Source organism: Miniopterus schreibersii (genome assembly GCF_964146895.1).
Source record: "Miniopterus schreibersii genome assembly, chromosome: 6".
In the NCBI taxonomy this organism is placed as follows: Eukaryota; Metazoa; Chordata; class Mammalia; order Chiroptera; family Miniopteridae; genus Miniopterus; species Miniopterus schreibersii.
In genome coordinates this window covers 55,967,102-56,111,280 of record NC_138107.1, presented here as the reverse complement: position 1 = coordinate 56,111,280, position 144,179 = coordinate 55,967,102, and the positions used below count along the sequence as shown (strand labels likewise).

Sequence of the window (144,179 nt, the reverse complement as noted above, 5' to 3'; positions counted from 1 at the left end):
TGGTTTCTATTGAAACAATTTTCCTCTCTAAAATCACTCTCATTTTATCAAAGATAGCCAAGTTAAGATTAATTTATTGTATAAATCCAGGTCAATAAATTCAGCCTGTTATCTGCATAAGTATGATAAGAATAGTAATTGGTCATATAAGATACAGGCTCTTTTAAATGCTTTGCTGGAGTTTCATAAAGTATTTCTAGATTGAACTATAATTAGTCTCTCAGGGCTAAGAAGCCAAGTCATATACTTCCCAACAGTATTTGCCTGCAATACCTATCACTTTGGGTGAATTCCTCAGGTTCTTGAGGTTCCCCCAAATACCTTGAGGTTCTTCCTTTGCAATCTCCCAGGAAAGCAACCTTTGTTTCTCACCTAGAAAGACTGCTGTGAACCATGTAAGGAAACAGGCCATTTCTCCAAGGGACTTTCACCGACTTCCAAAGTCAATCATAATCCCTTAAAGCTTTCTGGTGACCTCCAGAGTCTATGCATGACTCTCTCAAACATGACATTCCAGTAGAGTCATGGTAATAAACCAATTTCCATTGTGTCCTGTTATAAAAAAATAACATATTCCTATTGAATTTTTGCAAACAACCATATTGCCATAAAAATAATAATATTCATTCAGAGTCTAGAAACTTCTAGAAGGATCAGGCGGGGAGAAAAATAGAAATGTTTCAATATTATTTACAAAGGTATAATTTACCAAATTGCTCTAAGTCATAGGCAGTTTAAGAGAAAACAAGTTTCCTTATACCTGGAAAACAAAAAGGTTAAAAATTAGCAATATTTTTAACAAGATATAAAAATTATCATCCTCAGTTCATTCAGTTCCATATAAGTAATTCTTGTCTATCTTGATCCTGTGCCAGCAGTTCTTAAATCCAGTTATTCCTTAGAGCTTTATAAATCTTCAGTTTAAAGGTATAATCTTAAAGTTCATTTTTAGAAAACTCTGTTTTAGAATAAGTCAGAGTCCTTTTATGGATCTTTCTGAAGACAAAGCATACTTGCAAAAGCATCAGAGAAAAACAATGACTGTAAATGACAAAACAAAAACACACACCTTAAAATGACATAGTTATAGATCTGATTATAATGCAGTTGACAAAGAACTTTGCTTTTCTCTAACATAACATTTTAAGATAAAAAGAATTACAAATGATTATTGTATCCGGACTTGTAGACTCCCGGAGATTTTAACATAATAGCCACTACATAATACCCATTTAATAATAAGAATATATACATAGAAATACAACACAATTATTTCCTTAGTTGATAAAGCTTTCCGTACAATTCAAACCTATCAAATGGACCTAATTACTTCAAAACCTCTTGCAAGGAGGAAAAAAAATTCTTGAGGTCATCAAGGGGCCCATTGGAACAACCCAAAGCCATTTCTGGGTTAAGAAGAAGGTCTCCTGCTAAAATTTGAACCCCAGAAGTTCATCAAACACACTTGACGAAAAAGATCATATATCATTATAAAACAATATTAAATTGCCCCAGCCAATTTGCACAGTGGTTAGAGCGTTGGCCCTGGGACTGAAGGGTCACAGGGTCTATTCTGGCCAAGGGCATGTACCTCGGTTGCAGGCTCGATCCCTGGCTTGGTTGGGAGCATAAGGGAGGCAATCAGTTGGTGAGTCTCTCTCACATGGATGTCTCTCTCTCTCTCTCTTTCTCTCCCTCTTCCACTCTCTCTGAAAAGCAATGAAAAAAATATCCTCGGGTGAGGATTTAAAAAAAAACAAAAAAAACCCCAATTTTAGATTAATTATGTACCCAAAGTGACAATAAAAAGGTATCAAATAAAAATGCAGGTTAGCAAAACTTTAGTTCTTAGGATTAAGAAAAATGTTTTCTTAAGGAATCAAGGACCCAATCAAGACAATAGAAAACTATTTTAATAAAACTGAATCTTTGCTTTCTGGCAGAAAACTTTCAATAATATCTTATCTGGAGTAGAATAAATACAAAAACAAATTTTTTTAACAGAGTGAAAGAAAACCCTCTTATTCTGCGTTAGCTTACATTTGATATTTAAATTTATTTACTTAAGTAAATTCCGATTTTATGCAGCTTCATCATGTATAAAATCACCTCGAGATTTTTCTTTATAGACCGTCTACAACTTTCATAGTCCCTCCTAGTCTGTCCCTCCTATTCATTCTGAAACAACCATCATTATTTTAGGACAAACCTTGTTCTTCTAATTCCTTCAAAAAATGTATTTCCATATTATATATATATATTTATTACTAAAACCGCACAGTTTCCATTTTAATTAGAAATCTTAACTCTTAGAAACCTCAGTTTCTGGTGACAACAAAAAAGTAAGCAATTAGTATTCTTTGGAGTAATACACTTATGAACACATTTAATAATTTCTAAAACTATATTTCCTCATAGCACAATTTTTTTTAATGTGGCATAAGATATGTTTACTAATGGCTCCAAATATCGGTAGTTTATAATAAGCAGGCAGTAATAGATAAACCTAGGTTCAGTAATGGTCTACATATTTAATGACTGTCCATTATTTAAAATTTTTAAAGTTTCAAGTTACCAAAGAGATTTACTTATGAAGCCATTTAAGTACAATATAACTATTGCTAAAGAGTTGACGTAAAATAAGTTTTTTATCCCATTTACATTTGTTTAATTTATTTACTCCTAACATTTATGTTTAGATTACTTATAAAGGTTTTATTATACTGTTATTTTTCTTGCTGACAATTTTGCTACAGGGATAACATAAACTTACTTAACTAATAAGCTAAGGCAGAATAAAAGTATTATTTAATGCTGATGATTTTAAGCGTATGCATATTTAACCAAACCAAACCAAACCAAACCAAACCAAACCAAACCAAACCAAACCAGACTCAAAGCAGCTTTAATATCATCAGATACTTTCTCAGGTCATATGATTCTGAAAGGCACTTGGGTTAGTTTCTGTTATATTTTTGAGCATTCTCATATAAGCCCTTGTTTGTTTAATCCAATTTAATAGAGCTCTTTTTTAAAAAAATTAACAATGCTATCTGGAGGTAGAAAATACCACAACGCACATGAACATACAGACACCTAGACATAGAGATCTTTTAGCCATGAGACAGGGACCATAAAGCAAAACTCACTTATTTAGAAAGGAAATAATTTAAATTGATCTGTTCAGATGGCTATGGTTTGTTTGTTTTTCACTAGTATTTGTGGAGAAAGCGCTTGGGAGCTGTATTTGTCCTTTGTAAGGATGTCTTGGAGCCATAGAGGCAGTTTGTGCTTTCAAAAAACACCCAGTCTCCTTTTTGTTTTCCTTCAGCCTTAGAAATTGAGAATGATAAAGATAGGTGGGCTTGAGTTGCTTCTAGAGCTGTATTTCTGGTTTTGTAAAGATTTGTAAGATATGGAAAACTGTTCTCAAAATTTGGGTTGAAACTTAAGTGACATCATAGGTTGATCTGCCTAATCTCTAATTTGTTTCTTTCCCTTTAGGGTTATAGCTTTTATTTTAGCTCAAAATAGAAATTCCTATCAGGCTCTGACATTAGTTTTCAATTTGGCCAAATTATTAGAAGAGAGCAGTTATACTAACATATAAAAACTTGGTGAAACTTATACAAAACTCAACAAATTATGGATAGTAAATTGAAAACATTCTAAGGAAAAAGCAATGAATCTTAATATAACAAACTATGACAAATAGATTTAATACCATTTTGGGGATAAAGAAAATTACTATATCACAATTTAAATGCTATAATAAATCCAATTAATGAAAGAGTAACATAATATGAGGTATTAAATCAGGTGAAAAGAGCTAGAAGGAATAGTTAAGACAATCTTTTCAAAATAGTCTGGAATAGGTGTAGCATTCAGCAAAATGGCTGGGAAGCAATACCCTCAGCACTAAAGAAGAAAATACGCTCATCTATATCAAACAACTTCAATTCCCCAATTCAACCCTCCCACACACTGGAAATACAAGATACTAAAAATATAAAAAATATGAAACTGATGATTAAATAAGTAAAAATAAAATTAATTTATAATGCAAGGAAATGTACAAGATGAATGCAGCAGTGGCTTTAACAAAAACAAATTATGGTGGGCTTCTTTGAAGGTGTCATTCAACTTCAGAAGCTCCCTCAATAAGACACTTCACAATTATATTTGTTGAGGTAGAATGCCCAGTGGCACACACAGGAGATGAAAAACATGGACTGAACACTAGTTTAATCAAAGCCTCAAGGATAGGAGGATGTGAACTTGGACACTGTTGCCTTTAGAATAAATTTCTATACTATTTATTGTGGCTCAAAGGGGATGATCATTAGTATGTGTGTACATGTGATCAACATTATCACAGTGTTCTAGAGAGATGCTTTTTTGACACTCAAAACTGGAAAGAAAATTGAAAGCACTCATCTGTCAGGCTCTTGTGATACTTTCTATCTTGGTATCCTTGGACATGCTGATCGCTCTACTGAGCAGCTTCAAGAACTGCTTCTCTATTTAGCAGTAATATGCAACATATTAGTGAAAGTATTCTCCATCAGAATTTTCTGTCACTACTCACTGCATAGGAGAGTCCACCAGAAGTTATCCATTACCTGAAGGTGCATTATACCAGCAAAAAAATACAATGAAATATCAGACCTTCGGAATGTGTTTTTCACGGGGTAGATTCAGAGGCATTATCACACGAACTTAAGAGAATGTGAAATCTGGAAGTCTATTTTCTCAGACTAGGAAGCATGGTGCAGAGAAAGAAAATATAAGGTACGGAGTCAGATATTGTAAGATCTTTAGATGGGACCATGTGCTCTACCACAGACACCAAGCTAAAAGTATGAAAGACTGATGTGTTCCCCACTTAGGACTGGGGATCTAAGAGAGGATCTCTCTGTCCACTGTCTTTGAGATCTCCTAAGTAACAGTTACAAAAGGTAGTAACCACCCCCCTTTCTCAAACACTTATGAAGAGTGTAGAAGAATCAGAAGAAATTGTTGAGGTACCTGAACAGGCAGACAGGACTGGAAATAGCTCCTTGCAGTTGCTGGCGGGCCAGATGGAATGGAAGAAGTATATTCCCATCATCTGATAAGGTCTTCCAACTACAAGAAAGGGTAATGGAACTGGGATAGGTCCAGGGGCAGGACTACAAAGGCCTCAGCTCTGATCTGTATAAACTAAGAACGGAGCATCCGATGGAATCAAGTCCCCAAGGAGACACCCCCAAATAGGGGAGAGACCGCTTTGAAACAGCATGCCCCTCACTCTTCACAGACTTCACAAGGGCAGATAACAGAGTGCTGTGATCACAACAAACAGTCTGCCTTTTTGCCTCTGTTGGAACATCAGCATGACAGGAGAGCGAAAGGACAAATTTTACACACTGAAGGACAGAGCAAGTTGGGGAGAAGAAAAAATTCCTTTGAGGATTCATAAGAAGTAAACTTCTGTTTACCCATAGAACTCTCTCACTTAGGGAGAGTTTTGCAAACACTATTAATGCTGTGGCTTCCTCTCTCCTTTCTGAGCTCTTCCACGTGTTTACACCTTTTATATGTTCCCATCTATTTGTTTTCTTTTGCTATTTCAACTCACTCTCCAGAGTCCAGAGCAATATTCCTTGCTCCAAAATGGAGATAATATTCAGATCAGAAACAGAAATTCCTGCATACAAGAAGAATGGAGCATGAAGACCTATGGTTTTTTCAGAATTTCCAATCTCTGCTTTACTGAGGTTATGAGGATCTTATAGAAGGGCTGAAAGAAACATTTCACAAATCCATCCACTGCTTGCCACCTTCTGTGCATAGGGACCAGTGTCTTATGCAGATACCAAGCTCTCTTCCAAGATCTACTGAATCAATAGTACAGGGAGAGAAAACAAAAAATTAGATATTTTAAGTTTGCCATAGGGCTTTATTAACAATTACTCTCTGGAACACACCCTGATAAACCATGAAGTAGGCAGAGCATCTGAATAAAGGGCACGTTTGAAATCCTGATGCTACATTATGAAGCCTTTTCTTGTCTGAGTAAACAGAGCTTCAATCTCAGTCACCCAAGGCAGGGAATCCCAAGCAGCACACAAAGGAAAAGACACCCAAGAGCAGAATTTGACTTCTGGAGGAAGTTACCCTCACCCAGGGAGAACAGGTTCCTGAAGTTCTCCAACATCACTTGCCTGTACAAGGGCCTCTGAACTGGGCTCAGGTATTCTCACTCCTCCTGAGAGTTCAGTGGTCACATCCTCGAATGTTAACCATCCTCCCTGCATCAAACATAAAGACTTCTCTGTGTCAGAGGACACAATACACAGGGTGAAAGTGCAACCTCCAAGAAATGAATGAGAAAAAAGTGATCTGGCCCTGACCTGGTCGCTCAGTTGGTTGAAGTGTTGTCCAGTACACCAAAATAAATAAATAAACAATAAATAAATAAATAAATAAATAAATAAATAAATAAATAAATAAATAAATAAGGTTGAAGGTCTGATTCCCCATCAGGGCACATACCTAGGTTGTGGGTTCGATCCCCGGTCAGTGTGGGTATGGGAGCAACCAACCGATGTCTCTCTCTCTCACGTCCATATTTCTCTCTCTCTCTCTCTCTCCCTCTCCCTCTCTCTCTCTCCCGGTCTCTAAAAACATATCCTTGGGTGAGAATTAAAAAAAAAAAAAAATGACCTAAAGAATCTCCAGCTGTCAGACATTCGGTTGGTTTCCTGAGAAAGAGCCCTTGTGGAACCCTCTTCCTTTCCTCTTCCTTCTTTTCCAGGCTTTTTCCTCAGGAAACAAGAGTCTTTAGCATTGAATGCTCTGCAGTGTGGCCTTTGCTCTGTCTCCAATTAATTTTTTTCTTTTCTTAAGAAAGCAATTATGCGAACAAATTATTGCAGTAATTCCAGCTTAGCTTTGTTCCCTTTGGCTGGTATTGCTGCATATGCTTCATTCACCCCGACTTATAATTATACTCAAGGAGTATCTACTTTACTTACTCAGATTTATACTTACACCCAAGAAGTTGTATAGCAGTGATTCCTTTCTCCTTCGTACTCATTTACTTTCTTTTTCATGTACCTTGCTGACCTACATAAAAGTCAGTTGTAACTCATTTAAATTCAGGTTTCCAGTGTGAAGTAGTGTATTGCTTAATTCCACAGGGCCGTAACCCCAAGTATGAGGAGTGTCAGCGTTTCCCAAGAGCAATGCCTTTAGCAATTAAGGTGTGGTAGCACCAGTGCTAAAAACCCTATTCCAGTCAAACATGTTTCTGTTCTGCATCTTTCATTGTGCAGTAAGCTCTCTAATAGATACGTTTTAATCCTTAAGTTTAAAAACCCTTAAAGAAAAAAAGCTATAAAGAAAAACCGTCATTCAAAACCAAAAGTCATCTATAGCCTCTGAAAATTCCTGGACATAAAGTATCAGTCACTGGATTTTCCTTCACCCCTGCCAAGTTCTACAGCCTCAGCAGTTTCCAAACAGGAGGTGAGAGAGGAGACAGGGAAATGTTGCTAAGTAACACATGAGTACAGTTATGTGGTGGGCCTATCAGATGACACAGCCTTGAGCCTTACTCTGGTTCACAATCATTCCACAATGTAATAAAAGAGCTGCAATATTATGTAGACACAAAAAGGCAAAATAGAGAATTCCTAACCTCAGTTCTTAGTTTCAAAAGGTCAGGTAGTTTAACAATGATATGGTTACTTAGACCTATGAATTTGCCTTGTTAGTCTTATCTTTTTCACAGAACACTTTTAGTTTAGGTATCATCTTTATGTATTAATGAATGAATGATTTCAATCACTTATTCATGCAATAGCTATTCATCAGTACCTATTTTAGAATTGTGTTAGGTCTTAAGTATTAAAATTGAGACTCATATTGGTATTGTGAGGTTTTTATAAGAAGTTTGTTATAAAAATGAAAAAGTATAGAGATCAAAATCAGCAATTCCTTGAATTATTTATTATTGTTGCATTTTATTTTTTAAGATGAGGCTAGAATGTAAGCCTTTATTTGCTATGACTATGGGTTATAAAACAGATATTTCCCAATTATGAAGGAAGATGGAAGTCTAAACATGAACAGCTAAACAATATATATTAAAAGCTACATTATGTTAAAGAAGAATTTAGCATAATTCCCTTTTAAACAAGCTCTGGCTTTGTCTTTAGTCCAATTTATACACATTTAAAAAATTGTCTAAAGTAAGCTGCACATGTTATTTACTTTTTAAAAAATATGTTTTTATTGATTTGAGAGAGAGAGGAAGGGAGAGGGAGAGAGAGAGAGACACATCAATTGGCTGCCTCCTGCACACCTCCTACTGGGGATCGAGCCTGAAACCCTGGCATGTGCCCTGACTGGGAATCAAACTAGTGACCCCTGAGTGCATGGGACGATGCTCAACCAACTGAGCCATGCCAGCCAGGGCTGTATTTACTTTTTAAAAGACATAATGCCATTGCACACTTAATAAGGGTGGGGCAAAAGTAGGTTTACAGTTGTTCGTATGGAAAATAATACAATCATTAATAAATAATAATACAAGAATAAACTCTGTGTTTTGCATACTCACAACTGTAAACCTACTTTTCCCCTATCCTATATAACTTTTGTATGCACCAGAAACCAAAAAAATTTGTGTGACTAGCTTTATTGTGATATTTGCTTAATTTTCATGGTCTAGAACCAAACCAGCAATATCTCCAAGATATGCCTGTATAAATTTATTTTCTAGAAGTCTTATTTGGTTCCTTTGCAAACTTGACTTGTCTTATTTATTTATTTATTTATTTATTTATTTATTTATTTATTTATTTAAATTTATCTTTATTGTTGAAAGTATTACAGGTGTCCCATTTTTTCCCCTATTGGCCCCCTCCATCACACTCCCACACCCTCCCCAGGCCTTCACTCCATTATTGTCTGTGTCCATGGGTTATGCATATATGCATATAACTCCTTTGGTTAATCTCTTCCCACCCCCCCCACCTGCCTTTCCTCTTCTGTCTGAGATAAGACAGTCTGTTGCACGTGTCAGTGTCTCTGGGTCTATTTTGTTAATTTCTTTTGTTCATTAGCTTCTTCTTAAAGAAGACCCTTCAACATTTCATGTAATACTGGTTTGGTGCTGATGAACTCCTTAAGCCTTTTCTTATCTGTGAAGCTCTTTATCTGACTTTCAATTCTAAATGATAGCTTTGCTGGGTAATCTTGGTTGTAGGTTCTTTCTTTTCATCACTTTGAATATTTCTTGCCATTCCCTTCTGGCCTGTAAAGTTTCTGTTGAGAAAGCAGATGACAGTCATATGGGTGCTCCCTTGTAGGTAACTAATTGCTTTTCTCTTGCTGCTTTTAAGATTCTCTCTGTTTTTAACCTTTCACATTTTCATTATGATGTGTCTTGGTGTGGGCCTCTTCGGGTTCCTCTTGTTTGGGACACTCTCTGTTTTCTGGACTTGTAAGTCGATTTCTTTCCCCAGGTAGGGGAAGTTTTCTGTAATTATTTTTTCAAATAGGTTTTCAATTTCTTGCTTCCTTTCTTTTCCTTCTGGTACCCCCATAATGCAAATATTGGGACTCTTGAAGTTGTTTTAGATACTCCTTAGATTTTCTTCATATTTCTGGATTCTTTTTTCTTTTTGCTCTTCTGATTGGGTGTTTTTTGCTTCCTCATGTTCCAAATTGCTGATTTGATTATCAGCATCCTCTACTCTACTGTTGGTTCCCTGTAAATTATTCTGCCTCTCAGTTAGTGTAGCTTTCATTTCTGACCAGTTCTTTATTATGTCATTGGTGATTTCACTAGTTTCCTTAATAGTCTTACTAAGATCCTTGAGCATCCTTATAACCATAATTCTGAACTCTATATCTAGTAGCTTGCTTGGCTCCATTTCATTTAGTTCTTTTTCTGGAGATTTCTTTTGTTCTTTCCTTTGTGACATGTTTCTTTGCCTGGATGCTTTTTGCTGTTTGTTTCTATGTATTAGGTAGAGCTGCTATGTCCCCTGGAATTGGTAGAGTGGCTTTGTGTAGTAGGTGTCCTGTAGGGTCCAGTGGCTCAGCCTCCCCAGTCCCCTGAGCTGGGCCTTCTAGGTGTTCCCCTGTTATGTGCTATGTGTACTGTCCTATTGTAGTTGAGCCTTGGTTGCTATTGGCGTCACTGGGAGGAATTGGCCCCCAGGCCAATCAGCTGTGAGGACCAGCTGTGCAATTATAGCAGAAGAGCTGATGTGCTGGAGACACCCCTGTGGATCAGGATTTACTTCAGTGGAGCTTTGGTGTTCACCAAGTCTGCCCCTTGAGTGTGTCACTTGTGGATATGGTAGGGTTGTAATTCAGTGTGGTCGAAGCTGACCACTGGGTGCACTGTCTCTGGGGCCTCCCAGGAGGTGCAAAGTCAGCCTCTGTCTCTGTCCTCCCCAGGGCCACCCAGCACAAACTACACAGCAATCTGTAGATGGCTGCTAATTGTGCTGGGCTTAGAGGTGTACAGGAGAGGCCAAGTTATGAACCAATGCAGGGTGCCACTAGTACCAGTCCTGGGGCCACTTATTGAGAGATATGGGGCACACTGAGGCCAGCTGCTGCTTATTTGAGAGATTTTAGGAAAGTCCTAAGCATGAGGCTAGAGAGGCCACTTGCATATTTAAGCACTGGAAATGGCTTGGATGAGCATGCAAGTAAGGAGGGGTAAAGTCTCCGGGAATCACCAGGGAAGGGGGAAAGGTGTGAATTAAGTTGATGGAGATTCAGAGAAGGTGCCTGCCTGCCAGCTCTGTGGGGGGGGAGGGCTTGTCAAAGGAGCAATGGCCTCTGCCAGCTCCTCTGTCTGTGAGAAAGCTGCCCCTCTAGCTTGCGCCCTGATTCCAGGCAAAAAGTTAGTTCCTTCCTGAATGTCCCAGGTTCCTTTCAAGCTGCTGCCCTGCGCTGGAGCTCAAGGGAGCACATCTGAGTAAGTCCATATGCGGGCCCTTTAAGAGGAGCTGCCTGGGACTCCAGAAGCCTTTGCTCACTCAGCCACAATCCCTGCTGGTTTTCACAGCCCGAAGTTGTGGGGACTTCTCTTCCCAGAATTGGAACCCTGGGCCAGGGAGGCCTGATGTGGGGCTGGGACCCCTCACTCCTGTGGGAAACCTCCACCGCCAAGATATCCCTCCCTGGTTTACCCCACGGCACCAGGTGTGGGCCCGCATCCACGTCTCCAGTATCCAGCCCCGATCCACCCACGTCTCCGCCCCTCCTACCGGTCTCAGTGCTTCTTCAGTTCCCTGGTTGTAGGGCTTCTGTTCAGCCAGATTTCAGGAGGTTCTGGATGATGGCTGTCCTGTATTTTAGTTATAATTTTGATGTGGTTGTGAGAAGCGGTGGGTACTGTGGGTACCTATGCTGCCATCTTGTTGTCTCTCTTGACTTGTCATTTTTTAACAGTCTCTTGGTTTTTACTCAAATTTTTAAATCTTATCTTTTATCTCTTTAAAGATATTAAACATACTTATTTTATATTCTGTACCTAATAATCCTAATATCTGAAACTTTTGTGAGACTGCTGCTAACCCATGGTTCTTTATTTTCTTGCATGTTGTATGACTTGACAAAAAGATCATGGTTCCTTGGTACATTATCTGTGGAAATTGTTTGAGGTCTGAACTGAAGGGTGTTCTTCCAGAGAGGATTTTCTTTTGCTTATACTAACTGTCTAGGAGTATTACCAACCTAGGACCAATTTAATAAATTTTCAGCATAAGGTGTTTGGACCATCTAGATATTAAAAATTGTGAAGGGTTTTAGCTTTTACCCTGCCAGTTAGCCTGCCATAAATGCATGGATTTTGGCAGAAGACATGTTACTCTTGGGTCAGAGACCAAGGACAGGCTATTACTCAAAACAATTGTAGTAACCAGAGTATCAGCATTTGTGTTGGTTCCCCAAGCCCCAATTCCCACAGGGAAACACAAAGTGGTTCCGGTGACATCTATACATGCAGTGGGTTGTATTACAGGAAAGGAAGCCTGAACTTACAGAACATAGATCTTCTATAATGGGCAGCATGTCTGCCTTTTTCTCCAGAGGTAGACATTACGACTATCTTCCAAGGCTATAAGCAAATCTACCCTTGTTTTCTTTAAAGACTGCTCAGTATAAAAACCGTTGAAAGAGTCTGGGACAAAGTTCTGCCTCTGCTTACAAGATGTAGAAACTTGAGAGACTCATGAAGAATTGTATCCTAAAAATAGGCAGTTTGAATTAGGTCATGAACCCATGCTTGTGCTTGTAAATTATTACAGTAGCTTTTTCCCTCTTCTATCTACAGCCAAGGTCAAGATGGGTTAAGTTTTTCTGCTGTCCTCTGCTATCGAGCAGGTGTGTGTTTTGTTGTTGTTTGATGAGGGTGTAGACCTTTGTATGTGTATGTCCTTGAGGATCTCCTATTAGACTCTTTACCTTGGCTGAGGTCACGGGTTTGTCTCTGGTCCCCTCACCCTTCATGGCCATTAGAACTCTAATTCAAAGTCACGCCCCCCCCCCATAAAATTTTCCTTTTGTTCTTGTTTACCTCTCCACATTCCTGCTTTCACTTTTCTATGGTCTCTGAGTAGTCCCTTTTTGCTAGCTCAGAAATGTATTTGAACAGATGTTTTTCATGTTCTAGACAGAATTAATGTGTGTGTGTGAGAGAGAGAGAAAGAGAGAGAGAAAGAGAGAGGGTTATTCTGTGTCTCTAATCTCCCATACTGCCAGAGTGCCTGAAATGCAGGGGAGGTTTTCATAATTGTAGCTTAGGGTATCATGAGTCACCTATAAGAATGAATTCACCCTGGCTGGTGTGGCTCATTTGGTTGGGCATCTTCCTGTGCACCAACAGGTTGCCTATTTGATTCCCAGTCAGGGCACATGCCTGGGTTTCAGGCTCCATCCCCAGTAGGGGATGTACAGGAGGCAGCTGAATTAATGTTTCTGTCTCTTATCCATATTTCTCTCTCCCTCTTCCTCTCCTTGCCTTTCTCTAAGATCAACAAAAACATATATATTTTTAATTTTTTTATTTTTTAAATATATCTTTATTTCAGAGAGAGGAAAGGAGAGGGAGAGACAGAGATAGAAGCATCAATGATGAGAGTCAGTGATCGTCTAGCTGGCAACCCGGGCATGTGCCCTGACCGGGAATCGAACCTCGATTGCCTGGATCCTAGGTCAACGCTCAACCACTGAGCCAAGCCCGGCCGGGCAACAAAAACATATTTTTAAAAAATGCAGAATTCATCCAGAAGACTGGCATGTTTGAAAAAGGGTATACTTAACCAACATGATTAGGAAATGAGGTTTTTTTAGTTAACTAGATTTTTCTCCCAGTTAACTGAAAAGTCGTCTGCTTTGGGAGTAATACCTCTCCACATAAAGCTTCTATACATAGAAAGCAAGGCCTCAGGATTCTCTGAGTCCTATACAGTCACTGTACACAGTTGCATTAGTTGATGATTTTATTGGCAATTTCCAAAATGCTGTACATATTCAATTTCATAGCTTTTATTCAATTTCATAATTTTGATATAGCAACTACCTGGATCACTGCAGTGTTAATACCTTCTGAAAACTTGCTACTCAGTGTGGCCCATGATCAGCAGCATCAGCACCACCTAGGTGGAGTTGGAAATGCAGACTCTTAGGCTCCTCCCCAGCCCTACTAAAACAAAATCTGCATTTTTTTACAAGATCCCCAGGGGGTTCATTTGCTTGTTAATGTTTGAGAAGTGCTGCCCTTTAAAAAATGCTTTGAAAAAGTTGCAGTTGCTGTTGATGACTCTAGCAGTCTCCAGCACTGCTGTGTCTTGCCATTGATTGGGTACAGGTTTTGAGAAACCACCTAGTGAAATTCCCAGTTTTATCTGGGAGAGGCTGTATCAATATCATTCTGTGTCCTTACTTTGGGTCTCTGAGTTTGTAAGGCTCACCATGCAGGTCTCTCCTGAGCTTGTCAGGTTTAGTATGTGGCCCCCCCTTTTTTTTAATCCTCACTGGAGGACATTTTCTCCATTGATTTCTAGAGAGAGTAAAAGGGGGGAGAGAGAGAAAGAGAAACATCAATGTGAGAGAGACACATCAATTGGTTGCCTCCCACAAACACCCAGACGAGGGCAGGGAATCTGCAACTGAGGTACCTGCCCTTGACAGGGAATTGAACCCAAGACCCTTTGGTCCGAGGGCCAATACGCTAACTACTGACCCAAACCGGCCAGGGTGTGGCCCCTTTTTTTCCACATATGTGGTAGGCACTGTCATTGGCATTTTTTTATATTATCTCTTTTTATTCCTATAACAACCTTGTGAAATATGATCCTGCATTTAGAAATGTTAAGTGATTTGTTGAAGATCATGCTGTTATTTAGGAATGGACCTCAGAATCTGATTCTTAAAACCATGCTTTCTCTATTGTATTATACTCCTCCGAATATTTTTTCAAATTAAATTGACTTAATATTGGTTAATAACATTATAAATTTTAAGTGCACAACATTACAATTCAGTATCTGTATACTCTATTGTATGCCAACCACCCAAAGTCTAGTTTCCTTCTGTTAATATATATTTGACCCCCTTTACCCAATTTGCTTTTCTCCACCCCTCTTCCCTCTGGAAACCACCATTCTGTTGTCTATTAGCTTATTTTTGTTCATCAGTTTATTATTTTGTGTTTTGTATTTTACATATGAGTAAAATTATATATATTTTTGTCCTTTCCCATCTGACTTATTTCACTTAGCATAATACTCTCAAGATCTATCCATGTTGTTACAAATGGCCTCCAACTTTAATTACATCCTTGGTTAAATTTATTCCTAGGTATTTTATTCTTTTTAAAGCAATTGTGAACGGGATTGTTTTCTTAGGTTCCCTATCTGAGAGTTCATTATTGGTGTAAAAAAATGCAACTGATTGGTGAGGGACTGGGAAGGGAGGTGGTTGCAGGGTGGAAGGGGCCAATGGGGAAAAAGGGGACATCTGTAGTATTTTGAACAAAAAAAAGCATAAAAAAATGCAACTGATTTCTGGGTATTTATTTTGTATCCTGCTACTTTACTGAATCATTTATCAGTTCTAGTAGCTTTGTGATGGAATCTTTTGAGTTCTATATACAGTATCATGTCAGCACAAATAACTACAGTTTTACTTCTACTTTTCCAATTTGGATACAGTTTATTTATTTTTCTTGTCTGATTATTGTGGCTAGGACTTCCAGTACTATGTTGAATAAGAGAGGTGAAAGCGGACATCTTTGTCTTGTTCCCGATCTTAAGGGGAATGCTTTTAGTTTTTGTCTGTTAAGATGTTGGCTGTGGGTTTGTCATATATGGACTTTATTACATTGAGGTATGTTCCCTCTATTCCTATTTTGCTGAGAGTTTTTATTAAAAAGTGGGTGCTGTAAAAAAAATTAAAAAATAAAAATAAAAGTGGGTGCTGTATTTTGTCAAATTAATATGATCATGTGGTTTTTTATTCTTTATTTTGTTTATGTGGTGTATCATGTTTATTGATTTGTGGATATTGTACCAACCTTGCATCCCCAGAATAAATCCCACTTGATCTAGTGTATAATCTTTTTAATGTATTGCTGGATTCTGTTTGCTAATATTTTGTTGAAGATTTTAGCATCTATATTCATCAAGGATATATTACCTATAATTTTCTTTGTAGAAATTTAGTAAAACATCTTTGGAGTGGCTTATGTATGATGTTAGAAATGCATAACTCGACAGTGAGAACAATCAAGTTACAAATGTGTGAGAAAAAGATGCATTCAAAGTTCAAGATAGGGCAATGGATTTTTAGGTAACAGAGCATGAACTTCATTGCTGTTGGTTTCAGATTCTACACTGTCACTATCCTTTAATAGACTAACACTTGTTGAGTTCTGATGTATTATCAGAGAATAATATCCATATAGTTGTCTGAAAGGGCCATTAAAATATTTCTCCCTTGCTCTAGCCGGTTTGGCCCAGTGGTTAGGGCACTGGTCCAAGGACTGAAGGATCCCGGGTTCGATTCTCAGTCAAGGACACATACTTCGGTTGCAGGCTTGACCCCCAGCCCCAGTTGGGGTACGTGCAGAAGGTAACCAGTTAATGTGTCTCTCTTACATCAGTGTTTCTCTCTTTCCTTCTCTCTCTCTCTGTCTCTCTCTCCCCTCCTTCCACACTCTCTGAAAAGCAATGGAAAAAATATCCTCGGGTGAGGATTAAAAAAAATTTTAAATTAAATATTGCTCCCTTTTTTACTATACATATAGGCATATGATGCTAAATTTTCTTCATAAAAACACATAATTAACCAAACAAAACATAACTAAAACAACATATTGTAACAGAATGAATGCAGAAGCAGATGTGGAAACCTACCTGTATTCTAATGGTTCAGATATAAAGATTTACAAACATTTAAAACAATGACATTCTTTTCACTAATTTTATTTTGTTTTGGAAAATATTTTTTTGTTTTTTTAAATGTCTTTATTGATTTCAGAGAGAGGATGGGAGAGGGAGAGAGATAGAAACATCAATGATGAGAGAGTCATTGATCGGCTGCCTCCTACATGCCCCCCACTGGGGATCAAGCCTGCAACCTGGGCATGTGCCATGACAGGGAATTGAACTGCATTCTCCTGGATCATAGGTCAACGCTCAACTGCCGAGCCATGCCGGCTGGGCTAGAAAACAGTTATTTTTAATATAGATATGCTAACATATTTATTGTTGTTACTTTTGAATAATTAGTGAAAAACTACTTAAAATTATTAGTTGCTATTTCTAATACACTATTTTGTAAGAAAGATATATAAACATGATATGCATAAGATGAAGACAGTGTAAGGAAATCTTACAGAGTGCTACCAGCATGGATGAGGAGCACCCTATGTAGTTTGGGGAGGCAAGAGAAGACTTCCTAAAGGAGATGATCCTGAGCTGAGCCTTAAACCCTGAGGAAACAACTTGTTAAATCTCTTCAATAAACTTTCCTGACCTAGATTAGACTGTGGTAAGAGAAATGTTATTTCCATATTCAAATTTGACTTCCACATAGCTTATAAACTGGTTATGACTAATGGCATAAGCATTAAAAAATAGTCACAATTTTGCTAACTACTTCTATCACATATACATCGAACCTGATTTACAAGATTTGCAGCTTAGTTCTCTTTGTGACTAATCCATTGGAAGCTGGGCACACCCACCTTTCCTTTTGACATGAGCAAACTATTGAAGCCATCAAGTTCTTCTTTCATTGCTATTCTCTATCTGTGTCAAATGAACTCAGTTTTTTAATGTTTAGGTAAAACTTTCAAACACCTTTCTAGCATGTGATTAGGCCTTATTAATTTCTGTGTGATATCATTTATTTGATTTTTTGTTTAAAACCTAGGGCAGGTTGCATTCTGGTGTCAGGAAATAATTAGTGCTAATTGGGGATAAGAAGTTTATAGAAGGAAAGAATGACTGGCAGGGTTCTATTTGTGGAGTTTAATTTCTCTATGTTGTCCTGAAAACATAGTAAGCCGAAGAGGCAAATAAGGTTACTATGTAGTCTTGCTCCTTTTTGGAAGGAATTTGACTTTTTTTCCCTCTAAATAAAAAAAAATAATAATGTCCCTCAGCTCTCTTTGAAATAAGCACCTGCATTATAGTGGGACTGATCAACCTACTTTGTTGTGTTTTATAATGCATTGTATTACTGTATTTTTTTTTAAATATATTTTTTTTATTGATTTCAAAGAGAGGAAAGGAGAGGGAGAGAGAGATAGAAGCATCAATGATGAGAGAGTCATTGATCGGCTGCCTCCTGCATGCCCCCGACTGGGGATCGAGCCCGCAACCCGGGCATGTGCCCTGACTGGGAATTGAACCCCGATCGCCTGGATCCTAGGTTGATGCTCAACCGCTGAGCCACGCCCAGCTGGGCTGTATTACTGTATTTTGAGGAAATCCTATATTTTCCCAAACATGATCTGATAAAAAAATAACAATGGAAAGAAAAAGTATTCTGCAATTTGTCTACAGGGAATACTAAGTTAATTTTTAAGAATCAGATTTATTCAGCATGATATATTTTTATCATTAGAGTAGCTAAAAAATGAAGAGGCAGTGTTTTACTAACATTCTTATAGTTAGACTCTCTTTTATTAAAAGAAAAATATAAATAAAAATGCCTAATCTGGGATTTCAAGGTGTCTGGCATTATCTGAGACATATTGTTTTTTTATTTTTAATATAAAAGCATCTGTAGATCCAAGATGGCACTGGAGTAGGTGGAAACTAAACTCACCTTCTCCCAGGACCAAACTGGAATTACAGCTAAATTATAGAACAATCAATCTGAATAACCAACTGAAGACTAGCTGAACAGAAATCTTATAACCAAGGATTTATAGAAGAAGCTATATCGAGACTGGTAAAAAGTGTGCAGATGCAAAAATGGCTGGCCCCACACACATGTGCGGTGGTTGGGAATATGGAAGGATATCTAAACTGAAAAGGTTCCCCCTGAGTACTGAGGGGTCTTAGCCCCACAATGGGCTCCCTCACCCAAAGCACCAACCAGGAAAAGGAACTCATATAACATCTGGCTGTAAAAGTCAGCAGGGATTCCCTGTCCACCACGGAGAAATGGGAGTGTGCTAGAAACATAGGTGCCCTCTTAAAGGTCCAGCGCACAAAATCTCATTCATGGCTACTCACCTTGGGCTCCAGCAGAGGGAAGGTGACTCCAAGCCAACTGGAGTCATAAAGGGAGAGACTAGGTTGTGTGGCTTCAGGGAGAGGCCTGAATGAACAGCAGAGGAGACCCTATGCTAATTCCATTTCCCACACCACCCACAAACACTGTCTTTCCTGGGTCAAGCACTCCCCTCTATAGGGCATCAGCCTGCGGAAATGCACTAGCCTTGCCCTGCTCAGCTCATGCCTCGTGGAGGATCAGCTGGCTGTGACCAGCCTGGACTGAAGTGCAGACTTTCTTAGAAGGCTCTCGAGGACATCTGGGCAAACTAAGGGGGTGGCAGAGAGTGAGTTCTGTGGCTCTAGGGAGAGGGCTACTTTGCCCCTGCATGCCTGACTAGTACCACTGTTCCTGTGAGGCCCCTGTCGACACTCTTGGCCTGTTTTAGCCTGATTAACTCTGCTGGCCTCACTTTGATGACTCCCTGAGATCCTGCACCATCACCAAGGTTGGTCTGGAGGCCCCAGGGGGGCCCAGCAGCTGGCCTTCATGTAAACTGAGACTTACGCAGAGTGTCCTCAGACCTAGCACTGGCATCTAGTTTGAAAAACTAGAGGCATCCAATGAGCAGGGGCAGGTCTCAGGGTGCCTTGGGCCTTTTGCTGACCTGTCCCTGGACTCAGTGTGGTAGAAGCCAGCCTTGGAATGCAGCTTAGCCCCTCCCATGTGCACCCAGCCCAGTAGAGACAGCCACAAACTGTGAATCACTCTCTGTAGCTCCAAACAGGTAGCCAGGGCCAGTCACAGGCAGCATCTGACATTAACCTGCACCAAAGTCCCTCCCAAGAGGCCCTAGAACCAAAACACCCAATGGCAGATTTCAGACCACATCAGAGCACAATTTAATTGGCACCACAAGTGACACATCCAAAGGGAGATCTCCGCAGGCACTAGACCCTGCTGGGGTAAATTCCACTTCATGGGGTTAGCCCTTGCACAGTAGCTCATACACTGTGGTAGGAGTCAATCCTCACAGTCAGCCAGTCTGAGTGTCAACCCAACCCACTGATGGGCCAACAGAAATCAAGACTCAATTACAACACAAGAACTCACATAACCCACACAGGGACATTCCTGGAGCACCTAAGTGATCTGGGAGACTGCACCACTGAGCCCCACAGAACACATACTGCTTAAGGCCATTATATCAAGACTGGGAAACATAGCAGATCCTCCTAATACACAGAAACAAATATAGAGAGGCAATCAAAATGGGGAGACAAAGAAATATACCCCAGCCCAGCCGGGCGTGGCTCAGCAGTTGAGCGTCGACCTAGGATCCAGGTGATCAGGTTTTGATTCCCAGTCAGGGCACATGCCCGGGTTGTGGGCTCCATCAGTGACTCTCTCATCATTGATGTTCCTATCTCTCGCTCTCCCTCTCCTTTCCTCTCTCTGAAATCAATAAAGATATATTAAAAAAAGAAAAAAAGAAATATACCCCAAATGAAAGAACAATAAAAATCCCCAGAAAAAGAACTAAATGAAATGGTGGCAAGAAATCTACCACATAAAAGTTCAAACAGAATACACTAGAAAAAATCAACAGCAGATTAAATGAAACAGAGGATCAAATCAGTGATTTGGAAGACAAGGTAGCAGAAAATATCCAATCAGAGCAGGAAAAAAAAAAAAAAAAAAGAATGAGGATAGTGCTCACTTCGGCAGCACTTATACTAAAACTGGAAAGATACAGAGAAGATTAGCATATTCCCCTGCACAAGGGCGATATGGAAATTTGTGAATCGTTCCACATTTTATAAAAAAAATAAGGATAATTTAAGGGACCTTTGGGACAACATCAAACATAACATCTGCATCATTGGGGCAGAAGGAGAAGAGAAAGAGCAAGAAATTGAGAACCTAGTTGAAGAAATAATGACTGAAAACTTCCCTATATTTATCAAGGAAAAATACACACAAGTCCAGAAAGCAGAGAAAATCTCAACCAAGATAAACCCAAAGAAGCCCACAGCAAGACACATTATCATTAAAATGTCAAAGATTAAAGACAGAGAGAATCTTAAAAGCAGCAAGAGAAAAACAGTTAGTTACCTATACCGGTGCTCCCTTAAGATTGTCAGCTGATTTCTCAACAAAAACATTTCAAGCCAGAAGGGACTGGCACAAAATATTTAAAATGATGAAAAGCAAGGACTTACCACCAAGACTAGACTACCCAGCAAGGCTATCATTTAAAAGGGAAGGAGAAATAAAGAGCTTCCCAGACAAAGAAAAGCTAAAGGAGTTCATCAACATCAAACCAGTATTACAAGAAATCCTATAGGGACTTCTTTATGAAGAAGAAAGAAAAAAAGAGAGAAATATAATTATAAAAAATAAAATATGTACAATATGGCAACAAATACATACCTATCAATAATCACTTTAAAGTAAATAGATTAAACATGCTCCAATTAAAAGACATAGGGTAGCTAAATAGAAAATAAGATCCATATATATGTTGTTTACAAGACTAAAGACACATACAGACTGATAGTAAAGGGTTGTAAAAAGATATTTTATGCAAATAAAAATGAAAAGAAAAAAAAAAAGCTGGGGTAGCAATACTATCAGGAAAAATACTTTAAAACAAACGCTATAATAAGGGACAAAGAAGGAAATTACATAACGATAAAGGGATCAATCCAACAATATGATATAACCCTTTTAAACACCCAACATAGGAGGACCTATAAAAGCAAATATTGATGAACTTAAAGGGAGAAAACAACAGTAATACGGTCATAGTAGGGGATTTTAACACCCTGTTGACATCACTGATGTTACAGACAGAAATCAACAAGAAAACAGCAGTCTTAAATGATACAATAGAACAGTTGGATTTAATTCATGTTTTCAGAGTACATCACCCTGAAGCAGCAGAATACACATTCTTTTCAAGAGCACAGGGAAAATTTTCCAGGATAGACCACATGTTAAGACACAAAACAAGTCCCGATAAATTTAAGAAGACTGAAATAAAATCAAGCATCTTCTCTGCCCATAATGGTATGAAAATAGAAATCAATTACAAAAACCCCCTGTAAAAACACAGACTAAATAACATGTTACTAAACAATGAATGGGTTAACAATGAGATGAAAGAAGAAATCAAAAGATATCTTGAGACAAATGAAAATCAGAACACAACAATCCGAAATCTATGGGACACAGCAAAAGCATTCCTAAGGGAGAAATTCATAGCAATATAGGCCTACCTAAAGAACCAAGAAAAATATGAAATAAACAATCAAGCCTTGCACCTAAAGAACTAGAAAAATAACAACAAACAAAGCCCAAAGTAAGCAGAAAGAAGGAATATCAAAGCAGAAATCAATGAAATAGAGTCTAAAAAATGTATATATACAAAAGATCAACGATACCAAGAGCAGATAAATCTTTGAAAAGATAAACAAGATTGATAAACCTTTAACCAGACTTATCAAGAAAAAGAGAGAGAGGACCCAAATAAATAAAATCAGAAATGAAAGAGGAGAAGTAACAACTGACACCACAGAAATATAAAGGCTTATAAGAAAATATTACAAACAACTATATGGCAACAAATTTGACAACCTGGAAGAAATGGATAAATTCCTAAAAACAAGCCAAAGTTACCTATCAGAGGAATCCTACGCTTGGCAGGAATGGACCTGCCTTAATATCCTGCAATGCTCAATCTTAGGATGGGAACAGCTCATAGGGAGTATGGCCTCATTGCAAATGCAGTGGTAGATTCAGAGCTTAGCAGTTGGGGCCTCTCTGCAGGAAGGAGATCCAAGGGGAATATTTTATAGACTTCACATTATTTTCAGGGCTGCATAATGACTCATTCATGGATGTGCCATAATTTATTTATCCAGTCCCTCTCTAGTGAACATCTCTGTTGTTTCCAGTCCTTTTCTATTTGAAACAATGCTCAGTGAATAACCTTGAATTGTATAATCTTGCCCATGTGGGGAATACTACAAATTGGGCTCCTGGGGAAGCAGACCCTGAGATAGATATTAACATGAAATCAGTTTATTACAGAGTGTTAATAAACTGAGATCAATACCTCTAGAGGGGAAAGGAAGAAAGCAGGATGGGGGAGATTGAAAAGTTGGTCTGCAATGCATTCTCAGTGATGGCCTCAGTCAACCCCACAAGGAATTCTAAAGATAGGATGACCCATCAGAGTAGTCCTGAAGTGGGGTGAGAGGTCTGGGCCTCTATATCCCTGCATTGATCAGTCATTGGACATAGGCTGCTCTAGAACAGCGATTTTCAACTGGTGTGCAGCACCATACTGGTGAGCCACAAGAGGCACACTGGTGTGCTGCAGGAATTTTTAAAACATGCAATACCTGACTATTTAGTCAGGGGCACTAACCTCTTTTCCTTTAGATTGTCAAATAATAACAACACAAAGACGTCCAGTGTGAATGAACCAAAATTATACCTATTTTTTTGTTGTTTTTTAAAATCTTTTGATTGATTTCAGAGAGAGGAAGGGAGAGGGTGAGAGAGAGAAACATCAATGATGAGAGTCATCATTGATAGGCTGCCTCCTGCACGCCCCAACCGGGGGTAGAGCCCACAACCCAGGCATGTACCCTGACCGGGAATCAAACTGCCATCTCCTGGATCCTAGGCTGATGCTCAACCGCTCAGCCACGCCCAGCAGGGCTATATATTTTTTGGTCAGATTGGCAAAAATTATATTTTTTGGTGTGCTGCAGAATTTTAGTGATTAGTTTAGGTGTGAAAGCTAAACTAATGAAAAATGACATGAAAAAGGTTGAAAATCGCTATTTAGGAAAATGGCATGATCTAGTGAGGTGGCTCTTTAGCCAAGGCAATTCCTGAAGGGGGCTGACAGCTGAACGCTGTCTGTAGCAGCACTCCTAGCAGCTTGGAGGTATACATCCTTTAGTCCTCAATGGGGATCTGGGAGGCACATCATAGATTCCACCACAGGAGTATAATTGTAGGATACTACTATGTAATTTTTCTTTTTTAATCCTCACCTGAGGATATTTTTTCCATTGCTTCGATTGGTTGCCTCTGGCATGCATCTTGACAGGGCCAGGGGTTGAGCCTGCAACCGAGGTACATTCCCTTGGCCAGAATCAAACCTGGGATCCTTCAGTGCGGGGGCCTAAGCTCTAACTGGCTAGGGCACTACTATGTAATTTTGATAGACGATGCTAAGATCAAAATCTAATGAATACATTATATACCTCTATAGGCAATGTAGGAGAGTGTCTGTTTCTCCATATCCTTGATAACACAGGGTGTGGTCCAATTTTTTGATTTTTTAGTTAAGCTTTTCATAATCTATATTTTATTTTTTACTAATGCATTTGTTCCCTTCCCTCTCCTCCTGTAGTAGTTCTCCTATTCTACCATTGCTCATTGTACTCACAGTTATTTTTGTTTGCTTGTTTATTTCTTCAACAGGTTTTAGTTCCCTGAGGGAGAAAGATCTATTTTCATCTGGTATCTCCAGTGTTTATCATAGTGCCTGGAAATAAGAGAAACTCAAGTACTTCTTGATTTACTTCAAGATCTGAGGAAGTTTCCTAGGGAACTTACTGTTGTAGTAAATAAACCATCCTCCTTCCTCCTCCCTCTAGTTGTCTAGGTTTCTTACATAACCTAGCAGACAGGTCACTATTCACTTTCCTTACCACTTCAGGCAGACTTGACCATTCTCTCCTTTGTGTTTCCACTGAATGTATTATATAAGTCCCATCCTAGCATCAATCATATTTAAAGTTGACTTCTAAGCATGTTGTGCACGCAGTAATGAAATGAATCAGTGTATAAACCCTGATTAAAGATACTTTCTTAAACATTCTAGGAGAACGTCACCATTATGCATACACCGTAAAAGAAACCTTTACAATCCAATTTAAATGATTGTTTTTAAAACGCTGCATCCTCCAAGCACTTTGTCCTCCGACAGATGACCCAAACTTGGCTATGGAAACTCAAAAGCTAGTAGGAGACCACGACACCATGAGTAGAAGGCCAGTAAAAGGATGACTGGCTGCTAGGGCTCAGAAGTTACAAGTTCTTCTAAGACCGATGCTAGAACTGGGAAACAGCTTAATGTTCAGCTTTTGAAATACGGTTTTTGCATCGTCAAGAAAAAAGATTAACCTATCAGGAAGAACTCAGCACATTCAATTACCAATCAAGAGCGGGAAAGAATCCAAAGCCTGGGCATACCCACGCACCAAGGAGGACGCCATTCTCTAGTCTCCGCCAATGAGCGGTTGGACCGGGGGCGGGGCAACAGGCGAATCAATTGCCACAAAAAGCAATCTGCGGTACAACCGTCTTAACCACTGTCCTCGCCTCTCAAGCCACTAGAACAAACTTCTGGACGAGGCGTTTGTTAAATACTTTCTACTCTCCTCGCCTGGGGACAGTTACAGTGAAGTCCCTTCCTCATACCAGAGCTAGGGCCTTCTTTCCACCAGCTCCCACAGACTCGCAGGAAGAAGAACTGCAACTTTGCACTTTCTACCTTCACAGGAACTGGCACCCCAGCGTTACCTGAGGGGGCGGGACAGTCCCAGGGCGCAGGCGTGCATGCCTCGCGGGGGGATGAGGCTGTAGCGACTCAAGGCAACCTGGGAGCTGTATTTTTTTACTTGCGAAACTCCAGTGCTTCTGGGGCCTTCTGAACTACATTTCCCAAGAGCCTCCGCGACCTCGGGGTGGGAGCGCTGGTTCGTTAATGAGCTCGAGGTAGCCCCGGCGCGGCCCACCAGGTTCCAAAACAAGGAAATGAAGGGAGGAGGCGGGACTGGGGGTGTCTGCGGGAGCCACCGCCACCGCCAGGGAGGAGGAGGTGGAGGAGGTGGAGGAGGTGGTGAAGGAGGTGGCTGCCGGGACCGCTGAGGAATCCCTTGCTGAAGGCGGACCGCGGGGCGGCGGGTGACGCGCGCGTGCGCGCGCGCCCGACCGGCGGCTGTTGGAGAAGTGGAGCGGCGGTCGCGGGGGGAGGAGGAGGAGGGACTGAGCGGCGGCCCCCGCGTCCCGGTGCCTCTATGGGGGAAGCAGACAATGGATTATGATTTCAAGGCGAAGCTGGCGGCGGAGCGGGAGCGGGTGGAGGATTTGTTTGAGTACGAAGGGTGCAAAGTGGGACGCGGCACCTACGGGCACGTCTACAAGGCGAGGCGGAAAGATGGGTAAGAGCAGGGGCGGGGGAGTAGGCTTGTTCGGGTCCTCGCCCTGCCCGCCACCGCGGGGGATGGGTGGGTCGGAGCCCGGCGTGGCCGTGCCCGAGGGGGCCAGGCGGAGGTAGTCGCGGCGACGCGTCCCGGGGCGGACTCTGAGGGGCGCGGGTTCTGCCCGCCCCCTGCGCGGCCCCGTCGCGCCCCTCGAACTCTGGCGGCGCAGCTTAGTCGGGGGGCATCGGGGCCGTCCCGGAGGGAGATCTCCGCGTGCGTGGGGCTGGCGGCGGGACGCGAGTTGGAACCTCGGTTGGAGGTGGAGTTTGTGGGGTCTGGTCTCCTGGGGAGACGCGTAGGGCTGAGAGAGCTCCGCTGAGGAGTTGCCGCTCTGGCCCTGGGTTGGTGACGGTCGTTGTGGAACTTCCAATCGGCTGAGCGCCTTCCGGGGGCGGCGGTTTGAAACCTCGCCGAGGAGCCCGTCGGCGGCCGAACGTTGGCGTCCCAGCCAGCCTCGCGGGTCTGACCCACTGGGCACCTCCGCCCTTGGGGCCAGCCAGCCCATTGGCCCCTCAGCGCTGTCGCTCCCTTCCCGGTTGTATATCCGGCGTTTTCTCGACCTCTCCCGATTTCGCTTTCTCACGTTGTGGGTTCCACACCTTCCTTTGAATGTAGGACCTTCTGAGAGATTAACCGTGTTTTGCCTGCAGAATGTAAGAGTTCGTCTAGTTCTCTGGTAACTCATTTCCCCCCACCGTGGGTATTATGTCTTCCACTTTACCCTCTGCCAAGTGACTGCGTGCTGGAGTTTATCGAGCACCTAGATGTTCCAGAACGGAGTGCGGAGTGAATACAGATCTGGGCCCGAACCTTCGTTTTCCTGGGAGTTGAGGGAGAACCGAAGGAACCCCTTAGGAAGCTCTTACTGACTGTTCTCCTAGGAGAAGGCGAGCTGGGTAGTGTATTGAGAACGCCTGTCTTTCGTCCTGGAGGGCTTATGGGCTTGCACTGCAGGACAAGTGGCACCAGCTCTCCGCCTGCGAAGGGCAGGTTTAAGCTAATCATCACCTCTTTGCCCATCCTGGCAGGAATTCCCCTTCCCCAGAGTGAGGGCACCTGGGAACATCTGCCTGCCCCTCTTAGACTTTAAAGATGGTCACACTATATAGAAGAGAGTTTTTAGCATCGTAGCCTAACATTTCCGAATAAACTGAATGCCCGTCACAGTGACATCAGTAAGTTTGAAGTGCCTGCTTATCGTTGTGCGCACCTTGTTGTAATTGAAATGGTTGATATATAACTCGGGGACCAAAGTAGGGTGTGTGTGGGTGGGTGTGCGCGCGCGCTCATTTCATACAGGGAACGAAAAAGCACACTTTATAAATTGCTTTATCATAAAAGGTGAAAATTACGAGGTACCATACAATTGTAAATTTTTTCTCTTGTAACTGAACGGGCCCCATAGTATTAAGTTGTTTGTAAACTTTTTTCCATATTTTTTTTAGTTAATTGCCAGGTGTCCTTGAATGAAAATCTTGGAATGTGAGGTACTATAATTAACTTGTATTTTGTTTTTGGATTATCCACTCGTTATACTGGTGTTCCTGTGGGAACCTTAAACAGATAAGTTTGGGGAAAACATATAGTTGTCCTAATTGGACATTGACGTTGCGAAACAAATCACATGTGCTGTTTTTCATAGTCGTGCTAACTTTGTAATATACTTGATCTGGAATTTTAAAAATGTATTTTGAATTTCTTTTTTGTTAAAATAGCAGGCAACTTTTGAGAAAAGTTAAAAATTCTGCTTCTGAATTGTATTTGAATAGTGTGGGCTACAACAAAAAACAGAATTTAATTCTTGCTTCTATTTGTTCTTTTAAAATATTTCCCCCTCTAATAAAGTTCTTGATTCGAATATACTTCCCTCTTGAGTGAAATTTGTTTGGTTAGGATTAATAAAGATTCTTCAGTAAAGATCAGTTTGTGTATCTTCAAAATACTGTGCTTTAAAGAAAACTTTTAGGATCTGAAAGCATTAGGTTTTGATCACTATATTACGTGTAAGAAAAGTCAAAGTAAAGGATTTTTTCTTGGATCAAGGGTCTAGTTGAGATTTTAGGTAAATCCCACATCTCTTGTGGCTTGTAGCAGGATTAGTTTGATGTTCATTGATACCAGCAGTTTGAAAAAAAAAATGTTTAGTGATGGTTCTAAACTGTAATACAGATTTGCATAGTAAAGGATTTTACACTCTGATCATGGTAAATTGCAGTTTAGCTCTTTCCAGGATTTATTTTGGTTAATTCTAAAAAATGTATAATTATATTTTAGGGAGCAAGAAAAAATCACATGGGTACCTTGAAAAGAAATTATTCTAGTGTATATATAGTGTAGTATACTGTATAACCAAGAAATTGTTCAGGTCTTCAGAAGAAACACTGGGAGAACTAATGTAACACAAAACATCATTAGAAAAGCCTCTACTTATAGTTTAATATTACAACTTATAAAACTTTAGAGTGTTATTTCCTTTGAAATACATAACTTTAATTATGTTACATAAATTTAGAACAGACTGGAAAATGTAAGATTTACATCTGGATTTTTCACCTTTAAATGTTATTTGTTCCATCTTTTTGTTTTGAAGGAAAGGAATCTTTTTACCCAACTATCTTTTTTTAAAAAAATCAGGCTTAACTCTTATTCTTGAAGAGAAACAAGTTCAGAATATTTCTAGACTTTTTAGTATGACGAGTTTGTAATACAGTTTTTCTTTCAACAGTAGTAAAAAGTCACACACAACAGTTTATGGTTACAAATCTGGAGACCGTATTTCTCAAGTTTGAAACACTTTTTTGTTTTGATTGATAAAGGAATATTGTTAAAAAGTTCTTTGTCAGTAAGAGGTTCAGACAAACATGATTCCATAGGGTAGTGTTATGTCTGAAAACTTGTACCAACAATACTACTATTCAGCTTTGCAGACATTCAGTCTTTTGAGCTACTTCAATAAAAGAATGCTCCTTTTTGGAGATGTTTTTGAAAGATACTTAGTAATTGAAAGTGAAATGACTAACAGGCATCTTACAGTTTCAGTTTTGCCTTAGGGTTTCATATGAGTGGTTGGTGACTATGTCTTAATGTATGCCATGAAATTTTTCACAAATAAGTGTAGTAGGTAGTGTAGTAGTGTTTGCCTGTTTTTGATGGACTTTTCACATTTGGTTGGTAGTTAAAAAGATGATTGATTGTACTTGTATTTTTTTTGGAAATCTGAAGATTAAAGATGTATCAGTATGATCACAGCATTTTAGAACTTTAATGAGTTTTAGATCATCTAGTCTTATTTCCTCTTTTTACAAATGAGAAAAACCAAAGCTTTTAGAAGTTAATTGTCATGCCCACAGTCTCACAGCAAAGACAAGCCTGAAATCCAGATCTCTTGACTCTGAGTTATTGCATTTCTAATGTGTTTTCCATCCTAATACCATGGGAGGAAAAACAAAACAGGCCTTCAGTTTTGACAACCTTACTGTATAGGCTTTTTCCATGGAAAGGATACATCTATACCAAAAAATATGGAAAAGGAAAATAATCACACGAGGGACATTTTAAAAAGTAGGCATGCTGGCCTGTGGATTCGACCATGTCACTCTTCATCTGGTTTCTTTTCATCCTCACTGTCATTACTTTTGGCCATCTTCTGATTTACACAGTAGCTGATTGGTCTCTGCCATTAGTCTTTCCTCACTGTTGTCCAAGATCAAAGTTGCTTCCAGCGTCATTTTCCTACAAAATAAAATCAATCATGTCTTATCTCATTGGAAAAACTGTACATTTTCTATGGCTCATACAATCACATCCAATCTTAATTCCTTAATTTGGCATGTAAAAGTATTTGCATTCAGATCCTAAAGTCTAGTCTTTATGGTCTTTATACCTGCCACCATCTCGCTCCTTTTTTTCAGTGTGTTCAAGCCATATGCTTCTGTAGTATTGAACTACTCATATTTTTTAGGACTTGCTAAGTCCTTTTCACGTCTTATTTTTTTTCTACATTCAAATTAGAATGGTGTTGCTCTGCCATTCCTCCCTCTTATTCCCATAGACCTGGCTAACTCCTGCTTATACTTCAATACCCAATTCAAATAGCTGTTCTTTTAGAAGCCTTCCTTTCTTTATTCACCCAGTATACTCATTAGCTTCTGCTCCTCTTTGTTCTTATGTGTGTAATAATACTATGTGATATTAATCTGCCCCTTAAACTATTAACTGCAAATGTGTGATCATCATCATTCTATTTTCAGTGCCTTGTACACAGTTGGGCGTATAATGCGCACTCAAAATTTTTATTTAAAAAGTTCCTAAATTGGTAAACATGCCTCACTGATATTTTTAGTAATAGTTTTGAAAGCCTGAAATATAGTGATGTTGCATGAAATAAGTGGTTAAATGTAAATATTTCTGTAGCACTTAGTCTAGACTGTGTAATTTTTTCTCTAAGAAATTATATAGTGCTTTTCAAGACAGTTGAAACATTTCTTTTAATAGATTGATAGGGGACATGGGTAAGTTTTTTTGAATTAGGTATTTTTTTGTCTTTTAAGCTAGCTCTTTTAAAATATCTAGACTGTAGTTACCTATCTTCTGTGCTTTTACTATGTATTTTATAGAGATGCTTAGAAAAATATCGGCATTTAAACATTTTAGGACTTTTTTGATATGGATGTATGTTAAAAAATTAAGTATCTTTAGCTCTTCGTAAATCAAGTAGACATTGGTTTATGTTTAATTGGTTCATTTATGCAATGCAAGCCTTCAAAACTTTGAGGCCCAAAGGAAATAAATGTTCTTTTCAATGAACTCTAGCAGTGGTTGACAAACTTCCGTAAAGAGGCAGATACTACATATTTTAGGCTTTGTGGGCCATACCTTCTATGTTGCAGTTACTTGAATCTGCTATACTGCCAAAATCAACAGACAATATGTAAACAAATACAAATTAGAATGGCTGTGTTTTGTAAGTAGAACTTTATTTACAAAAACAGGTGGTGAGCTGGATTTGGCCCCACAGGCTGTAGTTTGCTAACCCTTAGATGACAGCAATGATGTCCAGTATAACTTTCTGCAGTGATGAAAACACACCTGTGCTTTCCAGTATGGTAGCCACTAGCCCCATGTGGCTCAAGAGACGTAATTAGTGTGCCTGAGAAAATGGCTAGTAGCTGTAATATTGGACTGTACAGGTTTAGTTTTTGGAATGAGTGGTTTAGCAACTCATTTATAATTCTCAAATCCATGAAGTGACCTAATTGAAATGTATAAATGACAGTATGGACAAACGAAATAGGAAAGGTGCTTGTCTTTTAAAGTTTTAGGTGAAATTTTGAGGCTGAAATAGTTTGATAAAACAAATCATTATTGGAACTGAAAAACGGAATTTGTGAATGGAATCAAGGATATTGATTACTTTTTCAAAAAAGAATTTTGTAAAGACCCCCCCAAAAGAATATGTGTTTAGTAAATAATAAGTGCATGTGCACAAAAAGATACATAATGTAGTGCCATCCTTCCCTTTGCCAGCCACCCTTTTCCCTTTCTATAAGCAACTATTCTTGGTTTTCCTTTTTAGAAAGATTTTCTTGGGGGCTGTTTAATAATAAATGGTAGTACACTTTTTCTCTGTTTTTTTAAACTTGAATATAACTTGAAGAGTATTAGGTATCTTATGTATTGAAATACATAGTTTTTCTTAATAGTTTCATTGTATTCCATTGAATTTATCCCTCTTGATGGACATTTAGGCTGTCTCCAACTGACACTGCAGTGAATATCCTACTAGGCACAGTATTTTGTGTGTATTAGTATAGCTGCAAACTAAATTCCTAGAACCTGCTTGGCTTTGGAAGTAATAGCTTGAAATGATTTGTTAATATGGGGCTGTGGAGCTGGGAATAAGGAAGAGAAATGTTAGGCTTTTAAAATAATACATAAAAATGAGTTCTAAATCATAAGTTTGCTCTAGGAAGTGCAAGTTATTGGTTTAGCAGTATGGGAAAGGCATGTTTCTGAGTTTTAGACAGGAAAAAGGTAGACAGATCTATGGGAAGGTTTTTGAGGAATTAAGAATTTTTACTTTTATGCACTATAATTTTGAACCAGGTATGCTGGATAAAAAAGTTAATATGTGATGTTAAATTGTGTATTAGTTTTGCAAAATGCTCAAGTAGTGCAGTGAAGGTTAAGCATCAATGTAGAAGACTTAGGCAGTACATTAGGTTTTGAAATTTTCTTGATGGTAAACTAATATAGTCAGAGTATTTGGCTAATGTGTTTTTAAAGATCAACTTGTTCCTTATCTTGCCATGTTGTGACTGTGTAATATTAGTGCTTTTGGATAACAAAACAAAGGAACAAGATGCTTGTTTTGCAGAGAGCATTTAAATATTTTGAAGTACTAGCATGACTATGTCTTTAAAAAACAGGTAGTTTTTTCTGTCTAGAACCATAAAGAGGTAGCCAACAAAGCTATTTAAAGATTTTCAACCATTTATAAGTAGCTGATAGTCCAACAGTTCCTGTAATAGCTGTTTTGAGCATGCATTGTGCAGGGTAAAAGAGAGTCTCAAGAGAGACGACAGGATGTAATTCAGGATACTAGTGTACAGCAGTAGTTTTTATTGAGGGTTTGGGTTCTTATCCAGAAGTCAGTGATGGATCAAAGAGAAATAAAAACCTATGAAGTCCTCAAATAATTGTTCTTTTAAAATGTTTTGAAATTCTAATATATGAAGTCTTTCTAAAGGAGAAACACACCTTCCTTGTAGAGGCTTTAAACCTGTTGTGTATTTTCTATTTAAAAATATTACTTTAGTGAGACTTTGTGGTTGATGAGCTCAGTTACCATGATGAATATGATTAGGAGATGGCTTTAATTACCGAGTAGGCCAGCCACCCTTGCTTTGTTCTGTGACCACAGACCAAAACTGTCATGGCAGACTGTTTTGCAGGTATTTTTAGATATTTACATTTGGACAGAAAGGGAAGCCCATGGCTGTTAGAAAAATAAGGAAAAATTTTGGCCTTATAGGTGGGTTAATTGCCTCTTTCTGTAGGAAAGTTATCATTTTTATTACGATTGTTAAATAAGCTCACCCCTTAAAGTACCAAGCAGTTTGAGGCACAAAGTATGCTACTTTTTACAAAAGTTAGTTTCCTCTTCCCCTTTTCCCTTTTGCAATGTAATTATTATAGTTTCATTTTAAGAGTTACTTAAACACTGAGTGAATCCTGTTGTTTTGGATTTAGGTGCAAATTTAAAATACTGACCTTCCTTCTGTAAAGTTATATAGTGTGGGACAAAAGTAGGCTTACAGTTGTGAATACATGAAACAATTTATTCTTGTGTTATTATTTATTATTGTATTATTTTTCACCTGAAGAACAGTAAACCTACTTTTTATTTTTTTTTATCCTCAAAAAATATCCCAAGGAATTTCCATTCTTTTCAGAGAGAGTGGAAGTGGGGGGCAGAGTAGGATAGAGATGTGAGAGAGACACACAGATTGGTTGCCTGCGGACCAGGGCCGGGGATTTAGCCTGCAACTGAGGTACACGGCCTTGGCCAGAGTTGAATCCCCCGACCCTTCAGTCCTTGGGCTGATGCTCTAATCACTGAGCCAAACTGACCAGGGCAGCAGTAAACCTACTTTTGCCCCACCCTGCATGTAATACGAGATTGTGTAACTTAGAAAACCAGAGTTCTATTAACAAGTTTATCAGCATTTAAAAAATTTTTATAGTATATGTGCATCAAAGTGGAAATATTTTTATGCTATTAAATTTTGTCAAAGAATAGTTGCACATGATTTTAAAAAAACAACAGTACAATTGTATGTAAAAGAAAAAGGAAAGTCCTTCTTACTATTCACTCCCAAGCCCCCTTCACTTCTCAGAGGAAACTAGTGTTAACAATTTCTGTTTAAAGTTTTGCTGGTGCTTACCATTATAACTTTAAATGATATATATATAATTCTGTTTCTTAATTTATCCACTTGAGGCAGTTTCTGTTGACTTTCCATTAGAATAGCTGAGCAATTTTGTGAAATCTCACTACCTCCCGTTTTCCCTTTTCCCATCTCAACCTTGAAATTTATTACCTTTTTTTTTTTTTTAACATTTCATGGTGAATACTTTTATGACTTTAAATTATAAACATAAATTTCTTTTTCTTGATTTATCAAGATATTACATATGATCTTTCTGATATGAATGTTAAGGAAAGTAACACATTTCTCTTACTCTTCTTTGTCTTGAGATTTTTAAAGTATAATTTTTATAGCATCCTGGTTTATTCATTGCTTATTATCTATGGGTGGATTCTAAAAGGTGAACATAGGAAACCATTCCATTCAAATATTATGATTATGAAATTTTTTTATTGCTGAATGAATTAGTGTATTGAGACCGGTAGAGAAGGGAGTGTAATCTTGTGTATTAAATAAGTGCTTCTTGAAATAATCTAAATTTTAAGGCCTAAAGGATCTTCTTAATTTATTTTGCCCTTTCTTCAAGTCTTCTGGGTCATACTCAGTGTGGTTTTTGTTGGATTCCTTTTTTGTTTAGTTGAGGACATTTTTTAAAAATTAAATATATCTTTATTTGATTTCAAAGAGAGGGAGAGAGAGAGAGAGAAACATCAGTGATGACAGAGTCATTATTGATTGGCTGCGGCCTGCATGTCCCCCACTGGAGATCAAGCCCTAAACCCAGGCATGTGCTCTGACAAGAATCAAACCATGATCTCCTGGTTCATAGGTCAATGCTCAACTGCTGAGCCACACCAGTAGGGTGAGGACATTTTTTTTGAGTAGCTTTTTCATATAGGATGTGTAGATTTTCTTAGTTCTTGCATGTCTGATAATATATTTTGTTCCCATACTTGATTGATAGTTTGGCTGAATATAGAATTCTATATTAAGAATATTTTTTTCTCAGAACCCCAAACTGTTGCTTTATGTCTTCTGGTATTCTTTTGTTGGTCATGGGAAGTTTTTTTATTGGAAGCTTGCTTGCTTCTTCTCTGCAGTCGCTTAGGATTTTTCACTTCATCCGTGCATTCTAAAATTTCACCAGTCTGTCTAACAAATACATGTTTAAAAAAAAAAAATCTGGCTTTTTTGTTTGTTTTTTAAGATTTTGTATTGATTTTTGAAGAGAGAGAAAGGGAGAGGGAGAGAAGGAAACATTGATGTGAGAGCATAACATTGATTCTGCTGCCCCTTGCATGCCCCCTACAAGGAATTGAGCTGAAACCCCGGGCATGTGCCCTGACCAGGAATCGAACCGGCAACCTTTTGGTGCAAGGGATAATGTCCAACCAACTGAGCCACACTGGCCAGGGCCTACCATTAATTTTTTTAATATGAAATTTTGATGATCATTGATTTTTCCATATCTTTTTATTTCTAGGGTGTCACAAATTGCTCTGATTTTTTAAAAAAATATATCTGTATTGATTCCAGAGAGAGGAAAGGAGAGGGAGATAGAAATATCAATGATGAGAGAGTCATTGATCCGCTTCCTCCTGCACGCCCCTGACTGGGGATCGAGCCCACAACCCGGGCATGTGCCCTGACCGGGAATCGAACCCCAATCGCCTGGATCCTAGGTCGCTGCTCAACTGCTGAGCCACGCCCAGCCAGGCTGAATTCTTTAATTAAATACACCATGTGTTATAAGTAAGAAAATGTTTATGCATGTTATAAATAAGGAAATGGTGATTATTGAGTTGTAAAAAACAAATATTTGAAATAGACTGGTTTCTAAAATAAAAGTTATATAATCTGAAAAAATAATTAGATAATAAGGAAAGATATAAGGGAGAAAGTAAGAAACACTCAAAATCCCACCATCCAGAGAAAATTACTTAATATTTTGGTACATTTTTTCCCTGATCGTTTTTCATTTATTTGTGGTGTCTACAAAAATACACATACCACTAAAAAAAATTACAAAAGTTAGCACCATCCTACATGTGTAGTTTTAATTTGTTCTCTCAAAGATCTAAATGGTAATTTTATCAACCACTGTCACCCCAATAAATTCAATAAAAAAATAAAATCTAAATGCTGTATGCATTTTTCTTTCTGTTTTAGTAAATATAGTTTGAACTGTTTAATGGTATGCTGTTGTTTGGCTGTGTTTACTATGATTAATCTGTTAATGAACATTTAGGTTGTTTGTAGCTTTTTTTACTGTTTTAAATAATGCATAGTATGTTTGATTATCTGATATTTGATTATTGACCTCTTTATTTTTTATTTTATTTTACTATTTTTTTGTGTGGTTTTAAAACTTTTACTGCAATAAAACAAGGAAGTAAACAGTAATTAGACACCTACCAATTTCCCCCCAAACAAACCAAAAAAATGTAAACAGGAAAATAACTCTGCCTATACTTGTACAGCTTCTCAAATCATATCACATTGAATGATGAAGAGATTTTAAAATAGCAGTAATTATTTTCACTTTAAGAAAAAGTTCCCGTTCCTCCCACCCCCACCCTAAGTATTTAACATGAAAGAATGGGCTTTCTTGACATTAATTTTATACTTATTTGAAACAACAGCAATAACCAATTATTTGGCATTTATAGTTGTTCCAAATTTTTTCAGTTTCATAAAGCCATTATCCAGTGTTGTCATGAAATAGATACTGTAGATTCTAGGTAGCAAAGATTCTTTCTGAAACCAATGTTAAGTCAAAGAAATATAAAGCAGGACATTACACTAAATTTCTGGATCTAGTACACTAAAAAGTGAAACCTAGGAAGTTACCTACTGTTTTATACAAGAGCTAGAGACCTGCAAAAGCTGATTTTTGGTTGTCTTATTTTACACACTGTGTGGATCTGCAGCATCTGCTAATTGAAGCAGACATGCACTGTATTTATCCTAGATCCCTCCCACCCCCCAACAATCTACTGCCTTATATAGGTATTGTGGATATGAGCCCAAGTCATCCCAGACAATCCAGTGAACAAATGCACTGGTATGAAGTGTGAGATTGAAAAAAAAGTCCCTTTTAATCATCAAAGTTCTGCTGTAGAAGAAAATTGGCAGCCAAGTTCTCATTCTCACAAGCGAAATATGCTTGTATCACAAGTCCTTCAGGAAATCCTAATGCCTTTAACCTTTCTAGCTTCTTTTTCCTGAGGCGTTACTTGAATGTTTTGTATGAGCACTTCCAGCTTCTGCAACTGCTCCACTGCCACCTCCGCCCCCTCCTCCTTGACCACTAGCTTCTTGAACTGGTTCATTTAACATCTGAATAAAATGCTCCTGGTGTTGGCTAATTTGCTGCAGTAACTGAGGATTTTCTTGACCTATCTATTGTAGCAATGCTGGAAGCAGGGAAGGATTCTGTTGAATAATTTGTCTCATCTGTTGAAACTGAGGCTGATTCTGCAAAAATTCAAGGATATGTCCTCCAGAACTTGTAGTCGTTACTGTCATCGTTGCTGCAACTGCAGCCACCGAAGACTGATGAGGCCCAGTATTAGCTGCTGGAGGGTGATAACCACAGCCTGACTTTCTCTGTCTCTAGGGATTCCCATTAAAAGATACTGCACTGCTGTCAGAGTTGTTGAAACTGGCTGTCAGGGCTGCAATTACTTGCTCTGGTTCATAGCCCATTGACATGATCTCAGTTACCATATTGTCCCATAAGACCTGTCAAGCGCTCTTGTTGCATCTTTGAAAAGGTTTTACCAAGAAGAATCTGATGTACTGTCAGTTGATGTCGAGCTAGTAGCCACCGGTGTTTCTGCTGGCTCTTCTGCAGGGTTCTTCTGTTTTGTTGTACTAGCAGGTACAGGTTCAGAGGATGTTGTCGTTGATGCTGGAGTGATAGATGCAGGTGTGGGAGTGGCAGCCAAAGCAGGGGTGGGGGTTGGGACCTGAGCCATAGCTGGTGCTGTGGAGGAACTTACTGTGGTAGTGGTTGCAGAATTTGATTGCTGAGTAGTTGTTGGAGTTGGTGGTGTCACTGCTTTAGGTTTTGTCACCATAACCACTACAAAGTTTTTCTCATCAATTTTATATTCTTTTAGAGCAGTATCATCATTGAGGATTTTGCCTGCATAAATTAATCTGACCTGCTACTGGAAAGGCATCTTTCCCCTTTTCAAATTCAATCTTCTCTTTCAGTGCTTTCACTGTCTCCTTGGGGTCAATGTCGATCCTTAAAGGTCTGCTGCTGGAGGATCTTCAGGGTGACCTGCATGGTGCTGCCGTGCAGCTCAGCTGCTGGGCCTGCTGTGGGTGCTGGCCACTGGGCGGGTTCTCGACCTCTTTATTTTTTAATTTTAATTTTATTTTTAAATTTATTTATTGCTTTGAGAGAGAGAGAGAGACAGACATCGGTTTGTTGTTCCATTTATTTATGCATTCATTGGCTGATTGTTGTATGTGTCCTGACTGGGGATCAAACTCACAACCTTGGTGTATCCACATGATGCTCTAACCAACTGAGCTACTTGTCCAGGATTTATTCTCTTTAGAATAAATTCTTAGAAGTAGAATTGGATCACAGGGTATGCCCATTTTAAATTTGGGAACATAATGCCACATTCTTTTCTCCAAGTAGACTGAGCCAGCTTCTACCAGAAGGGCACAGTGCTGCTGCTTTCTCCTTACCCTTGCCCACATTGGCGTTTGTCTGCTTATCTAAACTGATAGTATTTTGCCTTTATTTATATTATTATTTTATTACCAGGGAGGTTTAATGTCTTCATTGATGTATTGGCTGTTTGTATTCATCTTCTAGATATTTTGCATTCATTTCCTTTGTCTTTTGAATGGCAATTAAGATTGGGCTTTTGAGCCACAGACTTATATTTAAATTTTCTTTAGGAATTTCCTAGTAACAAAGATCTAAAGTAGCCACCGAAAGGGGACTTAGTGAGTGGTTATTTTATTTTTCTTCTCGTGCTTTATCCCCAAGTTTTTCAGACTAATTTAAGTAGAAGCTAGAAGTAAGTAAGGAATTAGAGCCAAGTGAGGTAGGTGTCAGAGCCATAAGTTGCAAGATGTCATTTTTATTCAGGAGTTAGGGGAGATTCAAGTCACACAAATTCCTACTCTAAAATCTTCACACCTGACCTTCCAGGATGCACATTTTCCTGTCAGTCTCCTCTCAGTTTTGTGAGTTAAGTCAAAACTATGTATTTCTCTTTCCTCATATATTTTTGCTTATTAGTGTATTTCTTGAGCTGTTTTCATATTATTTCTTTCCTTTCTGTGAAATGGTTTTTTAAAAACACTTCGGACCACCAAGTTGTAAAGATGTATGTTTTTACCTGACAATTATACCACAGGTAGGCTGTTCAGTTAAGCTGAGAAGAGTGAATTGATAGCTTGTATTTATTTTTTAAATTAATCCTGGATAAGAGTTGCTTTTTTATTTTTAGGAGTTAGTACTTTACCACTAGTTTGATACCATCTCTGTTTTAGGTAACCTGTTTCACCAGCAGGCCTGCTATTTTCCTTGACTACCTGTGTAAGTGCTTATACTGTAATGGAATAAATTGCTTTTCTACATTAAAAAAAAAAAAGATTGGGCTTTGAAGTTGTATTATCTGGATTCATAATCCCAGCTATACCACTTATTAACTGTGTGACTAGGTAAAATTAACTCTGTGTCTTGGTTTCCTCATCTGTGAAATGGGGATAATAGCAGTACTTACCTGATAGGGTTGTTGTGAAGATTACATAACATGTGAAGTGCTTGCAACCAGTGTCTGGCAGATAAGCACTGCTATTACTATTAATCTTTTTACACTTTTGCATTTCTATAGGATAAATTCCTATTAGGGTAAAAGTGTTTAAGATACCAAATTTCTGTCTTAAAAAGTTGTTTGTTTTGCACTAAAAATGGCATAATAACTTTTTAGTATTATCATTATGATTGTGCAAAGCTCTCTTCCAATGATCTGTTTCTGTATTTATCTGTATTCTTGAGAAGTCAAAAGATTCATGTAAAAAATTGTATATATTTCCAATTTTTGATTATTAAGAATTTCAAACATACAGAAAAGTTTATAGATTTAGTCCTATGATCCCTGTATATCCACTGTCTAGGTCAGTAGGTAGCAAAAATTTTTTTCTGTGAAGGACCAGATATTTTCTGTATTTCTGTAAAGGACCAATTAATATTTTAGGTTTTGAAGGCCATGTGGTCTCTGTCACAACTACTCATTATTCTGTAGTTGTAGTGAGAAAACAGCCATAGACAATAGGTTAATGAATGGGCATGGAAGTGTTCCAATAAAAATTTATTTACAAAAACAAGTGCAGCTGGATTTAGCCTGGGCTGTAGTTTTCCATCCTGACTCAGATTAAGCAGTTAACAGATTGCTACATTGGATTTTTCTGTAAATGTATTTGTATATACATATATATTTTTCTGAACCACTTGAAAGTAAGTTGCAGTTATCATGGCACTGTACCCTTTAATATTTCAGCATGCATCTCCTAAAAATAAACACATTCTCTTGCATAACCATAATACCATTATTACAGCTAAGAGCATTATAATTTTGTTCTTTTTAATAGAACTGAAATTATATAATGTAGCACAAAAAAGTATGAAAATCCTTAGTTGCTTCTCAGTCATTGTAACCTATTGAACTGTCTTTATCTCCATTCCTCTTTTCCTTTATTTTTCTTGATTTATTTCTGTATTGGGTAATGCTGTTTGCTGATTTCATTTGTCCCAATTACACAATCAACAAAGGGGAAGTTTTGATTTTTTTTTCATGTGTTTGGTTTGTATTTTTAAAAATCTGGGTTATGTTTCTGTGTTTTATATGGTATGAAAGAGAGAATTATGTGTAATTTATAATCAAAAGAAGAGCTCTCATTAAGTTGCATATAGTCTCTATAATTCACATTGAATTGCTCTTATTATGTAGTAGAAAAAAACTAAAGGAAGGTAAAGCCAATTATGTGCTTTAAAACAGTGGCCAACTTTTGGATTTTTATGCTAAAAGGAGGGAAAGTAATATAATAATGTTAATATACTATTTTCAAAGTTAACTTCTTTATGCTTTTACTTGATACAAGAATTCATAACACTTCAGATAAAGCTATTCCACTCCGTGAAAAGTTGTGTTGCAAATTTATCCAGGGTCCTTGCCCTTTTTTCCCCTCTACTCTCCCATTCCCTACCCAAATTTAGCACTTTACATTATGCCTCCTGCCATATCATCTCTTAGGTTATGGATGCAAAGCATCATCTTATTTTATCTTTTTAAAAACATCAGTTTCCTTGGTTAGAAGGAAAAAGTTTGGTTGGTATAACTGTGCAACTGTAGGCTACTGCTAGGATTAGCACTCTGTAAGATGAGGTATGTTGGCACTCTTCCTCTCAGGAGCATGCCCTGGCCTTTCCCTTTCTCCTGTCCCCCCCTGGCATGTTACCTTTGTCTTTCTCTCCTAAGCTCCAAAGGCCCTTCTTTTGCTTTTGTAACTTGTTTCCTGCGCCTGTGCAGCCCAGCTGGCTCACTTCTACTACCTCTGTAACTTTCTAAATAAACTTTCTCTTATAATTAAAAAGAAAAGATGGGTTATATTCTTTATTCTTCTTAGATTGACTTACTGTAACTATTAGTGGGAGGCAGGTTGATTATTAGGAACAGACTCAAGATTATTGTTATATCTCTATTTTACACAGGGGAAGCAAAATGTATACAATTATGATATAAAGAAATGCACAGCAAGTAATTCAGGATGGCTAGAGTAAGTACTTAGGATGGAGGTTGGAAATACATTTGAGAAAGGCAGAGTATGATCATTGCGTGCCTGGATAAAAAATTTGGCCTTTAACCCGTTGGAGAAGTGGAGTACAGTGATAGATTCCAAATAGAATGGAGTCTAATAGTTCGCAAAATAGAAATAGTAAAACTTTTTTTCTGACTGTGATAGGAACACATGCTTGTAAAATGCAAACAAATATGTAGGCGTTCACTAGAAATAACCACTGCTAACAGTTTGGTGTGTAGCCTCATAGAGGGGAATGTCATGATTAGTTTTGCAGCAGTGTGGATGGTGGAGAATACAAGAGGGGGATGAAAATGGAAGCAGGAAGGCTATTAGAGAGGTCCAGGTGAGAAATGAGGAGGACCTGCTTCTTAGTGGCAGCTGTGGGCATAGAAAAGGAGGAAGGCTGGGGGGAAAAGTTCAAGGAATATTTAGGAGAAAGATAGGATTCAGTGACTACTTGGTTGAATGGGGTGAAGGACACCCAGAGAAGAGGCCAGGATGGTAGTTGAGTTGATTTCCCAGAAGGTGGGACCAAATTGTGGGCTCATTTGACATGACATAAAAAGGAAAAATAGTTTACCAACTGCATAGTGCCAGAGCGGAAAGTGTATCCTTTATTCTTGTTTTCTTCTTGTTTTTCCAGGCTTATTTAAAAGGGAAGGGTAAAAGAAATTTAATATCTGTTTTGATTGATAAGAGCTATTATATCATGCCCTTTTCTTTACTAATTGTTTCTCCCTTTAATTAGTTAAGGATAGCATCTTCCTTTCAGAAGTTGCTTCTGTTTTGGTGTGTAACTGTAGCATTAGCTTTTGTATTGCACAAAGTTTCTGTTGGAATCTTACAGTTTTATTCTGCAGAATTGGGATCGGGTGCGGTGAAGGAGGCATTCAGGCAAGTTATTGGCAAAGGTTCTTTGACTGAATTACGGGCTGATTTGGTCTCTGAGAAGGATCTTGCTTTCACCAGGTTCTGCTGCGTTTCTCAGCACTGGGAGTAGGGCTATAGAATTCACATAGTGAAACCCCTGTTCTGTGTTACCTTCACAATAATACTGTCAGTGTTGGCATAAACTGAGCTCTGGGACACAGTGAAGGAGCCTCAATATCCAGGTAACTAAAAGATGGTTGGTTAGTGGCTGGGGAGTTGTAGGACTAAGACATTAATTCCTGGGTGAGAAAGACTTAGGTCACAAATATTAACCTCTCTTGGCTTTCAAATAAGATTAAACATGAACTTCCATATAGATAAAAATTTCTGTATTTTAAAATATTCCCATAGAAGGAAATTTTACACTCTTTTGATTGTCCTTTGCATTGAATGTATCAACCAAACCCTCACTGTTAGGGCATTTTTTATTCTAACTTAAATGCCTTGTGCCTCCATTTCATGGCACTTGTTTGGTTTTATGTTATATACTTTCATGAACCTCTTATAAAGAGTTGCCTGCCCAGCCAGATGTGGCTCAGCGGTTGAGCATCGACCTATGATCCAGGAGATCTTGGTTCGATTCCCGGTCAGGGCACATGCCTGAGGTTGCTGGCTCGATCTTCAGTAGGGCTGTGTGCAGGAGGCAGACGATCAATGACTCTCTCATCATTGATGTTTCTCTCCCTCTCTCCCCCTCTCCCTCTCTCAAATCAATAAAGATATATTAAAAAAAAGAAAAAAAAAAGAGTTGCCTGAACATACCTGTGCTGTCATGGTAATACCTTTCTTTTGAGGTTTGAGAAGATCTGGATAAGGACAGTAGTCATAGCATTAAATTAATCTTTCCCCCTAGAGTTACTTTCTTGTTTAGACTATGTTATTATTACTATTTTTATTAACCTTCAAATGGATGTAGTTACTTATCTGAGGTATTCTAAATATTATGTGGTAAGAAAAACATATTTTGAACAACAATCATTTGAATTTGAATTTTCCCAGATGATATTCCAAATGTTAAAGAAAAAAGATAGTGTGATTGAATACTTAAGATTATAATTGTTTGGTTTCTTACATATAGATAAGTGCCTGGTTTGTGTGATTTTAATTGCATAGACTAGCTGATGTAGTGACTAAAAATGTGGCTCTAAAAGTAAACAGTCTGGGTTTGAATGGCAGATCTGCCATCTCTGGCTATGTGCATTTAGGCAAGTTTCTTTTTTAATTAAAAAAAAAAAAATTACTGATTTTTTAGAGAAAGAGGGAAAGAGAGAAACATTGGTTTGTTGTTCCACTTATTTATGCATTCATTGGTTGATTTGCTTTGACCAAGGGGATTGCAAATTTCTTAAGCTTCCTGTGCCTCAGTTTCTTCAGAGTTGTGAAGACCAAATGAGTTAATACCTGTAGAACTGTTAAAACTGCCTGGCACATCATACATCCTATATAAGCCTTTGCTGCCATTATTGATTTATTGGGTGGGATCTTACATCTTTGGTTTTTAGAAATATATGCAATATATAAATAGTTGCTGTGTCTCAGATCTTAGCTTAGAATGTCACAGCACTGCCTTAGAGGAGGGTGCAATCTATGATGTGGTTTTGGGAATTAAGATACATTTGAGGTAGATAGTGCTGGGCAAATTGCTAAATTAGTAATATGATAAAACTGTTTCTGGGGGACTGTGACCTTCTGGTTGTCATTTAGCCCTGATGACTACTCTAGGCTCTTTTGTTAAGCTCTGCCTTTTTTGCTTTGCTTCTTTGCGTTTCCTTCCCTGTACAGCTACTCCAATTCCTTGGCTTGGCACTCTGTATTTCCTCTATTTCTTAGTTAACTTTCAAGTTGTTAATTTAAGTCAAATGCACTGATTTAAATTTTTGCGAACTATAACATTCGGTGATTTTTAATACTTTATTTTATTTGATAGTCAATATAAATCTGAGAGATGGTGAGGTCCTCATTGAACAACTCTGGTTGTACCGAGAGGTTAAGAGATGTGCCTGGTGTTGCAAAACTATGAAGTGATTTAGCTGGAACTTGAACTCAAGTCACCTGACTTTGGGGCCAATGTTTAATAATACTATAATACTATGTTTCTGTCTTGACATAACATCATGTTTTAAGACAATGCTTTGTTTCTTCTTTACTAATTATTTGATGATATTTTCAAGGATTTTTAAATATTACATAAAGATAACCTGCCCTCCTCTTTTAAATTTATGAGCTAGTAAAATTTATCTGATTTCTTTTCTTACTTACCAGCTACATTTTGTAATATTTTATTCCTGTCATCAGAAAAGAATGAAATGAAATCTGAGATCTAAGTTATTTCACCTGGTTAAATCCTTAATTTTTTTACATGAATGTGTTCTGAAAAGCTTTTTTTTTCTTCATGCTTATATTTATTTTATAATATTGGATCAAGATAGATTTCCACCAGACTGCTCAGTGTATCTAGTACCTTGTTCATTTGAATACTAGTGTCAGACTTAATTTAAATCTTGGCATTAGACTATCTTTACAGTTCTACTTTCCCCTTTTCCCCTCTGCCTTTGTCTGCTTCCAGGCCTGTTCCTAATTGTTTTTCTTATATTTCCAACATTCTCTGGTCCTAAGAAAGAATGTACCTTGAGCTGTTGGCACCTTTCATTTTGTGAAGTATATTTTTCCACTTAATTTCTTATTTAGCTTTTATATATGTATTGCCTGCCTCATATAATTTAAAAAATTGTTACTTTCAGCATATGTGAATTCATACTTAGTTGGTCTGTTAGCATTTCTCATAGTGTAAATCACTTCTGTTGGTGAGAATATAAATTAGTTAAGGCTCAACTTTTTTTCATATAATCAGCTGCATAATATATAATGAACTCTGAAAGTTATCAATATATTGTTGATTTACTCATTGTCAAAGCTAAAATCTGATTTCCTTGGCAGATATGTAGACTTGTGATAGTCATTTGGCATTTTATGTTTTGGGCAGTGTAACTTTAAATCTACATAAACTTCTCTGCCTTTTGCCTCTGCTGTGTTCATAGATTCCAGGAGGGCTTCGTGTATGGACCTCAAGCGTTGGAGGTTGCAGACTTTTCAGCAGAAGGTAAAGCAGAGTGTTTGCCTTCTGGTGTCATTGTGTGTGTGTGCTGGGGTGGGTATGTGACAGGTGAGAACTTTTCACAAATGTCATCATAAAATAATTTAGAATGATGCATTAAGTAATTCACTTTCACAAAAATTAAAACCAAGTTAATATTTGTATAATTTTATTCTGTATTACTAAATTTTATTAAAAAAAGGAAAACTTCCTCTCTGCTGTTTACTAAAAAGTGAGTGATTAAGAAAAGAGAGTATTAGTGTAATTTGTAGTAAATGCTATCTAACTTTCTCAGACCTAACTTCACTATGATTTCTGCCTGGGAAGTTGTCCAAGTTATTATTCATACGTTGTATTCTTTCCTGCTGCTCCTTTTGCTGAAAGATTGCTTCACAATAAATAGAGAGGCAGCCTAGTGTATGACTCACGACTGGAGGATAGACATTCTTGCTGTAGGTCCCATGTGCCAAAAATATTAGTTTCCAATATGCTAATTACCTCTCTTCAGAACTTGTTAATATGCTCTTCTCTCAAGTTAGTTCTTGTTTCAGTAGAGAAACAAACACATCCCACATACTTGTAAAATATGTTTTTATAGAAACCTTAATGAGTTACTTTTTAAGAAAATAATGTGACATAATGCTTCTTTGGATAACGTTTCTTTGATTTTTACAAAAAACAGAAATATTTTGCTATTTATGTGCCAAAGATAGATACTACTTTCTGTGAATTTATGAAACTACTTATGAACTTTCTTCAGATGATACCTGAATAGTTTTTGTTTAAAGATCTATAGCAGCTAACAAAGCTGTAATCTTAGACATAAAATTAATAATGTGGTCAGTTTTTAGATAGATTCTGAATAGGAATTAGAGGAATGTTTTCTTATTTATTTTGGAAATTATATTTGCTTTGATATCAAGTAAGTAGCTGTAACCTCAAAGTGTGTCCCTTATGTGAAGTTAGGATAGTACATATTTATTAAATTTCTGCTATGTGCCCCAAACAGGATCACTCCATTTTATTATCAACCCTGTTTCACTGTTTCTTTTCCCTTCCTCCTATTAAGAGGAATTGCTTTTTGTTTTGTTTGTTTTTTTGTTTTTAATAGAGATCTTTATTTTATTTATTTATTTTTTATATATATCTTTATTGATTTCAGAGAGAGGAAAGGAGAAGGAGAGAGAGAGATAGAAACATCAATGATGAGAGAGTCATTGATCGAGCCCACAACCTGGGCATGTGCCCTGACCAGGAATCAAACCCCGATAGCCTGGATCCTAGGTCGATGCTCAACCGCTGAGCCTGGCCTGGCGGGGCAAGAAATTGCTTTTTTAACTAGAGGGAATAGATGGGTTTCAGGCGTTTATTGAGGTTAGCTACAATATTACCTCTTAAGCCCTTTCTCCTTTCTTCAGTAGCCATTTCAAGGACATCTACCAGTAATAGATTGCAAGTAATTTCTTGAAAGGCCTTTTTATATTTCATTTTCAGGCTAGTTGGCTGTTTTCACCACTGTTGAATTATGTAGTCTTATATTTGTTTAGCTAATATAACTGTGGTGTATTTTGTCGCCAATTGAGAATCTCAATATATAATCCTAATCAATAGTATAAGACATGTAAAGTACTGCCTATGTCAAGGCATAGGAAGACTCTGCTTTCCAGGTCCTCATCTCCCAATTTCTATGAGAAAGATTGATAAAATGGATAGTTTAAAAGTATTTTAAGAAACAAAATGGACTTTATTTTTTAGAGCAGTTTTATGTTTATAGAAAAATTTAATGGAAAGTACAGAGTTCCTGTATATACCGCGCCCAACTCCCTATGATTGATATCTTGCTTTTTAGTGTGGTACATTTGCTACAATTGATGAGCTAATATTATTACATTATTATTAACTAAGATCCATAGTTTACCTTAAGGTTCACTCTTTGTGTTGTATATTCTGTGGGTTTGACAAATGTACGATAACATGTCTCCACCATTGCAGTATCTACAGAATAGCTTTATTACAATATCATCCAGAATAACTTTCTTGCCCTAAACATACCCTGTGCTCCATTCATTCATACCAGTCTCCCTCCTTCTGACAACTGCTAATCTTTTTCTGTCTCTATAGTTTCTTTTTACCTTTTCCACAGTTTCATAGTTGTAATCATACATTATGTAGCCTTTTCAGGTTAGCTTCTTTCACTTAATAATAAGCATTTAAGGTTCCTCCATGCCTTTTCCTAGCTTGATAGTTCATTTCTTTTTAGTACTGAATAACATTCCATTGTTTGGATGTACCACAGTTTATTATCCATTCACTTACTAAGGGATATCTTGGTTGTTCCAAGTTTTGGCAATTATGAATAAAGCTACTCTAAACATTTGTGTGCAGATTTTTGTGTGGATATAAGTTTTAAATTCATTTGAGTAAATACCAGGGAGTGCAATTGCTGGATTGTATGGTAAGAGTATGTTTAGTTTTACAAGAAACTGCAAAACTTTCTTCGAGAGTGACTTACTTTTTTGCATTCCCACCAGCAATGAAGTTTTCTTGTTGCTCCACATCCTTGTCAGCATTTGGTGTTGTCAGTGGCCTGGATTTTAGCTGTTCCAGTAGGTGTGTAGTAGTATCTCATTGTTTAATTTGCAACCCGCTAATGACATATGTTGTTGAGTATCTTTTCATATGCGTGTCATCTGCATATCTTCTTTAGTGAGATGCCTGTTCATATCTTTTGCTCATTTATTTTATTTCATTTTTTTCATCATCATTTATTCCCCCTGTTTTGCCCACTTTTAAATTGGATCTTTTGTCTTATTGTTGAGTTTTAACAATATTAAATCAAGTATTTTGGATATAGGTTCTCTAACAGATTTATGTTTTGCAAATATTTTCTCCCAGTTTGTGGTTTTTAGTCTCTTAAAAGTGTCTTTTGCAGGGCATCATGTTTTAAATTTAATTTTCCAATTACAGTTTACATTTAATATTATTTTGCATTAGTTTGAGGTACACAGCACAGTGGCTAGACAATCATACACTCCACAACACTCCCCACCCCCCTGACACTTCCAGCACCCACCTGGCACCACACATAGTCACCATTGACTATATTCCCTATGCTGTACTTTACATCCTGTGGCTGTTTTTTAACTACCAACTTGTACTTCTTAACCCCTTCACCTTTTTCACCTGGTCCCCCAACCCCTCTCCCCTCTGGCAACCATCAGTCTGTTCTCTGTGTCTATGAGTCTGTTTCAATTTTGTTTGGGGTGAAATGCCCTGAAAATTTCAATTAAATCCATCTGGTCCAGTGTGTCATTTAAGACTGCTGTTTCCTTTTTGATTTTATGTCTGGGAGATCTATCCATTGATGTCAGTGGGGTGTTAAAATCCCCTACTATGACCGTATTACTCTCAGTATCTTCCTTTATGTCAATCAAGATTGCTTTATATATTTAGGTGCTCCTATGTTGGGTGCATAAATATTTGCAAAAGTTATATCCTTTTGGTGGATTGATCCCTTTATCATTATGTAACGTTCTTCTTTGTCTCTTTTAAATTCTATTTTGTCTGTCCATCCCTTTACTGTCAGTCTGTGTGTGTCTTTCATAAGAAGGTTGGTCCCTTGTAGACAGCGTATATATGGGTCTTATTTTCTTTTCAGTTTAGCTACTCTATGCCTTTTTTCCCCCCTTAATCCTCATCTAAGAATGTATTTCTACTGATTTTTTAGAGAGAGAGGAAGAGGGGGAGGGGGGAGAGAGAGAGAGAGAGAGAGAGAGAGAAACATCAATTGATTGCCTTCAGCATATGCCCTAACCAGGGATTGAACCTGCAACCCAGGCATGTGCCCTAAAAGAGAATCAAATCTGCAACCTTTTGGTGCACTGAATGACGCTCCAACCAATGGAGCCACCTGGCAGGGCTACCCTATGTCTTTTGATTGGAATATTTAATTTATTTATCTTTAAAGTGATTATTGATAGGTATACATTTATTGTTATTTTATTCTTTATAATTATGTTCGTTTTATTTTTCTTTCTTCTTAAAGAAGTCCCTTTAACATTTCTTGTAACACTGGTTTTGTGGTATTAGCTTTTTCTTGTCTGGGAAGCTGTATACTTCTCCTTCAGTGTTAAATGATAGCCTTGCTGGGTCTAGTCTTAAGGTTGTATGTAGCTCCTTGCTTTTTATATTCACTTTGAATATTTTGTGCTAATCCCTTCTGTCCTGAAATGTTTCTGTTGAGAAAGCAGGTGACAGTCTTGTGGGAGCTCCCTTGTAGGTAACTGTTTTTCTGTTGCTGCTTTTAAGATTCCCTCTTTGTCTTTAACCTTTGCCATTTTAATTATGATGTGTTTTGGTGTGGGCCTCTTTGGGTTCACCTTGTTTGGGACTCTGTGCTGCTTCCTGGACTTGTGTGTCTTTTCCTTCACCAGATTAGGGAAGTTTTCAGTCATTATTTTTTTTAAATAGGTTTGCAATCCCTTGCTCTCTCATTCTTCTTCTTCTGGTTCCTCTCTGATGCAGATAAGCTTGATGTTGTCCCAGAGGTCCCTGAAACTATCCTTATTCTTTTTTCTTTTTTCTCTCTGATAGGGTGTTTTCTGTTACTTTGTCTTCCAAATCACTGATTTGATCCTCTGCTTTATCTAACCTGCTCTTGGTTCCTTCTAGTGTGTTCGTTATAGATATTGTGTTCTTTATTTCTGACTCGATCTTTTTTATGATTTCTGTGTCCTCTTTTTTGTTTACTATATCTTTGTTGAGGTGCTCACTGAATTTATCTGTTCTTCCCTAAGTTCCTTGAGCATCCTTATAACCATTGTTTTGAACTCTGTATCTGGTAGATTGCTTGCCTCCATTTCATTTAGTTGTTTTTCTGGGAACTTTTATTGTTCTTTCACTTGGGGCATGTTTCTTTGTCTCCCCATTTCGGGTGCCTCTCCATATTTGTTTCTGTATGTTAGGTAAATCTGCTATGTCTCCCAGTCTTGGTAGGATGGCCTTATGAAGTAGGTCAGTGGTGTAGTCTCCCAGATCACTTGAGCTAGGTGCTTCTGGAAATGAACCTGTGTGGGTTATGGGAGATCTCTTGTTGTAGTTGAGTCTTGATTGCTGTTGGCCCATCTGTGGGTGGGGCTAACCCTCAGGCTGGCCAACTGAGGATGAACCCTGACCATAATGTATGAGCTGCTGTGTGGGGGCTGACTCCACAAAGTAGAATTTGTCCCAGCAGTGCCTGGTGCCTGCTGAAATCTCCCTTTGGGTGTGCCATTTTGTGGTGCCATTTGGGTTATGTTCTGATTTGGTCTGAAGTCTGCCATAGGTGTTTTGGTTCTGGGGCCTCTTGGGAGGGACTTTGGTGCAAGTTAGTGTCAGATGCTGCCTGTGACTGGCCCTGGATACTTGCTTGGAGCCACAAAGTGATTCATAGTTTGTGGCTGCCTCTGCTGGCCCTGGGTGCACATGGGAGGGGCCAAGCTGCATACCAACGCTGGCTTCCACCACACTTGAGTCCTGGGGCAGGTCAGCAAAAGGCCCAAGGCACCCCGAGGTCTGCCTCCACCGGTTGGCTGCCTATTAGGCTCAGTCACTGGAAGAACCTCTGGCGATATGCAAGTTGCATAAGGTAGGTTTTCGGTGAGTCACCAGGTTGGGGCCAGTGGTGGAAGGGAGAGGGAGAGAGAGAGAAACATCAATGATGAGAGAGACTCATTGATCGACTGCCTCCTGCACTCCTCCTACTGGGAATTGAGCCCAAAACCTGGGCATGTGCCCTGACCAGGAATCGATCTGTGACCTCCAGGTTCGTGGGTTGCCACAACCACTGAGCCACACTGGCCCAGGGCAGTTTGATACAGATTTAAACTAGATGCCAGTGCTGGATCTGAGGCCACTCTGCAAAAGTTTCAGTGTACGCCAACGCCAGCCGCTACCCACCTGAGGTCTGTGGACCAACCTTTGTGATGGGGTGGGATCTCAGGGAGTTGGCAGGGTGTGGCCAGCCGACTTAATCAGTTTAACACAGACCAAGATTGACTTTTGAATATTAATGTTGTATCCTTCAACTTTACTATAATCGTTATTTGTTCCAGGAGTTTCTTGTTGATTACTTGGGATTTTCTCCAAAGACAATCACGTCATTTGTGAACAAAAACAGATTTTCCCCCTTCTCAATTGGTATATTTATTTCCTTTTCTTATTTTATTGTATTAGCTAGGACTCTGTTGTAAGATTGAATAGGAGTGGTGACAGTAGACATTTGCCTTTTCCTGATCTTGGTGGAGAAACCACCTAGTTTCTCTGTGTGAAGTATGATCATCTCAATAGATTATCCTAATCAGTAGTATAAAAACTGTAAAGTAGTGTTCATATCAAGTCAGAGGAGGACTCCTCCCTACCTCCAGCCCCTTCTCCTCACCTAAACTTCTGTGAGAAAAAGGGCTAAATTGATGGCGATAAAAATATTTTAAATGATGGGCTTTAGGCAGTTTTCATATAATACCTTATATTTAATAACTATGCACATGACTAAGTTCCTGTACTCTCTTGTGAACTCCAGGAGGGCAAGAACTATATATACCTCAGTATATTATTGCAACCCTTGTAGTGTTTAAGATGCACTACAATAGGCATGACTATTTGTTGAATAAAAAAAACAATTCTAGTCCTAGCTGGGTTGGCTCAGTGATTAGAGCGTTGGCCCTAGGACTGAAGGGTCCCGGGTTTGATTCCAACCAAGGGCACGTACTGTGGTTGCAGGCTCCAGCCCCTGGGTTGTGTGCAGGAGGCAGCTAATCAATGTGTCTCTCTCACATCTCCCTCCCTCCCTCCCTCCCTCCCTCCCTCCCTCCCTCCCTCCCTCCCTCCCTCCCTCCCTCCCTCCCTCTCCGTCTGAAAAGTAAGGGAAAAAATATCCTTGGATGAGGATTAAAAAAAGAAACAAAAACACCAACTTAATTCTAGACTCTCACTGTCTCCATTTTATTAGAAAAAGCAGATAACCAATAATATCAGTCCTCTAATCAATTAATCAATTGACCAAATATCTGATTGTTAGTTGCAAGATGTCTACAAAGACATACATGATAATGATAGAAACTTATCCATAGAAGAATGTGAATTTCAAATCTCTTGTTCCGTTTTTGCTGATAATCTGTTTGCTAAAAAGTCATATTCCTTGTCCCTTCCTGAGTGTTCTAACTGAAGTATGTGTCCACAGGTTTCTTTCATATTCCTGTAAGAAAAGTTTACAATTTTGATGTAGGCACTGATACTGAGCCTAAAGTGGGTGCTGGGCACTGTGCTAGGTACTTGTGTGATCTCATTTATAATTAAAATGATTGTGTTGTATATTATTATTCCCAGTTTTCAGATTCAAAAACTGGTAATGTGGGTATAAGTAACTTATTAGCTGTGTGGCTTAGTATAATAGGTGTATGATTCCATGCCCCAAGCTCTTTAAATCACACACTATGGAAAAGTTACCATACAAAGTGTTATAGGATGGCTGTCATGTGTATAGTACAGAGATGTGCTTGGAGAATGCAGAGAAGAGAGGTTTGGCCTCAGGCTAGAGTGTTCATAAAATTTCTGGAAGCTTGACCTTGTCTGATGGATAGAAAGGAAGGGAAGGAGGGATGGAGGGAAGGATAGGAAAAAGGGGACATTTGAGAGATCAGTCATTGTGGAAAAGACTGAGGTCCAAAACATCAAGTATCTTGTGATTTGAGAGTATAATAGAAAACTGTAATAAAAATTTATACTGTTAGTAGTAAATGCAATGGAACAAATTTTGTCTTTTATTTTAAATGAGAACTCCTCTCCTCCATTTTTCTCTTAAAATAATTTCGACTAAATTTGCTATTAGGTGTCGTGTATGAGAGAGTAGATCACTGAAACATTATGTAACTCCCATATTATCAGTTGTCGGCTGGGTTAGAGCAATCAGTGCAGCAAGTGCAGAAGAGGGAAAGCCCAGGGGAAAATGGAAGATCAAAGGATCCTAATGAAAAGATTTTCCTAAAATCAAGAATGTTGTACTTATCCCTTGTCCATACCTCAGTTGGTTAAGTACCTCACAAATAGCCATTAATATTCTAAAAGGTGTGGAATTGCAAAGGTCTATAGGAGGTATAACTGCTTTCAGTGAACTTAGTAAGGAGACCAGAGTAAAATAATTAGAAGCCACTTAGCAGTGTTAAGCATGACATAATGTAGTATACATTATTAATACTGTGGTATTCTTTTTCTTAAATGCAATGGAATAAATGATATTCTTGAGTTCTAGCCTCTCTGTTGTTCTTAAATTTCAATTTCTAAATACTTTCACATCTCTATCTCTAGTCCACATCTTCCTTCTCAGCTATGGGTTCATCAAAATGCCTTTTGGACATCTCCACTTAGACAACACCACAGTACTCCCAGCTTCAATTTTTCTAAAACTTCTCCCATCTTTTTTCTTTTCTTTTTTTAAAACTCAGTGGATGTCACCACTGTCACCCAGTTATCCAAGCCAGAAACAAAATCATTCTTGCTTTTCTTTCTCTTGTTTCTTAACCACGTGTTCAGTTGATACTGTTTCTTAATTATCTTTCCAAGCCATCCATTTCTTTTTATTCCTTCTGCCACCATCCTAATTTAAACTGTAGTAATCTCTTAAATTACTGGAAAGGCCTCTTATCCAGTCTCCCTGTGCCCTCTTCACCTCCAAACTATTCACAAAAGCACAGATTGTTTAAAAGCTTTTTCATTGAGATTAAGTCCAGTGTCTTTACTGTGGCTTACCTGGTCACTTGGTTTGGTCCTGCCTCCTCCTTCTTCAGCTTTAACTTACTTTCCTCTGTTCTAAACCATCCTTATTGAACTTCAGATGCATTTTGCTCTTTGGCCACAGAGCCTTGACACATGTTGTTCCCTTTTTCCAGAAGAGGAATATGAAGAAATGAAACTGTGGTGATTAAAAGCACACAAACTCTGGAGCCAGACTTCTAGGTCCAAGTGAATCCTGGATCTTCCACTTAGCTAGCTGGGTGATCTAGAGTGAGTTACTTAACCTCTTTGCTTTCAGTGTCCTCACCTGTACATTGGGGATGGTAAAAATATCTGCTTCACAGCATGTTATGAGTATTGAAAGAGTTATTGTAGTTGAGGCTTTTAGAATGGTGCCTGCTTCGTACTATGTATATGTAGCTATTAATAACTTATTGCAAACGTGTTGTGACACTAGATAGTATTTTTATGTTTTAAAGATGATTCAGTATTAAAAGAAAAATACTATTTTTCCTCGTAAATTATGAATTGATTGGCTCATTATTATTGGTGTTTTGTTCTTAGATGGACAGTAGCTTTTTCTAAATTCTTGTTTTAGCTTTCTAGTGACTAGAATTTGATCTTTGGTTGACATTCCTATGAAATGAATCACTTAATAACATTAGGTTTACCTGACTTTTATACAGACTAACTCAGGTCAACCTATATGGAAACTTTTAGAAGAAAATTAGTTCTTAATAGCTAATAGCTAGTTTTTTACTTTATGGTCTATGTGCTATGTTGATTAAAGTTTCAACTAAAGTTCTTCAGAGGAATTCACTTTTCATTCAAGTTTATTTTAGAAATTGTGGATTATAATGGTTCAAATGGTTTGGGTTCTGGTAAGGATACTTACTGTAGTATTAGGAAATAGATTTTCTGAAAGGAAAAACTCTGCTTGTCTATTCACAACTACACTTACATCCAACACTTCCCGGAACACTTCTGATTACCAGATAATGTGGGGGTTTTTCAGTATTGACCAATTCTCTGACACTCCCCGGGTAGCGTACAGTTTAACTCAGTTTTGACACTAGGTGATTGGAGTTGGTACAGACTCCACAGGTTAAGATCCCAGTTCCACAAGATTGTACCCTAACCCCACTTTAGATGCCAGTCACAAGTGTTGTGCCCCCAAATTAGTTACCCCCAACTTCTGTCCGACTTGACTTCAAATCAGAGGTTCCCATGACCCCCTCATCAGATTCAGTCATTTGCTAGAATGGCTCACAGAACTCAGGAAAACAGTTTACTTACTAGATTACTGGTTTATTACAAAGAATATGTAAAGGATACAAATGAACAGCCAGATGAAGAATACATAGGGCTGCGTCTATATCTGGAAGTGTCCAGAGCACAGGACCATATGTTCCTATGGAGTTTTAGGGGGTGCCACCCTTCCAGTAAATGAATATGTTCTGGTTCACCAGCCTAGACGCTCTCTGAACTCATACTTTAGGGGATTTTTATGGCAGTTTCATTATGTAGGCATGATTGATTAAATTGTGACCATTGGTAATTAATTCAACAGCCAGTCCCCCTCTTTGGGGTGGGAGTGGGGTGTGGGTGTGGGTTGGGGGTGGAGGGGGGTGTGCTGAAAGTTGTAATTACCTGGTATGTTTCCCTGGCAATCAGTCCCCCCATCCACTGGTTATCTTGGGACTTTCCAAAACTCAGGTGTGGTTGAAAGGGGCTTGTTATGAATAAAAGAGGTTTCATTTATCCTTCTGGAGCTATTCAGGAACCAAAGCGAAGTATTATGATAAAAGATGCTCTTATGCTCTAATCACTTAGGAAATTACAGGGGTTTTAGGAGCTGAGCTAGGAACCCTGGAGAAAGATTGAAATATATATTTCTTATCACATTCTCTGTTGTTACAGTAGTTGAGATCATCTAGAAGAAACATGCAAAACCTAAATTTTTTCAAAAGAAGATTCCTCAGTGGTCTAGGTTTGGCAGAACTTTCAGTAGTATGGTGGTGTAAAACATATGTATTTAAATTTTAAGTGTTGATGTTGATATCTTGACTATTAATTTCTCTTTTGAATACTTGTTTTTTATTGATACTTATGATTTGAGATGATTTTATCAAGACTGAAATCTGAAAATGTACCTAAAGGAGCAGGTTGTTAATCTAATTCTATCTGATCTGATAGTGTTAGATTTGAGAATGACAAAATATTTATATTTTCCTCCTTCCCTCCTAGAGGAGATAGTTGCTTTCTGGTGAATTTTTTGATATGATTACTTTTCCAATACAAATATTATATGTGTTGCTACTTTAATAATTTTATTTTCTAGAATATTTTGTTTTTATCTTCAAAATATGTACTTCTTAAAAGGAGGTTTTCTAGATTTTCTGTTATGCTAAACTATTTTTTAAGTTGATCAAGACTAATGAACAGGCTGTGGCGGGTAGCTCAGTTCATTAGAGCATTGTCCTGATACTCAAGTTTCGGGTTTGTTCGCCGCTCATGGCACATACAAGAATCAACCAATGAAAACATAAATAAGTAGAACAACAAATCCATGTTTCTCTCTCTCTAAAATCATTAAAAAAGACTAATAAACAAGTTTATTTCAGTGCAACAAAAGTTTAGTTTCTACTATTTGCAAGGCACTTTGTTAGCTCCTAAAGAATATACAGAAATGAGTAAGATAGTCTCTGTCCTCATTTGGGGATGGGGGAAAAATGCATGAGTCAATTATGAGTAATGATAATAATAAAATAGAGTAGGTATAGTCCCTGAGAAAGTTTTGAACAAAGTGCTTGCTCTACAGTCATGCTTTTGCAAAACATCAACAGCTGTCAAGTATAAGCTCTGCTCTACTCTCTCCTGTTTGAGTTTGCTTCTACATTTCTTTTGATCACCTTACTTTTTTAGCTTGTATATACAACTTCCTTTTTTCTTTTAACTCTCTTAATGCTGGTTATTAGTTACTTTCCTCTTCATTTTTTTTATTAAAAGTTTTGTGTTCTGGTCAGTATGGCTCAGGTGGTTGCAGTGCCGTCCAGTACACCAAAGGGTGGTGGATTTGATTCCTGGTCAGGGCACATACCTAGGTTGCGGGTTTGATCCCTGGTTGTGGCGCGTATGGAAGGCAACCAATTGATGTGTCCCCCCCTTTTCCTGTGTCTAAAAAAACGAAAAGTGTTTGTAAAAGTAGGAAGGTTCAAACTCTAGAACAATGAATATTCACATACCCATCACCTAGATTCAGCTATTACCATTTTTCCATATTTGCTTTATTTTTCACTCTCTATATATAAAAACGTTTTTTGTTGTCTTTGAACCATTTGAAATTAATTTGCCAGTGTCATGACACACCACCCCAAAATACTTGAGCCTGCATCTTCTAAGAATAAGGATATTCTCCTTTATAACCATAATACCATTACCTTACATTTAAGACAATTAATAAAGATTAAACAATTAACCATGATAAAATAATGCCATGTTATATCTAGTGTATATCCAAAATTTCCCAGGTGTCTTACAAGTAAACTTCTATAGCTGTTTTTATTTGATCTACAATCTAGTCAAGGTTTTCTTGCATAGTATATATATATTTTTAAAATATATACTCAGTGTGACATTTTACTATGTTTCTTAGATGTGATTCCTTCCTTTTCCTTATACCAGTTTGTTAGGAAATTAGTTTTTCCATACATACATTGTAATTTAGTTGTTCATAAAGCCTAAAACTATAGGTTACAAATGCATATCAATTTTGGCAATGAAATGATGTGGGGTTTTTGTTTTTTTAATTTTATTGATTTTTAGAGAGAGGAACCGGGGGCAGGGGGGAGAGAGAAACATTGATCAGTTGCCTCTATCCCCGATCAGGGATGGAACCTGCAACCTGGGTATGTGCCCTGATCAGGAATTGAACCCACCACTTTTTGGTGTACTGGAGGACACTCCAACCAGCCTGTCAAAAGGTGGCATTTACTAGAGAAGGGCTTCCCAACCACTGTGGCCTGGGTACTATGAATGGGTTATGGGTCCTGTTAATCCTTAAGTTCTTTGGCCACCAGTGGGGTTTGGGGCGGTGGGAGCCTATGAGTCCCTTTACCTCTGCCTGTGAGCACTGTCAATTTACCCTTGTATACAGTACACATATTAACATTAGGTAGGCGCTGTGACTTGAAAGAGCACTCACTGGCTACCATCTTCAGCTATTTTTCTCCCCCTCTGTGTTCTTTTTTTTTTTTAATGTTTTTATTGATTTCAGAGAGAGGAAGGGAGAGGGAGAGAGAATCATTGATCAGCTGCCTCCTGCACGCCCCCTACTGGGCATCCAGCCCGAAACTCAGGCATGTGCCCTGACCTGGAATTGAACAGTGATCTGATTCACAGGTTGATGCTCACCACGGAGCCACACCAGCTGGGCATGTGTTCTTTTTCTTTATGATCACATTTACTTCTCTGGTTTTAACAGTCGCCTATATAGTGATGTTTTCTTTCCTAAATTCTACTTCTGTGATTTCTTTTTGTTCATCTTTTCCTGGATATCCAGTAGCCACTTCAAAGTCAACATGATCAAAAGATATTTATTCTCTAACTGCAAACTAGCTCATTGCCAGTATTCTTCTTCTTTGGGGTAGAGGGTATAAAAGATGTAGTTTTCACTGAGACAAGAGTCTGGCTAGAAAGCTCATTCATCTTCAGCTGCTTCTCTGGCTGTCTGCTTGGCTCTCTCTTTATACACCTACACACATGTACAGTTATCAATAGTTTCAGTGTCTACAATGTACCCATATATATTTGGCCGCAATAGATTTTTGTTTCTGGAATGCCTCTTGAACACATTCCCTCCATTCTTCTTATATTTATTCTTATTTTTCGTCCTTATCAACCCTTCCCAGAACTTTTATAATGGTCTCCCTACATCTGGCTTTAAATACTCTTATCCATTCTGCATACTGTCTGCTTATTGAGAATACCTGTTGAATCATGTGTTTCTCTTGCTTGAAACCTCTTATAGCTGCCAATTTTACAGGAAAAAATGCCAACATTTTAGCGAACTATACAAGACTATGCTAATTCTGTCTTCTTTGCCCTTTTTATGTGTTACTTCATCTTTTGTGTTCTAGCTATACTTGTCTTCTGCTAATTTCTTGAATACAGCGTGGACTTTAATCTTCAGACTTTGTCCATACATTTCTGGTGTCCATAAGACCCTGACCTGTCTTTTTCACTTTATGAAATCCTACTATTCTCTCAAGTTCCGCTTGGATATTCCCTTTGAAAATTATTTACCTGATAGCCCTCTCTATCTAGCCCCTCCACCAGAACCAAACCTTTCCTTCCATTCTTTATGCAATGTACTTTGCACGTACATCTATTATAGTGCTTATCAGATTGTGTCCGTTGCTTGTGTGTCTCTCTTTGTAAAGGTTCACAAGGGAAAGGATTTTCCTGTTATTCTTACTCTCCCTAGAGCCCAGCACAATGCCTGGCACACAGCTCATGCTTAGTAAAATAGTTCTGAAAGGAATGTCTGGCATTACTTTTTATATTACCTTCTGTAGCAAGTACGTCTGACTTGAGATTCATGAATTCTCAAAGGAAGATATTTTATATAAAAACTGGTTTATACTACATATTTGCTAATGATTACTTTTTATGTAAAACAGTTCTTAATTATGTTTTAAACTTAACACTTTTCATGCCTGAAGTCCTAAAGCATTACTGCAGATAAATTTGTTTTAATTAAAATCACTTCTGAGCAATAAGAATTTGACAGAATAGGAGTTTCTGAAATTTTGACATTTTAGAGCCTTTAAATTAAATAGTAAATGTTTATCTGACTTGGATTTTTTTTTTTTTTTTAATATGGCTACTAGAAAATTTCTTTTTTTCTTCTTTTTTTTTGTTTTGTTAATCCTCACCTGAGGATATAGTTTTTCCATTGATTTTTAAAGAGAGTGGAAGGGAAGGAAGTGGGGAGAGAGAAAGAGAAACATCAAGTGAGAGAGACACATCGATTGGCTGCTTTCCCGCACTTGCCTTGACCACCTCTACCTGGGGCTGGGGATTGAAACTGCAACCCAGGTATGTGCCCTTGACCGGTAATCAAACCCGGACCCTTCGGTGTGCAGGCAGACGCTCTACCCTGAGCCACACCGATCAGGGCTGACTTGGAATTTTGAATGAAGGAAATAGTATATAATGAAGATTTTTTTTAGGGCAAGAGATATATTAATTGATTAATCGGTTTTTAAGGAAAGAGATTTAAAAAAGGCAGTCTTTCTAAAGAATGAAGGCAAAAAGGTAAAATGTCAGATTCCTGTGTTGCAAGGGAATTCCAAACTTGAATAAGGGAGACTATTACTGTATTTTGGTGATGTTTAGAGAATGAATAGATGATATATTTGATAGATTAAAGCATAAAGAAGGTGCTAGTATTATTTGACATTATTCATTAATAAGGGGAATACAAAGAAACGATGGTACCTTATGGTATAAGATTTTAGTATTTCAGAATGATTTCAGAGGACTGTTATTATTTAAACCAAAAAAATTCCTGTTAATTAAAAATGTTATGATATTTCTGGGCTGGCATGGCTCAGTGGTTGAGTATCAACCTATGAACCAGAAGGTCACCATTTGATTCCCTGTCAGGGCACATGCCCGGGTTGCAGGCTCGATCCCCAGTGTGGGGCATGCAGGAGGCAGCCGATCATTGACTCTCATAAAATTGGTGTTTCTATCTCTCTCTCCCTTCCTCTCTCTAAAATCAATAAAAACATTTTTTAAAAATGTTATGACGTTGAACTGTTTATGAATGAAATGATATAGTGTCTGAGTTTTATTTCAAAATGATCAATCAAGAAAAGGGGAAGCAGTGGAAACAAGACTTGCCATATGTTGATAGTTGTTGAGGCTGTATCATAAAGTATTACTGTCATTTAAAAAAATATATGTTTTTATTGGTTTTAGAGAGAGAGGGAGAGCAAGATAGAAACATGGATCAGCTGCCGCCTCTCATTTTGCCCCTACCTGGGGATCAAGGCTGCAACTTGGGCATGTGCTCTGATCAAGAATCGAACCCATGACCTCTTGGTGTATGGGTTGACATTCAACCATTGAGCAATACCTGCTGGGATGTCATTTGTTTTTTTTGTTTGTTCATTTTTGGAAAATTTCATTACAAAATGTTTTAAAATATTATGGTATTACATAATAGAGTTCCCAAGTAAGGAATCATTACTACTAGGCTGTGCGAATATTGAGTTCATGATATCGAATAACGATACTAATGTAAAAACTAAATGATCTTTTTTGAATTTTGTTTTTCCAAACTTTTATTCTTTATTTTGTGTGTGTGATATGGAAGTCTCTTAATCAGCTAAGTCAAATCATCACATGTTAAATGAAAGGGATATAACATTGATTTATGCCAGCATTCTTCTTAAAGAAAAAAAATATGTTGGCAAGACTCAGGTGTCATATTGTTTGAAGAATGTCTTATTGGTAACACATAGTTACAAAAACTGGTAATACTGTACCATCTTGGATACTGTTATTCTGATGATTTAATTCGTTGAATTCTCTTAAGGACGAATTTATAGAATTGTCTTCTTAAGGAATGTAAGAGTGAAGTGCTCAGAACTTGTTCTTTTGTCTCTTTTTCCCTCTCTCTTTGTCTCCTTTACTCCTTGTCTCAAGTTTTTTCCTGGGCACCAAAAAAGTTATCTATGTGCTACTTTCTCTAATCCAGTGTCACTTGTAGTCTCCTCTATTCAATGTCACATGTAGTCTCAAGGCCTTTCTTTCAATCTGAAACTACTATGATAGGCCCTCAGTAAACATCCTTAGGACATCTCCTCTTTGAACTTCTCAGATATTTTCATTTTTGGTTGGAGTTTTTTTCTATCTAAAAGAATCATTTATGAGTTGAAGAATCTTCTGAGATCTGACCCAACTCTTGTTCTTAGCGATATCATCCTCCCTATCAGCCAAGCTCAGAATCTCAGACTTATTCTGATTTAGTCTTCTTAATTATCTATTCATTAGGTTCTGCCAATTCCTCCTTAAAAATTACGATTATAAGTGTTCCTTTTTCTCTCCAGTCTTACTATTACCACTTTGATATGGAGATTGTTGAACTTGGAATTAGAAGATTGCATCTCAGCTCTGCTTCTAGCTGCTGGCCTAGTTTCTTCATCTTTAAAATGAGGAGGTTGTAACAGGGTTGTCTTAAGCCCTTTTTGAAGCTAACTTTCTATTATACTAATCCATGTTCTCACCTTCTCACATTTACAGAAACCTCCTAATTGTTTTTCACACTTCTAATCTCAGGTCTTCCTAATAAGATTAATCTTCATACATAGCTTTCATTGCCTTTAGAATAGAATCTTATATTATCTGGTCTCCATTTATTCACACCATCATTTCTCTAGTTAATGGTGTTATCATTCACACAATTAGAGAAAGTGGAAACTTCATGTCTTCAGAGTCAGTCTTTCCTTGATAATGCAGAATCAAACTGGTTATCAAATCAAATCTATCAGTTCTGACTCAGAAACGACTTTTGAATCCATATTTGTTCTCCTCTCTTACTCTAATCTAGTCCTTCATCTTTTCTTACCTGGATGTTTGATGCAACCTACGGAATATTTAGTCTGCCATCACAGTTATCATTCTGAGCAAAGATCTATTAATATAACTTCTCTGTTCTAAGAACCTTTTGCTCCACACTGTTTACACATGCAGTATAAGCTGCTTTGCATAGCTTACATCGTCCCTTCCCTTTTCTAATCTGTCCCTTGCCCCTTGTTATCATGCCACCAGCTTCTGGCCATAATAAATACCAATGGTTTTCTGAATATACCTTTAATTTTTCTCATGCTACACTTCTGCCTGGAATTCTGTATCCCCTCATCCCTTCTCTGTCCGGGAAACTGTTCTCTTAAAGGCATTACTCATGTAGTTAGTTTCCTTTCTTAAAGCTCTGAAAGAAATAATAGTTTCATTTTTTCTGTGCCTGTTGTGCATACCGTTTGGGTACAGAGGGAGTCATATCACTTGTTTATATTTCCCACTCACCCAGAATCTTTTCCCAGCTGGATTTTGAACTCTGTGATATCTAGGATAGTCTAATTTTGTTTCTAACTTTGTTCATCCTCAGAGTTTGGCATAGTGTTGGAGCATGTACTATTTATTCAGTAGTTATTTGTTGGTTGATGTAAAATAAATTAGCAAGGTTCTTCTGTTTCCCTTAGAAACAAAAATGAATTTTAACCCTATTAGTTCTAAGACTGAAATTTTCCCCTCAGCCTTGCTTTAGCTTGAACTCCTTAGTCTTTTCTTAAAAGATGCTTTTAGATTTTTGTCTGTCATAGGTCCTTGGGACCAAAGATGGTCTGAACACCTTATGGTGGTATTGATAGGAGCCAAAAAGCCCTGGGCCTGTTTAGTTATGATTATAACAAATGGAGCTTTGGCCAGACCTTAACTATACAGTGTACTTGTGCATACAGGCTGCTGCATGGTGCTTCACCTTGCTAAAAGTGACTAACGGCTGGTCACCAAGTTTATATGTTACTGAAAGGTACAAGATTATCTTTTTCATTAAACCAATTGCTAAGATTTCATTTAAGACATGTTCCTACTGAACTTGTTCCTCCCTCCCTCCCTTCCTTCTTCTTAATATATCTTTATTGATTTCAGAGAGAGGAAGGGAGAAGGAGGAGAGAGAGAGAGAGAAACATCAATAATGAGAGTCATTGATCGGCTGCCTCCTGCATGCCCCCGACTGGGGATTGAGCCCGCAACCCGGGCATGTGCCCTTACTGGGAATCGAACCAAGATATCCTGGATCCTAGGTCAGTGCTCGTCCGCTGAGCCACGCCCGGCCAGGCTGTCTGTCCTTATTATAGTAAATAATAAACTACTTTTATTTAGAAATAAAGTTGCTTTAAGAAAGAACTAAACTGCCTCTAGAAGCCAGACTATCATAGCATAGGCAAGGTTCACCTGCTTTTCAGCCTTGCCATGTAAAAGAGAAAATTATACCCATGGCATTTAATATTTTATGTGCCTGAGACATACAACCTGTGGGGTATGAATTGTCACTGCCATTTGAAGGAACTCCTAGAGAGGGTCACGCACATTGCTTGAGATCAGTAAAGCTTCCCTGCCCCATGTGCTAGTCATTGAAATATTTGTGGGCTTTGTGGCATCTGAGCAAAGGTTGGCATTGACATAGTATTGTGGTGAAAGTGAGTCCCATATGCACCCTGGGATTCTGCCACTTCTTCATATGGTGAACTTCAGAGGTGCCTTATATATCATTACTTACCACATAACAGTTAACATATAAGAAAAATGGTAGTGATACATGTACTTTGATTCTCAATCTAAAAGTTGCAAGTAGTTCTTAAGTTTGCAGATCTTTTGTTATTTTATTATTAATTTAACAGATGGACATTATATTTAAACTTATTAAGTGAAATAATTACTGGGTTTGTTCCTAAATCCTATCCACATAATTCAGAGTAAGAAGCCTATACTTCAGTCTGTTTTGCTCAAGCTTTCAAATGCCTTTGATAGCCTAGATGTGAAATTCAAAAGTCATTAATGAGATGTGTTAATTTTGTACTTTTTGATTCACTGCAAAAATTTTATAGTTTCTATAGCAACGATAACCTATCCAGACTGTGTAATATTCTTTACAATGTTAAAAATAAAACTGTGCAATTACATGAGCTTCTGGAGCACTTCGTTTAGGGAAACTGAGGATTGAAATACTTGTTTTAAAAAATTATGATTTCATATTAAAATTTTGTCAGAAAGTTTACATAATTTTGTTTTAATAATTATACTTAAATATTCTGTAATAGATACCTGTTAGTTAATTATTAAATTATGAAATTACATTGTAAGAACTGTGTTAGGTTCTTAGGCACAAGTACTCTCCTACACATACCCACACATATATTTAAGGTAGGGGGGAACATTTGGCTTTAATTACATTCAGTCACCTGCTGTTGGTACTTCTTGGTGGCTTCTGAGTAGTCTGAAGAAGTCTAGTTTTATGTTTGGAGGAAATAGGACAGAGATAAAGGAAAAAATGATCGCTTAAGCTTCCCATGTTTTTGACTTTGTTCTTGAAAACATGTCTAAGATATCACTTTAAAAATACTAAAGATTCTTTTAGTAGGTGACTATTTTCAGAGTGTCAAATTATTTTGGCTCTTTTCTTTTTTCCTTTAATTCTAATTTAAAAGATAACATAATATTAGTACTAAAGCTAATTAAACATAACTTCTTACATCTTAACTGTTTTTCACTTGTTACGTTACCTCAACATGTCTAGATATCTGTATATTTTTATATGGCATAATTTGTGTGTATTCTCAGTAGTATATGGTAAACATTTTCCATGTGACCTTCATGATTATTTTATTAATTTATAGCAGTCCATCCTGTTGATATATCTGGTCTGTTTTCTGTTTATCAAAATGCTGCTTAATTATCTTGAATGCCATGTATTGGAAGAAAAATGGATATAATTTTCAAACTGGGGGGGAAAGTAACCATAACTCAGTTATTTGCCCCAAACGTAAATGTTTGTGAAAATCTTCAGAAGGCATTTAAAATGATGTTTTAAAATGCATATTATGAATAACCTCTTAAGTTGATTTATCTGCTTGTGAGCAAAGAATGGGGAAAAGGAGAAATAGGTAAGTAGGGCAGATGTGGCACTGCATAGGTACTGTCATTTGACAAAACCATCATGACATGGTGATACCTTGCTGAGGCTCTAATATAATCAAAAGAGAAAATTTGGAAGGCATGGATTATACTACTCTTATCAGAACAACCTTTGATGTGACCCACATTTGTGGCATTCAGCTGGGGCCTTGGTGTGGCTGCTTCTGGTGTCAGCACCCTGAGGATAATGTGTGGCCCTAGCCACTCATCTGATAATATTACTATTTTTATGAACTGTATCACCATTATTGAACTACTATCTTCACTTGGTTAAGCACTCTGGTAATTACTGTGGTTTCCCAGAATTCCTAATCCTACCTCCATTATTTGGAAAATTCACTGTAACTACTGGGTTTTTCCTAGTGTTCTTGAGAATGAGATGTTGGTGGCTGGAGTTTCTAAGTCTTTCCAAGGCTTTTGGTTGAGTTGAGTTTATGGGGCTTTTGAATGTTCTCTGTCCTAGTTGAGAACAACGGTGTCCGAGGAGGTCAGCATTCTTCTATAGCTCCTCCCTCCTACTAAGGATTCTAATACTATGAAATTACTTTAAATGAATATAGGAGTTTAAAATCTGGCATTTATTTTTGTACTTAATGTTTATAATGCTTTCGTAGACTCCAGATAATTAAGATAGGAGTAGAATCATCTTGCAATATACTTGAGTTTATATTTATGCTTGTTTACTTTTTGAAACCAGTGCCTTGTTCAGTATTCTGTTCTGTTTTAATTTTGAATTTTATGTTTTGGCTTTGTCTGGCTTTTTAATTGTGACATGAGTTTCTTTCAGTATTTCATATTTCTGTTGTTGAAATATCAGAAATAATAAGCAAATGCATGCATGTGAGAGTGTTCACATATCACTGAGAGACTAGTGCATTTTCATTGTTTTGGTAATTATAAGTTTGAATCTGAAAATGTGTAGAAAAAAAATAAAATTTTTTTGTTTATATGCAGAAAAGATGAAAAGGAATATGCATTGAAGCAAATTGAAGGCACAGGAATATCCATGTCGGCTTGTAGAGAGATTGCAGTAAGTGGATATAAATATGTTATTTATTTTGTTACTGATATTGGATGATGATTGATATTAATATAAAATAGTTTCATTAATGTATACAACACATGGTTATTTCAAAGATGTTAATTAATGATATTTTCTGTAAGATGAGAAAAGCTGTATAAACTTGTTGATTATTTGAAAATCATCTTTGAACATTCTCATAGTTATATTTAGGATTTATAATCTTAGGAATATTGAGTTAAATGATGATTTAATTAATTTAAATTGCAATACAATGTAATTAATAACTTAATGTCTGTTTTTCTATAATTTTAGAACTGATATCTGTCTTTATAGAGAAAAGGATGATATTATTATTATGCATATTAAATATATATTTTTTAAATATATTTTTTGAAATACATGTTTTAGTGCTAGATTTTACTAGTTGCTAGAAAAATAATAGGATAGAAAGAAAGATCATTCCTACCTGGGGCAGGTAATTAAAACAATCAAAACTAGCATAAATTTTGCAAAACTAGCAAAAATAAATGCAAAGACAGCATAAATTTTTTTCTCTACCATTCCAATAAAAAGAAAGATCATTCTTGGTTTTTGTCTTTATTAAAATGACACACATATGCATTTAAGAAATGATTGTCCATAAGAATACCTAATATTTACTGAATATTTACTAAGTACCAGGCTTACTAAGTACTTTCAGGTATTAATTTAATTTTCACAACAGTCCTATGAAACCAGTACTTTTAATATCCCCATTTTATAGATCAGTAAACAGAAGCAAAACCATAAATATGGCTTACTGTTATAGTACCTTATTTTAGTTATTTTCTTATTTAATTCTTTTTTTTTTTTTTAATATATCTTTATTGATTTCAGAGAGAGGAAGGGAGAGGGGGAGAGAGAGAGAGAGAAACATCAATGGGGATCCAGCCCACAACCCAGGCAAGTGCCCTGACTGGGAATTGAACCCCGATCTCCTGGATCATAGGTCAATGCTCAACTGCTGAACCATGTGCTTGCTGGGCCTGTCTTTTTTTTTAACCATTTGCCCAATGCAGGTCTGTTCTATGACTGGCTGTTTGTGATACTGCAAAATACTAGCTGTTTGTAATGTCTGTTTTTCTTCTTCTTATCTGGAACTGTCTTCCTATCTGTTCAGTTATGCATGGTATGTAGATTCATTCTCAGAATTTTCCCAGACGCATAAAGAAATCATGTATTACAGCTTGGCCAGGGTGGCTCATTTGCAATCGAACCTGCAACCTAATTATGTGCCCTGAGTGGGAATTGAACCCGCAGTCTCTGAGTGCATGGAACGATGCTCCAACTAAATGAGCCACCTGGCCAGATCCAAAACATGTAATTTTAGAACTGGGATTAACTTTTTCCACCTGAGATAGTTATTCCACTTAGTATTGTTGCTTAATACCTATTCCAAAACTCAGTGGCATAACACACCTTTTTTTATTATGCACATGGATTCTGTGAATTGGGAATTCCAAAAGGGCACAACTGGGAATGGTTTTCTCAGCTCTATGATGACTGGGGTTGCAGTCAGGAAGACTTGAAGGTTGGGATCAACTGCTGGGGGCTGGAATAATCTGAATAATCATTTGATAATTTGAAGGCTTCTTCACCACCATGTCTGGCACCTGGGCTGAGAGAACTTGAAGACGTCAGAGCTGTTGGCCACAGCACCTACATATGGCCTTGCTTCTGTGCAACATGGTGGCTTCATCATAGTCATACCAGGCTTAAGTGTTAGCGAGTGAACAAGGAGAAAGTTGCATTGTTTTGTTTTGCTCTTTTGGACAGAGACTCACAGGCTATGCATTGTCACTTCTGCATTGTGTTGATTACAAGTGAGTCATAAACAGCTAGACAGATTTCACCTCTTGCTGGTAGAGTGGCATATTCCAGAAGAGCATGTGTTACCAGAGATATTATTGTGGCCATCTTTGGAAAATGTATTCTGTCACAATAGTCAAGTCCAATACTTGATATTATTTTTCATTTCAAATCTATATTTTATGACTTTAGAGCTAAAAGGTCAGGAAATATTTATCTGTATCTGTGATTGGTGTTTAGGACTTTAGGAGTCTGTGAGCTGAAGGTTGAAAACATTTTCTAAAATGGTTTTTAAAAAATATATTTTTCCATTACTTTGAAAATTGCCTTTTTAAAACTTTTTTTCCCCTGAAAGTCAAAATTGTTTAGGTATTTTTTTCCCTTCCCTTACTTTAAACAATTATAGAATGTGATGGATCATTAGTATATCTAGTTTATGTACAGTTTTCATTGTTGTTACCTGTGAAGATATATTAAACAGTTTCCCATTGATAAGAAAGAAGGAAAATTTACCGTGCCATCTGTATTTATGCAGAGTTTAGCTTAAATGGAGAAATATTTTTACACTTGATCTTAGCCAAAAGGTCAAGAAACGATGGAAACATTTAAAAAATACAATGAAAAAATAAAAGAGAAAAGACAGCAGGACAAAAACTTGTGTCCTTACCCTAAAGATTGAGTGTACAGTACTCCATGCTTTTTCTTGTCAGGCAGTTTTCTTGCTAATGGAAGCCATAAGCCAACAAAGCTGAAGAAGCCTATCTGTCTGCTAGCCAGAAAACATATTGGACAGTGTGAATTGTTTTGACCAGAAGGTGGCTTATTTTGAAAAGGCTGGAACCTTCCCTCTATTTGAATTTGCTCCAACACAGAAACCTTGTCTTACAAAATCTTGTAAGCAACAGTAACGATATAATTGAAGAGGTCTAGATGAAGCTCTTTGAACTCTGGATATTTTGTGAGTGGGGGCAGAACAGTGAAGTCCTCTTTCAAATGACATTTTTCCAGAATTATTCCCATTTTTTCCCTTGTCTCAAATCAAGGCTTTAAAAGAATTGGAAGTTACGCCATTTTCTTTCTGAATGCAATTCTGATGTTTCTTAGTGAAGCTAGTTTCTCTTTTTTGTCCTTTAAGAGCATGCTGATGCCATTGAGGATTCTTGTTTTGTGAACCCATTTTGGAAATTAGAAAGACCATTGAGAGATAAAACAGTGCAAAGTAGGTTGCCATTAAAACTGATGGAGTACCTGGTAACACATCTGGTTCTGTTGCTTTGGTGAAGGAAGAAGCTCTATAGGTCACCATGAATCGTTGCTTTTACATTAGCATCGCAGATTGTGCCAAAGATCATGAAAGAAGTCTTGTCCAATGTATTAAACGTCACTCTTTATTCCTTGAATCACTGCCTTGTCAAGAGCTTCTCTTGAGAAATGGGAGTAGAATATTGCAGGGAAATTCATTGATTCTCCAAAGAACAAGTCTCAACGCACTGGGAAATTCTGATTCCATTTGCTGCTACATAACTTGGTGAATCAGTTAAAGCCACTGGCATATTATAAAAAAACCATTCTGCTTACTGTTGTAGCAGTTTATTCAAAAGAAACAGTAATATCTTTCTAATTGTAGTTGATTTTTGTGAAATTAATTTTAATTTTCTTTTAAATTTAATGTCCTTTTTAATCTAAGCATCCTTTTTAAGTTGGGAGAATTTAATTTATCATTAATGTGTCTATATACATATATGTAGTCCTTGTCGAGTGGCACACTTGAGCTCCTGTTTCCTGTTTAACTTGAGTCTGCCAAAGCCTGTGACTGTCTTAGGCATGTCCAAATAATGTCTGAATATTCTACAAAGATTATGTAATACTTCTCTAATCTTTCTATAGAAAGACTCTTTTTCCATGATTTTAGGTAGTGGTCCTCAAAGTGTAGTTCCTAAATCTTCAGTACCAACATTATCTGGGATCATGTAGTGCACACTGTTTCTACGTGTCATTCATTAGATATTCTTCTTTGTCATGATTTTTAAATTAAAGTTTGATAAAATGTTTGAACTATGGGTGGTACAGTGATGGATACTTTTAATAAGTAGATGAAATACGAGTTTATGACTTGGTTTATTTTTTTTTTATACAGAGAGTATTTATTAATTCTAAAGTATACTATCAAATTAAATACTATAAAAATGATACATATATTGGTATATTTATGATTTCCTTACACTTACGTATCCTTCATTTTAAAAGTTCTTAAAATTTAAGTGTTAGATGTGGAATTAAGGAAATGTTTTACGTGTGTAAATTAATTACTTTTTTTCCTATTGTCTGCCTAACCTGAGCTCAGAAAAGAAGTTCAGTGTTATTTACATGACTCCGTTTAATGGTCCCCATGGATTTAAAACACAGTTAGCATTGTTACACTTCCTTCCATAGAGAAAATATATGCTTTCTTAATAAATGTATTATGCTTTTGTTTATGAAGAATGTTACTCAGTAATGCCAACTATTTTAGAATGCTAAAATAAAAATATTTACAACAAGAATACTTTAAAATTATTCTTATAAAAGAAAGATGTTCCATTGTTTTTGGTCTTTTACTTCATCATATAAAAATGCTGTAGAAAGCAAACTGCATGACAATTCAAGGTTCAGAGATTTGGTGATCATTTAAATGTAAGTTTTGCCAAGGTACTAGAAAATGAAATAAATGATAGCACCATTATAAAGGCATTGAGGACTCATTAGACTTTTAATGAATTAAGTACTTAAAGCCCACACAGTACCTTGTATATAGGATTGTTCAGAAAATGTTGGCTTAGTTTAAATGATCAAGTTAATTTTGATGCTGTTAACCTACTATCATAATGTCTTTTTCATTTAGTGAGTAAGCGATCAGATATGTTAGATATTTGAACTGGCCCTCAGTGCTCCAGAAGGCATTGTAAGATGTAAACTAGGAGGAGAGTGAAAGAAAATATTAAGTATTAATGGAAAATAGGAAATATCCTACCAAAATATTAACAAAATCAGTCTATAGACCTGAAGAATTGAAGAAAAGATGATTGCCTAATTGATTTGAAAATGAATATTCACAAAAACGACAACCCAATTTAAAAATGCACAAAGCACTTGAATAGACATTTCTTCCAAGAATTATTCAAATGACCATTAAGCATTTGAATAGATGTTTAATATCATTAGTTACTAAGGAAATCAAAACCACATTGAGATACTACTTCACATCCACTAAAATGGAAATAATAATAAAAGAAAAATAACAGCTGTTGGCAAGGATGTGGAGAATCGAAGCCCTCATACATTGCTGGTGGGAATGTAAAATAGTTTAGATGTTATGGCAAACATTTTGGTGGTTCTACCAAAAGTTAAGCATAGAATTACCCTATGACCCAGCAATTCTACTCCTAGGAGTATACCCAATAGAACTGAAAACAGGTGTTGAAACAAAACTTTTACAGAGCCTGGCTAGTGTGGCTCAGTGGTTGAGTTTCAACCCATGAACCAGGAGGACATGGTTCTATTCCCGGTCAGGGCACATGCCCGGGTTGTGGGCTTGATCCCCACCCATTAGAGGGCAGCCAATCAGTGACTCTTATCATTGATGTTTCTATCTCTCCCTGTCCCTTCCTCTCTCTGAAATCAATAAAAACATTTAAAAAACCCCACAAAAACATGTACACAAACGTTTATAGCAGCATTATTTATAATAGCCAAAAAATGGAAACAACTTACATGTCCATTAGCTGATGAATGGATAAATAAAATGTCATATGTACATACAATAGAATATTATTCAGCCATAAAAAGAAGTGAAGTACTGATACTTGCTATAAGATGGATAAATCTTAATAGCATTAAGAGTTCTGAGACATAGTCAGGAAAACTGTTTGACTTAGCATTTCCAAACTTACTTGAGCCTAGAACTTTTGGGGGGAGGGAATCGACTGCATAGCTATTAATATCTTACATAACATCAGTTGGGAGACATTGTCTTAGAGCATTGTAAATTTGTACATATTCCCGCGTGTAGATTTATAGTTATAATCACATTTACATCTGGGAAGACAACACAATATTCACTGAGTTATGTTTTAACTTACATCCTTCATAATCTGTACAGTTATTTCTGTTTGGAAATGGTTCTGTTTTGTGATTGCTTATTTCTAGGGTTCAAATCCAGTAGTTCTGATGTTGATGTGGATTGTTGTTGGCAAAGCTATAGACATCTAGTTAGGTATTGCTTTGGTGAATATTCTTGAATTTTGTATTTGTAAAACTTTTGCAACAATCTTTTGTATTTCACTTTGTTTAGAATCATGTATTTTGAGAAAGGATGGGTAGTGGGCAGAAAAAGGTGAAATGGGCTGTCAGAAAAAGGTTTCACAAAGGACAGGATGCTTGAGCTGAATCTTGAAGGTAAGGTCTGATAATGTAAGGTACACAGCAAAGATACATGAAATTGAGGATAGTGAAAGTTAAAAAACAAGCATGCTTTCTACAGATGGTATGACTGTAATATGGTTTGGTTGAAAACAAAGTCTTGATTTCATTCTGCTGTAGTACCTTAATTTTACTTAATTTAGTGACGGAACTATGTTCTTAATCCTGGCTATTCATTTTGTAGTTACCTTCCTGATCAAACAGGTGATTGGGTAATAGATTGTGTTTGTAATCCAAACACATCCTTTGACACCAAAAAAACCCCCAACCCAACAACTAAAAATATATGCCCTCATATTAATCTGTACATGTATATGAGCTATGTTCTCTTGATATTCTGAAATTCTCAGCCTTGTTTTTTAAAAAAATCTTTTATTTTGGTGCTCTCTTTATAGATAAAACAATCTTAACTAAACTTCTTTAATTTCAATCTTGTCAACTTTAGAGATGATTAATATGTATAACTTATAATGTGCTATTCCAAACATATGTACACTGATTCACTTTTTAGAATTCATTCAAGTCTTAGTGTATGTTATAGAGGCTTCATCTTAGTACATCCTTTTATAGTTTTCTCTCTGAGTTTTCAGAAATTATATAGTTTTTCATTACCTTTTCAAGTTGGTCATACCAAGAATTGACATGTAAAAACTCATTTTACTATAAAATGATTCTTGTTTTTGAAGTGGAAATTATAGGGTCATTAAGATTTTTGTCTGAGTACTCTATTAAAAATACTTTAAAAAAAAAAATATATCTTTATTGACTTCAGAGAGAGGAAAGGAGAGGGAGAGAGAGAGATAGAAACATCAGTGATAAGAGAGTCATTGATCGGCTACCTCCTGCATATCCCCGACTGGGAATCGAACCCTGATCGCCTGGATCCTAGGTCGATGCTCAATCGACGAGTCACGCCCGGCCGGGCTATAAATACTTTTAACATAATATCCTAGAGCAGTGGTTTTTAAACTTTTTTGACAGTAATCTATTGTTTTGCCTCTCTCTCTTATAACAATGTGCACTGGTGTTTTCAGTTACTTTCTATTTTAGTTTAGTTCAGGTGATTTCACTTGTTGGGGGAGTGGAGAATGCTGGTTGCAACTCACTAAACTGATTTCATAATCCACCAATGGGTTATAAACTGCAGTTTGAAAAATAATATCTTAGAGTAAATTATTATGGAAATTAACTTTTAAAAATGCTAGACAGTCAGTAAAAGGTAGCAAATAAAAGTTACTTACAATTATTTGTTTATTCTGTCTTCGCTTTGGTCTCCCTGTGCCTGAAATATGCTGGGCACTCAAATGTTGATTAATACTTTGACTTTTTTTTTTAAAATCATTGTTACTTGCTGGGTATTTTCTGTCATACCTCTGCCTCATCTTCATATCCTAGGTCAAGGCCTTATGGGAAAAAATGGGTAATGGGCAGAATTCTGTGCAGTGGAGACCTTGGGAGCTTATTCATGATGATTATGTAGGGTGTATCCTTAAGGTGAAGGCCACAACATATGCCAGTTATGATACTCCTTTTGTCAGGGCAAAACTCATTGGTCATTAACTTGGATCTTATCCACATGTAGCACTTGTTCAGTCACTGAACAGTGATTGATTATAAGGTTTTGAGCCTGCCTCAGTGATTTGAGAAATACTGGTGTAATTGCAGGAATAATGGACACATAGAGGTGGGCAAGTGATATTCAGTTTTGGATCTGTGGATTTTGTGGTACTGTCTTTTTACTTTAAGGAGGAAAAAGGATAAATAAGGAAATAAACATTTGTTAGGAGTTTACTTATTGAAACCCCAAGGCACTAAAAAACACACAAATACCCAGAGTCAAAGACAAATTTAGTTTTGATGATTGTGAAGGTAAAGAAGGTTTTCTGATTACCCCTCAGTGAATCAAAACACACCTGAGAATTCCAGGTAATTTAGGTTTAACTTTGTAAACTCTTTATTTTGATTTGCATCTGAAACATATTTTTCATATTTAAACTTTGTATATTCAGAATCCCATTGATTTATAAGAAGCATATACAGCTTTCTCATGGAATACATAAAAGATTAAACACTCATACCTTAAAAAGAACATATATGCTATTATAGTTGGGATGTAAACTTATTTATTACAGACCTCATTTGGTTTCAGATATCTCTCTAAGACCAAGTACATGTATTTCTTGATGTCAGAGAGAAGAGGAAACCAAATTGGAAAGGGAGATAACTTTCATATAGCTATATTATTACAGAATATACTGAAGGAGTGTTTCAGGCACTTTGGTGAGGAATTGCTATGGCATTCCCCCATCCAAGCATATCTGTCTGTAACAAGTATCTCCTATTGCCTGGAGTGGTTAGCCCTTTTCACCTATGTATAACAACAAAACCAGTTGTTATTTATCAGGAACTTACAGTATGCCAGGCATTCACATATATGATGTCGTTTAGTCCTCATAACATTTTTGCATATAGTGGTGGTTATAAATAAGAGTAATAACTATAATTTGCCAAGTACTTAATATGTTCTAAGCATTGTGTTATATAGCTAATGTACTTACATTCACTTAATTGTTGCAAAAACTGTGTGTATGTTTGGCAGTAGATATTTTTATTCCATGAGGCCCAGAGGAGTAAACAACCTGCTTTATGCCATACATCTATTAAGCCAGGACTCAAACTCAGGTCTCTGAATTCTAAAACTACAGCCTCATTGTCACTTCTGCTGGGTTGCAATGGGGAACATAGACCTGCTTGAAAATTATGACTCATACCTAACCAGTGTCATTAAAGTAAATTAAAGCAAAAAAATTTAGGGCCACCTTAAACCAGGACTGGGTTACTGTTTTATAGACTCGTTTTCAGGGTATGAGTGCCACCTGCTAGAAGGCTATAATGTATTACGTGCTTGTAAAGACCAGCTTCCAGAAGGCCTGTCACAGGTGTGAAAGTGTCAGGTTTCAAAATGCTAATTCTTAAATTTCAGATTAGGAATATTGGGGTATTTTAGAGTTAAGTGAACTTCTATTTACCTTAAAATACACTTCTTCATTTATCTTCATTTTTGGTGGGGGTGGGGGCATAGGGGGTAGACAGTACATTTTAAAAAATGATATACTCAGTGCTTTCTCACATAAAGCCATTCTCACCAAGGGGGAAGACAATGGTCAAATGGATTGTAGAAAGATAGATCATGCATAATCCCACCACTCAGAGATAACAGATCTAATAAAAATAGAAAATTGGATTTACTTTGAGATCAGTGAGTTATTGAAGTATAAGAGGATGCTCCATTCAGATACCCTGGAAAAGGAATCTGGAGCCCATGGGGGCATTAGAGACTTGGAGAACAGAAAATGGGGATAAAGGGAAAGAAAGATGTGTGGATAAAAATACAAATGGAATCTGTAATTGTTAATCTAGCACAAGGCTCCCTAAATTCAGTCAGAATCCTAAATAGTGCTTTAGAGAAAAAAGTTTAGGATTGTAACTTTAGATTGTCATGTATTTAGGACTGAAAATTGGACACTTTTTATAGCCACTTAAATGCACTGAAAGGGGAATCTGATAAAATCTTGGCATGTTTCATGCACATTCTTTCTTAGGCTCCTCTGGGATCACGTTAGTACTCTGTATCTAGCACAGGAAATGTTATCATTTAGTGTGGGATTTTCAAAGGAAAGTGACACTGTACTTAACTCCTGCTTAGATGTGATTAAAACATATTTATAGTTGCATGATGTCATGTTGAACAAATATTTGTGTGACGAGATTAAAGTCCATTAGTAAAATCAAGAGTTAAGGAAAGTACCAGTATAACCATCTCCTTTCTTTGTGTAACTGCCTAAGAGGCTGTGATAGTGCAGTAGTATCTTATCTCAGCAGGTAGATTTCTGTAGAGAAAGGGCAGTCATGTGTGTATGTGTGTGTGTGTGTGTGTGTGTGTAAATTATAAGGGTGATGCTCATTCTAGAAAACTTATAAAATAGAAAAAGAGAAAGATCACACATAATCCCACCACTAAGAGATAACTATATTAATGTTTTAGTATATTTTTTGTTTTATAAACATTTATATTTTGTAGCCTTTTTATATCACACAACATTATAGCACAGGTCTTTTCTAATGTATCTAAAAAATTTCTTGGCATATATATTTGAGGTTACAATATGTGGATATAGCATAATTTACTTACCAGTTTTCTTATTATTGGACATTTGTATTGTTTACTGTTTTTCTTTCTTCAGTAAATAGTGGTAAAGAAATTTACTTTTAAATTTTTTTGTTTTAGTAAATAGGGATAAGGAATACAATTTTGTGTCTAACAGTTGCATCTGAAGCAAGAAATAGGGTTGCTTAACATTTCGTAGGCAGTGGGAACAGAGATAGCAGCTGATAGCTGAACAGCACCCACCTAATCACCCCTTTTCTCTCTCCCCACCACAGGAGGACTATTATGTCTTTCTTGTTCACTTCCCTTCCAGCTTCTCCTTTCCCACCTAGATCCATAGGAAATACAGAGGCTGGCTGTAAAAAATGGAAAGCTGGCTAGATGCAGACCAGCCTATCCCAGCACTTACCTCTTAGCTGTGTTTCCGTGCGTGTGTGTTGGAGGGAGAACCCAGGGAGTCATATTCAGGAATCCTGCTCAGATCATAGCTGATAGAACACTTTCCAGCAAGGCTGTCAAGGTGTAGGTGAAGAGAGAGAGCTGAGGTACAGAGCCAAAATGAGAGAACTGAGGAACTAGGAAATCTATAATTGAAAGTAGTAAAGAATAAGGCAACTAGGAAATAGTCTGTAAAAATTCCCTGGGATGGAGTTTAGGCGATTTTTTTTTTTTACATGTTTTCAGCACAGGCACTCAAGGTATGCTTTACTAGTTAAAGTTACTAGAATGGGTGAGCAATTTATTTTTCTCTGCCTCATCGATCTGTTTGTATGTCTATCTTCCGCACTGCTGTGGGCTTTGAATACAGGGACTTCAGCCATAGTGGGAAAAGCATGGACTTTGGAATCAGGCAGATCTATTTAAAAGCAAACCTCTTCCTCTTTCTAGGTGTTTGATTTTGGTCAAGTTATTTTTATTACACTAAACCTTAGATCCTTTGTGCATCATAGGGTTTTTATAAAGGATTAAATGAGAGAAAATTTTTATATATAATCATCTTACACATAGAAAGTATTCGATAGAAGCTTGTTCTTTCTCCCTTTTTGTGTGTCTTCCACAAAGGTTTACATTTAAAAGGCATTCAATATATTTATCAAATTGAGTATGTTTCTCTGCACCTGTTAAATCTGAACCTTGGTTATGGACAGCCTGAGGCAGGCATATTTACCAGGCTTTCATCTTGAGGAGCTAATGTTGTTGTTAAATATTTTATGAAGCAACAGCCTGTTATGTATGTGCCAGTGCTAAGTTTTCACTTGCTAGTTTGATCTGTCTTTCCTTCTCATTGTCAAGAGTCCAGCTTGAAGCTTCTACTTTGTGGAGTCCTATTCCTTTGCTCTATTTATAGAACCACTTCTCCACACCAATTTTTATCAGTGGTTATGAGAGTCATTCCCTTATACTCACTAGTCTTCTAAAAAACCTCGATCACATGCTATAAGCAAGGATGAGTGTAGGGCTTATTAAATTATCTTTCTTTTGTCAGATATTTATTGAGTATATACTGCCTAGGGTGGATATACACAATGTTAATACATGGTTCCTGCCTCTCAAGAAGCTTTTCTTCTAGTAAGAAAAATGTACATACCAAAATATGTTTAATTATTTAGTGATATAATACTTTTGTTTACTATTTTACATTTTACCATTTTAAAATGACCTCATTTTAAAAACACACGCATACACATAGAAAATGGGTTGGAAAGATGTGAACCAAGATGTTGCCAGAGCTTATCTCTGAGTAATGGTATTTTGGGTGGTATTTTTTTCTTTTATTTTTGCTTATCCGGATCGTCTAAATGTGCAAAAATTTCACTTTGAAGTTATAGGAAATTCATCATTCTCTCCTCATTAACAGAATAGTGACTCCTCTCTTCCTCTTGCCTTCAGCTTTTGCGAGAATTGAAGCACCCCAATGTGATCGCATTGCAGAAGGTGTTCCTTTCTCATAGTGACAGGAAAGTGTGGTTGCTATTTGACTATGCAGAACATGATTTGTGGGTAAGTCTAATATCACTTTATTTTTAGAACTATTTTACATAGGAACGAAGAAGTAAATGTATGCACTACATATTGCTAATTCACGTAAAGGAAAACTTGGCTCTGTTGATTGTAGTTCAAAACAAATATAATAAATGTAAATGAAGATTTAGGAGAATTTGAGCAATACACATCATCACCTTATTTTTCTGAGAAGATAGTATTTGTAATTATTAGAAATTTTACTTTTCAAAATGTTAATGAGTGGGAGATTATAATTTTATGCAAGTAATTAATGATAGTTTACTAATATGTCTAGTGAAAATTGCTCTCTTTCGCAGTATGCACTGTAGTTCAAATTTAATCAATTATGTACTTATAGTTAAGTTAAGGTTAATCTCTTGCAGCAATTTCTCATTTAAAACCAACTCCTTCAAGTAAAAGCATATATGTGGTTTTATAAATATTAGGGATGTTTTATCAATATATAATGGAAGGTAAAAGTTCTAATTCCAAACTTTTAAAGTTAGGAATTAGGGCATTTAAACATTTCATCTGAGGAGTTGCTAAAAGTAAAAAAAATCAAACTTGGCAGTAAGTTTAAATTTTGGATAATAAAATTTTGATTTAATATAGTGTGGTTTGTCATGCATGTCAATTACAAATCTGTTTAGGAATAACTTTAACAGACTTATAGGTCTTGAAGGAACTTTCAGAGTTAATGATATTACTACAGATATTCACAGGAACTTCCATTCTTTTTCTCCATTCTTTTTATGGATATTCAGTACCCATTTTGGCATGTTTTGAACAAGGCTGGGGTGGAGGTGGAAGTGGAAATGGTGGTGTAGAAGGCAGGTAGAATTTTGTCCCTTACACTGCAATACTTTTATAACCCACAATATGACATGTGGACATAAATATTTGATTATAGGTGATCCAGCTTATTTATTTCAAAAATCAATTCCCCTTTTTTCTCTCCCTCCTCCTTCCTATTTATTTTCTATTTAATATTAACTACTAAGAATATCTCCTAATTTCATTCTGTGTCAAAAGAAGGTGGAACTTTGCAATAATTCAAATATACATGTAGTCAGTGATGATACTCAAATGCACTAAGTGCGACCTTTTTATAGAATATTAAAAATTTATAGTTTTCGTCTTTCTTTTTTTAAAAAATCTTTCATTTTTGTCAGTAGAGACTATAACTAGTACTGTTTTTAAGTAGGCTTTAAATATCAACCCTTTTTTACCTTTTGGTCCTAGGTAATGAAAATCTTAATGCTTTCTGTAAATCTAGTCATTATACCCACGTTAAAACTGTCACTTTCACTCCCAGTATCAATTCTGTTTTGTTGGTTGGCTTTGTTATTCAAATTATTGTTCTTTGTGTCACTATTGGCCTTTAATAAGTAATCTTAAAACATAGAGAACTTATTGCAGTCTTGTTTATATATATTATTGACATAGACAAAGACTATGTGTTATTATAGTATTTTTTTTTATTTTTAGCATATTATTAAGTTTCACCGTGCATCAAAAGCAAATAAAAAGCCCATGCAGTTGCCAAGATCTATGGTTAAATCATTACTTTATCAGATTCTTGATGGTATTCATTACCTCCATGCAAATTGGGTGCTTCACAGAGATCTGGTAAGTACGTTTCTTTTAGATTAATCAATATTCTTTTCCTCCTTTAATTTAATTTAATTTTTTAATATATCTTTATTGGTTTCAGAGAGAGGAAGGGAGAGAGAGAGAGGTAGAAATATCAGTGACGAGAGAGTTATCATTGATCGGCTGCCTCCTGCACGCCCCCTACTGGGGATGGAGCCTGCAACCCAGGCATGTGCCCTGACCAGGAATCGAACCTTGATCTCCTGGATCCTAGGTTGATGCTCAACCACTGAGCCACACCCGGCCGGGCCCTCCTTTCTTTTAAAAGATATCTTTTTTTCTTGCTACAATTATGATAAACATTATAGAAAATTTTGAAAATACACATAAGCAAAAAAGAAAATAAAACCATCCATAAACCTATGATAAAAATTTACCATTATTAACATTTGGTGTGTTTTCCCGTTATATTTATGCATAGCTATAAAATGTCAGTGTGGTTTTCAACAAATGATTGGTACAATCTTAATGGGATAGTCATATGTGAAAAAAGTACCTTTTGATCCATTTGTTTTTTGTATTATTGCTCATCATTAGCAAAAACATTAATAATTAAAAACTGAATTCTCATTGTTTTTTTCCTTATGAGTTAAACTGAAATAATGACATTTCATCCAGTAAATCAAATGTTATCAGTATTAACAATAAATAAATGAATAAATATAACAGATGGAATATATTTATTAGGCAAATTAGCCACAATTCAAATGTTTGATTTTACTTTTTTATTTAGTACACAAAGCAAACATTTATTAATGTGAAATTATATGCTATTCATCTTTGCATTTTAATTTATGTTGTTCTTGAGAAGATAATGGGTACTGAACAGTTGTAATACTCATGAGCTTATAATTGGAAATTTTTTTTTGCCCCCCACAAAAGTGGTTTCATGATCATTTATTTATTTCTTAGGCTTTTGGAGATTCTAGGGATATGGTAGGTATAAATCTAGGTCAACTCAGTTTTATTAATTGAGGATAAGTACTTATTATAGAAAGGAATAAATACACAAGGAGACCTAGTTAGTGCCCCTTGCTACCCTGTCAGTCAGTCAGGCCTGCTCACCTGAGTTGACCATCTTGCTGTAGCATTGAAGTTAAATTGGGGTGAAATGACAGTGACCACAAAGATGCATTTGCCATTTTAGCAGACACATTTCAGCTCGTAATTTTAAACTGTAAGACTTTCAAAGACTTCCACGTATCCACTTTACTATTAATCATGATTCAGCATGTTTTTGATTCTTGGGTATGTGAGGTTGTTCCAGATAAAAACCTCCTACATAAATGGTTGTAGATTTTAATTTGCTATAATGTAACCTATGTGAGTTATATTTTTGAGGTCATAATCACCTTTGAGTCATTGATCAGAAACTTTTATTAAGATTAACCAATTTTAACTCATTTCTTTTTTTCACAAAACGTATACAGGCATACCCCGGCGATACTGAGGGTTTGGTCCTAGACCCTCCAAAAACTGAATATTGCAATAAAGAGAATCACATGATTTTTTTGTTCCCCAGTGCATGTGAAAGTTATGTTTACACTATATACCGTAGTCTGTTAAGTGTACAATAGCATTATGTCTAAAAAAACAATGTTGTACATACCTTAATTTAAAAATACTTCACTGCTGAAAATGCTGTTCATCATCTTAAAACTTCAGTGAGTCCTAATTTTTTTTAACTGGTGAAGGAAGGTCTTGCTTCAGTGTTGTTGGCTGCTGACTGATCAAAGTAGTGGTTGCTGAAGGTTGGGGTGGCTGTGGCAATTTTGAAAAATAAGACAATGGTGAAGTTTGCTGCATTGACTGACTCCTTTTACAAATGATTTCTCTGTAGCATGTGTGATGCTGTTTGATAGCTTTTTACCCAGAGTAGATCTTTCAAAATTGGAGTCAGTCCTGTCAAACTCTGAAGCTGCTTTATCAACTAAGTGTAATCTTTCCTTTTGTCAGTAGAGAATATAAGTAGTAGAGAAATTAACTATTCTAAACCCTTTGTTGTCATTTCAGCAATCTTAATAGCATTTTCACCAGTATATTCCATCTCAAGAAACTACTTTCTCTGCTAATCCATAAGAAGCAACTCCTCATCCATTAAAATTTTATTATAAGGTTGTAGCAATTTAGTCATATCTTTAGGCTCCACTTCTAGTTCTCTTGGTATTTTTACCACACCTGCAGTTACTTCCACCAAAACTTGGCTGTTTGGCACAAGAGGCCTAGCTTTTGACTTACCTTGGCTTTCAACTTGCCTTCCTCACTAAGCTTAATTATTTCTAGCTATTGATTTAAAGTGAGAGACTTACAACACTTTCTTTCACTTGAACACTTAGAGGCCATTGTAAGGTTATTAATTGGCCTGATTTCAGTATTGTGTCTCAGGGAGTAGGGAGGCCCATGGACGGAGAGAGATGGGGAAATGGTCTGTAGGTAGAGCAGTCAAAACACAACATTTATCAGTTAATGCCTGGCTGGGCGTGGCTCAGCGGTTGAGCGTCGGCCTAGGATATAGGCGATCAGGGTTCGATTCCCAGTCAGGGCACATGTCCGGGTTGGGGGCTCCATCAATGACTCTCTTGTCATTGATGTTTCTGTCTCTCTCTCTCCTCCTCCTTTCCTCTCTCTGAAATCAATAAAGATATATTAAAAAAAAAAAAAAAGTAAAAAAAAAAAAATTTATCGGTTAAGTTTGCCATCTTATATGAGCGTGGTTTGTGAAGCCCCCTCCCCCCAGCTTACAATAGTAACATCCAAAATCACTGATCATAGATTACCATAACAAATACAATAATAATGAAAAAGTTTGAAATAATGTGAGAATTACCAAAATGTGACACAGAGACATGGACTGAGCAAATGCTATTGGAAAAACGGCGCTGATAAACTTGCTTGATTGATGCAGGGTTGCCACAGACCTTCAATGTGTAAATAATGCAATGTCTGCAAAGCACGATAAAGTGAAGTGCAATAAAATGAGATATGCCTATATTTTGTTTTAGTAAGCATAGATTTTCACATTTTGTTGGTGATGCTATCACCTGAATGTTCACTGGTACTAAAACTCTTTATGACCTGGACTCAGTTTTCTCCCATCCAAACTTGCTGCTGCTTTAGTGTCCTCTGTTTTGGTTATGGCACCACCTTCCTCATGGTCTAGAAACTTCTCTTATCCCTTGCAGACCCTTGCGTTCCACATCTAGAACTTGCCTACTCCTGTCAGTTTCACCTCTAAAATCTCTCTTCTGTTCATCTAATTTCATCTCTAGTGCCTCCTTCCTAGATCAGCTCTTTACTATCTCTTTCTTATAGATTCTTACTTGAATCTTTGTCAACAACCTCTTTCCCTTCCAGTCCACTTTAGACCTTCTGACCTCAGCTTCTGCTAAAGAACTTTGAAATGGTTCCTCATTGTTTACAGACTAAAGCTCTGGTTCCTTATTTGGCTTTCAAGGTCTTATCAGATGTGGCTCCAACTGGCTTTAAATATGTATCCATAGAATCTTTCACTTACACTGTTCTTTTGAACTATTGATTATTCCTTGTAGTCTCCTGAGATTTCCTGCCTCAGTGCCCTTTATTTCTTTTGTCTTAAAACTCCTTATCCCATCTCTACATATTTAGACACCACCTGTCTTTCAGGACTCACACAAACATTAAAACTTATCTTCATATCCATCCCTACTTGGAAATCATTGCTCCCTCTTATTGGTTGCTTTTGTACTTCATCTTTACTTCTCTTCTAGCACTTAGTATTATAATAATTTATATAGATGCCTAGAAGATGTTCTTGACCACAAATTTCTTGAGAGTAGGGTCTATGATTCATTTGATATATTACTACAGTACACAATGGGTACTAAGTAAATATTTCTTTAGTGAATGAAGATCAGTAAGAATATTATTATGGCATGTTTTTGGATCAAGTAACATATTTTGCATTTCAACACACTGTCTCCAATAAACATTTATCATTTCTTTGTATGTGCCAAGCATGGGGGGAGGGGGACAGTACAGATATGACTGCATCAAAGACCTCCTCAGGAGTTTAGTTTGAGAGAAGAAATATGATGTGTATATAAATAGCTACACTGTAAGATAGGTGAGAGAGAATGTGATCATGGCAGCTATGTGAGAAGTTACAGTCTAAATGCTATTCAGGGTTAGAAGAGATTCTGAGGGGGGCAATAAGGGAAGGCTTCAGAGAGGTGCCATTTGACCTGAACTTTGAAGGATGAGTAGAATTTAAATAGAGATTTGAGAGATGAAGTTAACCTATGGGAGTATTGGATATTAAACTTCTGAGATGAGAAAGCACTTGAATCATCCCAAAAAGGTTGTATAGTTCTTTCTAGACTAGAAAGATATGGGTTGGAGCCTGATTGAAGAATGCCCTAAATATCAGGCCTAGGGAGTTTGTGCTTAAGTGCTCAACGTTTGTGAGCAAGAGAACGAATTTTCCCCAGGTGAAATTTTTCCCCCTGCTAAAGAAGCCACCACTGATGGACACAATCTTGCAAATATGTTCTGAACGTGGTTCTGACCTAGTATAGCACTTGTTTATATTTTACCCACACATTCCCCGAATGCCTCTCTATTCCTTAAGTAACTCTAATAAGATTTGAAACTTTGAAGCAATAGGAATCTAGTCTGTGCAATCCTACTCAATTCTTTTCATTGATCGTGAGTCCTGATACCTGGACCATATTGTCATGGTTTTGCCAAAATATTTTCAGGAGTAGAAGATTTAAATTGTGTGTTTACTTTGTAGATATATTCTGTAGTAGATAAAGAAATACAAAGTATATAAACTATGGATATGGTCTTAAAAGGAGCATGATGGAGACATTTGAAAAATTACTCTTTTGTGAGCTTAAGAGTAGATTTGCAGTTTTAGTCAATGAGTAATTTTTTTAAATGCTTCCTATTGCTGTAGGAAATCTGGCTTTACGTTATTTGTTAGTCACAACTGTTTCAGAGTATGTACTATCTCTAAATTTTTATTTTATGTAAGAAACCTGGAAAGTCCATACAATTAAAGGTATTAGAGTAAATATAAATTTTCAGTGGAAGAAATTCCTCTGGTGAGGATTAACAACAACAAAAGTAAATAAAAACAAGTGTTTTGGATTTGGACACACATTACAGATTCAGAAGCATTACATCAAAGAGGAGGTTGGTGTTTTTCATTGTGATTGATTTCAGTCTGGAACAGTATTTTAATTATGTCATTTGGATCCTAGAGTTTAATACAGAAATAGACTAAAGTCACCAAAAATATTACATATATTGAGGAATTGCTTTTAAAGGAAAGTAGAAAAGAAGCTAAATAATATTCATTTTGGCTGAGAGACAGTGAAGTAGAGACATAGGTCTATAAACGTTTGGAACTTGTAAACACCAAGGAGGAAAAGGTGTATTTTAATTTTATAGCAGGTTGTAGCTAAGAGTAAGAAGATGAAATATAGTGTGACTCATTTTTATGGGACCACTATTCTGGTAGGTTGGAAGAATGCCAAGAAATAGTGTATCTTTTTTTCAAAATTATGGGCTTCTTGAGAGCAAGGATCATATCTCACTAATTTTTGTATTCCTAGCTTTGGCATATTGTTTCTGCTCATAAGTTACTTGAATTTAATTTTAGCAAAACATCTGATAATTGCACATTTTTCTTTAGCAGGGGTAGAGAAATGCTGGCTAAATGATAATATTGTTAAGTGGATTTATGGCTCCTTAGCTGTAGAATATTGCTACTAAATCAGTAACATAAACTATCTCTTTTTCACTTTCACATTTTAACACCTAGCACATGATACACACTGGGTCTTTCGTGAATGAAGGATTTGAATGAATGCTCAAAGATGGCCCACTTTCTACGCAGTTGGGAGAAGTGCTGTGCTGTTAGTCATGATAGTTTCATTAAGATAAGTGCTTGGTAGCTGGAGATTTGTCTAGAAATCCCTGTGTGCAGCACAGCTTCTCTTCATACCTTGTCTGACAAGATACAAGTTTTTAATTTTGTTTGTGCTAAACAGCCCTGATAAGGTAAATGTGTTACACCTCAAAGAAATCCTTAAAATCTTACTGTAGCCATCAGGCCAGCATTTGCAAGCATTTTCATAATGTTTCAGAATTTTAGCCTTGTGTAGTTTTTATGATATGGGAGCTTTGACATCCTAGACTTAAAAAAAAAAATTATTTCTAAGATAACTAATCTTGATCCTTAAGCCTCAGTTTACTCATTTGTAAAATGAGGTTAACGATAGGTACTCTATGGTTGTTGACTTCCTATCTTAGCTCCAGAGTTCCAGAATTCCTCCTAATTCCCTTCTGTGAAGCTCCTGTACATTCTTTCTGGATCCCATCACCAATCCAAAGATGCCCTTTCTTTAAACTGCTTTCTTCCCCAGAATTCTTGTAGCCTGATACTCTTCCCACCTTCTTCTGCTTTACACAGTAGAGCCCTAATATAAATATGTGAAACATGCTCCTCTATTTTATAAAAAAGAGTAAGCCATATTTCATCTTGTTTATATTTAAATATTGGTAATATTTTTGCCAAGTCTTCATATTTAAAAATATGAAAGTTAAAACTTGCTAAATGAGATCTAAATTAGTGATTCATTTAACTTAGTTTCATTCTAACAATTCCATGCTAATCAAATGAATTTCTATTCATTGTTCTTCATTTAACTTATTAAGTTAACATTCTTACAGAATTATGTCAGAATGCAGTATATATTTTAATATGACTTAATCATCCTAATTTCTTTCAGAATGCAGAGCTAACTATGAAAAAATCAAGTATGGCTTGGTTATCTTCTAACCTGCAATTTCTGGTGATTTGGGACAATTACAGATCTTGTCATGCTGAAGAATCACACTAGGGTTCCTGCTGAATACCTCTGATTCCTAACCAGTTCTTTAGAGCCGGGTCCTCGATAGTCTGTGGCTTAGCCATTCCTGTCTGTGGTCGGAAGACCTTACATTGCGGTGATGTCATTCATGTGCAGTGCCTCCTGTCCTGCTGCCTCTACACAGACCTTGTGAAGATCAGACAAGATAATGTTTCTTACAGTGCTCTGGATACTGTGACACATACCTTACAAATGTAAGAAAGTATTATGGAGGTGTTTTTTTAGATATGGGCTCTGATTTTTTGGCATGACAGTTTTTCCTTTATTCATACTGCTAGCCAGGTAACTGGAGCTTTGAGCAGAGTCCTGTACGTCTGTCTGAGTTAGAGTGTAATGCTCTACCAGCTGTTCCATAGGCAGGTGACGCACGCTAAGTATCATACTTCCAAGAGGTCCACCTTTAGAGGGGATGTGGTTAGACTCACAATGGCCTTTGAGGCCTCCTCAGGTTCAGCTTAGGGACAGGGCTCTTTTGGTGATCCCTGACTTTGACATAAAGTTTTAGTAGCTTGTACTGACAAACACATGTATCTAACAAGGCTATTTGCCAAACCAAGTTCAAAGTCACTAAGAGGTGTTAAAAAACAAAATTCAGCTGAGTAAATTTAAATATTAAATTGGCTTTATTCAGGGATTCATGAATCTAGCAGCATCCCATCTAGCAAATAAAAAGGAACTCTGCTGAGCTATAGAAAAGAGAAGATTTATAAAGGCAGAAAGGGGGCAGGGAAAAAGGAAATTATCAGCAAAGAATGCATTGTTTCAGACAAGGTCCTCCTCCTCAGGGGCACGGAAGGGGCCTATTACCTCACTAGTGCTGAGCTGGCAATTCCACAGGGACTGGCTAAAGATTATATTTCTGGGAGAGGCTGAAACTACAGTTAGGTTAGGTATTAAATCTTGGTGTGCTGATGGGCCTGGCACAAGTGACTCCATTTTGGACCTTAAGTCTCTTTTTTTGGTTTTGTTTTTTTAAACCTCATCCAAGGATATATTTATTGATTTGAGAGAGAGAGAAATATTGACTGGTTGCCTCCCTTACTCACCCCGACCAGGGGCGGAAACCCACCACCTAGCACCTAGGTATATGCCCTGACCAGGAATTGAACCCACAGCCCTTTGGTTTATAGGATAACATTCCAACCAACTGAGCCACCTGCCAGGGCTTGTCTCTTTTTTAACAGAGGGCTGTTTACTCAACTAACTTCAAGGTCACTAAGAATATAATCAAGTTATATTCCACAGTGACAGCAGTGGCAGGAACTGATTAGGAACCAAGGGCTACAGGAGGAGCCCCAGTACTTTGAGGCCTGTGTTTAAAACTGAAGAATCAATTCAGGCATACTATTTTATTAAATTAATTGTATTGAGGTAGAACTTATATACAGTAAGATACACCCATATTAATTACAAATTGATGAATTGGGACAAATGAATATACCTTGGTAATTACCACCACAGGCATCCTATTTGACTAGCACTATAGGATGATTCAGGATACCTTTACTTGATGGTATCTTCACCAAGAGGGATCTTGCATGTAAGGTCTGATGATTCATTTCACTGAGAGGTTTAGATGATGGGTTTTTGTGTTATTCTGTTCTCCACTAAGGACACATCTGTGTAGAAGCCTTCTAGAGGTGAGGGCCATAAATCAATTAAGTGTTGTACATTTTCCAAGTGTGCTTTTCTTCTCATGACTCTGGCCTTGAGTGTATCTCTAAGATAACTTGGGTTCTGATCCTGGGTCTGCCACTGTTTGTGAACGGTGAACTTGGTTAAAGTTGTAGGTTTTTCGTCTCTGTTTCTTCATGAGTAAAGTGAGTGGGCTCATTTTGATAATTTCTACCTCTGACATTCTTAATTTTGCATGTTAATGAGTCTGAAATTATTTTATTTGAATTGAATGTCACAAATGTAAATAGAAAATTGCTTTCTACCAGTGTTGCTCCTCTGTGGATGGGATTGAACAGGATAGAATCTGAATGTCTTTGTAGCATTATTCCTGGCATTGCTGTCTACGTGGAATATACCTTGATTATACTCTTAGTGGCCTTGAAGTTAGTTAGGTAAATAGCCTTCTAGATACATGTATTTGTCGAGCATTAAGCTTTTATAATGGCTGTTCTTTATTGCTTCTTGTTAGAGCAAAGAAAACCTTATCTCTGCTGTTCAGGCCTGTGACCACTCCTAAAAGGCAAAGACAAAGAAGTGTATTGTTAACTGTTGTGCAGTGCTGGGTTGGCAGGCATTGTTTACTGTGAACACCAAGGTTTGATTAACAGAGTTGCTTATTACAGATACCTCTCAACTATTTTAAAGCAAAATGAAATTAAGCACAGCTTTTAATAGTATAGACTGCTCCTGATTTACAGATAGCCTGAACCTACATGTATATGCATAATTTTGAACTGAGGAGGCATTTTTAGCTTAGAAAGAGCACTTTAAACAGTGGTTGGGTTCTCTGAATGTAAATGCCTATTTAACCCACAGTATACCTAAAGTATGACACTTACACATCTATGGAACCTGTCATTTTAAACTAGGTTATTCATTTATAACTAGATTTCTGTCAGAGGAAGTACTGGTTTACAAACTTAGAATATATGCTTTACAAACATATTTTGATCTCTTAGAATATATGCTTTACAAACATATTTTGACCAGACACTATGCTGGGTACTGGGAATACAGAGATAAATAAAATGCAACCCCTCACCTCAATGAGTACATGGTGGGAATATACATATAAATAGATCATAGAATAATAAGGTTTGAAAAGGAAATGATGAGGTATATTCAGGGATCAGCAAGAAGTAGTGAAAGAAGAGGCAGAAGTGAGAAGTAGGGATCAGATTATGGTGGATCTTAATGGTCATGTTCAGAAGTGTGGATTTTTCCTGTGGGCGATTGGAGCTGAGCTGGACAGACTTTTGCTTAAGAAAGACGTGGAGCAGGGAATTGGAGAATTGGTTTGAGGGTGCAGGGACAGCAGCTTTATAAGGCTGTTGTAATCAGCTGGTTGAGAAGTGATGAAGGCCTGAATTACAGCAGAGGTAATCCAGATAGCGAAGTAAGATGCAAATCTGAGGACTGATTAGGTTTGAGGGTTAAAGCACAGGGTATATAGACTTATTTTGTTGATTGAGTGACTGACTTATTTTGTTGATTGAGTGACTGAGAAGGGAATACCAGAAAGAGGCAGTAAAAATTCAGGTTGAAAAAGTTGTGTTTGAGATGATTGTGGAAATGGACAGCATGCAGTTGACATTGCTAAGATAGAAGTTTAGAGACTCTAGAAGTACAGATTTGGGAGTCATTAGCATATGGGTGATGGCGGAAACCCTGGAATAAGCTAGAATTAGGATTTTAAAAAATCTATATTCTGAAGTGAACTTGCATATTTTAGGGTAAGTGCTTACTCTAGTTTTTACAACTTCTTTTAAAATGGAGGACTTCCCTCACAAAGGGCCATGAGTACTAACCATTGGCTATTTTTGTTCATTCGTTTGTTTATTCATTCAACAAATATTTATCAAACACTGTGTGTGTGGATTTCATAAGATACATAAGTGGTAACAAATATCTTCCCTGACCTTTAGGAAGTTGCAATCACAATATCAAATTCTTTATATTTTTAAATCCTCTCCATCAGTGAGGTTATTTTAAGGGGAAACAGTTATGATAGACTGATGCTCTTAGCAAATGACTGTTGTGTTTGCTAAGAAAAGAAAGCATGTACACAGTATCTTACTCTTAGGTAGTTCTTTGCCCTGTTACAACACAGAATCTTATTTGTTCAAGGTGAACAATGGAGAACTGTGTAAAGAAAGGAACAAAAACTGAGGGTTTTCTCCTGGGAATGTACTTCTGTATCAAATGTGAGGAGAGTTATGCCACTTCTATATTTAAATAAAAGAATAGTGTACCCATTAATATTAGGCCAGTACTGTTCATTGTTCAGAAACTAGTTAGACTGATATTCTGATTGGTTTTGTTCCTATTATTCAGGATTCTAGACAGTTGCATTTGTGTTTTCCTGTTTTCTTTATTGGTGCTGATAAGAGTCATCTTGTGGGTTTCATATTTTGGTTCCTGGGGTGGGGAATGCAAAGCAAATGTAGATGGATAATTCTGTATCTTTAGGCTGCTCTATTTATGATGTGCCAATTAACTGAAATAAATTTAACTCTGTGAAAAAAAATTGATTCTATAAAAGGAGAAGGCAAATCTGGAGTACATATAAATGTAAATTCAAGAATTAACCGAATTCTGCTAAAATGCAGATTATTTCAAGAATAGTTTCTGAGTAAATACATTGTTTATCACATTTTTTCCCTGACTTTTACCTTTAAAGTACAATTAAACTAAAACCCTGAAGTCTTGATTTGTCTATCTGATTTTATTGCTGATACTTAAATGTGAGGCATCCAACTCCATTGCTACTGTTTCTATGGTAACTAAAGTGTGCAAACCCAGCAGTATCACTTTCTTTCACAGCTGGCATTTTGTGTTCACAGTAAGAAGAGTTTTAGTAAAGCATAGTCTGTGTTAATTGGGATGTAACTAGGTCAGAACAATTTTGGTATCCTTTCTTCATTCTTTTAGGTTTGTATGTGTGGCAGTAGGTGTGTGTGCATGAGCTACATTTTCCTTTATTTCCTTTTAAGGCATATACTTTCACTTAGATTAATCACCGTTAGAATTAGCCTTTTGAAAATTAAGCATAGTCTCTGTAAACACAACCTGGTGTGGTATCTTGAAGTTTCCATGGAGTTGTTCTGAGACTTGCCCCTAGCCCTGTAGAACTTTGAGTATTTCCATTAAGAAAAAGGAAATTTATGTGAAAATGCTTTGAAAAGCTAAGTGTATTTTAATGGTGATTATATCATTTATTTTGTTAACATTATTTTAAAACAAAGTATCTTATGACCTTAACATTTACAGTATTCTCCACTTATTCTGTATTATTTTCCATAGTTTCAGTTATCCACAGTCAACTGCAATTGACCTAAAATATTAAAGGAAATTCCAGAATTCATAAGTTTTAAATTTTATGCCATTCTGTGTAGTGTGATGAAACCTGGAGCTGTCCTGCTCCATTTTGCCTGGGATGTGAATCACCCCTTTGTCCATGCTGTATAGCTACCTGACCATGAGTTACTTAGTAGCCATCTCGGTTCTCAGAGAGAGAGACCGCATTCACATAACTGTCATTACAGTATGTTATAATTGTTCTATTTCATTAGTAATTACTGTAAATATCTTAATGTGCCTAATTTAAAAAATTAAACTTCTTTATCAAAGGTATGATATATGTGTAGGAAAAACATAATATATATAGGGTTCGGTACTATTTGTGGTTTCAGGCATCCACTGGAGGTCTTGAAACTTGTATTTACTTGTTCTAAAAGAGACAGGTGATCCCAATTAAGGAATGCACATTTAAAAATGACTCCTGCAATTCTAGGTCTTAACTTGACTATAGGAGTCCTTCTCTGTGGATACATCCCAAGCTCTGGGTTCCTTTCTGAGACTGTACAAAAGAGCTCATAGCCACTGCTCCCCTAAACCATGTCACTACCTCTGATCTCATCTCAGACTCTATGTGGAGACCCCACACTTAGAGCTTCCATAGGCTTCAAGTATATCAAAGGTATTCTCTACTAACTTCAATACTACCTAGATCCGCCTTTCTCTCTGTCTATCCTCATTCCACTGTGGTGCTCATATTCTGTTTCCACATAGTAGTGACTGCAGGGACTTCTAACAAGCATTAGCTAATCTTATGTAAGACCAGCTTCCTGCTTTTCTCCTGTTCAGCAGCTCATAAACTATTTTCATTTTTTATATGAAGCAATTTTTGCTCCCATATCGCATACTTTGTGTATCATTATTTATTAAAGGATTTAAGCTCAAAATTTAGGAAATTCAAATTGTGTAGCAAATGGCATGTAAGATGGTTTATTTGATAATTTCACAATTTTTAAAAATATATATCTATTGATTTCAGGGAGAGAGAGAGAGAGAGAGAAACATCAATGATAAGAGAGTCATTGGTTGGCCTCCTCCTGCAGGCCCCGGACTGGGAATCAGTTGAGGATCGAGCCTACAACCTGGGCATGTGCCCTGACCAGGAATCGAACCACGATCTCCTGGATTTTAGGTCACCCCTCAACCGCTGAGCCACGCGTGGCTGGGCAAATAATTTCACAATTTAAAAAATTGTTATATCCCAGATATCCTCTTTCTCACTAAGGCCTTCAAAAGTATACTCTAATTCTGTCTTTGTGTTCTTTCCACTTATTCGGGTATTATTTACTGTGTCTGGCTTCTGTAAATGCACAGAAATTATTTTTTCTAAGTCACCAATGAGTTCCTAATTGTTCAAAAGTTGCCTTTTCACAGCTTCATTCTGTTGCACCTAAAGATCACCTCTTCCTTTCTAAACTCTCTTGGCTTCTAGAACCCTGTGCTATCTGTTGTCTTACCATGGATGCTCGTTTACAGGTTCTTGCATTGACTCTTTTTCATCTAAGCACCCTTTATTCCTCTAAGCATTATTTATTCTTTATTATATTTTTAAAAAGTACTATTTCTCTAATTACAAGTAATACCAAAATATACAAAAGCAAACATTATAGAAATACACATTGTAGTAGTAAATGGCAGTCTCTCCAAACCCTGCTATCAGAGATTGGGCAGGATACATTGTATATGTATTATACAATTTGTGAAAATTATGGGTCAGACAGAAAGATAACAAAATGTTGCTAATTCTAGTCATGTGAAACCTGAAGTTTTTCCATGTTGCCACATCGTTCTGTATGATTGACAACCTCCCTCCTCAACGTTCGCCTTACCTCTCCATTGCTCCTCCCGCCGGAACTCTCCTCTTACATTGACTCTAGCCACATTTACCTCTTTGCTCTTTCTCCAGTTAGCCAGCCTGCTGGCTCTCCAAGTTTTTCCTAACTGCTCCAAACATCATGACCTTGCCCTTCTGCAAATCTTGTGGCAGCCCTCACCAACTCTCACAGCATGGGGCAGGCAGTGCTCAAGTACCTATCCAATTCTCAGATGAATTGTGCCCAAGGCGGAACAATTGGAAACAGCAACAAGCCCTCCCTTGGGGTTCCTTCCCTAGATTCATCAGCACCCTATCACACTGTTCTGTTGCCCACTGTTTTCCCCTAACATGCCTCCAGTTCACCAGGCAGACTCCTGCCTCGGGCCTTGCAACTTGCTCTTCCCTTTGCACAGACTGTTCTTTCCTTTAGATTCCAGCTGGCTTATACTGCACTTTCTTCAGATCTTCTCCCAAATGTTACCTTCTCAAGGAGGTGTTCTCTGAGTTGTTTTAAAATAATGCTTCAATAATGTTGAAAATAATACCCTCCCAACCCACTCAGCACAGTACTTATTCCCATTCCTTGCTTTCTTTTTGCTTTATTGTATTCTTAATACATGATATATACAACAGAATATGTGGAAGGAACATTTATGTACTTCACAAAGCTTAACAGTCGAGAGACTGTCACTTAACCCAATAATTGAAACATGACCAACAGCTTGCTTCTACTCATGTTTCTCCTCGTCCTGTCCTTCTGCCTCCTTCCAAGAAGTAACTAATATCCCAAATTTTGAATTCTTTATTCAGTTCTTTGTAAAAACAGTTTTATTACATTTAAATATGTGCCTAAATACTATATTTTTAAACTTTGCTTGGTTTTAAGTTTTATGAAAATGGCATCCTGCTGTATACACTCTTCTAAAACTTGCTTTTTTCACTCAACATAATGCTTCCAATATTAGAACATTTTTTACCTTTATTTGTAATTCACTGATTTTCACTGTTACTTTAAAATTCATGTGTGACTCTACCACAATTAATTTCTCCATTTTCTTAGCCAGAAAGCTGGTTTGTGTCCATATTTTTTTGTACTACAAACTGTGCTTCTATGAACATTCTTTAGAGTATCTAAAAATGGAATTAGAGTCAAAATGAAAACTGCAGTTTTTCAGTTTTGCAAGGTGATGCCAAGTTCTTTTCCAAAGAAGTTGTAATTTATTTTCCCACCAGCATTGTATTGGAGTTCCCCTGGACCCACTTACTATTCAACAGTTTTTAGTTTATAACCAGTATACTAGGTGTAAATGGTATCTCACTGTGATATTAATTTGCATTTCCCTCATTATTTATGAGATTGAACATCTTTTCATATGCTTAGTGGTTAAACATGGTTCTTCTGTTAAATACCTATTCGGACATTTTGTCAATTTTTCCATTAGGTGGTTTTTCATGTTGGTTTTTAGTTCTTTATTCTGGATACTATATCTTTGTTACTTATGTGTGTAGCAAATACTTCCAGTTTGTGATTTGTGTTTTTTTTTAATCTTTGATGATAGGAAGTTGTTTTACTAGCCAAACTTACCAGTCTTTTCTCTATGGTTATTTTTTGTATCTAATTTAAGAAATTGTTCCCTACCTCAGAGTCACAAATATATTCTCCTATATTTCTTCCCCCAAAAGTTTTAAAGTTCTGCTTTTCACATTTAAGTCCTTAATCTACCTGAAATTGATGTGTGTATGGTATAAGATGAGGATTCATTTTATTTATTTATTTTCCCATTTGGATAACCTGTTGTATTAGCACCATTGAATGGTCCTCCTTTCTCCACTGATCTAAAGTTCCTCTTCTCTCACTATCATGGTTTCATCTAGATAGTGTGTTCTGTCCCATTGATCAGTTTGTCTGTCCCTGTACCAGTATCACACTGTCCTAATTGCTGTAAGTTTAAAATAAATCTTTTTTTTAACCTCTTTTTTTAAAAAAATTTCATTTTTGTTTAAAATATTACAGATGTCCCCTTTTCTCCCCAATGACCCGTTCCACCTCGTCCCATCCCCCTCCCCAGTCCTTCTCCCCACCATTGTCCATGTCCTTGGGTTGTGCATATATGTATATAAATTCTTTGGTTACTCTCTCTCCCTCCACCCACCCGCCTTCCTCCATCCCTCTGACATTCGTCAGTCTGATCCATGCTTCCATGTTATTGAATCTCTTCTGTTCATCAGTTTATTAAGTTCTTTAGATTCCACGTATATGCGAGATCATGTGATGTTTGTCTTTCTCTGCCTGGCTTATTTCACTTAGCATAATTTGATGACATGTTCTGAGCCAGATTCCTCTCCTCATCCCCTATCCTTAACACTTCCACAGTATCTTGGCTATTCTTAGCTCTTTGCTCTTCTACATACATACATTTTTAAACCAGCTTTTCAAGTTCTGCAATAAAAAACCCAGATGAGATTTTGATTGAAGTTGTATTGAATTTACATGTAAGTATGGGGAGAATTGATGTCTTTAGTATACAAGGTGTGGCAAAAGTAGGTTTACAGTTGTTCATATGGAAAATAATACAATAATTACTAAAAATAATACAAAAATAAACTGTTTCACGTATTCACAACTGTAAACCTACTTTTGCCCACTCCTGTATTCAGTCTTCTTATCTATAAACATGGACTTTTAATTTATTTAGGACTTCTTAATGTCATTTAATATAAGGTGTCTAGATGTTCTGTATAAAAATCTTGTACATCCTTTGATATATTTATTCCTAGGCACCTTATATTTTGTTTCTGTAGAAATGCTGCCTTTGAAAAGTATATTTTTCGTTTGTTTTTTTCCTTTCCCCCCTGGTATATAGAAATACAGTTGACTTTTTCATATTCTGTTAGCCAGACATCGTATTAATACTAAACTCTGTTACTATTGCTAATTTGTTTATGAATACTTTCGATTTTCTATGTAGATAATTATGTCATCTCCAAATAAGAATAGTTTTGTTTCTGCCTCTCCAGTCTGTATGCCTTTAATTACTGTTTTATAGCACTGGGTTTATAGTACAATGTTGATTTTAGAAGTGTGTATAGTGGATATCCTTGCATTATTCCTGATTTTAAAGGGAATTCAGTGTTTCTTTGTTTTTGTTTTTTTAAATTATATCTTTATTGATTTCAGAGAGAGGAAAGGAGAGGGAAAGGGAAAGAGAGAAACATCAATGATGAGAGAGTCATTGATCGGCTGCCTCCTGCAGGCCCTCGACTGGAGATCGAGCCTGCAACCCGGGCATGTTCCCTGACCAGGAATCGAACCCCAGTCGCCTGGATCCTAGGTCGACGCTCAACCACTGAGCCATGCCCGGGCTGGGCTCTTTCTTAGGTTTTTGTTTGTTTTTTTTTTAAAAAATATCTTTATTGATTTCAGAGAGAGGAAAGGAGAGGGAGAGAGAGAGATAGAAACATCAATGATGATGTCATTGATCGGCTCCAGCCCGCAACCCGGGCATGTGCCCTGACCGGGAATCGAACCCCGATCGCCTGGATCCTAGGTCAACACTCAACCACTGAGCCACGCCCGGAGGGCTTTCTTAGTTTTTGATACCTATTTCCGATTAAGGAAGTTTTTTCTAGTCTAACTTGATGAGAGTGTTTATTATGAATGAGTGTTAAATTTTATCAACTGCTTTTTCGGTCTCTCAAGATTATTATCTGTTTTTCAGCCACTTTGAAGATAATTATCTTTAATCTGCTAATACGACATTCCTGTTTCTGGATTTTGCTTAATAATATTTTGTTTAATATTTTTGCATCTATACTCATGAGTGAGTTTGGCTTGAAATTTTTTTTCTTCTCATACTTTGGTTTTGTTGGGAACATTCTCTCTTTTTCTATTCTCTGAAAATGTCTGAATAAAATTGAAACAATCTGTTCATTGAAAATTTGGAAAACTTTCCTCTTTGATCAACTGGGGTCTGATGTTTTCTTGGTAGGAAAAATTTTAACTACAGTTTCAGTTTATTCAGCATTTCAGGTTTTCTAATTGATTTTGAGTCAATTTGTAGGTTACATTTTTTTGACTTTGTCTATTTTGTGTATGTTTTAAAATTAATAGATATAAAGTTCTTCATACGCTTCTTTTATCTTTCTAACCTCCACTGGGTTTATAGTTACGTTCTTCTTTGTAATTTGTTCCTTCTCTCCTCTTGCTTTGGTTGTCCTAGAGGCTTCATAAATCCTCTCTAGTTCATAGATAATCTATCCTTAACTTTATCTTTATTACTTCTTCGTTCTTTCTGTTTATTCTGTTGAGCCTATTTTTTTAAACTTTTGCACATAATTATTTTCATCCTTTCTTCCTTATTAACATAAATAGTTAAGGCTATAAATTTCCCTTATAAGTACAGCATTAGTTGCATTCTATGGTTTTAATAGGTTGTACTTTCATTATTACATTTCTGAGTATTTTTAATTTCATAGTTTCTTCTTTTACCTCTGAGTGATTGAGAAATATTTTTTAAAAATTTTTTTAAATTGGTTTTTAGAGAGGAAAGGAGAAGGAGAGAGAAAAAGAAACATCAATGTGAGAGCAAAACATTGATTGGCTGCTTCCTGCATGCTCCCTACTGGGGATTGAGCCTGAAACCTTGGCATGTACCCTAACCGGGAATCTAACCAGCAGCTTTTTGGTACATAGGACGACACCCAACCAACTGAGCCACACAAGCCAGAGTGATTTAGAAATATTTTAAAATTTCCTTGAAATTTCTTAGACCTGCTAGTACATGATTAGTATTTGTAAGTACCCATGTATGCTTGAGAAAAATGTATATTCTTCAATTATTGGGTAAAAAGTGTATATCACTGCTAGATCAACCTTGCTAATTTTGTCCTTTGGGTAGTCTATACCTTACTAATCTTTTGTTTGCTCGACATATCAGTAACTGAGAAAAGTATAATATAATTGATCTTTTCCCTCCCTGAATTATATATATATTACATATACACACACACACACAAATGCATCACAAGTTTAGGAATGTTGCCTCTTCCTGGTGAGTTCAACCTTGTATTATTATATAGTGACCATCTCTACTCCTAATAATACTTTTGTCTTAAAGCTATTTTATCTGACATTTCTTAGCTGATCCAGCTTTCTTTTAGCAGTTTCCCTACTATATCTTTTAATAGCCTTTAACTTTTAGCGTTATGGTGCTTCTATTTAGGTGGATCTTTTGTAAATAGTATAGAATGGATTTTGTTTTTAATCCACATGGAAATAATATGCTTTTAGCATGAATATGTAATGTAACTTGGGCCTAAGTTAGGAAGTTTTTTTCTCCAGAGAAGATTTCTTCTGCTTCTACTGGTAGCATCTAGGTTTACTTTAGTTCCCTTGAGAGTCTTGGCTGATTGAGGGGTAGCAACTCAGCTTCCCTTACTTTGCTGGGCCCAAGGTTCAGTGTCCCCACTGAAGTGTGTCATTGGCTCTGCCTTCAGGCCCAGCCCACCTTTTTGTCACTCTCCAGCCACAAGGATACATTATTTGGGCTGAGGTTGAGGATTGTTGCAGACCTCTTGTGAGATTGGGGATCCTTCAGGGAATGTTTCTTATGTGGCATATGTTTCTTCTGTAATGACAAAGTCCCCTAGGAACACTTAGTCAGCCATAACACTAGGTGTGGAAACTTCTTGTATTCTCCTTGTGTTGTTTTTTTCTCCCACAGTACTTACCAGTATCTGATGTACTATACATTTGTTTATTGCCTCTCTCTTCCCACTAGAATGTAAGCTTCATGAGGGTGAGGATTTTTCCTGGTTTTATTTACTGCTGTATCGCTAGCATCCAAACCACTGCCTGATACTAGATTTTAAGCTCTTTCAGTCAAGAGATTTTCTTTATTTCCTGAAAGTCTCCAGTACAATATTTTATACATAATGTATCTTTGATAAATAGTTGTCAAGCTTGAATTTTGAATGTTGTGTGATGCTATTTTTCCCTTCCTGCTCTGGTAAACCAATCTTGTCTTTTGTCTTCAGTTATCACACTCCAGTGACAATAACTTTTAAATCCAGATCTTCCTATTTTCACTCCCCTGGTTAATATGACTTCAGCATCTCACCTTTCTCAAACTCACTATGTCACCTCCTTTCTCTTTGTTGTTCCCACTACCAAACCAGTACTTCTTATAACTTTTCCATAATAAAGATGCCATCATTCTTTCAGTCAGATAAACTCAAAACCTTGGTGAAATCTTTATCACCCTTTGCCTTAATCTTCTGACTTCAACTAGCCAGAAAATCCTGTTCATTTCTCCTTTAAGATGTTACTTGCCTCCATAATTCTTCCATTTCAGCTGAGAAGATCTTGGAAATGGAGTTTATGGAGGAGACATATTGTCCAAAGGCCAATTTCTATAGTTTCTCTGTTTCCAAATGTCTACAAATGAGGACGACTTAAAAGATGTTGGATACATTTGCAGCCGACTCTTCTCTTTATATAGCTTTGTATTAGCCTTGGTTTTTATTTTCTCACATCTTGAAATTATATTTTGAATTCCTCACTTTTGCATGAATTATAGCTGAAACCATGTATGAATTTTAATGGAGTCTGTTGAATGTTGACCATATTTTCCTACAGTAGTTTAGAAATATTTAGCAAGGAATATTCCATTTGATTCATTTAAATAAATGTATTATGTTGTGGTTTGAAATTTTATATACATTTTTCAACCACAAAGACACTGTTGTGGGCTACAAGCAGACAGTTTATAATTTGTACAGGTTTTTACGTTATTATTACTTATTACTTTTGTGGGACAAATAGAAATGACAGCTTTAATTCCTTTGTAATTATTTGTATGATATAATTTTGAAAATAAGATGTTTCCACAGTAAGGATGTTTATGGAAAGTTAGTGCTAACTTCAAGGATGTCAAATACTTTAACTATGTAGAGGGTACTTAATATATGATTATAGTTTTGTTGAAAATACAGATTATTATAAGAACTTTTTCACATTATAAGAACTTTTTTCCATTTTAGAGCATGTCAAAAGAATAAACATAGTAATTTGAATGCTCTATTTTTATTTCTAGAAACCAGCAAATATCCTAGTAATGGGAGAAGGTCCTGAGAGGGGGAGAGTCAAAATAGGTAGGTAATTATTTCTAAAATAATCTATTAAGAAACTGAAGTGACTGCAAAGATGTTTTCCCTTTTTAATACTCTTAGTTAATTTAAAAATTACGTTCTCATAATATTTTTAGAAAAGATATTGGGAAATATAGTTTATAAAAACCCTCAGGTTTATACCCAAAATAAAGTTCCATAATTCTAAGCTGAGGCAAGCAAGCCCACAAAAAATTCATTCCCATACAAAATCCCAAGTTGTGTTTATGTCACTATTACTGTCCTGCACAATCACCTAATCCCATAAATCTTACTTTTGTCTTAGCTTTACCAAATGTTCTTTCCTTTAATACATCCCTCCAACTGTCACCTAATACATATAGAGTATCACAGATCTCCCCCCCCCCCCGCCCCACATATGTCCTGTGCCAGGTGCCAACATATCTTTTCCAAATGAATAGATATGTTTTCAGACCCTCTTACTTGCCAATCTTAGGTTAAGGCCCTGAAAAGAGTCTTATTTCCTTTTCAGCCCTGGAGGAATCAGCATCATTTATACCTGTGACATATTTGGGGAGAAAATTAGCTAAGAAATGTTTTATTATAATTTATTTTACTAGAAATTACATTTATTGAATGTTCAATGCTTTTTAGAAGGATTTCAAAATAAAGTGTGCTTCATCAGCTTGTTTCCTTTGCTATTAGACTATAGCATACTGGGATTCGTGCAAAGTGACGCTAACCTGACCACCTACTAGTCCATTCTGTCCTTCAGCCAAGCCAGCCCTGCTGCTTGGTCTTCTACTTCTTCAGTTAACACACCACCCACCTAGGCCCTGAGGAAGCTGTTCTAAACCAACTTCCCTTTCCTTAAACCTCTGTTCCGAGTTTACTAAGATTCAGATATTCAAAAGTTTTATTGATGTTAATGAAGAACCAGGTCACTGCTTTCCTTTCCTTTCCCTGTCAGCTTCCCTCCGCACCTGCTTTGTACCACTCTTCACTTGTTCTGCACTCACTCTCAACACTCTTTTTCCTATGGGCATTTATTGAGTACCTACTTTTTGCTAGACACTGGTGAAAGTGGAAGGGAGATCAGGGGTGGTTCCTCCCTGTGAGAGACAATAAAATAAACAGTTTACTATCCAGCATGATAGATACTTTCATATGTTAGTTAACTGTGTTGTTTTACACAACCACCCCATATGGTAGATATTGTAGATAAGGAAAGCTGGATTTAGAGAGGTTGTAGCTTATTCAACCTTTCAAAGCAAGGACTTGAATTCCAAGTCCAGAATCTCTTTCCCTACAAACATAGCTATCTGGTATGACCTCACTGACCACTTTTTGTCAGCACGGCTTTGCCTTTGAAACTGTAAAAGAGAGAGTGAGTGACTTTTCCCTCCTAAGGCCCATCTAGTGCCCTTCGTAGCTTCAGTAATCTTCCTGGCTATCCTTCAGCCCCTCGTATTATGGGATCTCCAGTCTCCCCTCCTCAAGTTTCTCCTCTTCACCTTTAAACATTCATGATCCTCTTCCCAACTTTAAAATAAATCTTCTCATATCCATTTTGTTTTCTTTACCACTTGTGCTGTTTTTCCCCCTTGTTCCTCTGCTTCTAGAACACATATTCACCCATTGGTTCCACGTGCCCTGATTTGTTATAACCTGGCTTCTAATTCCATTCCTCAGTTGAAATTGCTCTCTAAAAGGACACCCTTGACCTCTGTCTTACCAAATCGAGCGGCCTGCATTTAGTTATAGTTTTCCTTTACTGCCTTAGCCATTTGCTCTCCTAACCATCTGGCCTTAGGACTGTCTGTTTTCTTGGTCTATATGGTATCACATAATTCTCTTTTTTCTGTATACCACTTTTGCTGTTATTTCTGTATTTTATTCATTATTGCCTCTTACTTCTGTTAACCTGTTGTTTCAATACACCCCAGGCACTGGCTTTGGACATGGCTTCTCTCTACAATTACTTCTTTAGGGAATTGATTAGCTGTAACCTCAAAATCTTGGACTCTGTGAAAATTATTCTAAGATCTGGATGTCAGCTTCCATTCTCTCACCTTAGTTGAAATTCTTATCTCTATTTGGTTTCCTGTGGACAACCCATACTCCCATTATTCGAAACCAAATTCATCATCATTTTCTTATACTTTCCTTTGTTTGTACCTGTCATCACATTTAACCCAGTCATCCAAACTTAATGTCTCTCCTTACTGTTCCCAAATATCTCTACTGTTTCTTAACATAAAACTCTGTATCCCAGTCAGGCTAGTTAGTTGCCTTACTGTTTTAGGGTTAAAATTCTATTCAAGGTTAAGCATAAAACCAGAGTTAAAACTAAGCGATAGTTAATAATAAAGATCAAGTAAACAATTTGGTTGATTAAATTGCTTTACATTTTAATAGCACATTATTTAAAAAAAGTTAGTAATGCTCTGATGCCTATGCTTAACTCTATAATACAGTTCTTTTTTGGCTGAAAAGAAAAACATAGTCTAATGGAAAACACATTGTGCCCTTCTCTGTGTCCCTGAGCCTTTCCCTCCTCAGCAACCTAAAGGCTTCCCAGGCCTTACCTAAAATGCTTATTGCCTTCTTTACCGTTCACAACAATTCATCCTTCAGAACCCAGCTCAAGTTCTACTTTCAGTTTAGTCTACTTGTACAAATGTTTATCAAACATTGGTCCAGATAAAACCATGAAGGAGACATAGGCTCTTTCTTTAAGAGACTGAGAGTGTAGGAGAAACCAGTAGGAACTTTCCTTTATTCTTACAGCACTCACCCTTTTTTAATTTTTGTCTACTCTGTGTATTTTGTCATCTCACTTTCACGTAAGCTCCTTTGGTGGTAGACAATGTCTTTTGCCGTTTGTCTATCATTTGATATTGCTTCATTATCACCCACACCAGAATTTTACTACTACCAACGGAATTGAAAATTTCATTCATATCTAATTTTAGGAAAACAACTGTTAGTAATGTTTAAGCTAGTTACCTTTTGTCTAAATTAGTAATTATTTGAAAAATGGTTTAAAACTCCTTTGAAGTTCATACAATAGACAGGGATTGTTTTCAAGAATATATATTGTGTCCTCTGGCTTACATAAAATCAAGGAAGTGTAGAGAATAAGGGGAGAAGTACTGGCTTTAGCCTTTACTCCAAAACAAAATGTCTTTCAACGGGTGGAACAGCGTTCCATCATATTACATTGCCATCAATGACAATTAGCATCTGTTAAATTTATAAAGCAGTGCTTTGATGTAGGTGTGATATTGGTAGAATGGTTTTGAATATTTTTGTTTGCTATAGGGAAATTTAGTTAAGAAAGAGTAGGCGTTAGCACAGGCTTCCTTGGACAGCTTTGTTTTTTAAGACCTGGCTTCTCCAAAACATTTCTAGAAAGTCATATAAATTATTCAAATTCTTAAGAAATAATATCACTAAGTTAAAATTTGAATGTATGTTGTATCATAGCATATTAGTTTTAGATTAAATGAGTCTCTGTAGTTGAAATTTTAGATACTATTTGTGTATTTTATAGTACATTGAGGCCCATTATAATCAAAATATACTTCATATATATTTCAAATTACAGAGGTTTATAATTTTTTTGATTTTGCCTTTGTGACATGCAATTATAGCTATAATATGTATAATTTATTGGATGTCAGATCAATGGTTAAGAATGTAGCTGCTAGATTATAACATGGTTTTTGTTGGAGTACTGGCATCTTTACTTACTATTCCTGTAACCATGGATAAGTCATTTAACTGCTTTGGGCCTTAGCTTCTTTATCTCAGAAGTAGGGACCAGAATACCTATTAAACCAGTGTTCTTATGAGGATTGGATGGAGTGATATATGATGTATCTGAAAATGGTTTGTAAACTCTAAAGTGTTCTGTAGATGTAAGGTATTTGTTATTTATTAAATCTTAAGAAAATCAGTCTCCAGCACCTTATTTAGTAATAAATATCCTTTTTACTACTTTTGTACTCCTTTAATAGTTAAATAAGTTAGCTTTGATACAGACCTTTGTTAAATGCTGAATTACACAAATTATCTCAGATATTCTCTGCATGTTCTCGGAAATGTGTATGTGATGTGGTAGTCACTGTACAAAACTGGGTCTCTGTGGGGGGACTGGGGTGGGGAACCCTAGTTTGTATCATTTGCTGTTTTTCATGATGTAAATACTCTCACCACAGCCAGTTTTAAGCCACCAACATGATGTCACTGAACTCAGAGTTGAGACATGTACCAGTCAGCTTTCGTGAGTCCATAGAACTGACTCTTATCACACACTGACCTAAGATATAGGTCTGTTTTTAGATGTATAGTCATACAGAAGTCATAATTAATCATGGAAACTTTTAGGCTATCTTCAATTTTTAAAAATCTAAGAATATTATTAATGCAGCTGTCTCTGAAAGACAGGAATCTGAAATCAGACCTGAATTCTCATTTGGACTCTGTACTTAGTAGTTCTGTGACCTTGAGCAAGTCAGAATATCTTTAAGCCTCAGTTTCTTCATCAGTAAAATAGGCACAATAATAGTATCTACCTCAGAAGGGAGATCTGGTGGCTGGTACAGACCACTGGTTGAAAAGGGAGGAAAAGGCTTGCTTTATAAGGTTGGCAACTAGTGTTATCAACCCTGTATGCTTCCAGTAGCATGCCAAACTGAGTTTCATGTTAATTTATTTTATTTTTTAGCTGACATGGGTTTTGCCAGATTATTCAATTCTCCTCTAAAACCGCTAGCAGATTTGGATCCAGTAGTTGTGACTTTTTGGTATCGGGCTCCAGAACTTTTACTTGGTGCAAGGCATTATACAAAAGCCATTGGTAAGTTAATCTAAAATGATTTCCTTTCTTGGCATTGAATTATCATAAATACCAAGTGGTATAATAATGCAATAATGCTGTTTTGTAAAAACCACTTTCTGTCTGTCTGTGAAAGCTCTGTTGTCTTCTGTATTCCTAGATTTTACAGTCTGGTAGATTTGGATTTGTAACTGTATAGGAGAAAATGGTTCTTTTTTTTTTTTTTTTTTTTAAGTTTAAAACAAACAAACAAACAAAAATATATATATGTCTTTATTGATTTCAGAGAGAGGAAAGGAGAGGGGGATAGAGAAACATCAATGATGAGAGAGAGTCATTGATCCCCTACTGGGGATCGAGTCCGAAACCCAGGCATGCGTCCTAACCAGAAATCGAACCACGATCTCCTGGGTCGTAGGTTGATGCTCAACCGCTGAGCCATGCCAGCTGGGCAAGAAAATGGTTCTTTTAAAAGAAGAAAGCATTTGCTTTCAGAGAATAAAGGTATCTGATCCCTTTGAGTTGCTATGGAAATGATAACATGTAAATTTTATTTTGCACTCGCCTACTATCGATCAGAAGAACTGGAGAGAGGTTTTAGAATTATTTTCTTTACAAACAGAAAAACAGGAGTAGTGTGGTGTTGGAGGAGCCCCTTCTTTCTGGGGAAAAGTTAGTCTGTCTGCCTTTCCTAAGCAGGAAACAATATGACTAATCTTTCTCTCTTGCCATTACAGTTATCAGTATGGCAGTTTCTCCATTAAGGTAGAAAATAGATTCTGGGTAGGTTAGCTGTGCTCAGCATCTTGCTATCTCTCAAGTAAAAAAATAACTGAGTAGGAAAATCTGTTGTAAACACACACTTTGTAGGAATTAAAGTCGTCTTCAGAACAGAAGCATCAGAGATTTTGCTTCCTGGTCACTATATTATCCTCAGAGGATCCAGCTGCAAACTAAGGGAGTCAAGAAGAGGGAGTCCTCCTCAAATCTAGAGATTTCTTTAAAAGGTAAAAAGAGAGGATAGGGAGGGAGTAAATTAGTATTGTTAATATGAAGGGCTAGTTTTATAAGGTACCTAAATTTGTTAAGTATTTTTCCTTAGGTTTTCCTTTTATAGACAAGTAAGCACAATCCTTTTTGTTAAGTTTATGAGAAACCTGGTGACACCCAAAGAACTACAAAGGAAGTTCTTAAATTTGGAAGATTATATTGATAACTAACTTATTCATCAGTAAAAAGGAAAACAAAAATTTTAATATAATAATACCCTCATTCATTGGGAGATCTGATTTGTGCAAAGCTCAGACACCCACAACACATTTATACTTTGTCCAGGGATTGATACACTAGCACAATGCTGAAATATTGTAATACTTCATAAATATTGCGGAAGAATTTTATGAAACGAGTGAAAAAAAGCCCATGAGTAGACTCAGCACTGTGAGATAAACAGTGCATGACAGTAGAGGAATATAGATCCTTCCCCTAGCAGTTGAGCCCATAGTAAAGCTCCATATCCAAGGTGCCAAGGCCTCACTAATAGCATCAGACAGTGCCAGTTGTCTGTGAAGGGTGAAGAAAAAACCACTACGGAAAACAAATGGGAGGAGTTGAGTGATCCTGAGAATGAGAAGTTAAAATTAGAGTCTGACTCTACCTACATTCCAGTGAGTGACTTTGACTGTAGGGCTGTATTTTTGAGACTTCTGGAATTATGATTTCTTTTTCTGTTATTGGGTCTCTCTTTCTATGGAGAACAGTAAAATCTCTTAGGCAACCTCAGAAGGCACCAGAGGATAGGAAGAGATTGAAAGTGTTAGTTGGAATCAACTGGTGGTACTTTAGAACAGAATTGATGCTGAGCTAACCCATGGCATGGGGTAGGGATAAAGGAGTGATAACGGTAGAAATCCGTATGTGTTGGACTCTTAACAAGCACTAATACAGTCTATATCTAAAAGGGTGCTTCCCAATAAGAAAAGGCAAATCCAGCCAAAACCCTCTGTTAAACTAAATGACCTCCCACCAAAGTGTATCCTGCTCTCAGATTCTTATACAAAATTCATGGTAAGGCCCATTTTTAACAGGTACCATTAGGTGATTCTATGGTATGTGGTTCACACTCTTTGACAGCCCACACTTTGAGAAGCACAGTTTTATGAATGTTATAATTAATTGCTCTGTTGAAATAAAAATAGATTTGTTTTTTTGAGAAATAAAGATAATTGGGTATGAATTGGAAACCAGCTGTATTTCTTGTTTTCTCCGGGTAAGGAGAACTGAAATTGAATTTTAACTATCTTGTAACTTACTTGCTCAGTAAATGAGATTTCCACATGTCCAAAGATAAAATCATAATCACTAATTTCTAATTTTAATCAAGTCCCAATTATCCATTCCAGATAGAAGTTAGGAAAAAAATTAAGGCACATAAAAAGAATAATCACCAAATCAGTTATCTTTAAGCTTGAAATATATTCATAGCAGACATATGAATGCACATATATTCACTCACTCTTCTCCATACCTGGTTTATGTCAGAAATGAGTATTATTTCTATTCGGAACATAGAAATAAGAGAGTTTGATGATTTGATATCACTGGAGGTTTATAGAATGACTATATCAGGGGCAAGAGTGACAACCAACGTGATACGGGAGAGAGAAAATAATTAAAAAGTCAACACTAAAGAGTGCTACTGTTCTACTCTTTAGTGATGGAATGTTCAGGATGACATGACCCTCCTGCATCATTAAGAAAGATGGCATTACATTTTCTATTTTATAGCCTCTTAAGATGACGGGTAGTAGTGTAATAAAAATGGTTATTGAAGGGTTATGTTCCCAATATCCAAAACACTAACTTATGTGGAAGGAAACCATTCCTGAATAGAGTCTCATATGTGAGATATTACTAGATTTTTTTCCCTTCTATTTGGCAATTTGTTTTACAAAATAGCATACACACACTAATTCTAGCTAATGGATATAATCAGACTTTTTTCTTATTTAGCTTGTCTACAGAATGCAATTTCCACATTTAGTAGGCTACTAAACACTGTACTTTTCTATACTATACCACAGTCTGCATTATTTTTTTTAAAAACTACTTATTAAACAGCATTTATTTAAGTGGGTAAGTGTGAATGTACATCTCAAAAATGAATTCATTTGTATATTTGGCAAAGCATTGTAAATATAAAGTCTCTGAATTGAAATTATAGTTTTTCAGTGTATAAAATCCAAATAGAATAACCTATAACTGGTGGTTTGAAATAGTTAATAAAACTTTCAAAGATGCCTAACTTTATCCTGAAGAAGTGTTGGAGAGTTGGAGAAACATCTAAGTGAATGTGTTTAGGTAACATCTATCTCTACTGGTGTATTTATCAGCTTCTGGACCTTACAGTTTGTTGAAAAAACTGAAGTTGGTAGTCTTTCATACAAAAGTTGAGTTATTCCAAATAATTTTATGTGGTATTACTGTTGGTCTAGACTCACAATTCAGACATTCTGCTCTATCATTATGCATTTGATTGCTTTAAAGACCGTATTGTTATACCTGATGATGATATTGTTTTAGTCTATCAGATCTTGAGTATTATGTCATGTATTAGATTGTCAGTTAAATGCTTTAGTAATAGAATTATTAATATTGGTTAGAAAGGCTTTTGCCTAAATATAAAGTAAATCCATTGCTTGCTAAATTGGATTTCCTAAGCTTACCTTCATCAGGAAATACACAAATAAATATTTTTTATTTGGCTTTCAATATGTTGTGTGATGATCAGCTATTCATGTCTCATATATATGTTTTCTTAATACACTTATTTCATTTTGTATATTGCTTCACTGAAAAGTATTTTTATATATAGGTTGTGATTATACCCAGGAATTATAACCAAAGAAATGTAATAAATGTGTACAAAAACTTGTGTGTGTTTTTCACAGATATATGGGCAATAGGTTGCATATTTGCTGAATTGTTGACTTCAGAACCTATTTTTCACTGTCGTCAGGAAGATATAAAAACAAGCAATCCCTTTCATCATGATCAACTCGATCGGATATTTAGTGTCATGGGGTTTCCTGCAGGTAATTTATTTTCCTTTTCAAAAGTGTATTTGAAGTATTTTTAATATATATATATTATATATATATATATACACACACACATATATATATAAATGTATATATATTTTTTTAAGCTAAAATAGATTTTTTATAAAAGTAACACATTATTTTCTGTAACAATATTCAATATTTTTTTGTAAGATAAAGACTGGGAAGATATTAGAAAGATGCCAGAATACCCCACACTTCAAAAAGACTTTAGAAGAACAACGTAAGTAATTCCATATTAAATATAAGTAGTAACTTCAGTGGGAGTATTTAATCCTTAAAAAAAACAGATATAGATTATTACTTAAACCAGGAACTAAGATTTTTAAAAAATGTTAAGTATGCCTTATGATTTAAAGAAGGTACTTCAGATGTTGTTCACATACATGCCAGGCTTAAGCTGTAGTATTTAAAAACCAAGAATTTAAGGGGTAATAGGTGGTTTAAATGTCTCTTCTATGTTAGCATGGTAAAGGGCTCAGTTTAAGACCACAATGGTGATTTTTATCTTTATCTGAGTAATGACTGGTGACGGAAATTCTGGGCTAGCAACCAAGAAGGACGGCAGAACAACGCATGGCCTGGGATCTGAGTGACTGGCAGGGCATTTATGTTGAGTAGAAACGAGAGGAGAGGAAAGGTGGCATGAGAGGAATTTGTTATAAATAGGTATGCTTAGAGGAAAAGATGAAAGAGTTTCCCTTTTGGGCAACCTAATGGAAAAAATTCAGGACAGGATGGCTTGTAGAAAAAAAAGTAGACATCATAAAGAGAATGGCCCTAATCATTTTCTGTCCCTCTGTTACACAGTCCTTGGTAGGGTCCTTTGTCTCTATCTCTCTCTTCTAAAACACACACACACACCACCACCACCACCACCACCACCACCACCACCACCACCAACAACAACAAAACTATGGTTAGATTCCATTGTCAAACTCAAGGGCCTCTTCCATCCTTGTCAAGGGGAGTGTTAACCTCCTTTCCTTTCATACAATACCTCTCCATCTCTTAAAGGTAGCATTGATACTGTTCAAGGTTTTCTCTTTTTACACTAGAAATTTTCCCAGGAAGTCTCCATGATTCGAATGGCCACAATTTACCATCAGTTATGCTGATAACTACCAATTTATATATCCTACTTAGGTCTCTTTTTCAAGTTTCAGACCCATTTATCTAATTGCCTTATGGAATCTCAGTTTCAGTGTTCCACAAAATGCTTCACTTAAATGTCCCAAACTGAATTCATCCTTTATCCTCTTAAACCACTCCTCCACTATATTTCCTCTTATAGTTATGATATCTTATAACACTACTAAATGTACATGATTCACCTAATTGTTGAAGCCAAAAGTGTGAGAGATACCCCTGATCTCACTCTGCCATTTTGACTCCCAGTGTCCAAACAGTTAGTAAATCTAGTCAGTTCTTTGTATTAAATATCCTTTGAATCTTTGTATTTCTCTCCATTCACCCTGCCGCTATTAAAGTGCAGACCACCACTCTCTCACCTTGAATCCTGAAATGGCCTCCTAAGTGGTATTTTCTACCTCCAGTCTTCATTCCAACTCACTGTCTATACTGCAGTCATTGCCAAAAGCAGATTTGATCATGTCAGTCTTCTAGTTGCTCTTAAGTCACCATTGCTCTCAATTCCTTAATACACTAATAAAACTGGCTTCTACATCACCAAATTTATCTCATAACCACTGTTTACTTTGTATTCTATAGTCTAGACATCATGGATTTCTTTAAGAACCTCCAAGGAGCTTTCCTTGTCCTCTGGATTTTTACACTTGCTGTTCCCTCAGGCTAAGATGTACTTTCCTCCCACCCATTTCAACAGACTTACTCCCTTATCCTTTCTACTCATCCTTTAGGTCTTGGCATCATTTGCCTAATGAGTCCTCCTCTGACCTTGCAGGTTCCGAGTTAGATGCTCCACTTCTGTGCTCCTGTAGCATCCTGTGCTGCTTCTCAGCACTGATCACTTAGCACTACAGTTAGCTTTTGAATATACTTATCTCCCTTTCCCTCTAGTCAGTATGGACTATGTCTGTTTTATACACCATTATATGCATCCCCAGGGCCTGATACATAATACATGCTCATTAGTTACTTCTCAAATGGGTATTCAATGAAAGTAGTTCAAGTAATTAAAGGTGTTCTAATAATATAAAAGATAGAGAAAATTAATGAAGGTACATAACATTTAACTCAGTACTTAAAGATCAAAGAAAACTTATTAATAAAAAATGATAGTATTTACAACAACCAGAAATAAAAGGAGAGAAATTTTAAAAGACAAGTGAAATTCAGTTAGAAAAGGAATAGGAGAAGTTTAGAGATAAGAACCCATACTTCCTAAGCAAACAGTTTTACCCACACAAAAGCAGACTGCTGATACAGAAAACAAAATGAGATTTATTAAAATTAGTTTAATATAATACATATAAATCGTTGAAGTAAAATATGATAAAGAAAAGTTCCAGAAAATATTATTTCAGATAGCATAAAAAGTAAAAGAATAATTCATTTTCATTATTTCAGAGGAAAAGAACCCCAAAACTTATTCTCAAAGTGAATTGGGAATGATAACAATAGCAGTTTCTGTAATCTTTCCAAAGTGTAAGCACTTACTAGCTCATTAGAAGGCAAGGTCAAAATAGCATTAAAAGGAAACCGTTAAGTTGACTTTAAAAGTTGAATGTTTAAATAAGCATGGTCTGATAAAATGCTTCATAATGTATATAAAGAGTTTGAATTACTTTGATAACTGTTCAGCTCTTAAACTATAGCAAATCTGGAAAAGGATTATTCAGAAAACAACAAACAGTTCAGCTTTACTTTAATACTAGGAAAGATAAGAAGAAACCACAATGGGAATTGAGCAGTAGGATTTCTCAAGTTCAAGTCCTCTTATGTTATGATAGAAACAAATAACCTGGAGCCTGCAGCTAACCCAAGAAGTCAGTTAATTCAGCATAAAAACCAAAACCATGTAGACAGACTCCATTTCTACATAAAGTTTAAAGTTTCTTCCCATTACCAAATTATAGTGGCTACTTCGGCAAAAAAAATGTTCCTGGTATTGGAGAGGAAAAATTTTATTTAGTATACACGGCAAAGATTTTTAAAGTGAAAATGCCTAGTGTTGGCAAAGGTATAATAAAATGGGTGCTCTTACTAACTTGTATGCTACTGGTGAGGATGAAGGCTTCTCAAACTTGAATGTACCTACAGGTGACCTGGTGACCTTGTTAAAATGCAGATTCTGATTCGGAATCTAGGATAGGGCCTGAGAATCTGTATTTCTAATGCAGCTCTCAGGTGCTCATGCCTCGGATCTAGAGGCCAGGTTTGTGTAGCAACGGCTTTGAAATGTACATACCCTTTGACCTAATAATTCCAAGAATTTATTCTGTGGAAACAATCAGAGCAGCCACACGTAGCTAATTCAGTACTTACTATGTGCCGGACATGGTCCTACACCCTTTCCCTACATTTTCCCATGTGATCCTCATGACAACTCTATAAAGTAGGTGTAATTTTAATCCTCATTTTTCAAATGAGGAACCTAAGCCTTTCATAGTGGTTAACTAACTGCCCACAATCACACCAACTAGTAAATGACTGAGTCATGGTCTAGTAGGCATCTCTGAGTCTCATCTTCTCTGCAATATTGTCTCCCTACAGTGTGTACCAGATTTACCTATAAGGTAAATCATAACTATTGTGAAACACATTAGTAACAGTAGGAAATATGCAACCATTACAAATAATAAGATTAAGAGCATTTGACAAGGAAAAATGTTTATGAGACAATATTAAGTGAAAAAAGTTAAGAGTATGATCCCAATTTTATAAAAACAGCACAAAAATCCTTCAGTGTTTGTACTATATATATATTTTTTTATATAATGCCAAAGGAAATTTTCAAAATCTTGACAGTGGTTCCTTATCACCCGTGGCTTGATTATGAGTGATTTTAATTTTCTTCCTTATACTTTATTCTCTAAATTTTCTACCATGAACATATATTACCTATTTTTTAACCATTTTAATTTGAAATATTTCATATATAGGAAAGAATGTATATAATGAAAATATGATATGTAGTATATTTAGAATAATAAAGAAATAACCCTCTTCTCACTCCTCAACAAAAGCAGTAGAACATTACTAAGATTATAGAAGTACTCGGTGTACCCTCCCTTCCTATAGACGCCCCTCCCAAAGAGTAGCCACTGTTCTGAATTTGTATTTATCATTCCTCATTTTTTATTATAATTATACTACAAATAATTATTGTTCAGTTTAGTATATCTTTGAACTTTTTACATAAATAGTATCATACTTTCTGCAATTTGTTTTTTCCCCCCATTCAACCTCTGTATTCATTTTTACTATTGTTAACATTCTTTTATGTCAATATCTAACAATTTAATTACCCATTCTTTAGATAGACATTTGGGTTGTTTACAGTTTTTTCTATTACCAAAATGCTGCCAAGAACATTTCTTGTCTATGTATCCTGTTTATAAATGTGCAAAAGTCTCTTTTAGACTAGAGTGTGTACCTAGGAAAGGAATTGCTGGATCATAAGATATTCACATTTTCAACTCTAATGGTTAATGCATAATTTTCCAAAATGATTGTAACAGTGTAAACTCTTGCATGCAGTATGTAACAATTCCTATTTCTTCACACATTTACCAATATTTAGTTATATATTACTTTTTAATCAGAAAAAACAATGGCGTAAACACATACCTTATAGGAAAATCAATCTTTGAACTTTCCATTAAATGTATGGTGTGAGTGTTCCCAATGATGTATGATTGTTATGTCCTTGCAGGTATGCCAACAGTAGCCTCATAAAGTACATGGAAAAACACAAGGTCAAGCCTGACAGCAAAGTGTTCCTCTTGGTATGTGCATCTGGGAGGTCAGATCCTTAGCACAGCTCTCACCTCATTCTGTTTCCCATGGAATTGTCCCAGCTATACCTTCTCTTTAGAAAGAAATAAGTGGGTGCTGGGGCAAAGTAAATATTTTTCTTTTGAGATGTTACCCTTGACTTCTAGCCTTATTTATTTATTTATTTTTAAATATATCTTTATTGATTTCAGAGAGAGGAAGGGAGAGGGAGAAAGAGCCTGATTTTCCCCCCAATGATTTATCAGCAGAAAAGAATTAAATTCTAAAAGGGCTTTAATGCTAATGATTTTTATCAATATCACATTAAACGTGTGTAGTGTACTAATTGTGCAGTGAGCTGTACAAAATGGCATTTGATATTAATCCTGTTAGACATTAATACAGAAGTCAAAACATTGACTTGTAAACAACCTTTTCATGTGCTATCAATTTCTTATGTGTTACTCCAGCTTCAGAAACTCCTTACTATGGATCCAACTAAGAGAATCACCTCAGAGCAGGCTCTGCAGGATCCCTATTTTCAGGAGGACCCCTTGCCAACATTAGAGTATGTATCCTACCTATTCTGTGTCCTTTACTTCAGGTTGAAGGTGTTGGGTGGTAGATGAAAGCAAGAGAGCACTTGTTTTGAAGTATTTTACTTTCTTCATTAATATTACCTTGGAGAAAAAGTACTCACAAGAAAGGTCCTATATTGTGAAAGAGGCAACACTGTAGACAGGTATGAATGAAAACAAGTATTTTTGGATTGATGATTAATCAGTTTTATAGATAAGAACAAAGCTGAGAACAGATGGGACTTTTATAGATGGTCAGTCAAAACAGTTTAAACAAAACCAGTGGGGAACTGAGAATTTAAAATTCAGTGTGCCCACTGCACTACCATACCCCTCTATTTCCCCATCCTGGGTTTCCCCACCCACATATATCATTGTGCCTGGATTTATTAGAGGTGCAGCTTTTCTTGAGAAAAAAGTTATTTTCTTTGTTGAAGCAAATACAAATTCAGTTATTTTTAGTACTAATGAAGTTTGTGTGGAGAAATTCTATGTCATATATGTCAACTTGCTTAAGAGCAGCTAAGATTTGTTACTGAACGTGGCAACTAGTATAAAACTTCAGACAACAAATTATTCTTTAATGCTTAAATTATGTTGTGATGGGAGACATCCAGCAAACACCAATCACGGATGAAGAGTCGGAAATAAGAAAAAGGTGGAATTTTAAATTAACAAGGTCATTCATGTCGTAGATTTTTGGTCATGACATGTATTCTTTGTAATGATTTTTAGCGTGTTTGCTGGCTGCCAGATTCCTTACCCCAAACGAGAATTCCTAAATGAAGATGAACCTGAAGAGAAAGGTGATAAGGTATGAACTGCACAGTACATTTTCACTTCCAGAGCGTAAGGGAGAGGCAAAAAGAGAATGTAGGGAAGTATGATTTAATAATCCCTATGTATTTAACCACCTTTTATTTAATTAAGTATGTATTTATTTAGGTGTACTTCTAAATGTGAAATGTAATAAGCTTACAGATAGATGAACTTCCTGATTTGTTTTATAGCCTATTTTATTCCCTGACTCTTCAATCCTTGACTCTTCATTCTTATTGTTTGTTTGGCATTATTACCATCACCTTATGCAGACAGCTTTTCAAAGCGTCATTCTGTTCATGATCATACTTGGAGATATAAGGGCCCTCCCCAAACCCTTTTACCCCAGAATCACTATGGAAAAGCTATTAGAGCTGTTTGAGTGAGGGCAGAACTATATCCTATGTGCCTATGGTCTCCAATGGGATGTCTGTGTCTGGTTTGGAGGATTGGACTTCAGAGAATGAGTGCTAGTCAGAGCCTAGCACTTTGACCTTTGGGGGTGCTGTATTTCCTGGCTGCTCCATTCTTCAGCCGTTCCAGCCACTTTGGTGTCCCACATAGGTTGCCCTGCAGGTTGGGTCAGAGTCACATGTGCACATCAAGTAATGAGTGACATTTCCTGTTAATTGAGTTCCATACCAAGCTTGCTTTTTTTTCTCTTCCAAGAATCAGCAACAGCAACAGAACCAACATCAGCAGCCCACAGCCCCTCCACCACAGGCAGCAGCCCCTCCACAGGCACCCCCGCAGCAGCAGAGCAGCACCCAGACCAACGGGACTGCGGGAGGGGCTGGGGCTGGGGCTGGGGCCGCCCCGGCAGGGCTGCAGCACAGTCAGGACTCTGGCCTTAATCAGGTGCCTCCAAACAAGAAACCACGTCTAGGGCCTTCGGGTGCAAACTCCGGCGGGCCTGTCATGCCGTCAGATTATCAGGTACTCCCCTGAATTTTGTACACGTTTAATGTTTATACATTTCATGAAATCGAAACTTTTAAAATTAAGTAGCACTTAACTCTAAAGTTTGTACAGACTGTACAATCCTGTTTCTAGGGTGTTTTATGAAAATGAAGAACTTTGTCATATTTCATGTAATTGCAAGATATTTCTCTCTTGACTTGTTTATCCTGACACTATGAGGCAGGCACCTTCCTCCTCAAAAAAAATTTCTCATTTTGTACAGACTATCAGCTTTGGGTCAGAAAAAGATAGTTAGATAAGCAGTTGAAAAGGGAGAAGAGGGGTAGCTTATTTTGGACAGAATAGCTATATACCAGCAAGATTTGCCGTCACTGGGAGGAAATAGTAAATAACCACATAAACATAGAAGAGAAAGGGATTAAGACCAAGACTTCTCAGAAATAACCATTAAATCTCACTAGAAATAATTTTGAGACTAGAAAATACTTTTTGTTAAAAGTGTTTTGAAAAAAGAAAACTACAGTTGTAATACAAATTCGAGAAATCAATGAAAAAAGTCTAAGGGTTGGTATTTCGGGAGAGAGCTAAAAATACTTGTGAAAACCGCTGGCAATCTTGCAAAAAATAAAATTTTTTTTCAAGGTACCAACAAGCTAAGAAAAGATCTAAGAAGATGGGAAGAAAATCGTAAACAAAAGGTAGAAAGAAAAAAGGCCTAGAACCATGGCCCCTCGGGGAACTGGTGGAGGAGGACCAGTTAGGTTAAAGATGACAGAAAACAAACTACAGGCAGGCGAGCCATAAACGCAGGGTAAGGAACTGGAGTCAAGAAAGACGTGAACAAGAAAGACATAATAAATAGCTGCCTAAATAGGCTTTACATTTTATCACCTCACACCTGTCGGCATGGCTGCCATCAGCAAGTCAACGAACTACAAGTGCTGGCGAGGGTGTGGAGAAAAGGGCGTACACTGCTGGTGGGGATGCAGACTGGTGCAGCCACTATGGAAAGCAGTGTGGAGGTTCCTCAGAAAATGAAAAATTGACCTGCCATTTGACCCAGTGATCCCACTTCTAGGAATATATCCTAAGGAACCCAAAACACCAGTCACAAAGAACTTATGCCCCCCTATGTTCATAGCAGTGCAATTTACAATAGCCAAGATCTGGAAATAGCCCAAGTGCCCATCAGTAGATGAGTGGATTAAAAAAGCTGTGGGACATTTACATCATGGAGTACTATGCAGCTGTGAAGAAGAAGGATCTTTTATCCTTTGGCACAGCATGGAGGGAACTAGAAAGTATTATGCTAAGTGAAATAAGCCAGTCAGAGAAAGACAAATACCACATGATCTCATTTATATGTGGAATATAATAAACAAAATAAACTGATGAACAAAATGGATCCAGAGACATATAGAAGTATGGAACAGACTGAAGGACCTCAGAGGGAAGGTGGGGAGAGGGGAGTGGGTGGGGAGAGATTAATCAAAGAACTTAAATGTTTATAAGCATAACCCATGGACACAGACCTTGGTATGGGGAAAGCCTGTGGGTGGATGCGAGGTGGAGGGGATCAATTCAATGGGGATAAAAAGGGGACATCTGTAATATTTTCAACAATAAAGATAAAGAAACTAAGGAAAAAAATAGGCTTTACATTTTGAACATCTCAACAAACTCATGTACTTTCGTATAACTGCTTCTCTGAAAACTTGGAAGATTCCCTGCTAGCAGAGGGCTGTATAACAGCACTGCCATTTGGTTCCAATTAAACTGATCAAGGTTTCCATATGATCCACTAAAAACAGTAGAAGTCATGAACCTATTTGAATTTTATTATAAATTCAGATTCCCCCCCCAACATTGGATTTTTCCTTTATATGAGCAATAAACCTTTACTATATACTGGCTTATCTTTGTGTTTCTGACTGTATTATATTAACCTGATTATAGTCAATTATGGACAGATTACTTAGTTTTTTTTAAAAAAAAATTAAATTTATTTATTGATTTTAGAGAGGAAGGAAGGGAGAGAGAGAAATATCGATTTGTTCCACTTATTTATGCATTCATTGGTTGATTCTTGTATGTGCCCTAACTGGGGATCAAACCTGAAACCTTAGCATATCAAGACGATGCTCCAACCTGAGCTACCCAGCCTGGTCAGGGCATTAACTACTGTTTTTACTCCTGTCAAATCCAAGAGCTCTTTGAAATGCTTTTCTTTGTCCATCCTGTGCTATTTACTTAAAAATAAAACAGCATATCTATGAAACGGGTAGATATTGCAGCTATTTATTTGGAAGAACTTTGCACTTATTTGCAACTCTCACGTCATCAACGTGCTTGTTCTTTCTCTAGTATGGGAAATTCAGTGTACTGTATCTAATTTGCTGAAGCAAAAGTGGTCTTCGCCAGCCGAACAATTATAGGGCCTGTGAGCGGAAAGAACATTTTTTCATAATAAACTTTCAAAATAAAACATAGTCAGAATGTGGAATTTTGCAAAGCTTCTTACATTAACATAGCTAGTCAGAATTACGTAACTTTGGAAGGATCCAGCGAGTTGTTTTTACCAAGCCTATCTTACTGCCCTGCAAGTCCAGTTTGGCAGCCTTTGCACGTGAAGTTGGGGACCTTGTTGATTTGTCCTTTCTTAAACCCCTAGTGCCACCTCAAAGTCATTTACATTTTAACTACAAGTAATAGCTTTATTATGTACATTCTTTTCCACTTTGCTCGTAGGAAGAACTGGCCTTCTAAGCATAGCCAGACATTGGTTTCAGCTATGCTCATGTTTAGGTTAGGCACTGTGTTGTTATTCTATAGACAAATTTTTCTTTCACGTATTTTTTCATATTTTCCCTGAGTACTGTGAAGATAGATGTTTCATTTAAAGTGATAAAGTACACTGAATTGAAACACATTCGTGTCTGCCTCCTCTTGAGGGCATTTTCATGTATGAAAATTTTTTTATTCTAAGTAAGACCTGGTGTTTATAAAACCCACTTATTGCTGCCATGCCCTGTTCAACCTTGCCTTGCTTTGTCATGTAGGTGCTGCTGCTGCCGCCCTCTAGCTTTACTCTGAGAATCCTTTTTCTCTAAACATGATTTCTTAATTACAGCTTTGTTTTATATGAGAAAATTAACAGACGTCTGTATACATCATAGATACCATTGATTGACTGCGCCAAATTGATTATTCTTGTTCGTAAATCTCTCTTATGCAAAGAATGACTAACCAGAATTAGTCAGTACAAAGAGCAGTGGACAGCGTTTCCCCACTGCCTTTTGTGTGTGTGTGCGCCAGTGTAGCTTATCTCCCAAAGAATTCCAGCCAGACATGGTTACAGTGGTGGCAGGCTATGATTTTCAAATAAGCAAAATGTACTAACACACTAAATTAGCTGGATCTGAACCAGGAGCCTCTGATGAGAGTGGCTCACTTCTCCATCCCATTGTGATGAACATCTCTTTCATCAGTAACTCCCTTTTCCCGTTTCCTTCTAGCACTCCAGTTCTCGCCTGAATTACCAAAGCAGTGTTCAGGGATCCTCTCAGTCCCAGAGCACACTAGGCTACTCCTCCTCGTCTCAGCAGAGCACCCAGTACCACCCATCTCACCAGGCCCATCGGTACTGACAGCCGCAGCCCAGAGCACAGACTCCAGCAATATGATGTCCGCATTGAAGAGAACCAGAAATGCAAAAACTATGATGTTGTGTAAAACTCATCCACGTGGAAGGAAAACTGTATACTGAGCATCTTGCAGGACTGACTGATGTCTCTTCATTGACCTAAAGAAGATTTTTGTGAAGTTTCCCCAGCACCCTTTCCCTGCATGTGTTCCATCGTGACTTCTCTGGTCAAGCATCTGATCTAATCCCAGCACTTACCTTCTCTAACCTTCAGCTTTTTTTGAAGGATTTCCTGGTGCACCTTTCTCATGCTGTAGCAATCACTATGATTTATCTTTTCAAAGCTCTTTTAATAGGATTTTAATGTTCTAGAATCAGGACTCCAGTGGTGTATAGTTTTATACTTCATCAACTACCTTAGCAACACAGGTAAAAATGCACCTTTTAAAGCACTACATTGTTTTCACAGAATATAACTGTTTTGCTCATGGAAGTCTTAAACAGAAATTGTTACTGTCCCAAAGTACTTTACTATTATGTTTTTATTTATCTAGTTTCAGGGAAGGTCTAATGAAAAGACAAGTGGTGGGACAGAGGGAACCTACAACCAAAAACAGCCTAGATCTTAGCAGTTACTATGCTTTATGCTATGAACTGAAGTATGTGGTAGTTTTTATATAATCATTTACATGGAACTTAGTTCCCAGAATCATCTTATTCTGAATAGTAGTCAGTAATTAAGAATTATAAATTTAACCTTCATGTAGCTAAGTCTACATTAAAAAGGGTTTCAAGAGCTTTGATGAAATGCAGTCCTCTGGTGACCCACACTGAAAGCTGAAGAGAACTTTAACTGCACTAGGATTTCCTTAAGGAGTAATGTTGATCAAAGGATGTATTACTTCCCTTTGAAGGAAGAGCTTTTAGTGTGTCTTGTACATAAAGTTGGCTTCTCTAAAGAGCTGTTGGTTTCTTCACACGTGGGCCATACTGAGTAACTTTCTTACATAATCAAGGGTACTCAGTGGAAGCCTGCACATTAATCTGCTTTTAAAATAAAGAGCAATGTTCTTCATTCATATTTGCATTAGATATAGAGTGACTATTTTTAAGGCATGTTAAAAATTTAGGTTTATTCATGTTTAAAGTATGTATTATGTATGCATAATTTTGTTGTTGTTACTGAAACTTAATTCTATCAAGAATCTTTTCATTGCACTGAATACTTTCTTTTGCCCCTAGGGGAAAACTAATAATTGTGCCTAAAAACTATGGGCAGATAGTATACAACTGTACTAGATAAAGTGCATATTTGCATTTCCATGATCTATGAATTAGAGGCCGAGTTCTTTCTCAGCCAGTATAAAGAACCCCTCACTCCCCAGAGTCACAAAGAAGTGTAGACTTAGAGCACTCGTTGTAATGTAAGGGACAAGACATTTGTGTTCTCTGAATGCTACTAGCAGCACCAGCCTTGTTTTAAACATTTTCTTAGCTAGGAGAATAGCTGATTGTTGTATATGCAAGTTATAAGAATTTTTTTTACTATTCTTTATGAACTTATCTACCTGGTTATGATACTCTGGGTCCATACACAAGTAAAATAAGATTTTAGACAGAAGCCAGTATACATTTTGCACTATTGATGTGATCCTGTAGCCAGCAAGGACCTTACTAATTTCAGCATAATAATGCTTATTAATAATAAAGACTATATAGTGACACTCACCAACACTGAAGCAGTTGACATGCTCCATTGGAAGGAATTTTTTATTGTCTCCATGTACCCCTTCCATTTTTTAAAATGAAAAATTAATAGCCCTCTGCATAATGTAGCTACATGTATAAAGTTCTGTCCTGTGCCCTGAAGCCTCACTGTCCAGAGTTATTGGTCAGCAGATAGATGCTTACTGCACCCTTGCCATGTACCCAGTGCTATGCTGGATGGAAGATACCAAGGGCAAGACATACTTCCTGGCACTTAAGGAGCTGATACGCTCTCTATTCTGTGAAAGGCAGCTCTCCTGGGATGGTTGGCTTATAAGTGAAACCATCTTAGAATATGAAGGTCCTTTTGTTTACTTCTAAACCCACTTGGATAGAGTTACTATTCCAAATTCTGCTCCACAATAAACAGTGTTATGGAGAGGTTTCTATGTCTAGCTACCTTCAAGAAAGCCAGCAATTCAGTAATACCCCAACAGGCATTAATGTATATTTAAAATGTTCACAGCAGCCTTTCGACAATTGGGTGGCCCCTGGTAGGCAGAACACAGTCTATTAAGTAGCTTGTAGGAAAGTAGAATGAAAATAGGAGCTCTGTCCTGCCCTTTGATTACACTTAATCAAAGACATACCCAAATATGTACATGAACCAAATTGCCATGCCCCTTAATACTTTATAAGCAACTTTGATACACAGTTCTTGTAATATGTGCTTACATCATCACAGGACTACCCAGTGTCCCTGATGTGTAGTGAATTTTACTGGCAGACCAGTGGAGACAATGTAAGGGGATTTCATCAGTTCCCAGTATGATGTTCTCCATATTTAGCCAGATATCTGCATTGCACACATGACTGGGTTTCTGGTCACTGCCCTGGCACTGGCCCTTCTGTGTTGCTGCCTCAGAGTTGGTGATGCCCACTGGTGCCCATTACCCTTTGAAATAATTTTGGTTTGTAATTTCCTTTTTCCTTTAAAGGGGAACAAAGCCCTTAACACATTTATGGGCCCTAAAACTGTGGGACCTCAAAGGAGAACTGTGAAGCTTTTTGAGGTTCAAATTTACCTTTGTAGTCCCCAAACAACCACATTCCTCTTTGAAAATTTATTACTGTCAAGTTCCCTGAGAACACAGTGGAGACATCCCTGAGCACGTAGGAACATCCAAATCAGGGGAGGTCGCAGGAAAGAAGGAATTGAAATGAAGGTGTTCTGCTCTCCATACTACAAATCAGTTTTGAGATAGCTTTCTGGCAAGGTGTGTGTTTGGAAAAAGGGGTTTTAGAGTTTCAGGACAGCAGAGCTCAAGGGTAAGGTAGCCTGGCAGCAGGGCTGATACTACGAGGCTGAAATAATCCTTGTGATGAAGCGGATCATGCAGCAACATGCAAAAACCAAGGATGTGTCTATTTTTATATCTGTGTGATTTTAAAACTTTAGTATTTAGGATTTTGGCCTTCTGCACTACTCTTTTGCTCTTATAAACATAATTTACATTTAAGAATGGAAAGGGACGACATTTACATATGTGTTCACTGCCTCATTCCTGGTGAAGCAACTGTTAGTTGTATGCCTCTAAAACAATGCTGTTTTCTCTGCTAAAGAAAGAAAAAATAGTTGGACAATAAGACTTGCAACTTAATCTGCCTTGAATAAATTTATGTAGCAGAAACTATACAATGAAGGAAGAAATCTTTGCGAATTGCAAACCCCAAACTCTTATCTATGGTGATATCTTTGCAGGGGATGGAGGAAGGCAGTGAAATGGCAGTTAGAGTAAAGGAGGCTTGAAGGATTCAACTATAAGCAACATTTTATATAAAACATAGTAGTTTAGGTCCCCATAATCTTAAAGAATAGTCACAAATACCATAAAGCAAAGTTCATTGTTTTAGGATTTAAAAAAAAAGTGTTGTACCTAAGGCCATACTTACTCTTCTATGCTATCACTGCAAAGGAGTGATATGTATGTATTATATGGGGAAAAAAATCCTTAATGCACTGTTATCTCCTAAATATTTAGTAAATTAATACTATTTAATTTTTTTAAAGATTTGTCTGTGTAGACACTAAAGGTATTACACAAAATCTGGACTGAAGATGTCCTTTTTAACAACAATTTAAGATACTTTTTATATATGTTATGTAGTACATCCTTTCTTAAACTGCCTAGTTTGTATTTCCCATGATTCCTGTTTGTGAAGTGTGCCTGTCCTTGTCTCACTTCAGTCGTTTCCTTGCACGCATCCCTCTTTACGATTATAGAGATGACCATATGATCTCCACACTCCGCTGTGAGGTGTGCGCTCAGAGCCGGCTGCACCCCAGCGAGGCCTGCTCTGGGGGTGCAGGACAAGCTGCCGCTTTGGAACCAAGTGGTCCCTGCTTTTGAGTTGCCCTGGCCTCCTCCTCAAAATGACTGTTAAAACTAAATTACATTGCATTTATTTTATATTCTTGGTTGTAATAAAAATTTAATTGACTTTGTTTCTGTGTGGATTCTTTGTGTAAAAAACTCTTGTTAGAAGTTTTAGTGTTAAAATTTGATCTGTGTGCCTAGAAGCTTTTCAGATCACACTTGTCCTGCAGAGATGCAAAGTCTTCCAGTGAGTTGCCACATGTTATTTTATGCAGGGTGTTTATGATGTCACAAAACCACAGAGGCAAGGCTTAAAATTATAGTTTTATTTAAAAGATCTCTAGGGGAAACATCCTATTTTTGAAAATGAAAATTAGAATGGTGTTCTAGAAAAAAACAAATAGGCAGCATGTTGTGGGTGGAGTGGCACTGGGAGTTTCTCCTTTTATAAGAGCATTCTGCTGTACCTGGTTCCCCTTAAGGTTTACTTGGTGAATCCTCTGTGGTTATTCCAAGGGTCAAAGGCATCATGGAGTAAGCTGAAGGATGTTTAAGTGACACACACAAAATTTCCATTTCTATTTAAAATAGATATTCCACATATCTGACTGCTTCGCTGCTTGGCACAGATTGTTTTTTCAATACTGTGCGGTCTACAGGGCAGAGCTTCTCTTGGAAAACTGTTTTTTGACCATAGCTGCCTTTCTAACCAGGCACCTGGGTAGGAGAAAGTGAATGAAACCCCTTACCACTCCAGGGAGGGTAACCTGAGAGGACCAGACAGCGCCTGGGATTTATTCCTCCTGCCTTCCCAGCAGCTGGCATTATGCCCAACATAGCAGGTGATATGGCGAGTCGCTAGCATATCTGACTTTCGTACACTGGCATAGAATTTCCAGATCATTCAATATGCTGTATTTGTATTCGGACAGGGATGAATGAATGTAATTTCCATGAGTAATGAAAATGCTAGAAATAGGCATCACTTCTTAAAATAGGTTCATTTCTTATATTTTTGGCTGCAAAGCCAACATAATTTATCACCCCAAAAGAACAATCTAAATTGCGTTTAAATAAAAAAATTAAGCCAACTTAGCCATACCTGACAACCTTTAGAAGCCATCTTTCTTCTGCCTGCCTAGAGGTGGGCATTTTAGGGCCTTGCAAAGCGTCATTTTATCTAGCAGGCAGTCGAAAGCCAGCTTGACAAGTAGCGCACAAATCTAATAGGAACATTTTGTTCATTTGATCTAAATGAGAATATAGGGAGAAGAAATTAAAATATTGACAAAGCATTAAAATGCATTTAGCACATTCCTTCTGCTTTTTTAGACTTTTTGTGAAATTGCTGAATTTTTTCACACACAGACGCTATTATGGACTGAATACCCTCCCCCCATTCTTTTGAAGCCTTTATCCCCAGTGTGGCTATATTTGGAGATGGGGCCTTTATGGACATAAGGTTAAATGATTTCATAAGACTAGGGCCTTGATCCAATAAGATTAGTATCCTTGTTAGAAGAGAGACTGGAGAGCTCTCTCCTCTCCCTGCTTTCTCTCCCCTCCCTCTCCTCTTTCCTCTCTCTCCTACCTATCTCCCCCGACTCTCGCCACCTTGTGAGGACACAGCAAGAAGGTGGCCAGACATCTGCAAGCAGGAGGACAGCTGTCACCAGAAACCAAACCCTGCCAGAATTTGATCTTGGACTTCCCAGCCTCCAGAACTATGAGAAAATAAATTTCTGTTGTTTGTGCCACCCAGCCTATGGCATTTTGTTAATAGCAACCTGAGCTGACTAATACAAATTTTGGTACCAAGATGGGAGGTGCTACTGTAACAAGTACCTAAAAATGTAGAAGGGGCTTTGCAACTAAGTAATGGGGTAGAGGCTGGGAGAGTTTTGATGTGAATGCTAGAAATATGAAATGTTAAAGGCAATTTTAGTGAGGGCTCAGGAAGAAAAGAGGAGAGCTGGGAAGAAAGCTTCCATCTTCTAAGAGAACACATAAATAATCATGAATGCTGGTAGAAATGGATATTAAAGAGATCTCAGATGGGAATGAGGAAGAGTTAATTGGAAACTGGAGGAAAGATGATCCTTTTGTGACAAAGTGGCAGAGAACTTGGCTGAACTGTGTTCTAGGAGTTTGTGGAAGGTGGAATTTAAAAAAAATACATATCTTTATTGATTTCAGAAAGAGGAAGGGGGAGGGAGAGAGAGAGAGAAACTTCAATAATGAGAGAGTCATTGATCAGCTGCCTCCTGCATGCCCCCAACGGGATGGAGCCCGAAACCCAGGCACATGTCCTGACCAGGAATCAAACCGCGATCTCCTGGATCCTAGGTGGATGCTCAACCGCTGAGCCATGCCTGGCCGGGGAGAAGGTGGAATTTTTGAGGGATGAAACTGCTCTTAGATCTCTCGTAGTGTCAGGGAAGGCAGCACAGAGAGCATGTCAGAAGGGAGACTGGGGATTAAGAAGACAAACTGAAGATTTCAAACTTTTGCCTTTCTCTGATTTCGTCCCCTGCATTCATTTCTCTTGCATGCATTGCTTGGTCCTGGGAACCCACCTTTGAAAGATCTGGGTCCTTCAAACGAATGCTATCCTGTAGCAAGGTTTCCCTTTTGGTAGTAAGATTAACCTAAATTAATTGAAGCCTGTAGATAGACCTCAAATTGTAAACAAGATGTGTAAGATTTGATTGAATTTAGGTGCAGGTGCCATGCCTGAGCTGTAACTCTATGATTAAGTTCCTATTTTCTTTATTGACATATTCATAAGCAGTGAAATGCAGAGATCTTAAGTGTACAGTTCAAAGAGTTTTGAGAACTGTATACCATGTAAATAAAACCCCAATCAAGAAACAGAACATTTCCATCACTCCAGAAAGCTCTCATTCTCCTTCCTGGTCAATACCCCCTCCCCCCCACTTTCAGAGGCAGCCACTGTTCTGATTTCTGTCACCATATATTAGTTTTGTCTTTTTAGAATTTTATATAAATGGAATCATACAGCTTGTCCTCTTTTGTGTCTGGGTTCTTTGGTGCAACATGTTTTTAAGAGTCATTCATGTTGGGTATATCAGTAATTTGTTTCTCTTTGTTGCTGAATAATATTCCATTGTATAAATATAACACAATTTGATTAGTCATTTGTTTGTTGATGGACATTTGGGTTTCCTGTTTGGGGTTATTATAAATAAAGCTACTATAAACATTTTTGTATCAGTTTTGTTGTGGTCATGTTTTAATTTCCTTGGGCTTACTTGGAAGTGGAATTGTTAGGTCATAGGAGGGGTGCACATCTTGAAAAGAAACTGCCAAAGAGTTTTCTAATATATGTACCATTTTATACTCTTTAAGTAATATATGAACTGAGAGAGAATAAATTTCTGTTTTAAGCCACCAAGTTTGTGATACAATTTGTTATAGTAACCATAGAAAACTAATAGGTTTTGATCATAATGTATTACCATTTTTCTGATTTGCTGCATTTCATTTGCTAATATTTTGTTAAGGATTTTTGCATCCATACTTGTGAAGTATATTTATTCTATAATTTTCTTGTGATGTCCTTGTCAGGTTTGGTATCAGAGTTATGCAGGACTCATAAAATGACTTGGGAAATGTTTTCTCTTCCTCTGTTATCTGAAAGAGTTTGTGCAATATTTGCACAGCATGTCCTTGAATAATATTGTTTCATTCAATGTCATTTTGTTATAATGTTGATGAGAAAAACAAATCTATTCCCAGTCAGGCTCACTGTGTGGAGTTCTCACGTTCTCCCCATGTCCATGTGGATGTTCTCGGGGTCCTCCAATTTCCTCCCACATGCCAAAAATGTGCATGTTAGGTGAACTGGCACGTCTACACTGTTGCAGTCTGAGTGTGGGTGTGAGCGAGTGCGCCCTGCAAAGGAATGGCATCCTGTCCAGAGTGGTTTCTACCTGGCGCCCTGAGCTGCCAGGATCGGCTCCAGCCACCCACAACCCTGAACTGGAATAAGCAGGCTGGGAAATTATCATCTCACGTGTTTTAATTAGTCTGTCTTAAATGTATGTTTAGCTCACATTAATTTCAGTGTTTAATATTAGAAGTGTTTTGGGTCTTTAGAAGTTTGGAGATGTTTTTGTGACCAGAAATATGCCATAGGAACTTAACTCTTGTTGATATCAATTAGCCCATGGCAAAATTGGTTTCAGTTATACCTCGTTTTGCTTAATGTTGCCATTTCCAAGAACCTATGGACGGCGTTAAGTGAGGACACACTGTATTATTTCTTCCTTAAGTGTGTAGTAGAAGACACCAGTGAGGCCTTCTGGGCTTGAAGTTTTCTTTATGAAATACATTTGAATTATAAATTTGATTACTTTAAAGGATATAGAGCTATGGAGATTTTCTGTTTCTTCTTGAGTCAGTTTGGTTAAGTTGTGTTTTTCAACAAACTTGTTTCACTTAAGTTGTAATGTAAATATTTTTCTTAAAATATATATTTAGACATGGAATTATCCAAAGGAATGAGCATTTTAAATTATAACATTTATTGTGTTAACATTCAACAAACACTTCCTGTATGCACTTCACATATATTAACTCACTTAATTCTCACAGCAAAAAGTAAGAGGTGGCCACTATTATTGTCCCCATTTTTAATAAACGAAAAAAACCTGAGACAGAGTGGTTAAGTAACTTGCATAACTCACACAGCTGATAAGCATCAGAACCAAGCTCATAACTGCTTTTACCAGTGACTCTCAAAGTGTACTCTCTGGACGAGCAGCATCAGAATCATCTGGGAACCTGTTAAAAAAGCAAATTCTCAGACTCCACCCCAAACCACTGAATCGTAAACTCTGGGGGTGGAACCCAGAAATTTGTGTTTCAATGAGCCTCTAGGTGATTCTAGTGCATACTAAAGTTTGAGAACCACTGACTTGCACCATACTCTTCTCACAATACTCCCAAATTACCTTCCAAAGGCTAGATTAATTTACTTTTACTAATAGTATATGAGAGTGCCCATATCTCCTGGCCTTACCAACACTCACTATGAGCAATCTTTAAGTTATGTACCAGTCTAATAGGCAAAGAGTAGTGCCTACATCCTACTGTCAAAACTAGAAAGAAAATTTCATTTGTGTCTAATTGCAATGAAAGGAAAATGTTAAAATATTAAAAGGAAAATAACAGTAATACTTTCCAGCAACAAAAGAGTATTCCGGTCCTCCTTGCAGTAAGAGAGTCAAGTTCTGTCCCTTCTGCTGCCCTGCTTGGACCTCCTCTGCTCTGCATGGCCTCTGGCTCCACTGACCTTCCCTTCTGGCAGGTTCTCAATCCTAATTCTTCTACCTTTGCCAGGCAACCATGTGCTTGCGTGCTGCATTGGCCTCATTCTTTGAGAGTAGGGAGAAGCAATATGTTATCTAACATAAATACAAAAATCTTTTTTTATTTATTGAGCATGAAATACAAAGTCTTTCTCAGCTCTTGTTATTGATAATCCTTTTCTAAGTTGTATGTTTTTCTTGGACCTCTGTGCATCTCTTGCCACCGGGTGCCAGTGTACTGAACATCATTGAGGGTGAGAGGTATAGGAACAGATTCGTAGTCACCCCCAATGAGAACCTCAAAAATGCTTAGAGGAACCTGATCCCCAATCACAACATTTTTTTTTGAGAGGTATACCTTTCTCATGTCCAAGAGCTGAAAAACCTTGATTGACAAAGGATCCCTATGAGTTGATTTTGTGGTGTTTCCCGTTGCATTTTCACCACATTGCAGAAAAGACCATGAACACTGAGCTGGTTAAATGTCACAGGGCTAATTCCCACTTACAGTCCCAATAATTATTGAGCTGTAATATTCACCTCTTCATCAGCCACATCAACATGGCATGACACAAAGAATATGGGTTTTGGAGAAAAACTTAGGCCTGAAACACAGCTCTTCTACCTCTGAGCTGTGTGGCCTTGGTTAAGTTATTTAACCTCTCTGATCTTTTAATATCTATAAAATGTTAAAAATAGTATCTACCTTTTAGAATTTAATGATTTAATGAGATAATATGTGGTGTGCCCAGCAGAGTTCCTGGCCCATAGAATACTTCTCAGTAAATGTGGATTCCATTGTTTTTTCTCTTCCCTCTGCAATTTCTGTGTGTTCAAATGTGTGCTTCTAGTGTTAACAAGAGGTTTATCTCCTTTGTTTGATGATCTCTCTTTTGACAGAAGATGATGTCTACATCTGTGCAAACTACTAGGTCAGCCATTTGAAGGCCACCACCCTTCATGCCAGGGAGCACTGTCACAGGCAGAGAGCTATGTAACAGGCACCAGGGTTTAACTTCTTTAATGAAACGCTATGAAAAAATGAGGGACTCCATTGTGTTTTGGTGGCACCACCCATCACCTTTTTCTCTCTCTACCTCAACAAGAAGTTCATTAAATTGTGTTTCCATACCATTTATAGCTGTAGCTATACCAATGAGAGCAACTATCATTTTCATGCAATCGCAAAATGAAGTAGAAGCCACCTACCTAGTTTGGATCCAGAGAGAACATAATTCCTCCATTTCCCCACTGTGACTCTCATAAATTACCATCTGTGCTTCCAACTCTGAGTGATCAGATCTCATAAAGTCATGGTCCAGAGATCTGCAAAGCTCCTCAGCTAATAATACTTTTGTGCCATTCATATGAGAAAGATTGCCAGGAATAAAAATAACTCCTAAATTTTGCCTTTTAGCCCTATCGGCTAGGTTTGGAAGGCCGAGCCCACCAAAGGCAGACGAGGGAAGAGGGAAAGAGAAAGAGATCCTCTCTATGTGAGTGGACAGCATGAGGGGTCCCACTAATCAGAGCAGCCCTTCATGGGTGAGTCTGGCGGTTCCAAGACTCCAGTCTGCTGGGGAGTGTGCCATGGTGGAAAGGCCCGATGGAGTTGGAGCAGTCTGGGCCCAAACTTCAAACCAATAAAACAAAGTTCCCTTCCAGAAAGTCCTGCACTAGGGAGAAACTCCTGGAAGCATCATCCAAATTGAGCAATGCATGGGCTGCAAGGCCAAAGGAAAGAGAGAGCCCAAGTGAAAACGGGGGAGAGAGCAGAAGAGGTGGGTCCATAAAACTCCAAGGGCATTTTCCCCCCTAAAGTATTTGTGGAAACATATTAAGCTTTTAAAATCATGAGTATTTTCATGCTACCCATGTACCTAAAAATCTTTTTTTAAAAAACGACCTGATTTTCCAATGGCTTAAAAAATTCCATGCATTTTTCCATATAAACAAGGAATAGATTCATTTTTGCTTCTCCACCCACACTACGTATATAAAAAGCTCTTTTGGCATGAACAACAGCTTAGCATTGATTGCAATATATGTGCATACATAGTTTTCATATATAATTACTTATTTGCAATTCATGGAAATTTTCATATGAAAATGATCCAAAAGAAAACTATAGATTAAGTGGGGCTCCTGCCAACTAAATTATGTGAAAAGTTCTTATACGATTGTTTATAACATGTTCTTTATTTCTAGTGAGGACAATGGAAATAAGTTTTTAAGCAGAAATTCAGGGTGTGTCTCTTATAGTCTTAATATTGTCTGGTGACTCTTCTTGTGAAGTTGTCCTACATCATATAGCTATTCTATGATCATTTAATATCTGGACTTGTATAGACACCAACTAGATAGAGCACTTGTTAAAGCAAGGAACATGTTTCTGGTTTTGTTCATCTTTGAAAGGCCCGGCCTTATACATGGAATGAACATTCAATACATTTGCTAAGTGAGCCATAGAGGATTCAGGTTGGGCATATGAAACAACTTCCTAACTTGAAACTTTTCTAAGTGGTTAGTGACTGAAGTGAGGCCACATACCCTATGGGGGAGGAACAAACTTTCCTCTACCTTCAAGGTTCTTTTGGTTGGTCTAATAATAAAAAAGACATGAGACAGATTACCAAGAGAAAATAACCAAATTTCATACATACTTCTGTAAGGGAACCCCACACACATGAGAGAGTCGGAGACCCCACATGCACGAGAGGTTTAGGGGGGAGGGAGATGGAGGTATGCAAGACATCCTGAGCTAGGGCTGAGGTAATGCACCTGGGGTCAAAGGGTCATTGCAGCGGGACAAGAAGAGCAGATGTTTAGTAGTTTTCCCTGCCAGATAAGTGGGTCAAAAAGTTTTTGCTGATAAACTTATTATGGGCAAGGCCCCTGTTCAAGTTCTTCTAGGTAGTTAAAGAGAGGGACAGGAGTTTCTCTTGAGCCCAAGGCTAAAGTTGCCTTTAGCTCAAAACAATTTGCAGACCACAGAGGCACATCTTGGGGTGAACCCCTGCACCCTCACTGTTGGAAACTATTAACCACTATGTTGCCCTTGGGGTGGTTTAAGTAACCATGTGACTTGGATTGTTCTTGTCCCCATGTTCTGTGGGAAAACAAAGTAATAGAAAGGCTGGACATCTTATCTGGAACTCACCGTGGCCAACAGAATTAACTTTTGTTTGCTCCAAAGGCTAAGTAATGAAAACAATGGATCTAGAATCTAGATCTTTTCACCAGATCTAGTTTCAGCAAACAAGTCAGTCTTCCGACCACCACAGCCACCACACCCTATCTAATTCAGAGAAGGGAACAAATGAATTCTGCAACATTTTAATGCTCTTTTTCAAAAAGCAGCAAAACATGCCAAAATAAAACCGTTTAAAATTCTTCTTATAAATGCATCTTCACATAAAACCTATTAACACCTAAATCCAATTTAACTACTGCTATGGAAGCTGACCAAATATCCAATATCAACCCAGTGTCTCACAAACAGATGTCTCACAGAACACAACTTCTGTTGTGTTTATAGATTTTTTTTCTTTTTGTTCGTTTGTTTTGTTAACTCTCACCTAAGGATATTTCTTCCATTGCTTTTCAGAGAGAGCAGAAGGGAGGTAGGGAGGGGCAGAGACAGAGAGCGAGAGAGGGAGAGAAACATTGATGTGAGAGACACATTTATTGGTTGCCTCCCTCGCCCTGACTAGGGGCCAGGAGCAAACCCATGACCCTTTTGTGTGCCCAGACATTCTAACCACTTAGCCACACTGGCCAGGGCCAGATTTTCACAAACTGATTTTATGAACCTTGGAACTGCCCTATCTCTGCAATTCTCTTCTGGGACTTTATAAATGTCCATACCTTGGGTTTAAAAATCAATTTCATTTGGGTTTCTTTTTTTTATATTTTCAGTCAAAATCACCCAGATATGGGGGTGGTCTAACTAGTTAAAGCCTTAATGCTTTGGTACGGGTACAGAACATTCAAAACATTGGAATGTTTGGAAATGATAGTTGTTAAAAAGCAGTGGCTTATTACAAACTGAGTGCCTCCTACCAGTATTACCAGGATCTGCAATCTTTATATTTAAATGAATGACTCTCATATTGTCATTTTTAGTGTCTCTAAATTAGAAAATTAAACATTTATTCCTCAGCAGTGGAGACAGGCTATGATAATAAACATAAATCATCAAAGCGCTGTAGCACTGAAAGCCATGAAGTCCCTCGATGAAATCCCTCGAAGACCCTTAGGAATCAGAACATGCACAACAGCACCACGTCTCTCTTTGGTTGCCTGGCGTGTGCTGCACAACGTCTGGGCTAAGACTGCTCTGCTCTTTGCATTCAGAAAATTTGCATAGAGTCCTCCCTATGTCCAAAGCTCTGGGAAAGTTCCTCTCCTCTGTCCTTCAAGTCCTACTCCCCATGGAAATCCTGCCTAAAGTCCCATTTCCATGAAAACTCTCTGGTTATTCCAGCCTCCACTAAGCAACCTTTTAAAAGAATTCTTCCTAGATGCCCATCTGAACCATTGGCTCTCGCATTTAATTGTACTTACCCACATTTCTTTTATTGGTTAATATTTCATCAAGCCCCCATTCCTCCCACCCCACCTCACCCCTCGTTGAATGAAAGTAATATAGAGAAGACAGAAGTGATATGAATTTTGTCTGAGTCGGTGGTTATCAATTCTGTCACACCTGACACCCCTTTTTTATAGTGTTTTTGTAATGCCCTTTAACCATCATGAAAAACGCCTGGGGAGGGGGAGGTATTGGTTCTAGTGAGATCCACTGAGCTAAACCTAGATGAGCTGGGGAGAATATTATTACTAGATAATCTAGAACATGATGCTCAGTTTTAAAGGCCCTGCAAGCCTGAGGTGAACCCCCAAATGCCAGTTTATTGGCTCACTGCTGTGGTTCTCAAGGGGTTTCTGCAGACCAATCAAAAGAGTCAACAAGTCAAGCTGGGGGTAGAGGGTGATCTGCTTCATCGTCAGTGTTTCCACTTTTCCCATTTGCTAGACTTCTCATCTATACTTTTGAATGAAGGGTTCCTCAATTTTAAGAATTGAGGAATGTTATGTTTTGACTTTTTTGTCCAGATTTATAATTTCTGGGAGATGATGTGTTGACTTCCTCACTCCATCATGCCAGAAATGAATGTACTATTTTTTTTTTTTTTTTATAGTTTCTACCTCTCTATTGAGTCATTGTCATCATAGTTTCCATTAATTCTTTTAACATATTTATAATAGCTGCTGTGGGCCTGGCTGGTGTGGTTCAGTTGGTTAAACACTGTCCCATGCACCAGGAGGTTGCTGGTTCAGTTCCTGGTCAGGGCACATGCCTGAGTTGCGAGCTCAGTCCCCAGTAGGGGGTGTGCAGGAGGCAGCCAATCGATGTTTCTTTCTTATCAATGTTTCTATTTCTCTCTTCCTCTTCCTTCCTCTCTCTGAAATCAATAAAAATATATATGTATATAATAGCTGCTGTGAAGTCTTTGCTAAATCTAACTTCTGGGCCTGTGCAGAGTCAATGAGCTCTGAAGGTCACTCAAACCTGAATCTCACATCTCAATGTTCAATCAGCACATTAGCTCCCTTTGGTCAAAAGCTCATGGGAGACCATGGATGGATAGCTCAGTTGGTTAAAGTGTCATCTGGATATGTCAAAGTTGCAGGTTCTATCCCTGGTCAGGGCACATACAAGAAGCAATCAATGAATGCATAAACAAGTGGAACAACAAATAGATGTTTCTCTCTCTCTAATCAATAAATAAAATAAAGTTCATGGGAAACCATGTCATTGTAAACAGTTTCTTTTAAAATTCACCATGAGAAATCCCTGTCCAAGGATAAAAACGTCTCAGCTGTGGACTTGCTCATCAGCTCCTATTCTCCTCTGGAGTTGAAACAACTAAGAACAGAGGGATCGAGGGTAAAAAGGTAGTATGAACCATGGCTGGGTGGCCTCGCTCAGCAGTTGGGGCCTTCTGGAAGAATTGCAATGACAAGCATCACCGAGGAGAGAAAAGTCCCACCAGCTGGCATATCCTCCTCTTGCAGGCAACTCATGAGAGAGAGAGTATAGTGAGCCTGGACACAGAACTTGGGGAGATGGAAGATCAGAAGATTCTCTGGCTTCAGACTCGAGAGGCTGATTACTATGATCCATTTCTACTCAAAACACTTCCGACACCAAATGTGTGTGTTTTTCACACCAAACAATTATCCAGTTTTCTGCAGGTACTAACTGGAAGTCTTACAATTTAATTCAATTCTGACACTACCTACCTGGAGTTAGACCCAGTTTAAGGGCTCAGTGCCACAAGACTGGCCCCACTTCAGAGCCAATCATATGTCTAGGCCTCTTATACTTCTGAGTGACTGGCTGTTAATCAGGGATTCCCACAATCCCCTCCTCAAGTTTGATAATTTGCTACAACAGCTCACAGAACTTAAGAAAACAGTTTACTTACTATTAGTGATTTATTATAAAGGATACAAGTCAGGAACAACCAATGGAAAAGATGCATAGGGCAAGGCACAATGGGGGGGTTGGGGCCACAGAACTTCCATGCCTTTCCTGAGCACATCACCCTTCCAGCACCTTGATGTGTTCCCGGTCTTGGAAGCTCTCCAAACCCTATTGCTCAGAGTTTTATGGAGGTTTTATTTTGTAGACATGATTAATTAAATTATTGGCCATTGGTGATTAACTCAATCCCCAGCCCTCCACCCTCTGGAGGTTGGGTAATGAAGCTGAGGTCATGCCTAGGTCTTTCTAGAACCCTGTTCCCATTCTGAAGACATTTAGGGGACCCTCTTACACTCGGAGATTTCAAGGACTTTAGAAGCTCTTGCATCAGTAACTGGGGACTGAGATAGAATATGGTAACAAAAGGTGTTTCTATACCCCCATCACTCAGAAAATTACAAGGCATTTAGGAGCTCTTGTCAGGAACTGGGAAAGAAGACCAAATAAATATTTCATATTTTATCACAATATCACACTGATTACTCATCTTGTAGCCAGATGCCCTGGAACCAGTCTTTGGGTTAGAAATACTCAACTCCTCGGCCAAGTTCTAATCCCCTGACTGTGCTCGTGTCTTCCTTTATCTGCCTTGGCCGCTCTTCTCCTGTCCTTTCATGGCTGACCCACCCCCAGCCCCATCTGACTTTATTTAGACATTGAATATATTCCATCTGGTAACAGCAGAAGCTTCTGGGCCTGGGAGCTACTTGTGGTTAGCTCCTCTTTGATCCATTGACAATTTGACCCTCATAGAGTAATATTATTTCTCACATTTCCAGTTCCCATGGGAGCGTACTTGAGCCTCCAGAGACATGACAACTTCCCCAACCGGAATGGTGAGCCCAGGAGGGCCACAACGCAGCCTTGGGTAAGGCAGACCCGGGGCACAGCTCCTCCTCACCAACTGCGTGTGTTTTGGGTGAGCTGTCTCTCTCTCAGGGTGGAGAATACCAACTGTGAGATGAGGATAATACTTCATAGGGCTAATACGATGACAAAATGAGGGAAGGTATGGACACTTCTGGTTAAGTTGTTAATGATAAACATTATTGCCTTTTCCTGTTTCTTACCGTCACTTCAGAGGCTATATTTCCTGTGTAATTCCTATAACATCTAAATCAGTGCTTGGTTCCCAGTCGCTGCTCAGTAAATATTTATTAGGGGAATTACATCCTGCTTCTCTTTTCTCCTGCATCTTTTTTGGTTGGTGATTTTCACACCATGCTCAGTGCAATCTTAGGGATTCTGAGGAGGTGCCCAAGGGCCCCATGTGGGTCAGGACAGGTAAGAGTTAACAAAGGTCGAAAGTAGAGGAGAGAGCAGTTGGACTCCACCCCTACCCGCATGTTAATTACTTTACATTTTAAATTGGTTTGGGAACAATAAATTTTTTTAAAGAAGGGATTCTATAATTTAAAGTTAGAAAATAACTGCCTTATACTTTGGATAGCTTAGAGGAGGAGTTTAATTTTATGAATGGTACAAATGTATCTTCATTCTCCCAAACATTAGCCACTATAATTAAATTAAATAAAAATTCAATTCCTCAGTTTCACTAGTCATATTTCAAGTACTCAACAGCTACATGTGACTAGTGGCTACCATTTTGGACAGTACTGATATGAACATTTCCATCAATGCAGAAAGTTCTGTTAGATAGTACTGGTTTTATTTTATATTCTTTAAATCATAGGACTTAATTGACAGTGACTGTGTACTCTGTGCTGTAATATGTTTCTAGGCTAAAAGGTTGAGTTGCCGATAGATACAGGTTTGGGTCCTGCTATTTACTTGCCATATGGCTTACTGGACTAGCTTCAGGTTCCCTCATCTGAACCAGGGAGATCTGGGCTAAGAGTTTTCCATCTATTTTATCTCCAAGGGTCCCTTTGATTGTTACTTTGTTCCCTTGGACCCACACCCATGTTTAAAATTACCTGCATCATTAGGTAATAATTGGCTTACCCTTCTACTTTTGTTAATCAGTGCTATTTATAACTACCAACAAAAACCTCTGATCAGCATAAGATTAGCAGAATTCTTATTTTGATTTGAAGTAATTCCAGCCCAAAACTTAGAAATGGGACACTGTGATTAGCTTAGCCTTATCTCTGGTAATTGTACAACTTCCACGTGGCGTTTTTGAAATATTGAAAATAACGTATAAATTGCTCTTCCCTGTCACTGTTACTACTGTCTACCACCTTCAGGGCTTAAGGAGCTCAAGTTAGGAGTCTCCTGATGGCATGAGCATTTAAGATTTGAGTTTTAAAGGGATTCTAGGTCAAAGGAGGTAATGATTCCAAAAGTTCATTTTGGGAATTCAGAAAATCAACCACAGGAAACCAAGTTATCAAATGCACAAATCAGACTGAAAATCTAGAATAGATAGACTTTTCAGTGTCCGAAACAGAATGTGCAGTGTGATTGCATTTTAAAAGCATATATTGGGTGAGAATTCTAACTATTGCAGAGTAGAGTGGTTGCCAAATTCTAATTTCAAAAAATAAGATATAAAACTGGGAAAAACTGCAGAAAACAATTTTAGGGCTTTGGAAATTAGCCAAAGGTAAACAACAAATTGAGAAGCATTTAGCATGAAAAGCTGCTAAAATTTTATGTAAAAATGATGAGAGTCTGTGGCTTTCATGTCTGGAGCTGCTTCCCAACCCTGTGCCCCCAGCACATTTAGTCTAGTAATTTTACCAAGGCAATACTGACACTGAAAATCAGCAGCCTCTCTGTCAGAGGGGGATGGATTTGATTTGGAATAAAAGGTGAAAACCCACACCCAGCAGTGTTGTCAGAAAAAGTAGCAAACTCAGTAGAAATTGGAAAAAAACCTCACAGCTCTGCTAGTCTGAGATTGCAGTCCTGGTTGGAGTTAGCAGCTGACCAACTAGAAATTTAATGGGGAAATCTTAGAAATGAGAGAGTCATAGAAAAGCTATATAAACTCTCCACACATCCCTGGTTGACCAGGAAACTATGCATGTGTACACGGGAAAGCCAAGAGAGATCCTGGAAGAAAGTAAAAGTTAGGCAGACTTGAAAACTGACTGAACTTTGAATGCATTCTTCAACCCACACACAGACTCATCAGCAGAAGGTGGATCTTACAAGCTTAAGGTATTTGAGCATAACCTCTGCCCAATCACTGGCTCAATTGTGCAGACATAGAAACAAGACTTAGGGAGACAGGCTAAAAATTAAACATAAGAATTAAAAACAAGAAACTGAGCAGAGACATTAGTGGCCACAAACTGTAGGAGACAGGGTTCTGCAGATTAAGTCAAAAAAGTTGATCAAAAAAGAAGAGCCACCTGAGTAAAGAAATCAGAGTCCAGAATTGCTACAGTATATTATCTAAGATATTAAGTTTTCAACAAAAATTATGAGACTTGTAAAGAAACAGAAAATCTAAATCATACTCTAAAATATTTTGCTCTCACATCGATGTTTCTCTCTTTCTCCCTCTCCCTTCCTTTCTCTCTAAAAATCCATTAAAAAAAAAATCTTAAAAAGAAAGAAAGAAATATACTGGAGACAAAGTGAGGTAATTTATAATAATAAAAATGTCAATAAATCAGGAAGATATAATAATTAGAAGTGTATACATACCTAAAAACAGAGCCCCAAAATATATGAAGCAGAAATCGACAAAACTGAAAGAAGAAATTCCATAACTATAGTCAGAGACTCCAATACCCAACTTTTGATAAATGACAGAATAACTGGGCAGAAAATGAATAAGGGTAAAGAAGACTTAAATACCTCAACAGCAGCAGAATACACATTCTTTGTAAGTGCACATGAAACATTCTCCAGTATAGATCATATGCTAGGTCATAAAACAAATCTAAATAAATTTAAAATGATTGGAATTAATCAAAAGATGTCCTCTGACTACAATGTAGTTAAATTAGAGATCATCAACAGAAAGAAACTTGGGAAAACCCCAAATATTTTAAAGTTAAACAATGCACTTCTAAATAACCCATGGGCAAATGAAGAAATAAATTTTTTTTTAAAACATTATGAATTTAAAGTAAACAAAATACAACATATCAATGATGAGTTGCAGCTAAAGCAGTGGTTGGGAGGAATTCATATCACTGAATACCTATATTTCAAAAGAAGAAATATTACAAGTCAATTAACTCAATGTTCACCTTAAGAAATTAGAAAAAGGACAAATGAAACCTTAAGCAGAAGACAGGAAGTAATAAAAATCAGCATAGAAATCAGTAAAATAAAAAACAGAAAAATATAGGAAATTAATTCAATTAAACCAAAAGTATGTACTTTGAAGCAATTTAAAGAAAAGATAAACCTTTAGCTAGACTGAACAAGAAAAGGAGACAAGATACAAATGATCAAAATTAACAATGAAAGAGGGGACATAACTACCAATGTGACAGAAATTGAAAGGATATTGTGGGAATATCATGAAAGATACAAATTACCAAAACTGACTCAAGAAGAAATAGAAATTCTGTATAAATCCATAACAAGTAATTAAATTTGTAGTTAAAAACTTTCAATAATGTAAACTGTATGACTAACTGTTTTCACTGGTGAATTCTACTAACATTTAAGGAAGAAATAAAACCAATTCTACACAATCTTTTCCAGACTACAGAAGAGGAAGATACACATCCCAACTCAATTTATTAGGGCAACATTATCCTCATACCAAAACCAGAGAAAAATACTATAAGAAATAAAAATTATGGTTCCAAATTTCTCATAAACATACATGCAAAAATCCTAAACAAGACATTAGCAAATTGAATCCAGCAATATAAAGAAAAAGAATACATCATGATGCAGACAGGTTTATCTTGGTCTCCAAATTATTAATAATGATTGTCTCTGAATCCTAGGGTTATGGGCAGTTTGTTTTCCTCTAAAATTTTCAATAATGAACACAGCTTAGTTCTTTCGCAAGAATTTAAATATTATTTAAAAGAAATACAAAGAATATTCTTCCAGTATTTCCTGGAGTAGATACGAAATACAGATATGGGCAAAAGATTCACAAAGAAAAAATGTTTCTCACCCTCTACAAAGTAAAAGATGAAATGAAAGCATGAAACAAGAAATAGTAAACAGTAAATGTGACAGGATGCCCTCTCCTCATTCCCACAAACAAGCAGGGGTAAAGTGGAGTCCTCAGTGAAAACTAGGGGCCTCTCAGCCCCCTAGCCCTGCAGAGGAACCACCTTCCCCAAATCATGGGGGCTTCTGCATGGCACTTAGCTCCTCTTTTGCCAAGTAACAGAAGATATTCACAGATTCTGGAGATTAGGACATGGACATCGTTGGGAGGGCATTACTCTAATACAGATGTTAAATAATGTGAGCCAGATCTCTGACTTTTGATTTTCACAAACTATTTAAACCAACAAGCTTTTCTGGATATCCGATTTTGTGTAACAAATCACTCCCAAACTTAATGGCTTAAAGCAACAAAAATAATTTATTTTCTTCACAAATATGCAATTTGGGTAGGGCTTGGTAGGACTCATCTTTGCGCCATGTGGTGTAAGTTGTGGCAGCTCAACTGGGGCTCTAGGATCCACTACCAATTGGGCTCACTCCATGACTGGCGAGTTGGTTAGGAGCTCATCTAGTGCTGTTGGCCATGGGCCTTGCTTCCTCTGTATATGGGCCTCTCCTTGTGACTGCTTGGGCTTCCTAATAGCATGGCAATTGGGTTCCAAAAGTAAGTGTTCCAAAAGGCCTGGACAGAAGCTGCAAGAATTCCAATGACCTACTTTAAGAAATTCTAGACTGTCATGTCTACCACATTTTATTAGCCAAGTCAGTCAGTAAGGCCAGCCCAGATTCAAGAGGAGGCAAATCAGTGGCACCCTCAATGAGAGAAGTGCCAAAGAATCTGTGACCATCTTTAATCTATTGCACATATAAACAAAACAAATGCACGAACA

The 144,179-nt window shown here is 37.2% G+C and overlaps 1 protein-coding gene and 1 pseudogene across 6 annotated transcripts; one reads left to right on the top strand and one right to left on the bottom strand.

The window, feature by feature from the left end:
• Positions 1 to 25,661: 25,661 nt before the first annotated feature.
• On the top strand, positions 25,662 to 126,470 carry CDK19 (cyclin dependent kinase 19). Of its 5 annotated transcripts, XM_081141336.1 has the most exons (15): positions 25,662 to 25,994; positions 45,772 to 45,833; positions 48,359 to 48,437; positions 67,317 to 67,392; positions 79,751 to 79,861; positions 81,353 to 81,493; positions 102,379 to 102,436; positions 107,145 to 107,276; positions 111,206 to 111,349; positions 111,530 to 111,599; positions 116,235 to 116,307; positions 116,767 to 116,864; positions 117,610 to 117,688; positions 118,363 to 118,629; positions 122,130 to 126,470. In XM_081141336.1, exons 1-15 carry the CDS (start codon positions 25,867 to 25,869, stop codon positions 122,259 to 122,261), a joined length of 1,650 nt encoding a protein of 549 aa, XP_080997462.1. In that variant the 5' UTR covers positions 25,662 to 25,866; the 3' UTR covers positions 122,262 to 126,470. The 5 variants fall into 5 exon arrangements, with proteins under 5 accessions (XP_080997462.1, XP_080997464.1, XP_080997463.1 ...); XM_081141338.1 differs by lacking the exon at positions 48,359 to 48,437 and having other exon boundaries at positions 25,664 to 25,994; XM_081141340.1 differs by lacking the exons at positions 25,662 to 25,994; positions 48,359 to 48,437 and adding an exon at positions 39,518 to 39,539.
• Positions 37,065 to 38,264, bottom strand: LOC308558653 (UV excision repair protein RAD23 homolog B pseudogene; annotated as a pseudogene). The gene has a single exon. The product of its transcript is annotated as a UV excision repair protein RAD23 homolog B pseudogene (transcript).
• Positions 126,471 to 144,179: the final 17,709 nt, after the last annotated feature.

What these genes read in the sequence shown, in the direction of transcription:
- CDK19 (XM_081141336.1), top strand. Translation starts at nt 25,867, where the DNA reads ATGGATTATGATTTCAAGGCGAAGCTGGCGGCGGAGCGGGAGCGGGTG. An exon ending in CGGCTTGTAGAGAGATTGCA is followed by an intron (nt 67,393 to 79,750) that starts GTAAGTGGATAT and finishes TCTTGCCTTCAG; the next exon opens with CTTTTGCGAGAATTGAAGCA. An exon ending in GACCCCTTGCCAACATTAGA is followed by an intron (nt 116,865 to 117,609) that starts GTATGTATCCTA and finishes AATGATTTTTAG; the next exon opens with CGTGTTTGCTGGCTGCCAGA.